Source organism: Pectinophora gossypiella, unplaced genomic scaffold (genome assembly GCF_024362695.1).
Source record: "Pectinophora gossypiella unplaced genomic scaffold, ilPecGoss1.1 Pgos_46, whole genome shotgun sequence".
NCBI lineage: Eukaryota > Metazoa > Arthropoda > Insecta > Lepidoptera > Gelechiidae > Pectinophora > Pectinophora gossypiella.
This window is the reverse complement of record NW_026063256.1, coordinates 65571-209749: the sequence shown is the minus strand read 5'-3', so window position 1 is coordinate 209749 and position 144179 is coordinate 65571. Positions and strand designations below refer to the sequence as shown.

General features: G+C 38.8%; 4 protein-coding genes and 1 pseudogene across 4 annotated transcripts; 4 read left to right on the top strand and 1 right to left on the bottom strand.

Annotated features, from left to right (window-relative positions):
• Positions 1 to 32362: 32362 nt before the first annotated feature.
• On the top strand, positions 32363 to 62260 carry LOC126381343 (uncharacterized protein K02A2.6-like; annotated as a pseudogene).
• On the top strand, positions 45103 to 49148 carry LOC126381335 (uncharacterized). The gene is made up of 2 exons (XM_050030831.1): positions 45103 to 45317; positions 45691 to 49148. Exon 2 carries the CDS (start codon positions 45696 to 45698, stop codon positions 48570 to 48572), a length of 2877 nt encoding a protein of 958 aa, XP_049886788.1. The 5' UTR covers positions 45103 to 45317; positions 45691 to 45695; the 3' UTR covers positions 48573 to 49148.
• A 20797-nt stretch (positions 62261 to 83057) lies between the features above and the next one.
• LOC126381342 (uncharacterized) lies at positions 83058 to 96815 on the top strand. Its single transcript, XM_050030838.1, has 4 exons — positions 83058 to 83193; positions 94659 to 94824; positions 95935 to 96190; positions 96807 to 96815. The coding sequence occupies exons 1-4, from the start codon at positions 83058 to 83060 to the stop codon at positions 96813 to 96815; spliced, it is 567 nt and encodes a 188-aa protein (XP_049886795.1).
• Positions 96506 to 104823, bottom strand: LOC126381336 (uncharacterized). Its single transcript, XM_050030832.1, has 2 exons — positions 104241 to 104823; positions 96506 to 98625 (listed from the first exon to the last, which is right to left on the bottom strand). The coding sequence occupies exons 1-2, from the start codon at positions 104267 to 104269 to the stop codon at positions 96816 to 96818; spliced, it is 1839 nt and encodes a 612-aa protein (XP_049886789.1). The 5' UTR covers positions 104270 to 104823; the 3' UTR covers positions 96506 to 96815.
• Positions 104824 to 130747: 25924 nt separating this feature from the next.
• LOC126381340 (uncharacterized) lies at positions 130748 to 136421 on the top strand. The gene is made up of 2 exons (XM_050030836.1): positions 130748 to 130936; positions 135672 to 136421. The coding sequence occupies exons 1-2, from the start codon at positions 130748 to 130750 to the stop codon at positions 136419 to 136421; spliced, it is 939 nt and encodes a 312-aa protein (XP_049886793.1).
• The last annotated feature ends 7758 nt before the right edge of the window (positions 136422 to 144179 follow it).

Below are 144179 nucleotides of genomic sequence, written 5' to 3'. Positions count from 1 at the left end.
TGTAGTATGCTTTATTTTATGATTACGTAATATCAGGCTCCCTTAACGCCGTCATCCAGGTCAAATGGGCATCACGCTAGCGGCGAATGCGTTCATGGCTAGCTAGGTACGGGACAGTTTCATTAGAATACTTTCAGAGTTTTGCAGGCCCTAAACAACTACTACTACTCATACACAGTTACCACCAATCACTGACTAAGGTGTGCAAGTACTAACACCTCACTTTACAATGGATCAAAGGACACAGCGATTCAAGAGGTAACGACGCGGCGGACGAGTTGGCCAGAAGGGGAACGGGAGGTAACAGCCATCGGTCCGGAACCGATATTGCCGATCTCATTCGGACAGGTCCGCTCGCTGCTACGAACGAGAGCAGCCAACAAACACACCTTTTTTGACGTGACTTATCGAAGATTTGCGGCAAATGACATTAACTACTTGGCCGGACAAATGGGGAGCGCTGAAGGCTCTCACCCGGTACAACGTTTAAGACAACAGGCCTGAGGGTGCCCAGTTGGGCGCGAACCTCGGCTCAGGGCGTCGTCTGAGAGGAAAAATATTTGAAAGAATTAAACGACCCTAGTAAGTCGATAGCGATAAGCGCTGATTGAGGGAAGTCGTTGACCACGCCGGCGGTGTCGGTATCGGGGTCCTGAAATGTTTGTTGTCGCGAGCTGATTGGCTGATTCTATGGCTAGAGTAATCGGGTCGTCGGGATCGTATTACATACTTCGGACGCCGATGCTATTCAGTACCGTTCCTAAGCGGGATGTATTCGGAAGCCGCAACTACCAGGGGATTTGGTTGGTGCGGAGCAGAATCGAAAAAACTAATTTGAGCCATTGGGCAATGGTTGGCAGACTTAGGTCAATGTGCAGATTTTCATTGCGAAGGAACCACGAACGATTTTGTATTTCCTGTAGACAGTGGATTTGAGAGAGACTCGCGTGAGCGAAAACTACCCCTGCATAGGTCATGATCGGACGGATGCAAGTCGTGTAGATTCCTAAGGGATAATTTACTACGCTTGTTAAGGAGACAATTAACACGGCCCATTACAAACGTGGCGCGATCGCGCACACGTTTGATATGGGCCTTGAAAGTAAGACGTCTATCTAAGACTACGCCGAGATATTTGACTTGCTCCTCCCAAGGGATCGGCTTGCCAGACATCTTGATGACTTAAGTTGACAGCGTGACCGTGACGTATTATAATAGCCCTTTGAAAAGTACACCGCTGCACTTTTCTCCGGGTTTACCTTGATTCTCCATTTGCGAAACTACTTGCCCAAGGCATTGGCGCGTTGGAGAATTCCGGTCATCATAACTCGACCACGGCACGAAGAATATGTGCTGGACGTATGGACTAGATGGCCAACCTGAAGTTGACCAAGGCCCATGAACGCCCTACACCGAGGGGGTGCTGGTCGCCGCAACAGGAAAATAAAAATGCTTCTTACAAAACTTGAAACTAATGAGGAGCGAGGCACCGCAGGAGAGCTCGGAGATGTCGAGTATGCGCGCGCGATAGGAACCAACTGACGCGAATTTCCGAAAAAGACGTTCTTATATATCAATGATGTACCTGCTCAACTCCTTGATGTACCTCACTTCTCTATCCTTTATTTTTCACTATGAAATTTACATAATTCCTCTTAAAACTAGTACTCTAATAGGAATATATAAACAAAAAACTATCCTAAACTGATGATCCTCGTCTTTTCTAATGAAAACACATCATGAATAGCGTTTCCTTTCCAAATTGTCTCGTTAATCTACATTTTTCAGGACTAATTTGGAGTGAAGCTCCTTAAAATGGACCATCTTATCGATTATATTTTCTCAGGAGAATAAAAGACATAAACATAAGAAGTTTTATTCCAAAGTACACACTTAGAGCTACGTAATACAACATTATCTTAAGTAAACAAGTATCGTAAACAATAATAATTAGACAAAAACCTTACAACTCTAAGTAAAAAATCTATCAAAATAATACAAAAACAAACTTATTCTAAATTATTTTCTACCAATCACAAGATAGCAGTCTATCCTGCTCTTCAGGTCCTTTTCACACATGATTCTCTGTCTCTGTCACACATTTAAGTCCTACTCTAACACACGCAATGAATAGGGATAACGAAGATTCTAACAGAATTTCACCTATAAGACTGTTAATCACCACAAATTACAATCTAATGTTATTCACCACAAAGGAAAGTCAATCATCGCGAACATTTCTCCCGCCGTGCAGAGTCTGGACTCGTCGGGGCTCTGCAGTATTCTTCCGCGTGAGCGATCATTTCGGTAGTAACACCAACTTCTTAACAGGCCTCTTTAGAAGTCCACCGGCTGTGCGGACCTCTACTGTGCGTACGACGTTGTCAGCGCCCGGGTAGACTGCAACCACGAGGCCTCGCGGCCACGTGTTGCGCGGAAGCTGTCCATCTACTATCAGGACTGGGTCCCCGAGTTGTATGGAAGGACCCCGGCCATGTGGCTCCCGCCGGTATTGTAGCTCTGGCAAATATTCTTTTAGCCACCTCTTCCAAAATAGATCGGCTAAGTATTGAGCTCTCCTCCATTGTAGTTGATGGTCTATATCCTTTTCGTTGAAAGTCCCGGGCAGTGGGACACGAGCAGAACCACCCAACAGGAAGTGGTTAGGTGTGATAGCTTCGTCGTCTGTGGCTTCTACCGACACATGCGTGAGAGGTCGGCTATTCACGGAGTACTCTACCTCACAGAGCAGAGTAGCGAGGACCTCTTCTCTCGGATGTCTCTCATGTAGGACGCTCAGCAGGGCAGTCTTCACGGTTCTTACTAGGCGCTCCCATGCACCCCCCATAAAGGGCGCAGAGGGCGTGATGAATCGCCACGTGATGGAGCGCTGCGACGCTTCATCTTGTAGCGCGCGTCGCAACTCTCGGTCGGCTCCGTGCATGTTGGTCCCATTGTCTGAGTGAATCTCAGACGGACAGCCTCGCCTCGCTATCATCCTCCGCAAAGCGAGGATCGCGGAGTCGGCGCTCAGGCTGGCGGCGACCTCGAGGTGGACTGCCCGAGTGGTCAGGCAGGTGAAAAGCGCTACATAGCGCTTTTGGTGTTGGCGGCCCACTGTAACAGATAACGGTCCAAAGTAATCGAGGCCCGTAAAAGTAAACGGACGTTGATGATGAGCAAGTCTCGTTCTCGGATGATTTCCAGTCGCAGGCACTGGAGGTGTCGCTCTCCTAATACGACACATTAAACAGCTCTTCACAATAGACCTCGTTGTCGTGCGTAGCTTGATGACCCAATAATGCTGACGTATCTCGTTTATGGTCATCTCCACTCCCCCGTGATGCAGAGAGCGATGTGTCCAATCTATATATAAACGAGTCACTCTATGATTCCCGTCTAACACAGGAGGGCTGCGGGTCGGTTCCGGTATATCTTCAGCCGCTGCTATTCTACTACGTATACATAAAAGTTTACCTCTCATCTCTATGGGTAACAAACGTAGTCGGCTATGTGAAGATACCGCCTTGTCGTCCTCTACGTCCCGCACTTCCTCAGGGAACGCTTCCTCCTGGCTGGCCCGTACCAACAAAGTCTCCGCTTGTTGAATAAACAAAGCATCTAAGGGCAGAAAATTTTTATCATTGTTATCATTAACATGTTCAGGTCTCTGTTTCGAAACTTGACGTGCGCTTGTTTTCTTCCAATCAGGGTCTTGATCGCCTTTTTTCATAGTCCTTTTGTAGTGTGTTCTCTCAACTCGACAGAGCGCTAAGAATTGTAATACTCGAGCAGTGGCGCGCTGTAGCCTCTCCCACCGCGAAAAACGTGATGGGTCAGGAATCGCCTGGCTAGCTCTCGCCCTCTCTCTTACCTCGGTAAGTATCATGGTCCTCTCCTCACCGGTGATCTCGAGTTGTGGTGGCTTATCGTGAGGCCAGGTAGCCTCACCCTCTCGTAGAAAGTCAGGACCGGTGAACCAGGGACTGGCTTGCGTGAAGGAGGGGGTTGTCTCTCGCGTGGCGATGTCTGCCACGTTGAGGCGGCTCGGTACCCAACGCCACTCGTTCACTGCTGTATGCTCCTCGATGGCAGCGACTCTGTGAGCTACAAAAGGCTTATAAGATTTCGATCCTGATGTTATCCAAGTCAACACAGTCTTACTATCAGTCCAATAAGTTTTCGATTCTATTTCTATGTGATGTTCTTCTAAAACTGAGGCGGCAAGACGGCTTCCCAGTACAGCAGCTTGTAACTCGAGACGTGGGATGGACATTATCTTCACAGGTGCTACGCGTGCCTTCGCTAATACTAATGATAAATGTACCTCACCATCTGGGGTCGTTATCCTCCAATAAACTGCGGTAGCGTAGGCAACCTCACTTGCATCGACGAACGTGTGCATCTCGATCCTCGCGGCGGTGCTGTATCCCTTGTAGCACCGTGGTATAGTGAGGCGCATCACGTCTCGGAGATCATTCAGCCATCTGCTCCATCTCTCTGACAGGTCGTCGTCAAGGACTTCATCCCAGCCAGTTCCTCGTCTCCATGCCTCCTGTAAAACTAGCTTAGCTCTCACTGTTACAGGTGAGGCTAAGCCCAATGGATCAAAAAGAGACATAACAATTTTCAAAGCCTCTCGCTTCGTAGGGGATTTATTTTCCAATAGGACTGGTGGAACTCTAGCTAGATGTGGATTAAACTCTAGGTTGTCATTCTCCGGTCTCCATACTAAGCCGAGCACCTTCTCCATGCTCAAGCTTGGACCTATATCGACAGTCTCCGTATGCTGTTCTCCTTTGACAGCTTGCAAAATCCTTTTCGAATTGGAATTCCATTTTCTTAATTCAAAGTGGCCCTCTCTATGTACATTACGTACCAATAAGGCAGTTTCAATCCCAATTTCTTCAGTGGGAAAACTATCCAAATAGTCATCCATATAATGATGATTTTCTATCGCTGCTACCGCTTCAGGGTGTGTGTCCGCGTGCCTTTTCGCGTTCCAATTTTTCGCGAATATAGCTGTGCAGGGGGAGCTGGATGCACCAAAAATTAATGATGACATTCTATACTCACGTGGCGGCCCGTCGCGGTCGTTACCGCGCCACAAATATCTCAGGGCGTCACGATCCTCCTCCCTTATTTTCACCTGCATAAACATCTCAGCTATATCAGCTGTCACGGCTATCGGGTGGCGTCGGAACCTCATCAGGACACCGGGCAGCGACTGCAGTAAGTCTGGACCAGTAAGCAAATGATCATTAAGGCACACATTACGATATTTAGCGGCTGCGTCGTGTACTATTCTCACCTTACCGGGCTTGGCAGGGGTACGAACTTCGAAATGGGGCAAATACCAAGTACGTCCAGGTGTCGAGTTTTCCGGGGCAGGCTCAGCATATCCTTTCTCGATCAGTGCATTCATCTCCTCGTGGTATCTTACCTTCAAGTCTGGTTCCCTGTCTAATTTCTTCTCCACTGAGAGAAGACGACGGTAAGCATTCTCATAATTATTTGGCATAACAATATCATCACGGCGCCATAACAGCGACGTTTCAATGCGGCCGTCATCCCTCCGCTTAGTATTTTCATGGAGTAGCTTTTCTGCCCTCATCTCGGGGTCAGAAAGCGGTCGTTTCGGGTTGACCAACAGGGATTCCAATGAGAAGTATTGTTTTAATAGTTGATTAGCACAATCGTTATCATTATCATTATTGCAATAATTAACCTCGGTAATTCTATTTACATAATCAACTTACTGACCTAATGAGCGTGTCCTGGTCCCATGAAGCACCCATCCGAGTGGTGTTCGTGATGCAATTGGTTGTCCCTTTTTGCCAATTCGAATCTGATCAGCTATAAGCAGATTCCAGTTATCTTGCCCGATTAAAATGGTCGGTTTGGCGCCCTCATATATAATTTCATTTCTAAATTCTCTCAAGTGATCACAATCGACAATATCAATGGGACTAACGGCTTGTGGAGAAATATTCAGGCTATTCACTGTTCGAGCACTTAAAGTGATAGAGTAATTATTCATACCTGTTATTTCGATCTTTACTCGTTTTGATCTCGGTGTACTTATCCTGGTGTCACCAATCGCCTCGATGATGAGAGGCTCTTCGACGCCTTCAGCTCCAATCCTCTCAGCCATTTGACTTTCGATTAAAGTCACCGTTGACCCGTCGTCGAGAAGGGCGAGGGCGGACATCTCTCCCGCCGGTCCTTTGACACGCACTGGTAACACCTTCAGGTATGTACATGCCTTTGTTTCCGCACGAGCCGTAGTTACACATTCCGAATTTGTCTCCACTATTATTGTTTTAATTCCTGATCGTGGGTTATGCAATAGTTTGTTATGTGTGCCACGGCATCCCTGTTCTCCGCACTGTTGTATTTTGCACGAATGTTTCCACTTTCGAACACGTAAACATTTGAAACACAGTTTATATTTTTTAGCGAGTTCCCATCTATTGTTTATATCGGAATTTTTAAAAACGTCACAACTTTGAACTAAATGAGATTTGTCACATACCGGGCACGTTAACACTGGTTTGTCCGTTTGTATCATTTGAGTATGAATTTTCTGAACTGCACGTTGTTTGAATTTATCGTTCATGTCCACTTGTTCCGGCGGCGCAAACTGACTACAATAATCCGCTTCTGTATCAATGAAGTTCGCGAAGCAAACTAAATCCGGTTCTTTCTTGTCCCGACTCGATTTTTCATACCATCTAAACTTCAGAATCGATGGTAACTTGTCGGTGATAACACGTACTAACTCCGGGTTGAACATATATTGTTCTTTTCCTAATGCCTGTAGTGTTGCCACACTGTTTCTTATCTTCCCCGCGAAGGCACATATTTCTCTTGGGGCTTCACTACAGCGCGGTAAACTTCTCAACTTTTCTATCTCTGAAATTGCGATTGCGTCGGGTCGGCCAAATCTTGTCTTCAATGCGTTCACCACTTCATCTGGCTTGGGATTCGCAATTAATAACGAATTCACTGCTTCGAGTGCTCTCCCTCTTAGACTTCTTCTGAGCCTTGCGATATTTTCAACTTCACTGTAGTAATTTCTTGATTCGTTGTAAGCAGCTTGATATGACAGCCATTCGTGGTGAGCCCCCGAAAATAACGGTAATTCGGATATATACCGCGGCGCGGGTGTTGATTGACCGGCGCGGGCAGCGAGGGCTATCGCCGATGCTAGCTCTGATATATCTAGCTTTCTTCTTGATCTTCTTTCGTTTCGTTGTATTTCTTTTTTCTCTTTTTCTTCTTCAATGTTGATTAGTGGTGGCTCTTCTTCAATTGCAGTTTGTCCCTCATTCGGCGCCGATACAAGATTTCGCCCGTCATTCACGGGATCAGTCGTCTGAAGAGGGGCTCCTTCTATCAACTGCGACGGCGGTGGTGGGACCGACCGTTCTCGATTGGTTTCTTTCAGCCACGTATCAACATATTCTTCCCGTTCGGGAATTGTCGATCCTTCTGAATCGTCTTCATTTTCCGATTCTTCACGAGCTCTTCTTAAATTGAGTTCCGCAAGTTCCAATTTAATCTTCAATACTTCTTCACGAGCTCGTAGTATCGCTTTCTCACGTGACTTTATCGATCCGCCTACCGACGGGACCCTATGCGAGGGCGGGGGCGCGGGGAGCGGTTCCATACGCGACCGGTCGATGACGCGAGCGCGCGCACGAGCGCGCACCTGTGCAGTCTGCGCGGCGGACGACGAGAGACTGCCGAGCGCAGGCGACGCATCCCGGACACGCGACGGCGAACGCGGGGGGGCGTGGTACGTTATGTGGCGGAGCGTAGTCGGTGAAACGTATGCCGCGGTCGAAAGCTCTTGCCTCGGGTCTAACGTGGGCGCGATTGTAGGTACTGGTTCAGTTGGCTCCTTCGGTTCAGTTGCGATCGCGGACGCGGACGCGGATGTCGATGCGTGTAATATGTCTCGAGCTTCTTCCGGGCCGCGCTCCTCCAATTTTCCTTTACTCCTTGTAATAGGCATCTTCAATAATCTCTATTTCCCTGCTGCAGCGGATCCGGCTCGAAGGACCAACAAATGTGCTGGACGTATGGACTAGATGGCCAACCTGAAGTTGACCAAGGCCCATGAACGCCCTACACCGAGGGGGTGCTGGTCGCCGCAACAGGAAAATAAAAATGCTTCTTACAAAACTTGAAACTAATGAGGAGCGAGGCACCGCAGGAGAGCTCGGAGATGTCGAGTATGCGCGCGCGATAGGAACCAACTGACGCGAATTTCCGAAAAAGACGTTCTTATATATCAATGATGTACCTGCTCAACTCCTTGATGTACCTCACTTCTCTATCCTTTATTTTTCACTATGAAATTTACATAATTCCTCTTAAAACTAGTACTCTAATAGGAATATATAAACAAAAAACTATCCTAAACTGATGATCCTCGTCTTTTCTAATGAAAACACATCATGAATAGCGTTTCCTTTCCAAATTGTCTCGTTAATCTACATTTTTCAGGACTAATTTGGAGTGAAGCTCCTTAAAATGGACCATCTTATCGATTATATTTTCTCAGGAGAATAAAAGACATAAACATAAGAAGTTTTATTCCAAAGTACACACTTAGAGCTACGTAATACAACATTATCTTAAGTAAACAAGTATCGTAAACAATAATAATTAGACAAAAACCTTACAACTCTAAGTAAAAAATCGGTTTATTCCTCGTCCTGAAGTTTTGTCCCACATTCCAAAAAATTCTTAGTTCGTCCCATATCAATTTCGAAGTCTTGCTTCGTCCCAAATTATAAGTAGGTACTTTAAAGGTATAGTCAACAAAAAAGAATACTTACTTACTTATTTTTTTAAAGTTAAATACCAATAAAACAAGTCTTATCATTAAAATATAAATCACTTTTATTATTCAGTATCACATTCAAAATCACAGAAATGTTATGTTATAATAATTTTAAATAAATACAGAACAGTCAGATCTATGAGAAACAATAATTAGACAATATTTACAATTATAAATATAAAAAAAATGATTTATTAAGTTTTATTATAATAAAATAATAGGAGTAATATTTAAAATAATAGGTAATCCTTTTTTGCTGATTGTACAATATAGTAAGTTTGGCATATAAAAAAAACATGGGCCGTATAAGGAATACAAAATGGGACGAAGTAGGAATAAAATATTTAAAATTATATTTTGGGACGAAGGAAGAATATTGTTCGGGACGACATAGGAATTTTTTATGTGGGACAAAACTCAGTGGGACAAACGAAGAATAAATCAAAAAATCTATCAAAATAATACAAAAACAAACTTATTCTAATTTTCTACCAATCACAAGATAGCAGTCTATCCTGCTCTTCAGGTCCTTTTCACACATGATTCTCTGTCTCTGTCACACATTTAAGTCCTACTCTAACACACGCAATGAATAGGGATAACGAAGATTCTAACAGAATTTCACCTATAAGACTGTTAATCACCACAAATTACAATCTAATGTTATTCACCACAAAGGAAAGTCAATCATCGCGAACAGAATAGATGGCTGTATCATCCGCAAATAAAGCTAGTTCGGTATTAGGGTATTTGGGAATGAACAAACACACCAGACTATGAACCACCGTAAATAAATGCAGGCAGGCTAAGATGGCACTACCCAACATCAATAGTTGTCTCTCCAAAAGAATTCTAAATGTGAAGAGGTCTCCACTAATACAGGTAACAGCTGCAGGTAGCAGGTGTAGCTGTGTGGTCACGGTGATATCAACAAACATCAAACAGGTGTCACCGACAAGCCCCTGTGCAGAACCTGCATGGACGTGACAGCGGCCCATGTGCTACTGGAGTGTGAAGGAGCCGCCAACTACCGGGTCCGGCACCTTGGCCAGACGGGGTGCCTCCCTGAGGCGGCCGGCAACGTCAGAGGCTTGTTAGAATTCCTTGGGGATTTACAACATAGTAAAAGCAAAATAAATTTCTCAAGTACCGTTGTGACTGCCTACCCCTTAGTGATACGGGCGTGATATTATGTTAGTATGTTCTGATAACTTATGGCTCTGCCCACCCCATTAGGGATACGAGCAGCTGCAAGTGATTGTGTATCTTATTAACGAGACATTAATGTTACGTTTACAACATAGTAAAGACAAAATTAATTTCTCAAGTAAAGTACCTACCTAACATAACTTTACTTTTACTATGACATGGTAAAAGTAATCTTAAAATAAGTACTTTCGTACAATACAATAATACTTTATTGCGTACAAGGAATTAAAAACACATAACAGTATTTTTTTAAATCTTTTTTTCTATCGTGTGGGTTGTGAGGTGGATTACCAACCTTATCAACCCTGGTGTCAGGGTAACTATTGAGCCGCCAGAGGCCCCTGACATGACTCATGTAATGACTACTTTCTTACATGAGTAAGTAGTCACCGGGACCAACCGTGCCTTCCGAAGCACGGAATTGCAAATTGCATTGGGACAGTTAATGGGATTTATACCCTGTACCAGGATGCCAGGGCTCGCGAATAGAAAAAGGCACGGTAGTGTTTCAAACTATCGATAGTTCAGTATCGATTATCGATCATAATCATTTTCAACTACGATTTTGATTGGTAGAAATAAAAAAATAACTTTTCAAAAATCTAAATCCAAGGACTTTTGAGTTATTGAAATTCAGTTTAGACAATCAGCCCACTCAAAATAACCATACTATCGGAGTGTAGCAATACTACTGACTGAGGGCAAAATTATCGATAGTTTGTTATTAATCCGCAACGATACTATCGATTGTATTGCACTTAGGTAATAAAATCGTAAATGTTCCCACTTTCCGAGTTATCAATAGTCTTGCTATCGATCGACTCTCGGTCGGGATAGATTATCGATAGTCATTTTTTGAACGGCAAGCCCTAGTGCACCCGAAATTCAAAATGGCGGTGCTGTTAAGGGAAAGTTATCATTAACAATGATAAAAAATTTTTTTTTTTTGTATTTTTTTTCCTTCCTAAATTGTAGTCGTGTATTGTCCAACAGTGAACAATAACATCACGCCTTTTTCCCATTGGAGTAGGCAGAGACTGCGGAATTTCACTTACCACTACACGCTCGTATCGCTACATGCCCGTACCAAACATACATACTTAATATCACGCCTTTATCTCTTATGGGGCAGACAGAGCCACAAGTAATCATAACATAGGTACATAAATAATTATCATGCTCGTACCGCTAATGGGATGTTCTTGTGACTCTGCCCACCCCATTAGGGATACGGGCAGAGTGATAGTATGTCTTATTATTGACAGATTAATTTCGCCTTCTGCTATTGCGCGGGATATTTGCGAAGAAACGTGGCAATTCTGTGTTAGTGCCAGAGTGTGAGCGCGGGTGATCCTTATTAGATAAACGACTTTTTTACTAGTAGGTAGTTATTGGGCATTCTAAATCATCTTTTTTTCTCAATTTCACTCACAGCTCGCTCGCCCGACGAGCGAGCTGTTTCGCTTCATTTCGAAAAAAGATGATTTAGAATGCCCAATAACTGATTCGAAATTGTGGAGACCGATTGCAATTGAAAATCAACTAACCTTTGCTTATTGTGTTGTTTCGTACTGTGAATCATTTTAACATATATACTTAGGTCAACAACTTAAGATTTTAGTACATGACAGACGGCTCCGTACATGACAGATACACACGAGTGATGAAATTTATGAAACAAAAACAATCCTTGAACCTAAATAACGTTTGTCCTGTTACGAATGGTTCTAAAGTACACCGTCACGGTAAACTATTACCAAATTCAATTCGATGCATAGTTTGTGGTCCGTCAAACTGTGGAAAGACAAATTTAGTAATAGGACTTTTATTACATGAAGACGGTTTACGTTTTGATAACTTATATATTTATTCAAAATCTCTTTACCAACCAAAATATATCTTCTTAGAAAAGGTATTAAAATTGGTACCAAACGTAACATTTGAAAACTATACTGAAAGTGAAGAAATTTTGAGTCCTCATCACGCCAAGCCTAATTCCATAATAATTTTTGACGACGTAGCCTGTGAAAATCAAAACAATATTCGAGATTACTTTTCTATGGGAAGACACAAAAATATTGATTGCTTTTACTTAAATCAAACATATACCAAAGTCCCAAAGCAACTTATTAGAGACAATGCAAATCTGATTGTGCTATTTAAACAAGATGATATAAATTTAAGACACATATATGACGAACATGTTGGGTCTGATATGTCCTGGATACAATTTCGTAAAATGTGTTCTAAAGTATGGAAAAAACAATACAGTTATGTTGTGATTAATAAAGATTGTGAAAAAAATAATGGGTGTTATAGGATGAAATTTGATACATTTATTGTTCTCGATTGAACTGGTATATTAAATACATCATTGGATCTTAGCTTTCATTTGTAAACTGAACAGCACCGAAGTCAATCCCAAATGGAAAAAGACCTTAAACAACGAATCATAAAATCTGCATCTGCAGTGAAGAAAAAAGTGAAGATGATGAGGAATATTAAAAATAATAATGAACAAATTTTAGAAACTATTTTCGAACCAATATCCAAACCATTGAAGGAAATCGCAGCTAAGCCTGCGAAAGACCATATAAACGATTTTGAAAATAGTTTTAAAACTGAAAAAGAAGAATCAGTCGAAAGCGATAGTAGTTACGATTGTTCGAGCGAAGATGATTTAAATGAAGCTACTCCTAAGCCCCCACTCCTAAGTACTCCAGTCAACGACTCATACGGCAGTAATAATTTTAGTAATGAATCATTCAAAACATTGGAGTCGGATTCAAGTCCACTTAAAAATGTATCATCGTGGTCTTTATCATCTGATGTTATACGAGATGTTCCTTTTGGATTAAGATATGATCGTGGAAAGCTTATGATGGGTATTACACGAGTGTCAGATGAAGAAGATGGTCTACATATTGGTAATCTTAATTTCGAAAAAACTCCAGGTTTTATGGAATTATTAACAAAAAAGACACCTAATCTGTCATTAGTTACAGAACAGGATAAACAAGCGTATAAGGTTGCGTTGCTTGAAACCAACGCGCATCGTAGAGACTATGATCAAAAGAAACCAATAAAGAGCAATAAGGGTTTAAAGTATTTACGTATTATAAAATCGCTGTTCAGACATTCAAAAGAAAGAGATTTTTCAAGTACCGAAAATCTTACACAAGGAAGAGGTCTTCCCCTGTTAAAGAAAGTAAATCAAAATACAGATTTCGTTTATTGGGATGATCCTAACGAATTGGTAGAAAGGTTAAAATTGCTTGTTGCATCCCGTGACGCTGGCAACACTGGGTTGGATAATGAAATTATTTCAATTATAGAAGAATTGCGTGAAGCTAATATTATTAAATAAAATAAGATATAATGACAAAATTTGTACAGTTGACTTCTATTTGTGCATTTGTTAACACAAAAATGAACATAGATAAATTTGGTCATCACGTACATAAACGTTTACGTCTATCAGATTATTTCGAAGCATTAAATGATACTTTAGTGAAATCAGATACAGGAGACTTTGATTTAAAGCTCACACGCTTACGAGGACTACCTTCTCCGTCATTTAATGATGAAGCAGTTAATAAACAATACATTGAAACGAAACTGAAACAAATATATTCTACCAAAGAATTTGAACAGAAAGTTAAAAGTGAAATAGACTCTTATTTAAAACAGTTTAAAGAACAATTATATGTAGCTTTGTCAGCTAGCTATTTATTATAATAAGCCTGAAATCGATAAAATAATTGCAACTATATCAAACAAAAATACCTCTAAAAAAGCAGCATGAGTAAACAGAGTATCGTGGAAGAACTACATAAACCTGCGAGACGGAATTTTCCTCGTCGACCAACAGTTATTAAAGGAATCGATGATTTATGGCAAGCAGACCTTATTGACATGCAAAAATTTTCTCATTATAATAGTGGTTTTAAGTACATACTGGTTGTAATTGATACTTTTTCTAAGTTTTCTTGGGCTATACCATTAAAATCAAAAGCAAAAAATATGATTGTGCAAGCTATGCTAAATATTTTAGATAGTTCTGCACGCACTCCTTCTTTTTTACAAACAGATCAAGGAAAGGAGTTTTTTAACGCTTCTTTCCAAAATTTGATGAAGCAGTATGGTATTAAACATTATTCAACATTTTCTACAAAAAAGGCCTCAATAGTGGAGCGATTGATCAGAACGTTAAAAAGTAAACTGTATAAATATTTTAGCTTAGAAGGCAAATATAAATGGGTGCCGAAAATTTTAGATTTAGCTGTTACATCGTATAACAATAGTGTGCATCGTACTACTAAATTTAAACCGATAGATGTAAATAAGGAAAATGAACACATTATAAAAGAAAACATCCTCAGTTCACAAGTTAAAAGAAAAAAAACAAAAGCAAAATACCAAATTGGTGACCAAGTACGCATTAGCAAGCACAAAAGTGACTTTTATAAAGGGTACACACCGAACTGGTCTACAGAAATATTTAATATAGTGAAAGTTAACAACACTAATCCCATAACCTATCATTTACAAGACAAAAATAAAGAAAATATTCTTGGTTCATTTTACGAATATGAATTACAAAAAACAAAATTTCCAGATGTGTACTTGATTGAAAAGGTTATTAAAAGAAAAGGTAATAAACTTTTTGTAAAATGGTTGGGATTAAATAAAAATGAGAATAGCTGGATTAGCATAAATGATTTGAAATAGGATGTATAAAAGAAAGATAACCGTTATATTGTCTCATTAAATTTCTATCAATGAAAGGAAGTGGTCTTCTAAATAACATAATAAGTAATTTGCCAGTCGAGTTACATTTACCAGGTTATCAATTCTGCGGCCCAGGAACAAAACTAAAGAAAAGATTATTGAGAGGCGATAGAGGAATAAATAAGTTAGATGAAGCTTGCATGCATCACGACATAGCTTACACTAACAAGAATTTAGATATTAGACATAAAGCAGATTTTGAACTAATGAAAATTGCGCGTCAAAGATTGAGATCGAAGGATGCAGGAAAGGGTGAGAAAATGGCTTCATGGTTAGTAAAGAATGCTATGAAGGCCAAATTAAAAGCCGGTGCTGGTATTAATGCATTTAAGAATGGCGTTAGTAAAATACGTACACATTTGAAAAAAATAAAATGCAAGGACAACAAAACGGCAATAAAGATTGCTTACCTAGCAGCAAAAAAGATCTTCAACAAGAAAAAAGGAGTACATTTACCGCGCTTAATTCCCATTCCAAAAAAGACTGGTGGAATATTACCATTGATACCTATATTTGCTGGATTATCAGCACTTGGCACTCTAGCTGGTGGTGCGGCTGGTATTGCTAAAGCAGTAAACGATTACAAATCAGCACAACAAAATCTTAAAGAATCTGAACGACACAATAAGATGATGGAATCTATTGCTATTGGAAAAGGGCTTTATGTAAAACCCTACAAGAAAGGGAGTGGATTATATCTAACCCATCCAAAAAACTGAAAAAGCGGCTACCCACACGAGCTCTAACCAATATCGACATATTAGAACATACTCAAAACTTGCCTTATTTTCGTGGTGTTTTTATGAGAGATAGTCTGCCAAGAAAGCCCAGAAAAATTGAATGCGCTGTTTTGAACCTAGATAGTTCTAAAAATTCTGGTACTCATTGGGTAGCTTACGCTAAAGTAAATAATTACTGCCAATATTTTGATAGTTTCGGTAACCTGAAACCTCCTCTAGAGCTAATTCACTACTTGAAGGACACTTTGATTAATTATAATAACTGTCAATTTCAAACATTCGGTACCACCAATTGTGGTCACTTATGTATTAAATTCTTAAAAAACTTTTGGAAAGAGTATAAAATAAAATGATACACAACACGTATTAGTATTCATTTCAACAATGGCTTTCACTCTGTCTATAACTGGATGCGAATCTACGTTGACGACATATTATTCACCAGCTCTGGATTTGAAGGGAGAATATGAGTGTGCATTGTTATATTTTTCGACATTTAATTCAATACCTAACATCGATTCAGAAAATAATATGTTCTTTTACGGAGAAAATGGAATTCTTCAACTACCGGAGGGTTCGTATGAACTCCAAGATATATTTGATTATTTAAAAAAAAACGTTAAAGATTGTGTATTAAGATTATCATCTAATAATAACACATTGAAAACTAAACTTTATAGTTCAAAAGACATACACTTTGAAAAGGACAATTCGTTTGGTGACCTATTTGGTTTTAATAAAGAAATATTAAAATCAGAAACCTTACATGAGTCGCACTTTCCAGTTAATATTATAGCTACAACTATTGTGCGAATAGAGTGTGATATTGTTAGTGGCTCCTTCGTTAATGGAGTACCCAGTCATATAATTTATGAATTTGTGCCTAATGTACCACCAGGCTATCGCATTATAGAAATACCTAAAAACTTAATTTATTTTCCTGTTAATCAAAACTCAGTTAGCCAAATAAATATAAGACTGCTCGACGCAAAAAACAATTTAGTTAATTTACGCGGTGAGGAAATACAGTTGTATTTACATCTCAGGAAAAAATGATAGTTTACAATAAAACCACGACAACAATTCAAAATACTGTTAGTTTACAAAGCGCTTCGCGAAAAATAACACCTACGAAAAGGCTTAAAAAAATATCTAAAGAAAATAAACAATTTCTTAAATTAATTGGTTTATTAAAATGAATATTTTAAACGTGTTAGAGTCCCCAGTGTCTGATAACAGCATTGAAAGTTTCGAATTTCATTCCTACAAACCATATGTAACAAGTTTCAACAAGAACGATGAAATCCGGATCCCTATTAATCAGCAAGATTTGTATGTGTTGCCTTCCATGAGTACTTTATTCATAGAGGGTAAAGTAAACGTATACAAAAATGATGATAAAGCAACGGTTACAGACATACATTTTATCAATAATGCTATCTTATTTTTGTTCCAAGATATTCGTTACGAATTAAATGGAATAGAAATTGATAAAATTAAAAATGCAGGTATAACAACAACTATGAAATCATATTTGTCTATGAATGAAAATGAATCAAAATCAGCAAAAATATGGGGTTGGTCAATTAATGGTTCTAAGAATATCAATAGTGGAATATTTTCTGTATCTATACCTTTAAATAAAATATTAGGTTTTGCAGAGGATTATAAAAAAATCATAATAAACTGTAAACACGAGTTGGTTTTATTAAGAAGTAATACTAACTTAAATGCTTTACGACTGAGCACTGGACAAGTAGTAGATGATATTATTATCACCAAAATAGTTTGGCGTGTACCTCACATTAAAGTTTCTGATCGCGAGAGAGTTAACCTACTGAAACATTTAGAGAGAGACCGTTCTATCACCTTAGCTTTTAGAAATTGGGATGTTTATGAGTATCCTTTGCTTCCTAACGCAAACGCAAACGCAAAAACATACTTGGTCAATCAAAACGTCTTCTCAAATAGAAAAACCACGCTTTATAATAATTGGATTACAAACGAATAGAAAACAAAATGTAAAGAGTTCTATGTCAGAGTTTGACCATTGTAATGTAACTGGTGTTAAAGTGTTCTTGAATCAAATATATTATCCATATGAAAATTTGAATGTAAGTTTTTCTGACAATAAAATATCTTTATTATACGAGTTATATACAAGATTCCAACAGTCGTATTACGGACGACGTGCTGAGCCGTTGTTAAGTCTGAAAGAATTTAAAGATATTGCCCCCCTTTTTGTCATTGACTGCTGTCGACAACAAGAAACTTTAAAAGGCTCAGTAGATGTCAGAGTTGAAATAGAAGCTGACCAAGATATACCTGATCAGACTGCAGCTTATTGTTTAATATTAAACGATTGTATTTTTGAGTACAAACCTTTAAGCAGCATAGTAAAAAAAATATCATGAACACAAATATCATCTTCGTTGATCTTCAAGGATTTAAAGATATTAATAATAACTTTATTGTGAAGGAGTGTGCAATAGCAACAAAGGCGTCTACTCAAAATTTTTTAGTGAAACCACCCTTTGCATACTCTACTTTGTCAGCTGAAGAAAGAAAACAAGTGAGGTGGTTAGAAAGGTATCGAGGACTATTTTGGAGTGAAGGTTTCGTAGACTATCGTGAATTTCTACGTTTAATACCAGTTTACTTAAAAAATAAAAATGTATTTGTTAAAGGTAGTGAAAAAATTGAGTGGATTAAAAACTTGTGTGTAGATTGTAATATTGTTGACATAGGAGAGGAAGGTTGTCCAAGTTTGATTAAATTGCATGAAAAATACTGTATTATTAAAAACTTAAGATGTGTTCATCATTTGAAACAGTGTGCACTTCAGAACGTTATATGTTTAAAAAAATGGTATATAGACAATAATGTGTACCTTTTCAAACATTTTTATAATAATAAAGATAAATGTGACTGATTTGATTTGTTTTATTTTATTTTTTGATGTTAAGGAAGGCATGAAATTAAACACCTATTAATTAAATTTTCATTCACTATTTATTTCACATTAACGATAATGTTGTCTACTTTCATAACAATAAATTAACATTTTTTTGTGAATACTTATTACAAAAATACAAAATATTCCTTTAAAAGTTGTAAAATATATCATCACTACTTAACTTTTTTGATATTTTGTTAACTATGTTTTCGGTTTGGTCGAAAATGTCATCAACAGCGTCTTTAACAACATACTGCGCATTTAACACAACACTGTCACTATCTGCTGTCTGGGGTGATGACGATGCTTCTTCGATCAAGTCCTGGATGGTTATTTTGATAAGACGAATTCCCTTTCTTGGCTCCTTTCTAATTACGAAAGATTGAAGAGGTTTCGTTTTATTTGACTTTCTTTTAATTTTGAGACTACTGTTTGTACCAGGGTTTTCGCCTGTTCTTGAAGATTTCATGATAAATTACAATTAGTAAATTTCGCAATCATAGGTTATCTGAAACAAAATAAATAATTTTGTATGAAAAATCTAAACCACTCAAGTTAGACGTTTGAAATTTGGCATGCAGGTACCTTAGATACCGTAGAGGTGCACTAAGAAAGGAATTCCCGAAATTCCTACGGGAATGGGAATTAGCGGGAAAATCCTTTTGTATGAAAAATCTAAACCACTCAAGTAAGACTTTTGAAATTTGGCATGCAGGTACCTTAGATAACGTAGAGGTGCACTAAGAAAGGAATTCCCGAAATTCCCACGGGAACGGGAATTAGCGGAAAAATATTTTTGTATGAAAAATCTAAACCATTCAAGTTAGATGTTTGAAATTTGTCATGCAGGTACCTTAGATACCGTAGAGGTGTACTAAGAAAGGAATTCCCGAAATTCCCACGGGAACGGGAATTAGCGGGAAAATCCTTTTGTATGAAAAATCTAAACTACTCAAGTTAGACGTTTGAAATTTGGCATGCAGGTACCATAGGTACCGTAGAGGTGCACTAAGAAAGGAATTCCCAAAATTCTCACGGGAACGGGAATTAGCGGGAAATACCTTTTGTATGAAAAATCTAAACCACTCAAGTTAGACATTTGAAATTTAGCATGCAGATACCTTAGGTACCGTGGAGGTGCACTAAGAAAGGAATTCCCGAAATTCTCACGAGAACGGGAATTAGCGGGAAAATCCTTTTGTATGAAAAATCTAAACCATTCAAGTTAGACGTTTGAAATTTGTCATGCAGGTACCTTAGGTACCGTGGAGGTGCACTAAGAAAGGAATTCCCGAAATTCCCACGGGAACGGGAATTAACGGGAAAATCCTTTTGTATGAAAAATCTAAACCATTCAAGTAAGATGTTTAAAATTTGGCACGCAGGTACCTTAGACACCGTAGAGGTGTACTAAGAAAGGAATTCCCGAAATTCCCACGGGAACGGGAATTAGCGGGAAAATCCTTTTGTATGAAAAATCTAAACCACTCAAGTTAGACGTTTGAAATTTGGCATGCAGGTACTTTAGTAAACTTAAAGATTAGTTGCAACAGGATATTACAAAATTCCCACGGGAACGGTAGTTAACGGGAAAAAACATTTGTATGAAAAAATCAAATCTAAATAAAAGGAGAAACTGACTGACTCAGTGACTGACATATCAACGCATAGCCTGAACGGCTAAATGTAGGCATTTGAAATTTGGAAGGGACATAGCTTAGGTACCGTAGAGGTGCACTAAGAAAGGAATTCCCGGAATTCCCACGGGAACGGAAATTAGCGGGAAAATCCTTTTGTATGAAAAATCTAAACCGCTTAAGTTAGACGCTTGAAATTTGGCATGCAGGTACTTTAGTTAACTTAAACCTTAGTTGCAACAGGATATTGCAAAATTCCCACGGAAACGGGAGTTAGCGGGAAAAAAACATTTGTATGAAAAAATCGAAACCGCGTAAGATAGATGTTTTCAATTCAATTCAATTAAATTATTTATTGCATTCCATGTAGTACAATGGGGTGTTATATAACACGCCACGCGGACGAAGTCGCGGGCAAAAGCTAGTAAATAATATATTAATACTTAGATATTTGAGAGTTAGAAAACACATTAATATTAAACTTAAAACTCACTGGCACTTATTTTAAATCAAGCAATCAAAATTGATGACACGTTGTAGACTAAGAGGCGCTAATTACTCACTAAATAAAAACTAGTAATGCTTACCTGAGTACGACTGGTGATGAGACTGCACTATATTGTCTAAACTTTCATTTCTTGCCGCCACTTCAGAACCCATTTGGTACATAAGTTGAAGTGCCTTGTATAGAACGTTATCACGATTGTTATGTACCACGTACTGGGCTCTAGAATTCAGTTTCACGCTTACTTCACTATCTGTCTCTTCCGTATGCAAAATTTCGAGTTTGATTATATATTTAGGAATATCGGGACTCATATTTATGATAAACGAGGCTTCTGCCGAAGATAGTTGTAGCTGCTGTCTCGACATGATCAAAATTGATAATCAGGGAGGATATACGTGTTTAGGTAACTCAGAACTGTTTGCTATGAAAGTAGACAACAGAATGAATTATTTCTTCAAAATAAAATAAAACTGCTGAGTCTAAAGATAAAGGCAGTTGTATGAACTGTTGAGCTTGCAAATTGCAACCTAAGCTAGTGAATAGGAAATAGTATAACTTATTCATTCTGTCATATAGGGTTTGCCTTATAGCTCATGTTACAAATATGAGTTAGTTGGACTGCCACGTGATCTACCTGCAGTATTTTTTTAAGAACATGTCTCTACTTGTTTAAAGCAGGCGTAAGCAGTTATCTTATCAAGGAATGACTTTTGTTAAAAAATAATATCTATAACCCATCAAATCCAAGAAATACCACGTGAAATTGCAATTCCAGCTATAAATCTTGTATGAATATTATATTTTTTTGTTATAAACTTGTATGAATGTCAAAAGATATTTCGAGAATTTGATGGTCTTCAGTTTAAGTTTTGCTTCCAGAAAAATAAAAACAAACATTAATTTTAATACTTTATTACAGTAAAAACATAAACATAAATTCTGGGTATAGACCTCCCCTCAATCAACCGGAGGGGAATGGAGCATATACTCCACTGCAATTTGTGCAAGCGTTTTGCTAGTAGCCCTCAACGGCTTAACGTGCCTTCCGAAGCACTGCAACATATATTGGTTCTTAATACTAATTAAAAGCTAAATAAATTTAATCTGTTGATATATAAAACTCAAAATATTTTTTTATGACCCCACGACAGAGTTGAAATCTGATCTCGTAATATAACACGTTTATCGTCATTTGACGATAGTGCTACCTTATTAACAGATTGTGTAAAAATTTCGTGTCTAAGAGATTTAAATATAATATTTTTTTTTCGGATCACATCATTTTCCATCAAAACTTTGTTATAATCCTTAAAATGCATCTTTTTAATCACAGACTTTTTTGTTCCCTTAGCCTTTTTTAATTCTATTTCTTCGGTCTTGATAGAATACAGTTTAGATCTTAAGCCTACAAATTCAACAATAAGTTTGCCGCCTAACTCGTCTTTAAACAAGCCAGGTATCTTTTTATTACGACAAATAATCTCATATACATTGTTTTCATCATAATTACTCGTATCGAAATACGATTCAAAGCTCAGTTTTAGGTCTTTGTATATATCTTTGGTTTTTATATAATACAAGAAACTGTCAGTATCTGTATAACAAATATTAATATCAGGTCCGTAAACTGGTTTCATTACAGAATAGTGAAAATCGTACATATGGCTTTTAGAAATCTCTAAAACCGTAAAACCTATATAAATAGGTTTATCTAAAGTTATTGTTTCTGGTTTCATCTGAATTGCAATAAAATTATCTGTAAAAATAGTTGAACTATTATAGTTGGGCCTTGATATTAAATGCTCCGCTGTTAATTGCTTCTTGGTCTTATTTCTTGAATCCGACCACTGATTTACTAATTTTACATTTAACCTTTTCTCAGTGTCCTCTAAAGTTTTACCAAAAATGCTATTATTTAGTAATTTGAAGAAGTCCTGTTCAAATTGAGATTTTGCTTTTTTACGCAACTCTGTATTCAAATCGATATACTGTTTTAAGAACGGACTTTGTTGAAATTTGATAGCTCTATGAATTGTCTTTAATTTTAAACCATGTTTTAAGCATGTTTTTAGATGCAAATAGTGAATAACGTACCTAAATTTGTCGTATAAATTAGGAATTAATTTCGAAGTTTTTGATCCGGGGGGTTTAAATTTTTGAGGACAAAATGGAAGGTCGTTGTGTAAGTCATGCAGATGATCAGGATATTCTAAGTCTACTTCAAAGATATAACCGTAACTCGAATTATCTGGAATGTTAAGTATATCAAGAGAATCGATTTCGGTTTTGGAAATTAATTCAAAATTTGAGTGTGGCAAAAAACCACACATTGCGAATCCATATAGATTGTTACAATCTATGTATAATAAATAGCTCTCTGCAATTTTAGAATCATAATCTGACAGGTACCTATTATTAGCTTTCGCGTACCTAGTAGAACACAAACAAACTCCTCCGCGAATACCTTTTTGAATCATACGAATTATTTCTAAATCTTCTATAAGTTGTAATTTAACTTCAGTCTTCAGTAACATAGCATCAAAACTTAAACTTGGAGCAGTCATATAAAACGCTGGATCTAACCTATAGTTATTTTTGCACGTTGCGCGAAAGTTTTCGAAAATATCGGCTAATAACAGTACATCAGTTTTTAGATATATGTCGGTATATTCACCTAGATTTTTCAAATTAAATGTTTGCCAAACACTTAATGCGTGATTATAATCAGACTTAGAAACGACTTCGTCGCTTATACTGCTATAGAAGCACTCTCTCGGTGGTAACTTATCTTCCGCGTAAGATTCCCAGTTAGTCATGTATTCATAAGGATAAACACCTTTACGTCTTAATAAATTAAATTGTCGATTTTCAGGATAAAAGTGTGCCAAGTGTGTAAAACCGTCTTTATTTATATTTTCTGCTAATTTCTCTAAACTGGTGCCCAAAAATTTGAAAGAATCCACAAAACGGACAGGTACGTACTCTTGCTGACCTTGGTGATTTATTGTAAAGAATTTAGTAAAAGAAATATAATTCTCTTTGGTTTTGGCTATCACTTTAATGTCACCAGCAATGTCTGCTAATTCACGTATAAACAGATGACTGTCATAGCCTGATAAATTATGAAAAAAAATGGGGATGAATTTCGGCAAACGAAAACGAATATTACAGTAAGAATGTGCAGCACCGCGATAGCGACCTGTTAAATGACAGTGGTCCCTAACTTTGTCTTCAAATAACAGTTTGTTACACAAGTAGCAATAATGGGACTTAGAAAAACTTTGCTTTTCTTCATCGGTCAAGGGCAGCATTTTAACAGGATTGTTAAGAATATCATAAATTTTTAATACATCTCTTCTAAGGTATTCGAGAAATTTGTCGACGCAATCCTTACCGCGATAGGATACATACCGATTTAAAGAGTTATCGTAAGAGCAAACAACATAGTAACCAAATGCGGAAGGCACATGCTTTTGTAGATTTCGTGTGCACTTGTCCTGCTCTATATTATTATTTGGCTGTAATAAAGACTCGAAATCTGCGTAAATGACAAATGGCATATCCTGCATTCTTTCAAAATGTTTGAACTGTATGATAGAGCCTTGGTCTGGTAAAATGGTTTTGACCCCACTACATACGTGTTTGTCAAGTTTATCTTGGTTGCTAAAGAAGATCATACACTCATCACAAAAAAATATTTTACCGTGATGTTTTGTTATCTGCGTTCTGAGCAATCGACTTAAATGTCTTATCAAACAATAGTGGGACTGAGTTCCGTTTTCTAGTAATAGAAGATTAACATGATATTTTCTTTTTCGTTCAGTCTTGTAGAGCGGACCAACTACTTCTGTTTTGTTTTTTAGAGTAGTTTGGAGACCGTAAATATTGACACTGATCTTTGGATTATTCTTTTGAAATATTTTTATGTCGTTTAAACCGACCGGGAAAGACATATTGCTGGTGTTAAGCACAGTATCAAAGTGAGGATAAGATGATGTTCTGTTTGCATTATTTTTAACAGGAAATAGCGCTGCCATAATGCACCACAAGAAACAAAAGCTATCTCGATTTTGTATGTTAAGGCAAGCGCGTCTAAATTTAATGCTTTTAGGTAAATCAATAAATGCAGAACCTCTTAATGGATTATATTTGTTGATGTTAACTTCCAAATATAAATTCCCTACGAAAGACCACCCGCTGTCACGCTCTTGAAATTCATCAATTTTTGTAGAAATTATATGACTAATTTTAGAAAACAATTCATCGAAATCATAGTTTTTATGCAAAACTATGTTTTCTGTAGCGAAAGACTTTGTTTCGGTTGTATTATCTTTAGGCAAAGAGAATTCTGCAAAAAAGTCAAAGTTAGTTTTGATAGTATCAAAGGCTTCGCGACGCGCATCTAACAGGGCGCGCAGGCGTCGGCGCAGTGCGCGCAGATACGCAATCGGTGGCCTGGCTCTAAACTTTTCTTCATTCTCGCAATGAACCCGGTATGACGCGATGCGACTGCGAAATGCGCTGGCTATCTTTTCTATACCTTCACATTCTATAATAGAGCTGTTATTTTTATGCAAAATACTTCGCAAATGAGCGGAAAAAGCTTTACTTTTTATAGATAAATCGCAAACTGAACAATAAACGGACCTGGTAACTTTAGACATCTTGAGGACAATAAGGAGCTATTACAATATAATTTAAAAGTTAAAACTAAACCAAAGAGATGTAACTAAAGAGATGTTTCTCCTTTAAAGTTCAAGATATTTGCTTGTCGAACATTCGAACGGCAGAGTCGCAGCTCAGTTAGTTTGTTAGATAGTTATGTAAATATTAGAAGAAGTGTGTGTGTATTGATATATTTTCCGTCGTGGGATATCTAACTTTTATTAAGTAAATTATAATGCGCTAATAGAATTCAAAACTATTTATATTATATTTCATAGAACCCTAAAACACATATCTAGCATTAAGTCACTAAAGCAAATTAAGACAATTTTAGAAAAATAAAACATGAAAGTTTAAAATTAAAGTAGTAAGTAAGATGGCATTTAAATGTACGGGTACGTGAATAACCGTGAGAAAGCGAATTTCATTTCTTATCTGCGAAAAAAACACCTTCTTCTGTAAATTGCTTCTTACAGCATCGGACAAATTCTCGTAACGGCACCAGCTCCGGCGCGTCGTTATCTGCTTGATACTTTAAGCTTAAAGTCGCTTTCTCCCACCGGTCCTTCGGCTGTACCTTACGTATGTCTTTGATATTGTAGAGCCTTAGCTCTACAAATAAGTCGCCGGTGAGATCGGCTGTACGGCGCACAACTCCGTCGGCTACTCGCTTGGTGAAGGCCGACTTGATCTGCTCGGTAGCGTTCTTGTAGCGAGCCACGTCGTCGTCGCTGTCGCTTTCCAAGCACCAGCCAGAAGTCTTCTTTAAGGCTTTTTTTGGTGGCGAAGCAGCTCTGCTGCTCGAAGGCTTGCGCTTTGATGCCGTTGATTTCGGCTGCTTTTTCTTCTTGGAACTAAAGAAATAAAAGAAAGGTTTAAATGCTTATCTCAAACTACAAAATGTTTTGTTTCTTACTTAAAAGCAGATAAAAATTAAATTTGCAGCTTTCGCAAAATGAGAAAAAAAATATATTTCTAAGTACTTTTGAAATAATCAACAAAACGTGAATTGTGCAAACCTATACGTGTAAGTTTGGTATAGAAAATGATCCACCTTAACAAAATTATAATTCCTATAGCAATAGCCCAGAACTCTCTAACTCATATTGAAATTACTAAGATAAAATATTCACCTCACTGAAGCAGTTGTGTCGTCGTCCGAATCCAGATGTTTGATGTCCGGGTTGCTCCTTCTAGCCCGCTTCTCATATTCAGAGTCCGACCTATCAAGAGAACAAACTAGTTTTAATTTCAATATCATATTTTTTTAAACACTAAAAATGCACTGGAACACTAAAGAAAAACTGCAATTGAAATTTGAATTTTCATTAGGTCTAAGTTAAAGTAAAAATAAACTTAAAATAAGGAAGAAAGTAAAACTTACGAACATTATTTCAACGCAGTGAATCCTCGTTGTGAAGCGTGTGTGAAGTCTTTGCAGCTATGTAGGCAACGAGTTGCAAAGGGCTGAACTTTGAGGATGTCGAGCGTAGATGAGCACGCAGATAAGTACTTAGCACTCGCGAGCGATTCAATCACGTCAAAAAAATATTGTGGTCTGAGTAAGTTCAGGGTTTTTAATGATGCAAGTTGCACAACAGCCACCAGGAGTTGACAACATTTTTCTAACCTTAATTACTTACCTCTAGATAAGAGAAAAAACACTAAATTAGAATTTATGTGTTTGCATTAATGTTGATTTTGATTTGACTTAATCATTAATAGTCGATATAGCGTGGTTTCTAGGATTTGTGCCCGGTTAATGGTAATAGGTTCGTCCTATTACATTAACCTACCCTTCGGGTTATAACTTAGGGCAGAATAGTAAGATTTAACATCAGACAAAATGCCTAGTATTTTTTATTCTCGTCAGGTATGTACGTTGTATTTAATCCTTTTAAAAGTTTAGTGTGTCTAGAGATAATAATATGTTTGTTGTTTAGGATATAATTTATTTTTTATTTGTAACCAATAATTAAACATATCTAGCGAGAAGTGGGTATCTATAACCACCTCTGCATACCCCTTCGGGATACATACGTGATGACAATTTTATACTTATTTAAAATGTTTGTTATTTCTGATTCTTACACAGCAAAATTTGCAAAGTGTGGAAAACAAAAATATCATTTTTCATTTGATAATTATTATTGCTAAGTAATTTGAAACGATACACTTCAATAGGACCGCATTAATTCAATAAAACCGCCGCTGATGGGAACCGAGTACAGTTCACAGAATAGTTCATTTGTATTTTTCAAATCAAACAACAGCAGATTTTTTACTCTAATATTTTTAAAGATTATTTTTGGACTTAACAAAAGATTATAGTGAGGTGAGCAACGTCGTGTATGTACCTAACTAACTATATTGAATATAATATTTTATACCAATTATACGTATAACTACATACATACATATACTCACGCCCATAATCCCTAATGGAATGGGCAGAGCCACAAGTAATCAAAGACAACTTGCAGCTACTGTTGATACGAAGTCCTAAGATGGATATGGTGAACCTTACAGTGACAGGGGATCAGCATGTAGCCCATAACAATTATTCATCATGTTAGAAAGGACACAATCCCTATGTCGGATTTTACGACATGTACTTCATTTAAGTCATTATCATTTGCGACTTTTGTAAGTAGTTACGTAAACTGCTTCGAAATATTTTGTCAACTGTACACATACACACATAACAAACATCTAACACAATCAGCAAAACAGATAGATAATACGTATACACACAAACAAAGCACATTTAACTTGTCAGCAAAAATGAACGGTCGCTGCATGAGAATAATTATTAGGGATCTGCAAGTCAAAAGTTATTTATGAATCGTCGATGAATAACGTACCTTTCGAAGCCATGAAGTACCATATATTTTCTTTTACCATATAAAAAGAATCATAATAGCCTTTCTTATCGATCGCAGTTATCAACCATGTCAACATATTTTTTGTCAGTGTCAATTCTGAGCACGGTTGCCTTTATTATTTGACCGAGATGACGCAACTTTCTCCTTAAAGGCCAAGCAGGGAGGAGTATAGAAGTGTATTCCTCATATCCAATTATTTTAACATCATAAAACTCGCACAAAATCCATCCACGGGCGATAATTCTCACTTCCAACACACTACCAATTTCGAGAGTCTGCTGCATTGTTATAACCTTGTTTCCAAACAAATGTTCATAATAATCTGAACCCACCTTTTATAATAGTTTCCTTATAAATTTAAAATACTAATAATTAAATATAGTAATATATAATATAAATAATATATAATTTAAGAATACTGTCTATATTATAATTCAAATTGTGGCGGTATCATTACTTCATTTCTCCGCTGAACAAGGAGGAAATATCATAATCAAAATCATATCTTACAAAAATGTCTAATCCATATATTATACTTACTTCTTATTTTGAAAATTTACTTTATTCATATTCAGAACCTTCACTTTCTAAACACGTTGCGCTTGTTAGTTAAAGCAAAAACTTGGACACCTATTCTTTACCTACAAGTTTATGATGTCGTTTTGTTTCGGTAAGGACTACAGATGACAATGCGACATAAAAACGATACCGTTCAATCAAATCATATGACAATGTTTTAGTTCGTGATTCCTGTTCAGAATAAGACTTTTTGATCTACCAGGTTCATAAGTTCAGATAGCAATTTGCGATCATTTGGTTCATAGTGTTCAAACAGTGCACAAGAGTTTTAGATATATCCTTGTTGTCCGTTGCGGTACTTAAGTACACGATGTGGAACAGTACCTGCTGGAAGGTTACTTACCGGTCTAGGCAGAAAATCTGTGTCTAGGTACTAAGTACAGGGATAGCCTCGATGTATCTGTATGCCTACATAGCATTCTTACAGGCATGAGCAACCAGCACAGTACACATCAAAGCTTTGTAAACCTGGAAAAGTACGAGCAACCGGCCTAGATACAGAAAATTTGTTTAGTAGGTTAAACCTAAGGACAATTTGTCTAGATACCAAGTACAGAGACAGAACAGAACAGCCACGACATATCTGGATGCTGTAGCAAGCATGAGCAATCGGCCTAGATAATGTCAAAGCTTAGTAGATCTGAATCTGGAAGGTACGAGCCTCCGGCCTAGACAAAAGCATGTGATTTGGATGTTATAAAAATTATGTTTCAAATACAATAGTAAGATTAGTGTCAAAGTAGCTTGGAACCAGGTTAGTTGATTTTCAATTGCAATCGGTCTCCACAATTTCGAATCAGTTATTGGGCATTCTAAATCATCTTTTTTCGAAATGAAGCGAAACAGCTCGCTCGTCGGGCGAGCGAGCTGTGAGTGAAATTGAGAAAAAAAGATGATTTAGAATGCCCAATAACTACCTACTTTTACTTTTCTAGTTTCAAAGTAAAATACGTACCTACTTTCATAAAATACAATACATTCATTCATTTAAACAATACCATAAAAATATTTTATTGCGCACAAAGAAATAACATACCCTTAAGTACCAGGATACTAGCATTCGAAAGAGATAGAAACATGCACACGAAAGTAAACTGTCAAATTATTTGTCAGTGCTTGTTTACTATCTGTGGAGTGAAGTTCGAAATTTGGATTTGTTGTGATAACTGTGATCAGTGATAGTTCGAGGTGTCTTTGAGTAATGTAGGTTATTATGAAATAAATGATGATGTGTGTGGGTGCCGGCGATGGCAACTTAAGTGAAGCACGGAACTTGTATCAGCGATTCATAGAAGGTAGACCAGCTGATGAAGCCAGGCAACTGCCTTCACTGCATTGCTTCAGGAAAATGGTCATTCGCCTTTAACCGAGACTGGCCGCTCGGCGACCCGTGATCCGGAGTTTGAAGAAGCCGTACTAGCCGTGCAGCCAACCCAAGGACTACCACGCGAACCTTACCACATGCAACGTACGCCCGAGCTAATTCCTGCTGATTATTTACCTCGTGTGGCATTCTGAGAATGGTACCGAGTTCAAGTGGAAAGCTCACCAGACTTTGCTTCGAAAGTGTTGTGGACAGATGAAGCGGCAGGTCTGTGCATCGAACGGGGATGACGACATTTCGAACCTTTCTTGTAAAACGTAAGTCTAATTATTAATTACCTACCTACTTACCCACACTTTCACACTTTTTTTTCCTAGTTACTATTAAATTAAATACCTTACCTAAACAAGTAGGTAATTTTAACTTATTTTACACGTCATAAAATAATGTGAGAATAGTTGTCAAAGCAAAATGACTCCAATTATTAGATGCTTTAGTGTCATTCTTGTTTGTTACAGTCGCCGACGTGCCGCCGACTCGGATTGTTCCAATCGGCCGCCGACTCCTTTTGACGTTGCCGCCAAAGCCGCCGCCCGCTCGAATTTCGTACCTATCGCGGCCGTGCGAGCGCTACGAGTACCAGGCGACCAGGACGCGCTAGGAGATTTGTGTAGTGCCAATATTTGAGTGGATTAAGAACAGTGACCTCAATAGTGCTGTGCCGCGTTTTTTACATGCTGGAAATATTAAAATATTTTTTTAAGTGAAATTGAAAAAAATATCAAAAGTGTTTTTTTTTAATTGAAATTTTGCAGATAAGATCTACATAAGGTATAGTTTTGTCCCCTTTCGGCTTGATACCCCCCTTCCGTTACACCCTGTATACGTGCAAATGCGTCTGACAATATGGACAAAGCGGGTACTTCTGAGACACAACGTTTTAATCGTGGTAAAGCTAAAGTAATACCATTCGCCAAAGGTGAATACGTTTTCCTTAAAAGTAGCGACAGAAATCAAACTAAATTGGACAGAAGGTTTAAAGGCCCTTTTGTGATATCTGCTGTAGTAGGAAATGACCGCTATGAATTAAAAAGTTTGACTGGTACATGCCGTACATACAAATATTCACATGAGAATTTGCGAGCTGTGCCCCGGGGCCAAGAAGGTTTAACTGAGATTGCTGGAAGTCTAATGGACGAGTTTGAAAAGGAGCAGTCACACCGTGATAGCCATGACGGCGACATAGATGCGCAGTCCAGCCAAAGCGATACTCTGACTGCTGCTTCTGAAACTGTTAGCTGTGATTCTAATACCATGACCGCAGAATCAGACACAATGTCTGCGTATTCTGATGATGGGTCCGACACTGGGTGTGATGATGGGCAGGATAATTTGCAAATTAGAGGTTAGTAACCTATGCAATCTTTGTGTTTCTGTAAGTTACTGTACCTTGATGACGAACGAAATACGTGCACTGGTGGAAAGATAACTGATTGAATGAAGGAACGGAGGGTGCCGTCCGGTCTATGTCTCAGGACTAGTCGAAGGGACGCGCCGATCCTTACCTGGTTGGTGATCTGGCGGGGCTGGTCGAAGGGGTGATGTTGTCCTGTACTGGTCGTGGGGAAGCATACACCCGGTCCATGCGCGCCAATCATCGTAACCTTATCAGTTTAGTATTTTGTATTGTATGTTGGTGGTGGAGTCTTCTTCCTTTTGTGTGGGTTGTGGGGTGGATTGCCAACCTCACCAACCCTGGTGTCAGGGTTATTATGATAGTGAAAATCGAAGGAAGATCAAGATAGGTACCAGACTAGTTGGGTCAGGATGAACGAGCGAGGAGCTATAGCAGTTGTATCTTTTGTTACAGACCATCATCAAAACTAAGATCGCTCGTGGACGAGCGACTGTTAGTATGGCCGTGACGGCGCATCGATTGTGGCGCCATCTAGTTGATTGGACAAGAGTGAAGGCACTCTGGCGGAACGTCAAACTGACAGCGCGCCATAGTCAAATTCGGGCAGTCGTTGCACGAAAGTGACAGGCACGTGTCGTCTAGACAGATCGCCTACGTCCTCAATTATAATCCGGAGTAATCGCAGTGTAATTAGTGACTTAAGTGATTGTGACTGTACCTATACGATTATAGTGATTGGAACTAACGACCCGTTGAGTTATTTTGTGTCTGTGATTAAATTCCCGCGCCCTTCGAAGATGAGTGAATCGGATCGCGAGATTCACGAGCCTGATATTAGTCCTCCCCCTGAGGTGCCTTTATATAATATAAAACACAGAGTTACACACAACTTACAATCAAACAAAACACATAATAAAAACAACATACACGAGAAATACAAATAATTGAGTGTATGGACTAGTCAACGATGGTGGTGGTGTCCTTTATAAAAGGGCCTCACTCAGCATAAGCCGCGGCGCGAGCCACGACGCTGGTATTCTGTGGACCCTGCTAAGTGATGCACGGAAGCCGTGTCTCCCACAAATACTTGAATGAATACATAATAATATTTACTTATACTATGAAAACAAAGTAGTTTACAAAAACATATATTAAAAGCGTGTGTGTGTGCAGTGTATCTACAAATACATTAAAGAAATACAATAATACTTACAAAACAATACATATAAAACGATAAAATAAACAAATAAATAAAGTTAGAAATGTTAGAATGTGTTTCAAGTTAGTGTGCGTGCGGATTTGAACGAAAGAACGCAGTATACGTTGCAACCCAAACTGGTTTGGCCGGAGTAAAACTACACGATTTGGAGCACACGTTCTGAAAGCAAATATAATGCACACCTCTAAACACCCAGTCGACATTCTGTCAACAACTGTGGTAAGAGTTGAATGTGATTTAGTAAGCGGATCATATATTAATGGAGAACCTAGTCACATTATACATGAATTTGTTCTTAATGTGCCTCCTGGATACAGAATAGTAGAAGTTCCTAAAAACATTATTTATTTCCCCGTCAACCAAAAAAGTATCAGCTGCATACATATAAAATTATTAGATACTTCCAACAATCCTATCAACTTACGTGGTGAAGAAGTACAGCTGTATTTACATCTCAAGAAAAAATGATCGACTATAATAAATACACTACACAACAAACTAAAAACATCAGTCATCGCCGAACTATCTGCAAAGATACAGCCAATAAGAAGGCAAAGTTAACTAAAGAAAACAAGGACTTTTTAAAAGCAATTGGGTTGTTAAAATGAATATTTTAGACATTTCTTCAAAGCCTGCTTACGACAACACAATTGATGGTGTTGAATACCATTCCTACAAACCACTACCTATTGAGAGCTAAACCTTCACCTGAAGAGTCAGTCAATTTCGTGAACAATTATTTTGCTAATGTAGGTAGAAAATTAGCCGAGACCCTGGACTTCCCAATTTGCTATCAAGCACAGATGTGCCATGTACATCATTTGGTCTTTTGAGGGCTGACTGTCAGGAGGTTTATACCACACTGATGAATCTCAAATCGGATAGTGCGCAAGGATGGGATAACATTCCTACAAGATTCCTAAAGATTGCATCAGATCTGGTTGTACCATTAATCACGCACTTGGTTAACCTTTGCTTCGAGCAAGGCATTTTCCCATCAATACTTAAGATAGCTATTATCACACCTGTGCACAAGAGTGGGAACAAAGATATTCCTTGTAACTATAGACCTATATCTGTCCTTCCAGTAGTTTCCAAAATATTAGAAAAATTGTTAAACTCCCGTCTGGTTAACTACTTGAATAAAAACAACATCTTATCAGAAACGCAATATGGTTTTCGTCATGGAAAGTCGACCTGATTTCTCGAATTGTTACTGAGGTAGACTCTGGGAAAAAATGTATTACAGTTTTCTTAGATTTAAAGAAGGCATTTGACACTGTATCTATTCCTATTCTTGTGCACAGACTTGACGAAATTGGCGTAAGAGGGACTCAACTACAACTCTTTAGGGACTATCTTCATTGTCGGAAGCAGCGAGTAAATATTGGCGGTCTCGTAAGCGACGAAGAGGAAGTAACTTTCGGAGTCCCACAGGGATCGGTTCTCGGACCAACCCTCTTTTTAATATATATTAATAATTTATGTAAAATGAAGATAGATAATGGACACGTCTTCTGCTACGCTGACGACACAGCGATCTTGTTTACTGGACAATCATGGGAATCGGTGTTTAATTGTGCTGAGCTGGGACTTGCTAAAGTTGCGAATTGGTTTAAACAGAATTTGCTGACCCTGAACACGTCAAAATGTAATTACATTTGTTTCTCAAAGTATAACAGAACTCAGCCCAATAATTTTCACACTCTTAAAATTCATACTTGCAATGATTTAAATAACTGCGCCTGCGAACCTATTGTAAAAATTTCGTCTACGAAATATTTAGGAGTGATGGTAGATCAACGCTTATCATGGCAACCGCATATAGAACTGGTTATAGTCAGAGTTCGAAATCTTATTTGGATATTTAAAAAACTTAGGCACGTACTGGACACAACTATTATAACGCAAATATATAAGTCTTTGGCGCAATCAGTCATGAGCTACTGCATTCCAGTTTGGGGTGGTGCGAATAGAACCAACTTCTTAGACCTAGAAAGGGCCCAGAGATGTCTTTTGAAGGTAATTCATTTTAAACCATTTAGGTATCCTACAGCATCTCTTTACCTACAATCAGATGTCCTCACAGTTAGGAAGTTGTTTATTATGAATTCCATTCTCAGAGTGCATAAAACTCTTCAGTTTGATTCAAATTTACTGCAGAGACGAAGACATTACCAGGTAGCCCTCGAGCCTGAAGTTAAAACTGTTTATGCTCAAAAACTATTTGCTAAGTTGTCCACTCATCTTTACAACTATATAAACAAGGAAACAAACATATATCCTAAAACGTCACGTGACTGCAAAACTACCCTATACGGCTGGATCAAGAGTAAAACCTACGACGAGATTGAGGCAATGCTAAAGATAGGCGAGTAAGCTCATGTTTGTTTTATTTTATTTAGGTAGGAAGGTAGTTGTTTACTATAAATTGCATAAAATATTACATACACATACACATACACACACTAACACCACTAATATAGATCTTATAAGTTTACACACATACCCACTTGTTTTTAATGTTCCTCTTTTTTTTTTTATTAAGAAACAACAACAAGAAACAAGAAACATTTATTGAGAAGCTGTGTAGGTACATACATGCAGGTGTCAAACATTATAAAATTGTCTCAACAGCATGTCCATGTCATATTATTGTTTTTATTTTTATTATTTTCTTATTTTTCTTTATTGTTCATTTATTTTGTACTTCTTTATGTTTACTTCATTACCAATACCAATGTATCACATAGAAGAGCGGGGCTACTATTTACTAACACAAGTAAATATTTGCTTAAAAGTTGTCCCAAACACGAGTATTGTATTGATTTTTGGTAAATAAATATTAGATGTGCACTTTACTCCTAAACGTCTCGGGTTTGGTGAGAGACACAACTTCTATGCGGCGGTCCAACTACATGGTGAAACGCATTCACAGTGGGCAGCGCGATTGCGTGGATTAACAGCGCATTGCGCTTTTCTTAACGTCGAAGAAGCATTCAAATCTGAAGATCTGACAGTACTGTCGTTGACAAAAGCAGTTGAACTGGCGGAGAATTTACGTTGTGCACGTGCCGCGGCCGTGACCAGTTCATCAAGCGCCGACAGTGCGCTCCACATCGCGTCAGATAAGCAGTTGTTTAAAATTAAAAAAGGAGGTAGTGTCAAAACGGCTAAAGTCAAGTGTAGTGTATGCGGTTATACAAATCATCCTACGTCCGAATGCAAATTCGCAAATTATGTGTGTAAAAAATGCCATGAAAAAGGGCATTTAAAAAGAGTGTGCACGACAGTGAATTTTGTGAAAATGCAGGGTGGTGATGAGAGCGAGGATGATGATGACGGTAAGGTTTTTTATATTCGTTCATTGCGGGGTGAGCCGATGATGGAGCGAGTGTCTATAAATAACCTTTTCGAATTCGAAATAGATAGTGGATCCGCGGTGACTGTAATATCAGAAAAATACTATAAGTTACATTTCAAAGAAGTGCCATTATCAGTAACGCGTAAACAGCTGATGACTTACAACGGTAAAAACATCTGTTGCATAGGTAGTGTTTGTTTACCTATAACTTATTCCGGTCGAACGCATAATGTACACTTTTATGTCGTTCGCGACGGCGGCCCACCGCTTTTGGGCAGAGATTTTATTTCAAGGTTTAACTTACAACTGGTACCAGTTAATTATTGTCAAGAAAGCGAAACTGTTACCTTATTAAAACTGTTACAAAAACAATATTTAGACTTGTTTTCAAATAAATTAGGAACATTTAACAAATACAAAATTAAATTACCAGTAAAGGACGACACGAAACCGGTTTTCTATAAAGCACGGCCCATTCATTGCGTTTGCGTTGCGTGAGAAGGTGGAAAAGGAAATCTAAAGAATGGTTAATTTAGGTATCCTGAAACCGGTTGAATTTTCAGAACAAGCGTCACCAATTGTACCGGTGCTGAAGCGAAATGGATCTGTAAGAATATGTGCAGATTATTCGGTAAGCCTCAATAAGCAACTAATCGTCGAACAATATCCTTTACCGACGGTAAGTGAGTTATTTGCAAAGTTACACGGAGGACAACAATTTACAAAACTGGACTTATCTATGGCCTATAATCAGTTTGTGTTAGACGACGAGTCACAATGGTTAACATGTATAAATACACACCGTGGCCTGTATAAATACACGCGTTTGGTGTTTGGGCTGGCCAGTGCGCCGGCAATTTTCCAACGCGCTATGAAATGTATTTTATCGGGAATGGACGGTGTGCTATGTTTGTTAGATGACGTTCTAATCACAGGCAAAGACAAGGCAGAACATTTAGAAAGGTTGCATGCGGTTCTTAAAAGGTTAACCGACGCGGGGCTTACCCTGCAACAAGAAAAATGCGAGTTTTTCAAAAATAAAATCACGTATCTAGGGTATGTAGTCACAAAAGATGGATTAAAAAAGTCTCCAGAAAAGGTAAAAGCCATGGTGGAAGCGCTTACTCCACAAAACGTCAGTCAACTACAATCATTTCTGGGCCTTGTCAATTATTATAGGAATTTTGTACCGAACGCATCATGCATTCTCAGTCCATTGTATAATTTGTTAAAAAAGAGTAAAAGATGGGAATGGACCGCGGAACATGAAAACGCATTCACAACAATCAAAAAAATATTATGTTCTGATCAAACGCTGACGCATTTTAATCCTAAAGCTAAAATAGTATTGACTGTAGATGCGTCACCGAATGGGTTAGGCGCGATAATCTCACAAATTGATAGCGATGGGGTCGAAAGACCAATATCATTTGTATCGCGGACACTAAATGCTGCGGAAAAGCATTATGCTCAGATCCAGAAGGAAGCAACTGCGATAATTTACGGTGTAAGGCTTTTCTAACCCTTCCCCCCCGGACCACGAAAGTGCATAGACGTGTCCCCTTATACATTCGCATGCATTTAATATTTTTCTCAATATTTACTTCACAAAAATAGTGTTACAAAAATAGGATATCATAAAGCATTAGGAGTGCATTGTCGAGTGCGTGGTGTCGTGACGTATGGTGTGCGAGGAAGAAACCTACTAACGGAAGACCAACTATCGTGCAACGCGTACCTACTACGCTGCGCTGGTGCCCTGGTATCGGAGGAGCTACAACTTAATGCGTCACCGTGACGTCGTGCTGCCGGCCGAGAGTAAGGAACAGGTTACTGCACACGCACACACTTGCCGCCCGTTGTAGTCCGCTCGTCCCTGCAGAGCATACCTACTAGACGCACATGTTCGACGCGACGTTTAAAAAATCAGAAGCGTCATCAGTGTGTGTGACGCATGAATAAACCTGCTCTAGAGATTTGTGCTTGCCTGGTACTTTAAAATTATTAACTTGTAACAAGTAAACCTTATAAAGTGCGTCACACATACGTCACGTGCAATCAAGTTCACAACGTTGATAGCTTCATACCTCTGCTATCCTAGTTGCAGAATTATCATGCAACGCTTCTCGCCGCCCGCCACTAAAAGTGGTTCTGAACCAAATATTGCGCATGCGGCTGATGATAGCGATGGAGAATCTGCTCGGAACGTTAGTCAACGCCGTGGGTTTAAACGCCAACGTGATGATGATCTCACATTATTTAAGGAGGAATTCACACAATTGTTTACCTCATGGAAACTCGATCAAGATTCCAAATTCACAACAATTCTGACCTCCATGGTTGAAATTAAGGAGCAAAACCTAGAAATTCGAAATTCTATGGATTTTTTATCACAGAAATATGACCATATGATGAATAAGATCCAGTCTTTGGAAGAGGAGCGCAAGAGTAACATGAAATATATTGAGACATTGGAATCGAGATTAGAAATCTTGGAAAGATACAATAGAGGGACATCTCTGGAAGTGCGTAATGTACCAAAAAAGAAATCTGAGACAAAAGACGATTTAATTACACTAATTACAAAGGTTGGCGAAATCATGAACATTTCAATTCAGCCGTATGAAATAAGAGAAATATATAGATACAACACGAAAAATGAAACAAATAAAACTATTGTAGTTGACTTTACCACTGTTTTATTGAAAGACAGCTTTGTACGTGCCGTTAAAAGATACAACAAGGAGCACAAAACAAATAAACTCAACACTGAGATTTTGCAGATTGACGGGCCATCAATGCCTGTTTATATATCGGAGAGTCTCACCTCAAAGGCAAAACGCTTATTTTTTCTGGCGAGAGACTTCGCGAAGTGCAATGACTTTTTATTCTGTTGGACCCAAAACGGCAAGGTATTTCTACGGAAGAACGAAGGATCGTCTCTCATCAGAATCGAGAATGAAACGGATCTTACCAAACTCAACCACAATTGAACCGAAAATTTACTACCAATTTAATTTACCAATCTTCTGTGATTTTCTTTACTGTAATTCGATTGACTCAGCAATGAGTGGTGTTTTCGATTATTGCTTTTGTTTGCCCTTATATCAATTATGGATATGGTTTTCTATGTACCATACATACACTGGTTTAAGTATTCGATTAATTCTCAATTTTCTAATAGCTTATACCTATACACGCACACTTCCACACACCCACACACTGCATCTGATTGTTTACAAATTGTCTCAATTACCCTTGACAAAACCAACAGAAGTGGTATCCTTTGGCCATATAACTGCAAATTCCTTAACAATGACATTGCGCATTCGGGTTCATAAATTGCATCAAATAGATATTATTATTTTCATTCGATAATCTACTACCAATCGCCTTTGATAATACTTGCACCACGAAGTGTAGTAATCTCACTGATCCATCCCAAACATCTGAAATGCTTTCTACTGGCGAACTCGGTAAGAATCTCTGCGTAGTTAGTCAAAATATATGCAGTATAAACAAAAACTTTGACAAATTTATGATGTTCTCCTCATATATAAATCTTCAAATTGACATATTTGTCCTAAGCGAATGTTTTACTAACAAAAACTTTGCACCTCCTGAGGTTAGTGATTATATCATATACTACAGTAAACGTACCTACATACATACATAAACTCACGCCTATTTCCCACCGGGGTAAGCAGAGACTATAGAATTCCATTTGCTTCGATCCTGACACACTTCTCTTGCTTCCTCCACATTCATCAATCGCTTCATACACGCACGCCGGTTCAGAGTAGATCGTATTGAACCTTTTCTAACACACAGTAAACGTAGTTATAACAGAAATGATGGAGTAGTGGTATACATAAGAGATACGCTAAATGCTTCTGTTAGTGAGCCAACATCGGTTAAAGATTCCAATTGTCTCCTCATTGATATTGATAATAAAATAACTGTAATCTGCATATACCGCCCACCTTCTTTTACAAATCCATCTGACTTTATAGATTCTCTAGATAAATTGTTACAAGGCATTCATACTGAAACTATAATTGTTACTGGAGACATCAATATTGATATCACCTTAGGTGCAACCAATCCTTACTGCATTGATTACCTGGAGGTTATGGCTAACTATGGATTGGTGCAAGGTATTAATCTTCCTACAAGACATCCATCAAGAACTTGTCTTGATCATTTTATGGTCAGATGTCAATCGTCCTGGCAATGTTTGGTATATGAAAGAGCATTTATTTCTGACCATTCACCAATTCTCTTTTATGCCGCGGACTTAAACTTTTCTGAGAAACCGGCTAGAATAATAAACAAAACTAAATTGAACTATGTTGCAATACAAGAGTACATATCCAAAGTGGACTGGCGCGAGTTTTATAATAGTAATAATGTAAATTTTGCGGCCGAATTCCTTATTTATACGCTTAAAACCGCAATTGAAAAATTTTCGGTAACCATAGGAATCAGTCGCAGAAAGCGACCACTAAAGCCATGGATTACTCCAAATATTGTTAAATCCCTGCGGCGGAGAGATAGGATTCATAAAAAACTTAAAACTGCATATAGTGACAATCTTAAAGAACATTATATTAATTATCTTAACTGGTGTAATAGAATAGTTAAACATTTGAAGAGACAGTATTATCAAAGCCTACTCATAAATTGTTTTGTAAATAGCAAGGAAACTTGGAAAATTGTTAAGGAAGTATCTAATCTCAAACCCAAAAAGTGTACATCGGTTGATCTGCTCGATATTAGTAAATCTCCGAAAGATTCGCTTAATGAGGTCAATGATTACTTCACATCGATAGGTTCAAACATTGCTAACCACACTTTGGAAAAGTTGCATGTCAGCGATATGATACTGGCAACAAAAGCCAAAGCATCTAAGACTCCCTCAAATTCCTTATCCTTTTACCTAGTTTCTTCATTGGAAGTAGATGCTACCATACGTTCTCTTAAATCTAGCAGTGCCTCAGGATGGGATAACATCAATACGGAATGCATTAAAAACTTACGTAGCAGTCTTTTGGATCCGATCAGCCACATTTGTAATTTGAGTTTCGAAACAGGAGTCTTTCCAAAAGTTTTTAAACAAGCCATCATCTCGCCGATATTTAAAGATGGTAACAAAAAACTACCTTCCAAGTATAGACCTATATCTCTTTTAACTACACTAACCAAGATCATTGAGAAATTAGTTAATAAGAGACTTATTAAATACCTTGAAACTAACAGACTCCTTGCTGACAATCAGTACGGTTTTAGATCGAGCAGATCTACTGAAGACGCAATTTTACGACTCACTTCATTGATTGCGGACCATGTTGATGCTGGGAGGAAGAGTGTCGGTGTGTTTTTAGACTTACAAAAGGCATTCGACACTGTATGCATACCGATCCTAATAACACGCCTGCAGAATGTTGGCATCAGAGGAGTAGTATTGGAATGGTTCAAAGATTACCTCACTGATAGGCAGCACTGTGTCCGTATTGACGGACAAATGAGTGATAATGCCGTCTGCAGTTATGGTGTGCCGCAGGGCAGTATACTAGGTCCAACTCTTTTTCTAGTGTATATCAACGAGTTATGTAATATGAAACTGCATGGAGGGGAGATCATGATGTTTGCTGATGACACTGCCCTTATGTTCCATGGGTCCAGCTGGGATGATGTTCAAAGGATTACGGAGCGCGGACTAAGCCAAGTCACAACGTGGCTTGAAGACAATCTACTGTCGCTTAACACAGGCAAAACTAAATTTCTATGCTTTAGTAAAACAAAAGCTGGTGAGCAGCCAGACAACTTTAGCATCAAAATCCATACATATCCCTGCAATCGCAATCAAAACCTAACGGTAATAACCTGTAGCTGCTGTGCATTGGATCGTGTCAATGTAACTAAATATCTGGGTGTTATGATTGACGATAAACTGAAGTGGGACCATCATCTGGCTTTAATGGCGGGTAGGATTAGGAAACTTATATTTGTATTCAAGAATTTAAGACAAGTAGCTGACGAATCGCTATTATTACGAGTTTATAAAGCCTTAGGTGAATGCTTATTAAATTATTGTATTAACGCCTGGGGGGCAGCATCCTCAACATACTTAATACAGCTTGAAAGAGCGCAACGCGCTGTTCTCAAAGTTCTTATGCTCTTACCAAAACGTCACCCTACAGATTTGGTTTATCGCAGAACTAAGGTGCTTACAGTGAGGAAGCTATTTGTCTACCAGTGTGTTCGAAGGTACCATCGCATAGATGTGCCACCCCTGCTGCCTTCCAACAAAAGAGTCTTTCTTTGCCCGATACCTACCTTTAAGTCCGCATTCGCACGTAGGTTCTATAAGTCTATGGCACCCAGGCTGTACAATATTATTAATAAAAAACTTAACATTGTAACTTCTAGTAATCACAACCTCAAAAATATTTTGCGAAACTATCTCTTGGAAGTCAACACTGAAAAGGTGGAGAACTTTCTTCTACCAGTATGTTAGATGGTATCTCAAACTCTTTTTTTTTTCTAGTTCTAAGAATTAGAATTTTCTCCCACAATTTTGGTTCCTATAATACACACACACACACGCACACACAAACACACACACACACATCTTTGTTTGTTGTATCTTTATTTTATTTTATTTTATTTTTTTTTTTTCATTTTTCATTTTAATTACCATAGTTATTAAGTAAAAAGTATATTATTGTACCTCAAATAATAATGAAGTATGTCAGTTTGGGAAGACACTGGCTCCTGAAATACAGTTATACTAGTTTAGGAGCCAGGGCCTTATTTATAATTGTTACTTGTTTGTTGTACTGAATAAACTTTCTTTCTTTCTTTCTTTCTTTTCATCAATATTTATACGGCCGATCAGAACCATTTGTTTTAAGAACCGACCACAAGCCACTCATTTCAATTTTCGGACCATATAAAGGCATTCCAGAGGTTTCCGCCAATAGATTGCAAAGATATGCAATGTTTCTGGCTGGGTATAATTATTCAATAGAATACATTCGCAGTGCCGATAACAGCGCGGATTATCTCTCGCGCGAGAGCCTACCGCTACCCATTCCATCGGCGCCCGCGCCGTCCTGCACCGCTCGCGGCGAGTGCACGTGCACCGAACAGTGTAGTGAGGAACTCGCTGTTGATCGCGCGAGCTATGTTTGTTTTGTTATTGACGGAAGCGAGCCTATTACTTTATCTAAATTACGCGAAGCAACGGACCAAGACATCGTATTGAAACGCGTAGTGGAATATGTAGTGAATGGCTGGCCACACAAAGTTAGCGATATGGAACTAAGGCCTTATTTTCATTGTAGATCGCAGTTTTCATATGAGAGTGGATGCCTTATGAGAGGACACAAAGTAGTGATACCGGTAAGTTTATATGAGAATATACTTTCAGAATTACATCAATCGCATTTGGGTATCGTTAAAACAAAAGCCGAAGCAAGGGCTAGGTTTTGGTTTCCGGGCATAGATAATGCGATTGAGAAAATGATAAATAGCTGTGAAGTATGTATATCGTGGCCATATCATAGAATTGATCATTTCATGAAATACGACCATTTCATGAAATGGTCGATCATTTCATGAAATAGAACAACATTCGTTGGCCACATCATGATGTGGTTTGGCCAGATCAATGAACACAAAACGTTTAACGATATGACCAACTAAATGCATGATTACTTCATGATATGGCCAAACGTTAGCGATCATATCGTAAAATAGTAACATTATCCACCGGTAGTGGCGCTGGTGTCGCTTTGTTTATGTTTTGCATAATGGCGGCGGACAATAATTATTCTTGTGTGAACGCGAATAATACGAATAATAATGAGCAAATACAAGATAAAAGTGCATTGAAGCAATGTTTTGACACTAAAGTGAAAAGAAAAACTCGTATTAACAGTAGACAGCAACTTTATTTTTATTTTTAGGTTATATGGCAAATAATGAAGGTCGAGTGACCACGCTACGTAAATCAATGGACTATTATTGGATTTCAAAATATGATATAATTAAAACTGCGAATGAAGAGATATTAATTTTAAAAAAGAAAAATATAGACGATCCTACTGTCCGTAAAGTTTCTTTTTTTGACGTGACTTATTGTAGATATGCCGCAGATGGCATTAACTACTTGAAACAGGATTCTATTAAAACGCATAAATGTTTTTGTCATAATTTAAATTATCATAATCCTTTTTTTTATAATTTTTACAAGGCATAACAGTAGGTTAGGGTGCGGCGGGGGTGGCCCTTGGGCCACCCCTACGCCGCCAGTATGTTTATCTTACACACGAAAAGTATACTGAATGATGACCAATGGCATGAAATAGTTTCAAAAAATATGACGACGACTTCAAAGCGAGATGCAGTTACGGCGTATATGTCAACTACATCAACACTCCGTTAATCGAAAACGACTTTTTAATTTTTAATTGACTTTTAAACATTTTTGTACTTTGTACTAGAGTAATACATTATTTCCTATCTTATTTCGCGTTTTTATTACACCACTTATCATGGACACCCTACATTAATGATATGGCCAAACGTGGATGGAAATATCATTAAACGCTGACGTTTCAACGATATGGTCAGTTGAAGTTGGCCATTTCATGAAATACGACCATTTCATGAAATGGTCGATCATTTCATGAAATGGTCAATTCTATGATCTGGCCACGACATGTATACAATTGCGTCCTTCCCCACCGCGCGCGCCGCTGTGCTCCTGGGGTAGCCCATCTCAGCCATTCGTCAGATTACATATCGACTTTCTAGGGCCACTAAATGGTAACACTTATTTGGTTACAGTGGACGCACAAACCAAGAGGGTTGAGGTGTACAATATGAACACTTCCACATCGACCAGCGCCGTAATAGAAAGGATAAGGTAAACGCACCAGTCTTGGTCAGCGTTCCATTCATGGTCACCGTGATAAAAACTTACCAAAATAAGAGTCACATAAATTTTGAAGAAAATGGCAACACTTATTTAGATACCATAGACACTCAGCTATCAGTTTGACGTTTGACGTTTTAATATGTGATTCATTCGCAAGATGGTGGCCAATTGAACGAGACGGTGTCGTTTCGTACTGGATTTGTTAAGAGATTCTTTAGTGAGGTGAGTGTTGTTTTCGTGATATTTGTATTACAAAAGAGATTTTTTAATTTGCATTACCACTTAACATGAACTATAAGAAAAAATGAGCGCATACAACTACTTAATTATAATAATTTACTTTAAATATTTAGTTTGAAGGGGGTGACCATTATTGGTACATTCTAACCCACCCATTTCCTATTATGGTCAAGTTGACCATAATTGGTTAAATATATTTTTTCACTTTTTTTATCAAATTTGCCGTCTTAGTTTAAAAGCTTATGGTTGGTCTTTGTTAGAAGGTTTTACAACTGACCGTTCCAATAAAGGACAATGCTGACCATAACTGGTGTGACCATAACTAGATCATAGCACCATTATGATTTATTTCTAGGAGCGATGGCGCCTAAAAAGTGTTACACTCCGCATCAGATGGGGCTTGCTATGGAAGCAGTGAGGAGAGGTGAAAGCTGTTCATCAGCAGCTAAGAAGTACGGTGTTCCACGCATGACGTTAAGAAATAAAGTGACAGGAAAAAGTCCTGCCACTTGTTCTATGGGTCCATCGACTATTCTTTCTAGAGATGAAGAATCTTTATTAGTACAATGGCTCTTGGCTATGGCCGATAGACATTGCCCTGTAGGGAAAGAACAATTAATTGATTCTGTTCAACACATCCTTAAAACTGATAAAAGAGAAAATCCATTCACTAACGATAGACCTGGTAGAAAGTGGTATAATTTATTTTTAAATAGACATCCAGAAATATCGGAACGCCTCTCACAAAACCTTACCACTTCAAGAGAAAATGTCAATGAAAAACAAATAAATCAGTGGTTTTCGGAAGTTGAAAAGTATTTACAGGACAATCAGCTATCAGAGATTGTAAAGGATCCATCAAGAGTATTCAATGCAGATGAGACAGCATTTTTCCTCAATCCGAAGCCAGGTCGCGTTTTGGTTAAAAAAGGAAACAAAAACATATACTCAACTTCGGGTAATGAAAAAGAAAACCTTACCGTTCTTTTCACAACCAATGCAGCGGGCGATATAGCACCACCTATGGTGGTTTTCTCTTATGACCGTATTCCAAGAGACATTGCAGAAAGCATTCCTAGCAACTGGGGCATAGGCCGATCTGAAACGGGCTGGATGTGCGCAAGTACATTTTACGAATATATAGCCAATATTTTTCACCCATGGTTGCTAGAAAGCGGAATCCCATTACCAATAATTTTTTTTTTAGATGGCCATGCTTCACATGTAACTAAGCATTTATCAGATTTTTGTGCCCAACACGATATTGAAATTGTCGTGTTATATCCCAACAGCACTCATCTACTCCAGCCGATGGATGTGGCTATATTCAGACCTTTAAAAAGGTTTTGGAAACAAGAAACTACTAAATGGAAAACGCAAAATCTTGGACAACAAGTTAAAAAACATAATTTTGCGCCTATTTTAAAGCACGCAATAGATCTATTAACTGCTGACTCAATCAAAAATGGGTTTCGGGCTGGAGGGCTATTTCCGTTTGGCCCTAATCTGATAGACTTCACAAAGTTAAACATTAATAATCGCTCCGTAACGACTCGCCAAGACGAAGAATCAAGATTCCAACAGAATATAACATTCCTATTACAACTTGAACAGGAAATTGTTAAATTATTCACTCAGTCAAAGTTGAACACTTTCAATAAGTGTTTTTACCTATCAGCGACCGATTTGGAAACCGAATTACCCAAAGAAGATTTGACAATGTACATGATCTGGGCCAAATATAAGCATTTGTGCCAAGTTGTAGGCCATGAAAGAAATGTACCTCTAGAGGAAAGTCGTGAGAATGTAATGACGCAAGATAATATTGAAGAGGATGTCTCTAACAGATTTCAAGCAGCTATACGAAATGTAGACCAATCAGAGATTCTTGCAGCTCAAACGACCCCGTCTAAGCATGAAAAGACTATAAATGGAAACCATACACCTATAAAAAAAAATCCGTCAACCTCTGCAACTTTTGTAAATGCTCAAAAACCCCCAACTACTCAAGAAAATACCAGAGATGAAAACCACACTGCAGTTACAAACTTGCCGTCAACATCTTTAAGTTTTGCTGATACCATGCTTAAAGACAAAGGTGTTGTAGTCCCGTCACCATTTAAAAAAGCGCTTTTTTGGCCAGACTCGACAACACAAAAAAAACGCAGAATATCCAAAGAAAAAAATCCCACTGTGATTACTAGTAAAGCTTGGAGAGAATTCCATGATAAAAAAGAATCGGAAAAGAAAGCAAAAGAAGAGGCTAAGGAACAGAGAAAACAAAACCGTCTAGAAAAAAAGAAGCTCAAGGAAGAAAGCAAGATTATCACTAATAAAAATAAGACAAAAAAGAGAATTCCATGTAGGAGAAAACGTAGATCTGCTTCTACTACCTCATCTGATACTGCTATAGATAGTGACGTAACCTACGTCGAAACTGGAGAAAGTGATGTTGAAATGCAGACTGACGAAGATATACCTCTGACAGAATTAAAAAGTAAACCAAATAATGAAAAAAGATCAGCTACCGTGAAAATAAAAAAGGAGCAAAAATATTCGGAAATTGTAAATAAAGATATTGGAAAAATACATAAGAAAATCCTTAACAAAGATCAAGTGAACATAAAAGACAGAAGCGCAATAAAGGTTGGGAGATCTGTAGCAGATATCAGTGAAGCAGAGATGGACATTCAATCAAAGCCGGATCTGAAAGAAAAAATAATAGTAGAAAAAGGCAATTCACAAGGCTCAACTTCACAGCAAGTGATCAACTTTCCGAATGAAGATGTTGAATCAAGCATTCCAGAAAATATTGAACTAAGACATGAGTCTAAAGATCTAGATCCAGGTAAAAGAGCAATAAGACAATCACCTGTTTCTTTAGAATCTCCTGTTTCTAAAGTTATTGTAGAAGAGTTGCCGCAAATTGAGTCGATTGCCCATTTTGAACCAAAACAACAACATTCTTTAGTATCTCCAAACAAGTTACTTCAAGATCGTTTGACTATTGATGATTATGTTCTTGTTACATGGAATGAACGTTTGTATCCTGGACAGATTATTTCCATGTCTCAAGAAGGAGTTCTTGTTTCATGCATGAAAAAAAGTAAACTTTCTTGGCGCTGGCCTACTATAAAAGATATCCAGCTGTACGAATGGGACAGAGTTGTGTGCCAAATAGCAGTTCCTACGTTTATTAAGAAAGGATATTTCAAAATTCCCGAAATGGACGAATAGATTTTTTATTACCTGTTTTATAATGTCTACGTATAAGTCTTATTAATCTTAAATAATTGTGATCTCCACGTAAGACTGATGAAACTTGTTATAAATTTAAAAAAATAATTGCTTTCATTGTTATATCATGTTAGGATTGTTAGGTTAAAAGACAATTATTATAGCATGCCAACTACTCTAAAAGAATTTAGATCTCACTCATTATAAGAATAACTAGTTATAAGAATAATTGTGATCTCGTTAAACGTGTTAAAATAAATATTATTGTGTTCAAGATTATGCTTAACTAATAATTTAAGGATAATAAACAAGTTACATTATATTATAATATATTATCTCAATTCTATAAGAAGTGTGATCTCATTGTAACTAATTGTGATTTCATTAAACTTGTTAAATTTTGAGTTATGCACAAATAATAATAATAATGTTAGGGTAATAAACAATTATTAGAGTTGAATGTATGTCAATTGATCTAAAACCATTGTGATCTCATTGTTACCTATACAGGAGTACTTAAAGTCGCCCTGTATTCTTAAAAAATATTTTATAATAAATATAACTATTAAAGTGTAATACTTAGTATTATTTTAATTCAGTATTCAGTTTTTGTATTTGACTAAAAATAACCTATGTAGTTTCTTGTCCCGTATAAACGACCATTACTGGTTGTTCATTACTGGGGGATGACCATAAATGGGTGTCCATTATTGGATATATGGGGTACCATTACTGGTACAATTTTTGACAATTTTCAAGCGAAGATTTTCTTATTTATGTTACGAATTTAAATTAATTTTTAATTTCCACTAATAGGAGATACAAGTTATCTATAAATATTACGTTAAAAAACACAAATACATCAATAGCTAGTTGAGCTATTGTAAAAAATCTTAAGAAACATTATACTATTGACCACGACTGGTGCGTTTACCTTATGTGATTTTATATCTAGATTTGGAGTACCCGAAACGATAGTTAGTGATAATGGCACAGCATTATGCTCACATGAATTTGAATTGTATTGTAACAGCATGGAATTTCACACGTGACGTCACCGGTATATCATCCAGCAAGCAATGGGCAGGTTGAAATTTTTGTGAAAGTCGTAAAAAAAGGAATCAAATCGTGTTTATTGTCTTGCAGAACTAATAAAGAGGCGAAATTAAAGTTACTCCGATACTTTATGGATTACAGAAATTCAATAAATACTACCACAGGATTTTCACCAGCCCAAATGGTTTATGGTCATAAAATAAGGTCACGTTTAGATTTGTTAAATAAAAACCAGTCAACTCGGCCCTCATCAACACCCAATAATATAAAATTAAAACAACAGTGCTCGCAATATGAAACGGACATAAACGCGTTTAATGATAACGAACTAGTTTTATATAAGAAATACATAACAAAGAAAAATTACACTTGGAACAAAGGAATAATTATAAAAAGGATTGGAAAGGTCATGTACTTGGTCAAAGACAGCTGCAATTTGGAAGTTGTAAGAAGACATAAAAATCAAATTATTTTGTATAAAGGGACAACAGAAAGAACAAATCATGGAGATACCTATCACGACCTAAATATAGATATACCAGAGACATTTTTCCACATTCGAAATCTCCGTCAGCGCCACCGCAGTCACCGTTGTCACCTACTTGTGTGTCGCAGACGCAGCAGCTGGCACCATCGGTGTCGGAGGAGACACAGCCGCAGAGTGAGGCCAGAGGGAGGAGAGAGGAGATATACGAGCCAGACACCTCCTCTGATAAGGATGACTCGGATAATGACCGACAATGTACTGACCCGTTACCTAATATGGAAATTGAAGCTGAGGCTCCGTCACCATACTATACTTCCGGGCGATCGCACACGTAGACGTTATAATAGACTTTAGAAAATACTTTTAAGGGTATCTTTGTTTGTTATGTATAGTTTACACTAAAGGGAGGAGATGTTATGTATGTGTGTGGGTACACACACATACATTTGTACTTGATTAATAAAACAGTGCAAGCAGAGCTACCGTGCCTTTTACTCGTGTCCACATATTTACCAGGTTGTAAACGTTCTGAAGCTTGGCACACCAGAACCGATATCGGCATCAAGTATTGAATTTACAAACAATGCTTTACTGTACTTATTCCAAGATATTAGGTATGAACTCAATGGAGTAGAGATCGATAGAGTTAAAAACGCGGGAATTACAACTACAATGAAAGCTTTACTATCTATGAATCAAAGCGATTCACGTGTGTCTAAAGTATGGGGCTGGGATATTAATGGTACTAAAAATGTAAACAATGGACATTTTCAGTTTCCATTCCTCTTACTCATATTCTTGGCTTCGCGGAAGATTATAAAAAAGTAATTATTAACTGTAAACATGAACTAATTCTGTTGCGAAGTAATACGAATCTCAACGCAGTGAAACTTACTACGGGTGAATACGTTGAAAATGTTCACATTGATAAAATTGTATGGCGTGTCCCTCATGTAAAAGTTTCTGATATAGAAAGGATTAATTTATTGAAACTCTTGGAAAAAGATCGTGGAATTCAATTAGTATTTAGGATTTGGGATTTGTACGAATATCCTTTACTTCCACAGACTACAAAGCATACCTGGTCTATAAAAACGTCAAATTGAAAAACCAAGATATGTAATTATAGGATTGCAAACGAAAAGAAAAAATAATGCAAATGCAGATATGTCTAGATTTGACCACTGTTACTTGCGTGACGCTAAATTCTACCTCAATTCTACTTACTTTCTGTACGAAAATATAAATGTTGATTTTGCCGGTTATAAAATTGCTTTATTATATGAAAAATATGTGAGATTTCAACAGTCTTATTACGGACGGCGAGCAGATCCTTTGCTAAGTGCTAAAGAGTTTAAAGAGATAGCTCCTCTCTTCGTCATTGACTGCTCACGCCAAGTCGACAATCTAAAAACAGGATCCGTGGACGTTCGGGTTGAGATAGAAAGTGACGAAATTATACCTGACGGAACATCTGCTTATTGCCTCATATTAAACGATAGTATCATTGAATACAAGCCTTTGAGTAATATAGTAAAAAAACTATCATGAACGACATTGTGATCGTCGATCTTTTGGGGTTTAAAGTTAAGAACGATTTTATTGTGAAGGAATTGGCTATAGCATATGCTGAATATACAGTAATGTTTTTAGTTAAACCCCCTAATCCTTTTAATTATTTAACAAAACAAGAAAAAAAACAAGTACGATGGCAATCATGGGATTTACTGGAGTGAAGGTTTCATTGACTATCGTGAATTTAAACGTATAATTGTACCATATTTGAATAACAGAAAAATAATTACTAAGGGCTTAGAAAAAGTGAAATGGATTAATGAATTGTGTCCTACGTGCACGGTAATAGATATTGGTTCTAAAGGATGTCCTAATTTTATGAAACTGTGTGATATCTATGATAAAAATAATTATATGACATGTGTAAATCATTCAAAAAAGTGTGCAATAAAAAGTGTTATGTGTAAAAAAATGGTATTTTGAAAATAATATGTACTTATTTGATTTATTTAAATAAAAAGTAAAATATTGATTTATGATTTTGTTTCATTTAACGGTTTTCTAGTAAAACAACGAAATTTGAAAAACACATTTTATTTATTAAGTTCATAAAACTGTTTAAAGTACAATAGATAAAAAAATATATTTTGAAATAACAGTTACCATCTATACTTATAATAAATCTGTAGAGAGGTCAATTCTGTACATTAAATATTTTTTCAAAATAACTATCAGGGGGTGATAAGTGATCGATACTGATGCCAAAAATGCAATCAGTAAAATTTTTGTCTGTCTGTCTGTCTGTCTGTCTGTCTGTCTGTCTGTCTGTCTGTATGTTCCTTATAGAAACAAAAACTACTGGACGGATTTTAATGAAACTTGGTACAATTATTCTTCACACTCCTGGACAGGTCATAGTATACTTTTCATCACGCTACAATCAATAGGAGCAGAGTAGTGAAGGGAAATCCTTTTGTATGAAAAACCTAAACCACTCAAGTTAGACTTTTGAAATTTGGCATGCAGGTACCTTAGATAACGTAGAGGTGCATTAAGAAAGGAATTCCCGAAATTCCCACGGGAACGGGAATTAGCGGGAAAATCCTTTTGTATGAAAAATCTAAACCACTCAAGTTAGACTTTTGAAATTTGGCATGCAGGTACCTTAGATAACGTAGAGGTGCACTAAGAAAGGAATTCCCGAAATTCCCACGGGAACGGGAATTAGCGGAAAAATATTTTTGTATGAAAAATCTAAACCATTCAAGTTAGATGTTTGAAATTTGTCATGCAGGTACCTTAGATACCGTAGAGGTGTACTAAGAAAGGAATTCCCGAAATTCCCACGGGAACGGGAATTAGCGGGAAAATCCTTTTGTATGAAAAATCTAAACCACTCAAGTTAGACGTTTGAAATTTGGCATGCAGGTACCATAGGTACCGTAGAGGTGCACTAAGAAAGGAATTCCCAAAATTCTCACGGGAACGGGAATTAGCGGGAAATACCTTTTGTATGAAAAATCTAAACCACTCAAGTTAGACATTTGAAATTTAGCATGCAGATACCTTAGGTACCGTGGAGGTGCACTAAGAAAGGAATTCCCGAAATTCTCACGAGAACGGGAATTAGCGGGAAAATCCTTTTGTATGAAAAACTAAACCATTCAAGTTAGACGTTTGAAATTTGTCATGCAGGTACCTTAGGTACCGTGGAGGTGCACTAAGAAAGGAATTCCCGAAATTCCCACGGGAACGGGAATTAACGGGAAAATCCTTTTGTATGAAAAATCTAAACCATTCAAGTAAGATGTTTAAAATTTGGCACGCAGGTACCTTAGACACCGTAGAGGTGTACTAAGAAATGAATTCCCGAAATTCCCACGGGAACGGGAATTAGCGGGAAAATCCTTTTTTATGAAAAATCTAAACCACTCAAGTTAGACGTTTGAAATTTGGCATGCAGGTACTTTAGTAAACTTAAAGCTTAGTTGCAACAGGATATTACAAAATTCCCACGGGAACGGTAGTTAGCGGGAAAAAACATTTGTATGAAAAAATCAAATCTAAATAAAAGGAGAAACTGACTGACTCAGTGACTGACATATCAACGCATAGCCTGAACGGCTAAATGTAGGCATTTGAAATTTGGAAGGGACATAGCTTAGGTACCGTAGAGGTGCACTAAGAAAGGAATTCCCGGAATTCCCACGGGAACGGAAATTAGCGGGAAAATCCTTTTGTATGAAAAATCTAAACCGCTTAAGTTAGACGCTTGAAATTTGGCATGCAGGTACCTTAGTTAACTTAAACCTTAGTTGCAACAGGATATTGCAAAATTCCCACGGAAACGGGAGTTAGCGGGAAAAAAACATTTGTATGAAAAAATCGAAACCGCGTAAGATAGATGTTTTCAATTCAATTCAATTAAATTATTTATTGCATTCCATGTAGTACAATGGGGTGTTACATAGGCATAGGAACTAAAACATGGACCCTGTAGGGCACAGCAACGTTGAAGAGAGGAAGTGTGTATTAAAATTAAAACTCAATGAACAATCAATTAAAAAAAAATCAATTCAATCAATTGATTCAATCTGCATGCATGCATACCTTAGTAAATATAAAGTTTATTTTTGGCTGTATTTTGAAAAATGGGAGTTATTGGGAAAAAAATTGTATGAAAAAATCTAAACTGCATAAGTTAGATGCTTGAAATTTGATATGCACTCCCACACACACAAAGATCTCTCTCTTATATAACACGCCACGCGGACGAAGTCGCGGGCAAAAGCTAGTATTAACTATTTCTACTATATACATTAAATGTTTCCATAGCTTGTAGTACTCTGACATTAGTCAGAGACTTTATTTGCGATGTAATTTACTGTGTTGTGAATACACGAAAATGCGATTCCAACATATTATGAAATAATCGCATGTTACATATAAATACAAGTACTGTAATTACACAATGTCTTTGAAATATTGTTAATTAATTTTTCAGTCTGTCCGAATATATCATCATAACTATCTTTTACCACATATTGGGCTTTCACTAAAACATCACTTTTTTCTTGATTTTCACTCGTATTTGATCCACTATGCTGATTTTAATTAACTTGGTGGCTTTCTCCGCGTTTCGATTTTGCACAAATGAAGATGACTGCTTCCATTTTCCGCATATAACTTTAGATTTATCTTCCTCTTCTTCTTCTTATCACTTTTCAGCTTTTGACTCTTGTTATCATGAGACGCCGTCGATTTTGTGGTAGTCGCTTGAACAGGATACCTTTCATCGAAGTCAGCAAGCGGATCTTGCGCGTAAGGGTAGAATAAATCATCTTCGTTAACGTTTGTTAAATTATTCGACATGTTCTGAAACAATAAAACGTATCACATTAATTTATGTATAAAATAAAATACAAACATTTGATTTTATTTATAAAATAAACCACAGTACTTAGCAGGCACCGCTTTTAGTGCACCTTCGAAATTATGATGATGATTTTTAACCGTCAACGGTGTCTACGTCTTTCTCCACGAGTAACTGAAAATACAATGACAGATTAGACTATACCCCTCAACACATATAAAATAAAGTAATAGGTAGTTTATGCACACATACCTGTTCATACTTATTTAAGCTACAAGTTTCAACTTGTTCACCCAGCTCCTTTGACATCAGGTAACATGAGTACAGCGCGGATGCCAGCACTCGATCTTCTTTATCATGGGCGCCGTATATACTTCTCACAAGAGTTTTTTCTTTGACCTTATCTCCATCTCGGCGAAGACGATGAATTTGTATTGATACTGTAAATTTTGGGACTTCATCCCCCACTATAGCGAGAAAACTCATTTTCGGCATGGACGCGGACATTTTCGAAGGTGTTGCACTAACGAGAAGCGAAATAGAAATGAAATAAATTATGATGCAACGTCGCGGTCGCCGCGTCGCCCCGCACATATGCGCCTTCTCATGTTACCGCACGTGCACACTCAAAATCGCTTAAGTTTTCATTGTCGCATTGTATTTCACATTAACAAGTTTAAACATGAAAAATGGAGACTAGCGATTATAATTAAAGGAAGTATTTATCTAAGTACTTATTTCATCACACTAATGTTATAAATGCGAAACCCCTAAAGAGCTGAACGGATGAAATATGGTAGCTAGATATATCACATAGCTACTGCATTAACGCATAGGCTACTTTTTATCCTATAAATTTTGAATCTACGGTGATTAATTTCAATGATTGTGCAAGACAATATAGTATACAAATACTTGTATCGGCGTTCCGTTGCGGAAGATCCACGACTTAATTTCCATCAAGTGTGGCGAAGGCCTAAGTTACCTGTCTTTTGGTTTGGTAGGTATGAATAAATGAAACTATTATGTATGTTTAGGATTTAATTATTGTTTTGTTTAAGTATTAAGTGAAACACGATTGTTTGGTTCTTTTTTCAATATTGCATATAAGTTATGTGTCTACAAGCTACTAGGCTGTACGTCAATGACAACCACAGCCTCGGTGTCATTAAAAAAAAAACTCTCCATCTTGCGCGTGACACCCACTACTGTGTGCTCCGCATTTTAATATTGTTTTTGTGGTGAAATAATTGATAATATTCTTCGTGGACTTGTGCCTCTGATCTAGAAACTGTACTGTAACTATTATATACAAAATCAAAAGGAAACATTGTGTAATACATCTCAAACATCAGCTACCGGCCGGTACTTCATAGGGCGACGCCGTGATCACGTGGTGAGTGGCTCATTTCTTTTATGTTTTATTGAGGAGAGTGCCTACAATCGTGGAGATCTTTATATACTTACTTTAAACTACATAAGGCTAACTGGTCCTTCACAGTTCATTCCCGAAAACCTACTTATTTTTCGTACATGTTATTTGGTCCTTAGTGAACCGGATTGTCAGTAGTTCGTACCGTACATGGCCTATGGATTTTACTCTCAAATATTGTGTTAACCATGTAGTTCTATTGGGGAATATATTGTGCATATACAAATGTTGTAATTCCATTATCTAATTACATATAACCCGAGCGGTTCGTTTATTCGCTTCCTCGTTTCAGTCAGCCGAGAATAGGTACTTTCGCACACTCCGTGATATTTTATTAAACATTTTAAAAGAGCAATATTTTAGATCCGAAATTCAACACATAAAAAAGTCAAATAAGATTACAAGACAAACAGGAAAAAAAATACTTACCATACCGCGTTTTAAAAAATTTTACGGCAAACGGACGTCGGAATATATCGTACCCACCTTAATTAACAAACTGTCTACAGAGGTTAAAAATACATTGACTAACAATAATATAAGTCTTGTACTTAAGAAAGTATTATTAAGTCGTCTATAAACTTTCCACAATTAAATACATACTGTATGTAATGCAAAACTGGTTGGAACATTTAAGCAGCGCGTGGAGTGGGGTGTGTAACAGTGTTAAGAACCGACCATCAGCTGCCGGCGGACTGTGACTTGTTTAGAGCTTAGAGCTGTTAGCTTAGATTAATTTATAATACTACATACTATTTAGTGTTGGTTATCGTGGTAGACAGAGTACCTACCTACAGGTATAGCTTGTAATTTTTATTAAATACCTATAAGACAAACATTGTGACATGGTGCGAGGAGCAGGCATCGAGACAAACTTTTGCGGGTTTACCGATGTCTGTATTTCAGTGTTTGTAACATTGTTTTTATAAGAAAATAAAATAAATAAAAATAAATAAAAAATTTGTCTAGAGTTGCTATTCTTCCATAACAAGATTAAGGATAAAATAAATTATAAGTTTTTTCGCTTGTGCATTGGTTTAAAATATTACAAAATTCCCGTTGTTGTTTATTTATCGTGATCGTAACGGAATTAAGATGGTACTCGGTATGAATCAAGCTAAACGTAAAATCGTAATCAAACGGTTGAATGATGCCTATATACAGGGTGTCCCGTAAAGAGCACGACAGACTGAAATGTAAGGAAGATTGAGGTGTGCCCTACTCGATAAAAAAAAATGACCTCAGTAAAAGTGTCACCGTTTTCGAGATATTCCCGACTTTTTATTTTTTTCGACAAATTCCGCTTTTGGTCAGTTTTTTTGTTGCTGTGTTTACAAGAAAGCAGATAACTCTGTAATTTATTTTTGTAAATATTCTAGAATAGTAGATCTACCATATTTAAATACTATTTTGCTAAATATCATTAAGTATCTTTGAAAAAAAAAAACATTATTCTTATTATTTTTTTGTACAAAAATTATTTACCTCAACTTTGGCATTCGGTGGTGAAAAAAAAATGTACTGGACTGTCACTGCACATTTTACAGATAAATTACTTATTTAATAAGGATTTCAGAAAGGTATAATACTGGCCATATTTTTGTAGAAAAAGAAAAGAAATTGCCAGTATTGTGCAAAAGGGGCTAATTCATATTAAATTTGAATAATAAATAAAATACACATGTTTGAGTAAAAAAATCATTTTTTAATATTTAGTCAATGAATACATCTAGTATGTGCTCGAATTGCCGGCCTTCTTGTGCGATACACGCGCGGCACCTCTTAATGAAAGCCCTTTTTAACCGTCTTAAGCTTAATTCTGATATTTCTTGGGCTGCTGTATTAATTTGTTGTCGCAGGTGTTCTTCACTCTGAATAGCTTCTTTATACACCTTGTCCTTCATGCAGCCCCAATAAAAGAAATCCAATGGATTTAGATCGGGGGATCGAGCAGGCCAATTGATTGTGCCTCCTCGTCCGATCCATCGACGAGGGAATGTAGAGTTTAAATGGTCCCTTACTTGACGGCCGTAGTGCGCGGGGCACCCGTCGTGTTGCAGCCACATTGCACGCCGCTCCGCCAGTGGAATATCCTCAAGTAAAATCGGCATCTGATTTTGAAGAAACTCCAAGTAGTTATTGGCATTGAGAGTGGGTGGCAGTTCGACCGGTCCTAGTATTTGGCCATTGTAGATACCGGTCCACAAATTTATTTTGTATTGGTATTGAGATCGATCTTCCCGCATCTCATGTGGATTGGATATCTGCCAGCTATGCAGATTGTGTAAATTAAAATAGCCATCGCGCTTGCATGATGACTCATCGCTCCACAAGATTTTATTAAAAAAATTGGGATCCGATTGATGTCGTCTCAGCATTTTTGTACAAAAAAATAATAAGAATAATGTTTTTTTTTTCAAAGATACTTAATGATATTTAGCAAAATAGTATTTAAATATGGTAGATCTACTATTCTAGAATATTTACAAAAATAAATTACAGAGTTATCTGCTTTCTTGTACACACAGCAACAAAAAAACTGACCAAAAGCGGAATTTGTCGAAAAAAATAAAAAGTCGGGAATATCTCGAAAACGGTGACACTTTTACTGAGGTCATTTTTTTTTATCGAGTAGGGCACACCTCAATCTTCCTTACATTTCAGTCTGTCGTGCTCTTTACGGGACACCCTGTATGCGCAAAAAGATGTTTAACGGATAGTTCTTATAAGGAACGATTTATTTCATGGTGCGATCGCCTTCCGGAGTTAACAGAAGAATTTGATTCCGTACATAATAAAATTTTATCAAAACTGGACGATGATAATGAAGAGGCATTCAACGAAGAGGATATATTTCGTCAACAGTTTGATGAGACCTACTCGGATATTCTCGAAATAAAGTGTAAAGTTTTTGGTATCGATAAACCGAAGTCCGGTAATATCAGCTCTCATGACATATCGCCGTCGGACAACCATAGTGAAAACAACAAGTCGTCAGCGCAGGTTAAGTTGCCGCGTCTTATGTTAAAACCATTCGACGGTAATTATAAAAACTTTCTTCCATTTCGCGATTTATACGATTCATTAATTCACAAAAACAAGTCATTGTCTAAAGTTGAGAAGTTTAGCTATTTATTGTCGTCACTTCAAGGCTCGGCGTTGGAATTGATAAAAGTTTTTCCTTTAACGGAATCAAACTATGACGTTGCCTACAAAACGTTGATAACTCGTTATGAGAATAAACGGCACCTCGCGTTTATTTCATGGGAGGCAATTCGCGACTGCAAGCTTGCTGCAAACGATGCTGCGTCATTACGTAACGTCTTAGATATTTTTTCGGAAAATTTAGCGATTCTGGAAAATCTTAAGTTGCCGACTGGTGAATGGGATTTTGTGCTTTTTCACACTTTATTGACAAAACTAGACGTTGCTACTCGCAAGGATTTTGAAATGAGCGTGACGTCATCTGAAATTCCTTCCTTCGACACATTGAAAGATTTCTTGATGAAATATTGCCAAGCTTGGGAAATGTCTTCTTTAGCGTTGGGAACTGAAAAGCCTACCGATAAAAGAACCAATGCGAACTTTAAAAAGAATAATACGAATATTAAAAATAATAACACTGCACAGTCACCACGCCAATACACCACGACGACACTTGTAGCCAGTAATGCTACTGTTACGGATAATATTTGCAGTTATTGCTCTCAGGGCCACTTCATAAGCCATTGCTCAGACTTTCAATCTTTGGCAGTGCCACAAAGATTTGAAACAGTTAAGAATAAAAAATGGTGTGTGAACTGTTTGCGTCCAAATCATTCGAGCCGCACTTGTCGGTCTAAGACAAATTGTCGGCATTGTGGTCGTCGCCACCACTCATTGTTGCACTTCCCGGCCCAGCAGGCTTCTCATTCGGCCCAGTCCGCGTCGCCTATGGCCCAGTCCGCGTTGCCTTAGACAAATGGGGTAATTATCAAGAGGTAAGAGTGCTGCTGGATTCGGGTAGTCAGGTTCATTTTATGACTGATTCTTGCGCTCGCCGGTTGGGCTTGCCCAAATATAAGAGTGACGTTCCAATTTATGGCTTAAGCAACCAAGAGGTCAAGGACCTTGGCAAGGTCAATTGTGTGATTCGACCGCGACGCGGACGTGAGCAAGTCCTTACGTTCGAAGCCATGATTGTTCCCCGAATATGTGGAGATATGCCTTCCTCTCGGATTGAAAATAGTACATGGGCGACATTCAAAGACATCACGATTGCTGATCCGAATTATTACTTGCCTGGGTCCATTGACGTCCTGATCGGAGCTGAACTTTGGCCCTCTATATTATTGCCTGGGTCGATTCCATCGACTGATACGACTCCCATCAACACTATTTTTGGCTGGGTTTTCATGGGAACCGTACCTTGTCAAACTTAATGTACCTAAACTTAATGTGTTATTGGCCGTTAATGACCACACTTTGAATATGGACCACACTTTGGACACTTCAAAAACTTTGGGAGGTAGAAAATGTTCCCTGTGAACTACCTACATCTCTGGAAGACACACTTTGTGAAGATCACTTTTCTAAGTCGCACTACAGAGATACAGATGGACGTTACATCGTGGAGTTACCCATGAAAATGGATACCCCTCAATATAAAAATATGAAGTATAAGGCACTTCGAAAATTTTATGCTTGCGAGAAACGGCTCTTGCAAAAACCCGATTTGTATAAAGCTTATACTGATTTCATGCAAGATTACTTAGATCGTCGTCACATGTCTGAGGTACCTCAATCTGATGCTGATAGATCTGATGCATATTATATACCTCACCACAGTGTCATCAACGAAAATAGTGCATCGACTCGTCTTCGCGTTGTTTTTAATGCGTCCGACCCAGATTTTGACGGAAATTCGTTAAATCAAAACCAATTAATTGGGCCGAAGCTCCAAACTGATATTTCGGCTATTCTTTTAAGGTTCCGACTGCATAATATTGTTATGACCACTGATGTCAAGCAAATGTACCGCCAGATTTTGGTGAACCCTAAGCACCGGCATTTGCAGCGCATACTATGGCGTTTTGATCCTTCTCAACCTGTGTCCGAATATGAACTGAATACAGTGACTTATGGGGTTTCCTCGTCACCATTTTTAGCCCTTCGCGTGGTACAACAATTGGTTAAGGATGAGGGATCGAATTACCCGAAGGCGGCTGAAGTTCTGAACCGCGATATATATGTCGATGACATTGCGGCCGGTGCCAAAACTTTGGATGATGCGCTAGAACTTCGCAATCAGCTCATTAACATTACGCGCAAAGGTTGCTTTGAACTTAGAAAGTGGGCTAGTAACGACCCACGTATTCTAGAAGATCTACCTTCGGATCACTACCTTTCTAGGTCCCAGACTTGTGACTTGGATCAAGACAATTTCGTCAAGGTATTGGGCTTAAGATGGGACCCGACATCTGATAATTTTACATACAAGGTTCAACCGTTGAACAGATGTTGTACGAAGCGTACAATGTTGTCAGAACTTGCACGGATTTTTGACCCGTTGGGCTTTCTTGCACCACTTACTTTCTTTGCAAAGTGCCTTATTCAAAAATTATGGCTATTAGGAACCGACTGGGATGCAGAACCTTCTCCTGAAATATTGGAAATATGGGCCAAATATGTTCAGCAACTTCCTCAACTGTCCCAGTTTTCAATTCCGCGACAAGTTACTCATCCGGATGCAACAAATTACCATCTTCACGGCTTTGGAGATGCGTCTCAGGCTGTATATGGAGCGTTTGTGTATCTTCGATATGAACTTCCTGATGGAACTGTAAAAGTTAATCTTTTAAGCGCTAAATCCAAGGTTGCTCCCACGAAACAAATGACCCTACCTCGCTTAGAACTTGCAGCGGCGGTATTACTCACGGATCTTCTGTGCTTCATTATTAAAGCATTGTCACCATTGATGTGTCCAGAAGCAATTTTTACCTGGACGGACTCCATGATCGCATTGGCGTGGATACACTCTTCTCCATTACGTTGGAAGACGTTCATTGCTAATCGTGTCAGTCACATTCAACGCAAATTACCACAAGCTGTGTGGAACCATGTAGACACTAAGTCGAACCCGGCAGATTGTGTCTCCCGCGGTCTGTTGCCAGGCCAGCTTGTAACGCATCCGTTGTGGTTACACGGACCCGAATGGTTACTACAACCAAAAGAAGCTTGGCCTAATGTCCAGGTTTCATCTCAAGCTAAATTACTGTCCGAACAGGAGCAAAGGAAAATGGTTCTGGTCTCTGAAGTTCGTGATTCAGATGTAATCCAACGTTTACTATTCAGATTTTCTTCTCTTAAGAAAATTCAGCGTGTATTAGCCTATGTGCAGCGTTTTATAAACCGCGCCCGAAAGCGACCATGCTCCAGAGGTGCCATCATCACCAGCGAGATGGAAACTGCCTTACAGTTGTTAGTATCGTTTACCCAAAAAAGAGCGTTCAATGGGGAAATAGAAAACCTCAACAGCAACAAACCTCTATCAAAGCCTATGAGAAAACTCTGCCCCTTCCTAGACTCACAGTCTATTTTGCGTGTAGGGGGACGATTGACAAATGCGCCCTTGGACTATGATGTTAGACATCCCATATTATTACCGAAAAAATCGCGGCTAACAGAGCTTGTTATTCAAGATGTGCATGAATCGCATTTACATCCAGGGCCTCAAACTGTTAAATTTTTATTAAATCAAAAATTTTGGGTCCTTTCAGCCAGGCAAGTCATCAAGAGTTGCATAAGCCAATGCATACGATGCTTTCGCGTCAAGCCAACTGGTGTACAACCAATAATGGCTTCCCTCCCTTCCAACAGAGTATCAGGAGTAAAGGCCTTCGCGGTAGTAGGATGCGATTACGCGGGCCCTTTAAATGTCATCGTTGGAAAACGAAAACGAGGTGTTCGCTCAGAAAAGATGTACCTGTGCATCTTTGTCTGTTTCGCCACTAAAGCCATTCATATCGAAGTGGTATGTGATCTGTCTTCCGATGCTTTTATAGCAGCCCTCCGTCGGTTTGTTGCACGCCGAGGTCGCTGTTCTCAAATTATTAGTGATTGTGGAACAAATTTCGTTGGTGCTTATCGCCAATTAACTCCTCTTATGGAAAATGCTACCCAATCTGAGCACATTTCTTTCAGCACTCATCTACCTTCAGCTCCACATTTCTCAGGTTTGGCTGAGGCTGGAGTCAAATCCATAGAAACTCATTTACATCGTGTCATAGGTTCACAGCTTTTGACCTATGAGGAACTTCAAACCCTGATTGTTCAGGTAGAAGCCGTGTTAAACAGCCGTCCATTATGCGCGGTTAGTAACGATCCAACTGATCTATCTGTTTTGACACCCGGCCATTTCTTAACGCTCGAGCCTCTTACAGTAGTCCCAGAAATACCGGAAACGCAACTTAATTTGAACAATCGTTGGCATCATTTACAACGGTTACATCGTGACTTTTGGCGTCGTTGGTACCACGACTATCTTAATTCATTAATGCAACGAAATAAATGGTATAATAGTTCGGGTGTTATTTCTGTCGGTAACTTGGTTTTAATCAAAGAGGACGATCTTAGGCCAATGCAATGGCGGCTAGGGCGAGTTATCGATGTTCATCCCGGGTCCGATGGTGTTATCCGTGTTGCGACAGTACGGACTCAGTCTGGTACCATGAAGCGACCTTCTGTTAAGCTTTGTCCCCTGCCTATTCAACGGTACGAGCCTACATTTAATTATTAGTAATATGTTTTCTGCAAACTTTATTTTTGCAGCGGGGGGGAATATCTTTAGGATTTAATTGTTGTTTTGTTTAAGTATTAAGTGAAACACGATTGTTTGGTTCTTTTTTCAATATTGCATATAAGTTATGTGTCTACAAGCTACTAGGCTGTACGTCAATGACAACCACAGCCTCGGTGTCATTAAAAAAAAACTCTCCATCTTGCGCGTGACACCCACTACTGTGTGCTCCGCATTTTAATATTGTTTTTGTGATGAAATAATTGATAATATTCTTCGTGGACTTGTGCCTCTGATCTAGAAACTGTACTGTAACTATTATATACAAAATCAAAAGGAAACATTGTGTAATACATCTCAAACATCACCTACCGGCCGGTACTTCATAGGGCGATGCCGTGATCACGTGGTGAGTGGCTCATTTCTTTTATGTTTTATTGAGGAGAGTGCCTACAATCGTGGAGATCTTTATATACTTACTTTAAACTACATAAGGTTAACTGGTCCTTCACAGTTCATTCCCGAAAACCTACTTATTTTTCGTACAATGTATATCATATTCTTATTTATTTTCTCGACTGCTGCTAACTTTTTATATAATATTTTTATGTTTATAGGTACCTACTTACAACATAAAGTACACAAACCTAAGTATTTACAAACAAAGAGTTTTAAGGATGATTCCTTCAGGGGTAATTGTTACATAGGTATTTTTACTTTTCTCTCTTAAAAACGAGCTTGCAATCTTCGAATAGATTATGAATCTGCTACATAAACGACTGCAATTCCTCCCACTGCGAAGAACAATTGACCTTGAAAGAATCACCTTAAGCAGTACAGCCAAAAATTGATTTATGACCCCAAGCAAGGGTAGACACTTTGTCAGATTCTAACAATCGCTTATCATCGTTGCTAGAAAGAGCTATTTTATGTACTTTTTGAGTGAAAATTTCATGTTTAATTGATTTAAATAGAACATTTTTTTTGTAGACAACATCAACATTGTATAACACATGTTTATAGTCTGATACGCTCAAACCATTAATTACATTTTTTTTGGTACCCTTCGCCTTTTTTATTGTTTTGTTTAAGGTTTTAATACAGTAAAGCTTTGACCTTAATCCTACAAACTCTCTAATTATTTGTCCACCCATTTCGTCCTTGAATAAACCAGGAATCTTTTTATTAACAATAGGTAAACCAAATTCATTTTTTGGGTTGTAATTGCTTGTGTCAAAATATTTTAAGAAGTTAGTCTTCAAATCTTGGTAAATGTCATCTGTATGCACATTATATACAAAGCTATCGGTATCGGTATAGCACAACTTAATGCGGTTTCCATAAAATGGTTTTATTTTTGAGTAATGGAAATCGTACATATGGCTTTTTGAGCGTTCAAGTACAGCAAAACCAATATAAATTGGTTTGTCAAGCACAATTTGTGAATGTTTCATCTGTATAGCTACCAAATTCTCAGAGAATATTGAAACACTATGGAAATTGGGACTTGCTATTAAGGTCTCTGCGCCAGTACATTTTCTAGTTAGATTATTTTTGTTTGACCACTTATTAACCAATCGTACATCTACTCGTTGTTCTGTGTTCTCCAAAGTTTTTCCAAATATGCTGTCGTTTAATAATTTAAAAAAATCTTGTTCAAAAATAGACTGTGCTTTCTGGCGAAGTTGGGTGTTGAGATCTATGTATTTTTTAAAAAAGTTACTTTGATTAAATGTTATAGCTCTATGAATCTTTTTCAACACCAAGCCATGTTCTAAGCATTTTTTTAGATGTACGTAATGAATAACATAATTGTATTTATGATACAAATTAGGTATTAATTTTTTCGATTTTCCTCTGGGTGCAATAATTTTTTCAGGACAAAATGGAAAATCATGAATCATCATGTAAATGTGAAGGGTACGATAAGTCCACCTCAAGAATAAAACCATTTTCAGAGTCATCCATAATATTTAAAATATTCGACTCTAAAGTTTTTAATTCAGAATCGTTCACAAATCTGAAGTTTGAATGTGGTAATGTTTGGCACATACTGTATCCATATAAATTGTTACAGTCTAAGTTAACTGTGATGTTCCACGATAAGTACATAGGTAGGTATGCGCAAGAGAAACACAACCGTTCGTTAGCTCGTTTATTGCAAAACTGCCGCATACAAGAAAATGTGTGTGTACCTACATTACACTCTTCCACCCTTAATTAATACTACACTAAAACTATACAATACTATAACTCATACTTAACTAAAACTTATACTTAGGTACACTCTTAACCCTACATTGTCGAACTGGTCGGGTTCGTGGCTGAGCAGGCGAGTCGGCAGGCAAGGCGTCCTGAAACAGCGGCGAGTTATCTAGTGTGGCCTCATGTACATTTCTGCGTGGTGGTGATCCAAGAGATACCGCCCTGTCCACGCCCGGAGATACAGACACCGCCGGAGGTTGCTCCGACTGCACTAGGGCCAACGGCAAATTGGACGGCTCCGACCTATGCTCCGATTCAGGATTTGTGCTCGATTCAAGACTTTCCTCTAGATCCGGTACAGGATAGCCTAACGATTGCCGATCTAACCTCTTCTTTAATTGGTCTATGTGCCTACATAATAACCTCCCCCGTACTACTCCTCACCTTATAATTACTTGGCCCTAAGCACTCCACTACTTGTCCCGGAGCCCACTTTTCCCCCTTTAGGTACTGCCTATACCATACTTGTTCTCCTGAGTTAACTCTCCTGTCTACGCCACCTGCGTTTTCTCTCTGACGTTGCTGAGCCCTTGATACCAAATTTTCCCTATCCGGCTTCAGTGCGTCTAGTTTGGTTAGAAGTTGCCTACCCAACATCAGCTTAGAGGGGCTCTCACTCGTGGTGGAGTGTGCAGTATTCCTGTAATGTAATAGGAAAGTACAGAGTGCCTCATTCACGTTTTGTTTACTTATAATTGTTTTTTTTATTACCCTCTTAACCTCTCATCTGCCGGAACGCGGATCTCGACCAGACACAATGTAAAATCTATTGTGTCTGGTATCTCGGCAGATGAGAGGTTAAGTGTCCTGACTGCGTTCTCCGCCAACCCGTTCGATGCCGGATGGTAGGGAGCCGTAAAAACATGGTTTATGCCATTACGCTTTGTAAAATCCTTAAACTCACTACTGGCAAATGACGCTCTGTTATCGCTTACTATTTGCCTAGGTAATCCCCACCTGCTAAATAATTCCGAAAGCTTCTCAATGACCGCCCCGGATGTCGTGTTCAACATACCGAACACTTCCAACCACTTAGACCTCGCATCTACTATGACTAAGTAGGAGTTGCCTTGCACCGGACCCATAAAATCAATATGTATTCTAGACCACGGATGACTAGGCCATGGCCACAGGGCTGGTGCTTGTCGCGGCGGTGCGTCGGCTTGCGCCGCGCATATCTCGCAGCCTCGGCAAACGCGCTCCACCGCCTCGTCTAGCCCGGCCCACCACACGTAACTACGGGCCATAGCTTTCGATTTTACTATTTTCATATGGGGCTCGTGGAGCAGCTGCAAAACCCTTTCTTTGCACCTTTCCGGGACCACTAGCCTATGCTCCCACATGACGCATCCTAGCTCCTCATAAAGTTCTGTCCGCCTATTGTACTAACTTTGTTGCAAGTGCAAAGTTAGTACCTTTGTATAAGTTACTCAAGAAGGGCGCGACTTGGTGTTGGACAAAAGAGTGTGAGCAAGCCTTTATGAACGTTGTTGACAAGTGCGGAGGTATTAGCACATTACGACCCATCGCGGCCGTTGACATTAACGTGCGATGCAAGTGCGCGCGGGGAAGGGGGGGTGCTGACGCAGCCTGCGGCCGACGGCGGCGGTGAGCGCCCGATCGCTTATGTTTCGCGCACTCTCAATGACGCAGAGAAAAACTATTCTCAAATACACAGAGAAGCGCTTGCGATCATATTCTGCGTACAAAAATTTCACCAGTATTTATATGCACGGCAGTTTCGACTTCGCACGGATCATAAGCCCTTGGTATCGATTTTTGGGCCGCATACTGGCATACCTACTATGGTAGCGAGTCGTATGCAGCGCTGGGCTATTATTTTATCTACCTACACGTACGATATTGAATACGTAAGAACCGATGACAATGGGGCGGATGGATTGTCGCGATTACCTGTGCCGGCGCCGGCAAGTAAACAAATGAGTCACCAGCTGCCGGAACAAACCTTCTTACATTTTATACATCAGGAGTTTTTATTAGATTATAACGAAATTAAGCGGGAATCTATGAGAGATCCTTTAATAATGAGAATATTAAGTTATATACGGGACGGGTGGCCCTCGACTTGCGAGGTAGTAGGTATGCAACCGTACTACAATAGGCGGACAGAACTTTATGAGGAGCTAGGATGCGTCATGTGGGAGCATAGGCTAGTGGTCCCGGAAAGGTGCAAAGAAAGGGTTTTGCAGCTGCTCCACGAGCCCCATATGGAAATAGTAAAATCGAAAGCTATGGCCCGTAGTTACGTGTGGTGGGCCGGGCTAGACGAGGCGGTGGAGCGCGTTTGCCGAGGCTGCGAGATATGCGCGGCGCAAGCCGACGCACCGCCGCGACAAGCACCAGCCCTGTGGCCATGGCCTAGTCATCCGTGGTCTAGAATACATATTGATTTTATGGGTCCGGTGCAAGGCAACTCCTACTTAGTCATAGTAGATGCGAGGTCTAAGTGGTTGGAAGTGTTCGGTATGTTGAACACGACATCCGGGGCGGTCATTGAGAAGCTTTCGGAATTATTTAGCAGGTGGGGATTACCTAGGCAAATAGTAAGCGATAACAGAGCGTCATTTGCCAGTAGTGAGTTTAAGGATTTTACAAAGCGTAATGGCATAAACCATGTTTTTACGGCTCCCTACCATCCGGTATCGAACGGGTTGGCGGAGAACGCAGTCAGGACACTTAACCTCTCATCTGCCGAGATACCAGACACAATAGATTTTACATTGTGTCTGGTCGAGATCCGCGTTCCGGCAGATGAGAGGTTAAGAGGGTAATAAAAAAAACAATTATAAGTAAACAAAACGTGAATGAGGCACTCTGTACTTTCCTATTACATTACAGGAATACTGCACACTCCACCACGAGTGAGAGCCCCTCTAAGCTGATGTTGGGTAGGCAACTTCTAACCAAACTAGACGCACTGAAGCCGGATAGGGAAAATTTGGTATCAAGGGCTCAGCAACGTCAGAGAGAAAACGCAGGTGGCGTAGACAGGAGAGTTAACTCAGGAGAACAAGTATGGTATAGGCAGTACCTAAAGGGGGAAAAGTGGGCTCCGGGACAAGTAGTGGAGTGCTTAGGGCCAAGTAATTATAAGGTGAGGAGTAGTACGGGGGAGGTTATATGTAGGCACATAGACCAATTAAAGAAGAGGTTAGATCGGCAATCGTTAGGCTATCCTGTACCGGATCTAGAGGAAAGTCTTGAATCGAGCACAAATCCTGAATCGGAGCATAGGTCGGAGCCGTCCAATTTGCCGTTGGCCCTAGCGCAGTCGGAGCAACCTCCGGCGGTGTCTGTATCTCCGGGCGTGGACAGGGCGGTATCTCTTGGTGTTAAGTACCTTCCTACTTGCTGGGTTGTTTGCTTGGTGAAATTAATAATAACTCCAAATTAAGTCTTCAAACGATTATAATCAATTCTTGATATTACAAACAATGGTTTCAACGGACACTCTGGATGGCAACTGGCCATGTAGGGAACTAGCGGGGAGAGGCGCGCGGGCGCGGGTTGCAGTGCGCATGCGCGGTACGACGGCGGCGGGGCGGTGCGACGGCGGCGTGTGCGACGACGGTAAGTATATACTTTATAACTTTAGCTATGTATATTTTGTTCTTTACTAATTTTAATCTTTTTCTTTTCAGGTTTTCTTTCTTACAGGTATTTTCTTCTCTTGTGTTAACAACCTCCGGCCTCCGCGAAAATAAGACAGGAATTCTTCACTCGGCGCAATACAACGGACATATCCTGTTGACTGCTCTTCTAACAGTGCCTTTACAAGTCTTGATGTCAAATACTCGACAAGCTCCATCAGATCCTGGATACACATTTTCTATTCTTCCCAATGGCCAATTCATGGGTGAAGTGGATTCTTCTTTTATTAGAACAAGTTCTCCGGGCTGAAGATCTACCTGGCGCTTCTGCCACTTGTTACGTTGCTGCATCTCACAAATATACTCCTGGCACCAACTGTTCCAAAAGCTCTGTCTTGCTTGCTCTATCTTTGCGTATCTGTGTAGACGATTTGGGTTTACATCTTGTAGGTCTGGACTTGGCAGCGACGTCAGAGGCCTTCCAATTAAGAAGTGCCCTGGAGTAAGGGGGGCTAAGTCATTAGGACTCGAGGACATAGGACATAGAGGACGGGAATTCAGTATAGCCTCGATTTGACAGAACAGTGTTGCAAGTTCCTCAAATGTACAGTGCATATTGCCTAACACCCTTTTCATGTGGTACTTTGCTGACTTCACAGCTGCTTCGTACAAACCACCGAAATTCGGAGAATATGCAGGTGAAAATTTAAACTTTATACCATCGTCAATAAATGAGTCTGAAATTGAACCGGAAGAGCTCTCAAGAAACTCTCCTAACTCGCGACTGGCGCCTACAAAGTTGCGGCCATTATCAGAAAATATCTCGCGAGGTTTACCGCGACGAGATATAAAACGTCGTAAAGACAAAATAAAAGCCTCTGTACTAAGATCGCTTACTAATTCTAGGTGAACTGCCTTTACCTTAAAACATATAAAAACGCATAAATATGCTTTTACTAATTTAGCACCGCGTCCTTTTTTTGTTGCAACGAAAAAAGGACCGGCGTAGTCAGTTCCAGTTACTTCGAATGGATAACCTGGTACAATTCTTTGCTGGGGCAAGTTACCCATTATCTGGTTGGCAACTGCTCCTTTCAGTCTTCTACATCTTATACATTTATTAAAAGTTTTACGAGCTAATGTTCTGCCATTTATAGGCCAGTATTTTTCACGAATGACTGAAAGGAGCAACTGGGGCCCGGCATGCAAGTACTTCACATGATAATATTCAAATAATAATTTTGTGAAGTGATGATCAGACTTTAGGACAATCGGATGTTTTTTGTTATACGAGTAAGTAGAATTCTCAATCCTACCTCCTACTCTGATCATCCCTTCATCATCAATTATCGGATTGAGATTTGAAAGAGAAGACTTCATTAATTTATCTTTGCTGTTTAAACCATAAAAACTTTCTGTCTGTGCTATACGAGCTAAATACAACTCTGCTCTTTCAATCTCATCCACTGACAATGAATCCTTTACTTTCGTGATATTTTTCTTACAATTTCTTATGAATCTTAGAACATATGCAAACACATTACGCAATTTTCTGAAGCTAGAATATTTACACATGTCTATTACCTTTTCCTGTGTTTGAATGCATACCGTATGTGACCTAATTTCAGGTAAGTCTACATTTTTAATTTCTTGTTTAGGCCAATTTGCTTTATTTTGCATCAGAAATTCTGGGCCCGACCACCACATTGACATTGACTGGATATCTTCGGGTGCGATCCCGCGCGAAGCCAGATCCGCGGGGTTCTGCCCGGACTGCACATAATTCCATTCACTGTCAATGGTAAGGTCCACAATCTCTGACACACGGTGTGCCACAAACGTTTGCAATTTGTGCGTAGGCGTCTTCAACCATCCCAAAACTATTTTCGAGTCACTCCAATATAATTTTTCCTTTATTTTTCCTCGCAACGAATTTGTGACTTTGTTACATAAGCGTGCTGCTAACAGTGCTCCACACAGTTCGAGTTTTGGTATGGTTGTCGCTTTGAGTGGTGCTACTTTTGCTTTCGCACACAATAAGTGGACTGTACAGTGACCTAGAGAATCCACTGATCGTACGTAAATGCATGCTGCATACGCTTTCAAGGAGGCGTCCGAAAACGCATGCAGCTCAACATGAATACTGTTACTACAGATGGCGTGGCGTGGGATTGTTATATTTTGCAATAATTCTACATTTTGTATAAAATTGTACCATTTTCCACTTTCTTCTTGAGGTATTTCCTCATCCCACTCCAGTTTCTGTAGCCACAGCGATTGCAATAATATTTTACGTGAAATTGTACATACACATAATAATCCTAATGGATCAAATATACTGGAAGTTATTGAAAGTATTATACGTTTTGTACATTTGCCTTCCTTTACATTTTTTGCTTTACTTGTGGGCATAAATATAGTGTCACTATCGGGGTTCCATTCAATACCTAAAGTATGAGTCACATTTGATATTTTCAAATTTTCTTGTTTACTACATGAATTGTTTGTAAGTTCTTTCATTAATTCTTTAGAGTTACTTTTTATCTTTCTTAGATTGAAACCGGCTGAGCTAAGGTGTGTGGTGACTTGCTGATAAATTTTCTTTAGTTGTTGTTCATCATTATAACCTGTTATTAAATCGTCAACATAAATCTCGCGATATAATAGTTTGTCTTAACTCATCACCACACTCCTGAGCCAACTGTAACAAACATCTGGTGCTAAGGAATGGTGCACATGAAGTACCGTAAGTTACAGTATTCAATTGCAAGTACTTCATGCGCTCCTTTTCGCTCTCACGCCATAATATCATTTGCAAATATCTCTGTGACTCGTCTATCATTATTTGACGATACATTTTCTATATATCGCCTGTTAATATATATAATTGTGCTCTCTGAATCTTACAAGTATAGAGAAAATGTCGTCTTGAATGGTAGGTCCCACCATGAGGATATCATTGAGTGAATAACCGGATCTTGTTTTTGCTGACGCATCAAACACAACTCGACATTGTGTACTTTCACTTTCCTTTCTTAATACCGGATGATGCGGCAAAAAGTTTGCATTTTCAGGTTTTTCACTCATTGATAAATGCCCAAGCTCTTGATACTGATTTATGAAATCTACATATTGCTCTTTTACGTCAGGTTGTCGCCGAAAGCGCTTTTCTAGCGAATCAAAACGTTTCTTTGAAATACAATAAGAATCTCCTAGTTTATCAGGCGACTCTTTCAGCGGCAACGTGACGCAAAATCTTCCGTCTTCCATCCTTCGTGTATGCTCCACAAAATGCTCTTCACAAGCTTGCTCTTCAGCCGACCAGGACTGCTTTTCAGGAAGCTCTTCCAGCTCCCAGAACATCTTCAACTGGTTCCTGATCTCCTGACTGAAGTTACAATATACATTTTCATTAGGTAAGTCTCCAGTACACATGACAGGTCCCACTACTAACCACCCTAACTGTGAATTTTGCAATATAGGTTTATTAATTCCCATTTTTATTTTTTCAGGGCACGTTATTTCCCAGAACACGTCTGCACCCAATAGTAAGTCTACTTGTGCTGGGCGGTAATAGTGGGGATCTGCCAAGGTAATATTGTTAGGTACATTTATTTCAGATGTATCTACTTCCTGACTAGGTAAGTTGCTTGTTACTTGTGATACTACAATCGCATTCACTTGTTTACTAAATGAATTTGTACATGATTGTATTACCAAATTACACCGCTCTATTGCATTGAAGGACATGTTGTTTATGCCAGTAACACATACCGTGTCTACTTTTACAGGCTCAATTGCTAATTTATCTTTCAAAGAACGTGAAATAAATGAGGACTGGCTGCCGCAGTCCAACAAGCAACGTACCTCTTGCTTAGACTTGCCGTCTATTACAACGTTTACAATTGCTGTCGATAATAGTACTTGATTCGATATACAGGATGATAGAGAAACCGGATTAGTTACAGTGCACTTGATCTCCTCCGATTTCTGTACGTTTGATACATTTCTATGCAGTAATGTATTGTGTTTGCGGTGGCAAATTCTACAGCCACTTAATTTACATTGTTGTGCAAAATGACCACGTCGAAAACAATTTATACAGAGTTTTAATTTAGATACTACATCGTTTTTGTCTTCGAGTGTCATGTTTTTAAATTTATCGCAAAAATATAAATAATGATCTCCATTGCATACTAGACAACCATTATTTGTCTTGTTCTCACAAGCAGCGGCGACAAATGCTTTTTGCTGCTTATCAACACGCTTGAATTGCTGTCTGTCACTATTTACTGTGACTGTATTTTTGTCGCTGCTGCATGTGGTAGTCATTTCCAAAATTGTTGCTCTGTTACGCAAAAACTCATAAAATTGTTCCAACGTGGGTCTTTTGTCCATACTACTTTTACGTTCCTCCCACTTTGTACTTGTCACACTATCCAACTTGCACGAAAAAAGAAAAATTATCAAAGAGTCCCAATTTTCAGTTGGTTCTCCTAATGTGTTCAATGCACGCAAATGTTTTGAAATATGATCTGCCAAATATCTCAATGATTTTTCTGATTCTTTATTCATTGTTTCAAAGTTAAATAATGTTTTAAAATGAATAATAGTCAACTGGTTTGTATTATTAAAGCGATCACAAATAAGTTTCCATGCAGTTTTATAGTTTTCAGCTGATATTTCCAATGATTCTATGACTGATTTTGCAACACCAGTTAATGAACCCTTTAAGTACTGAAACTTACTTATTTCACTCAGACTATTATTATTATGTATCAGGGACACAAAAGAATCTCGAAATTCCAACCATTTATTAAAGTTTCCATCGAAAGAAGGGAGAGTGATAGTTGGCAGTTTTATATTAGTGCTACAGCACGGTGAAACATCATTGCTTGTTTCATGATAAATACTAGACCGATTTTGAGCAGTAAGTTCTTGACTGTCAATTAAATCCTGAGCTAAACTCATTGCCTCATAAAATGTACTCTCAGTGGTATTTCTTTCTACTGAAATGGTCTCTGAAGTCCCTGCCCTTTCTGATTCACTCTCCTTAATTTCAATTTGTGACTGAATCTGATCATATTCTGTAAATAATGATTCTATTTTGCTTAATCTTATTTTTAATTCTTGTACTTGCTGTTTAGATACCTTTTTTAAATTTTTAATTTCCAAAACGTAATTTTTAAAAACCGTTAACCGACCCTTTATAGTACCACGCTTTATTCTTAGTTCTTTCAATTTACTTTCCTTACTCATGTTTGTTACCTGTTCACTCTCAGACTCACTCATTGTATTGGTTTCAATAATTAATTAGTAAACAAAATAGTTCACTAATCCAACCGCAATATAGTATAAAAAGGTAAATTGATAAATACCTTATTGCGCGCAAACCTGCGTAGGTGATTTGTTTACCAAAACAGCTGTGAATCCTCCGCAAACTCGTCAACCAGTGAACTCGGAGCTCGGACGTAGATAGCTCTCAGTACCAAAGCGCTAATGGGACGGCTCAACGTTTACTGAACCCTTTCCGTCTCTCTGGAATGTCACAATCAATAACTTGATCAATACACTTATTTATACTTTTTATGTTTTTACTCGAAAATGTCGTGTTTTTACACTTTACTGACACTTATTTACAACTGTTACTAAGTTAATTTTATGTAATTAACAGAATGAAATGCAAATTGTTTACATAAACTTAGAATATTCCGTATTTTTACTTTTTCCAATTAAATATTTTATACCTATTGTTGTACAGATTGATGAATTATACAGATCGTAATACTATAAAGCTTTTACAGTGTTTATAGCGGTATGCAGTTTAATTGAACGCTATAACACGCTTTATTTTACATGTATTTACGAATTACTACGAATCTGATACATTATACATGAAAATACTGTTAGGGTTCGTAATGTTTATTTAATTATTTAATTATTATTAGATTATATAACTTAATAACAGACGGAATAAAGTCGTGAATCTGTGTCACGACTTTATTATTTTTAATTTGGAACTGGCATATTATTTCATTTGTTTTTTATTTTGATTTCTTCTTTTTCGAACGGGAACGCTTTCCCGCCTTTTTAAAAGGCGGTGACGTGGAATTTGGTTCGGTTGCGGTAATCTGTTATGAAGAGTTGGAGAGTTAACATTGTTTATGAAAATATAACATTATTCAAGTGAATTGCTGAATTGTTTGATTACGACGAGCACCTCCCCACCTGAGAGCAGTAATATTATCACATTTCAGAAGTGGGATAAAGTTAAGTACACGCCTAGTTATAATATACATTTTTTTATAAGTAATAAGTAAATTTATTTTTATATGATATTATTGCGCTATGTGCTCTTACTCAAGTCAAGTATTTTAAGTAATTAATTACTAAATCTCTGTCTTGGCATATTGTAATATGATGATGTTAGTATAGGTACATGTAGGAATGAATTATACCGATATTTTAAACATAATATTATAATAAGTGTATGATTCTAATTAAAGTAATAATAGATTGAGAATTATAATTGGTCAGTCTTATATATTTTTTCCAAAAGCAAACTTCAGATTATTATTATTTTTAAATAGGTATAAACATTTTTAAGCGTGTTTATTTTTAGTAAAGGACTAATGTAATGTATTTTCTGCGAGATTTCAGAATAATGAAGTTCAGAATAAAGAAGAACCACCCTAAGGCCGGGTTACGATCAGCCAGGTTGTGCGCTGCATGCTGAGCATCGGCCTGAGGAGCATGCGGATCGCCGGGCTGAGCTGCATCCTGAGCGTCGTCCTGAGGAGCATGCGGATCACCGGGCTGAGCTGCATCCTGAACGTCGTCCTGAGGAGCATGCGGATCGCCGGGCTGAGCTGCATCCTGAGCGTCGTCCTGAGGAGCATGCGGATCGCCGGGCTGAGCTGCATCCTGAACGTCGTCCTGAGGAGCATGCGGATCGCCGGGCTGAGCTGCATCCTGAACGTCGTCCTGAGGAGCATGCGGATCGCCGGGCTGAGCTGCATCCTGAGCGTCGTCCTGAGGAGCATGCGGATCGCCGGGCTGAGCTGCATCCTGAGCGTCGGCCCGAGGAGCATGCGGATCGCGCTGAGCTGCACGCTGAGCGTCCGTTTGAGCCGCATGCAGAGCGGCGACCTGAATTGCATGCAGAGCGACATGCGGAGCGACGTGACGACGCGGGACAGTTAAGAAGGTCACGTAGATAAAAATATTTTATGAATATTTAAACATAGAGGGATGAGGCACATATCAGAAATTAATATATCACAAAATATTTCTGTTTGGTAACAATACCGATGTTTGGTTTAAAAAAAAAGTAAACTAATGTGTCTCGGTGTATGTAAAGACCACAACTCACTTTGCTATGCAGAAATTCCAGGGCCTTGCTAATACTTGATAGCTTCAGTTCTATTCTTTTACTACTTCGGTTTAAAGATACTTTACTCTCAAAAAAGACATACAGTCACTTACATGAGAAGAGAACTTATAATTTAACTTAATAACTAATTTATACAGTGTCGTACGCACCGCCATACTTAATAGGTATCGCTTATTATAACGGCTTAGATCAGAAACCATCGCGCGAAAAACACATCACAAAAACCACATAGTCATTTACTTATTTTGTAAAATATGCTGAGCTAGTTTGTACTTAAATTTATGGAGCCTATGATAGAGGTGTTGCTACCTATTATAAAAAATGTCATGTTTAACCAATGTGATGTTAATATGTAGGCGAACGTGCAGTGGATTGTATTGATCATGGTATACATTAACTATAAAAGTGAAAGGTCATTAAGACATCACGAAGTCTCAGGAACTGCGAGTGCTGGGAGTCTTAAATTTTGCTTGGGGGTGCCTTTAGAATGTACGTACTCATTAAGAGATTTTGCGAAATTCAAACGCCAAGGAGATAAAAATGGGTGGCAAAGTTTGTACGAAACTTCTAGTGTTAATAGTAGGTTATCTAATTTACTAGAAAATACCCATTATTTAAATAAAGTAAAACGTATTTAGGTAATTATCTTTATAAACAATCCTTACGAAGGGGTGAAATAGGGGGAGTAAGTTTGTATGGAAAATATTTAATTTTTATAGCTATCGACTCCAAACTCACTACCCGTGCGAAGCCGGGGCGGGTTGCTAGTTACCTACAGATAAAATAATAGGATCTGGTATTTTAGCTTTCTTGGCTCTCACACCGAAGAACTTTTGCAATTATTTTTTAGGCAGTACAATGATTCTAGTTTAAAAAGTTTAGTTTACTTTAAGTTTAGTTTAGTTTTAGGAAAAATGAAAGGGAAGACAGAAAGGGGTAGACCTAGGAGAACATTTATGAAACAAATAAAAGAAAAGGTGCAGGTCGTGTCGTATCAGGAGGTGAAGGTTTTGGCGGGAAGAAGAGAGGAATGGCGATTACTCCACCGACAAGAGCGCAGCTCTCAAATAAAGAGAGAATGTTCTAGTTAGAATCATTTGATTTAATATTTGGCTGATTCATATGTTGGTTGATAGTTATCAACCAGACCGAATTCCCATCAGAAACAAGATCTTCGATATTGCTAATGTAGTGGGTTGATTCAAGTTTTAGCAGGTAACACTGGCCAGATAATCACTTGTCACAAATGTAAGGAGAGGGGACAGTTTTATACGTTGTTCCAAGTCATTAATTAAATTTACATTTTGTTGCATACAGAGGTCACCAAGTTGGAAATTGTTTTAGTTAGGCGGAGGATAGAAGAATTTAAGGATATTATTAAAAATAAAACATTATGCATTTATTTCTATAGATAACTAAAAAGGTTACCCAACACCAGAATTTATCTAGGAAGTTAGTATAAATGGGCTGTCAGTAAAATATTTGTTGATTTCGGCAATGGTGTTTGTTTGTTTGCTCATGAATTAAGAGTCCCATAATAACATTCCTTCGTTTCTCCTTCTATGGTTTGTGAGATGGAATGCTAACCTCAGCAACATAGGTGTCAGAGTTTTTATTGGGCCGCCAAGGTCATGGTTTTTGTAACGACTACATAGTCGTTACTAGTCGTAACGTAAGTACATACTTACATCAGTAAATAGTAACCGGGATCAACGGTTTAATGTGATTCTCAAAGCACGAAACATCTTACTTTCGGACAATCGGATGATCAGTCTTTGATGTCTTAACCAAACTGGGGAGTACATTCCCTCATTAATGAAAGGTATAGTTCAATCGTTAAAAGAGGTATCGCTATATGTAAGTGTCAATGGAGTAAATGCTCGGATTGTATGTAGAATCGTTAATGACAGTTTATTAGACATGCCAGTAGTAATCGGACCGTCTTAGGACCGATATTGACAATGACGTGCCCCATCCGGGTTCGTGTAGCAATGTGAAGTTATTATTAAATGACGTCAACAGGTGTGGTCGAGTTTATGGTGCAGTCTCTGTAAGAGCCCAGACTCATGTCAAGTTGAACGGTAGCGTTCTGTTGAAGAATAGCAGACAAATCTGATAAGCAATATGTCGTACGTGTGAGAACTTTTTATCATTGCCAAAATGGACGTGTGGATGTTTTAAAGCCACCTTGTTATATTTATTTTTGTCGAGCGGTTAGGGTTGTAAATAGTGAACCAGACAGGTGTACCTACCATAGAGGTATGAATGTGGCTTCGACCAAAGTCAGGACCATACGATGATAAGGATGGTAAGGCGACAGACATAGAAAGGCAGCAGTTATTAGATTTGCTCTATAAATACGTACAAGTATTATTTTGCATTATCATTTTAAGACTTGGGAGCACTAATATTAACAGCGATGAACATAGAATTGGGTAGTTTCCTAGTTCAAAGATAAGGTATGAAATTGTGATTGATAAATAAAGACAGATCTAAAGGTAAAAATAAACATTTTCTTGTTTCTATTTAGCTTCTTTATGAATTTTAATAGGGAAATGTAATTAATAAGTGCGACTTTTGGGCATGTTTTTCTACGACTTCACGGGTTTTTTTTTTTTTTTATACGGGTTCCATAGTAATTTCGTGTTTTGGGGTTTGGCGAAGGGTAACTGATTTGACTAGTTGAGAACTACCCTATTGAATAGCCAACATCCAGCTGTATATTGTCCTTATTAACGAAATAGATAAAGGAAAAGGAAATGGAACGTAATATGGTAGGTAATATGTTAGAGGCGGGTGTAGTAAGGGAGTATGTTTCAGAGTATGCTAGTCCTACTTTAGGAGTTCGCAAAAAAGAGGGGTTCGCTGACGATGTGTAATGACTATCGAATGTTATTATTAAAATGATTATGCTTGTGACCGAAAATGAAATAGCACGACTCAGCGGCCAGGCTTGCTTTGTTGCGCTTGATCTCGCGTCATCGGACTATTTATCGTTATCACGGACGGTCAGCAAAGTTCGGTCGGACGGAGTTCAATCGTTTGCCATTCGATCTGGCTGTATACTAGCGGATGAAGAATATGATCTTGGACTCTGCTCGTTTTATCAAGGCAACTTGGTATATGGACAATGTTCTTATCTTTGGGAAAGATGTGTTTTTCAGATGTTAGAAATGAGATTTCTTGTGTGACACGATACATTATTTAGGAGACTAGAATGACTCATGTTGATGTTTTATCACGCAATTCTATTTCGGACACAGCAGACATTCTCCTATTCTCCCATTCTAAAAATAACTAAAAAAATGTTTTTATAATGACGGACAGAGCAAGGAAAACTTATGCCTCCATATTTGGGACCGTATTGGGTCAATAAAATTTTAGGCAGTAGTTACGCGATACGCAAAAGAAGCGACCAACAACGTTTGGCTGCGGATCATAAGATGTTGTGTTGTACGTATGTGGCGGTTTTAGACGTAAATGATAACAACTTTTCAAATTAAACATTTTTGTTGTTGTATTGTAATTTGTGTTGTATAACTGTGAGAGGCATATAGCTACAGAACAGTGTCTATGTTTCAGGTCAAGTATGTGAATTGATTGGTTCGTGTCTTGATGAGAGCAAAGCAAAAGAAACACAGGCTCAGCTACTGTCACGAGACTTCTCGATTGGCTCAGATGGGAGACCTCCATAAGGATTTAACGATTGGCTCAGATTGGACGCCTCGATAAGGTTTTAACGATTGGCTTAGATTGGATGTCTTGATAAAGATTTATCGGTTGGCTCAGATTGGACGCCTCGATAAGGTTTTACCGATTGGCTCAGATTGGAGACCTCGATAAGAATTTATCGATTGGCTCAGATTGGAGACCTCGATAAGGAGTTAACGGTTGGCTCAGATTGGATGCCTTGATAAAGATTTGTCGATTGGCTCAGATTGGACGCCTCGATAAGGATTTAACGATTGGCTCAGATTGGAGATCTCGATAACGATTTATTGATTGGCTCAGATTGGAGACCTAGATTAGGATTTAACGATTAGCTCAGACTGGAGACCTCGATAAGGATTTAAAGATGAAAGCTCAGATTGGATGCCTTGATAAGAATTTATCGAATGGCTCAGATAGGATGCTACAAATTATTTGTATGAATCATTAGTTTAATAATGGGTAACCGATTGATCGGATCCTAAAAAGTTTTCAAGGTGATTGAATAGGCATCGTATCTTGTTTTTAAAAATATATTAAGTACTATTGTAATTAACGAAATACAAAAGTAACGTAAGTTTTAAGTATTTTTTTAAAAAAAAAAAAAAGTTTTTCGTAAGTTTTTTTTAAGTGTTTTTTTTTTTTTTTTTTTTTTTAAATGATTCATATTTAGTTTTTAAATTAATTTGCAACTTTAGTTATTAATTTTCTTAATTTATTTTTTTTTGTCTTATTCGTGTGATTTGTTACTAAAACTTAAGTTTTATTAGTAGTATTTTTCCTGATGGTTAATGCTGTGCTTACCTACATGTTATATTACCTACATGCCAATAAGTAAAGTTCCTACTTATTTGATTATTGTTTAAAAGATTCTGATGCAACTTTGTAACATAATTTGCTACTATAGTTATACAACAGTTACGATATTTGAGCCTGCTATTATTGTTTTATTTATTACTAAGTATCTGTAATTTATTGTTAAGATTGAGCAACTGACCAAAGTACCGATTGTTAGGGTTCCACCGGGTGTCGTGCGCGGGGACGCACACGTTGTCAGGATGGACGATTGTTAGGGTTCGTAATGTTTATTTAATTATTTAATTATTATTAGATTATATAACTTAATAACAGACGGAATAAAGTCGTGAATCTGTGTCACGACTTTATTATTTTTAATTTGGAACTGGCATATTATTTCATTTGTTTTTTATTTTGATTTCTTCTTTTTCGAACGGGAACGCTTTCCCGCCTTTTTAAAAGGCGGTGACGTGGAATTTGGTTCGGTTGCGGTAATCTGTTATGAAGAGTTGGAGAGTTAACATTGTTTATGAAAATATAACATTATTCAAGTGAATTGCTGAATTGTTTGATTACGACGAGCACCTCCCCACCTGAGAGCAGTAATATTATCACAATACGAAATAATCTTGTTAAAAATATACCTGTGAGTTGCCGTGTCCATTGATTCTAGAATGTTTCATAAGTAGGTAGGCACTTGCATACAAATTACATACACGAATACGAATATATACGAATTGATGTTCTTACAACACTGTTCACTTTCAAAACTATACGGAAATAAGAAAATAGATTAGTAGAAAGGATAATTAAGGAACGGGCAAACCTCCCTTCTTGAAAATATCCTCTTCAGTCGATCGCTCGCTTCATCGATCTTTCCAGATTTTTGTTGTCATCAAGGTTAAATAGGTAGCACGGTTCGAACTTCTTTTCCAAATTACAGATTCTTCTCGACGGTCGCCAAACTGTTAAGTACCTTCCTACTTGCTGGGTTGTTTGCTTGGTGAAATTAATAATAACTCCAAATTAAGTCTTCAAACGATTATAATCAATTCTTGATATTACAAACAATGGTTTCAACGGACACTCTGGATGGCAACTGGCCATGTAGGGAACTAGCGGGGAGAGGCGCGCGGGCGCGGGTTGCAGTGCGCATGCGCGGTACGACGGCGGCGGGGCGGTGCGACGGCGGCGTGTGCGACGACGGTAAGTATATACTTTATAACTTTAGCTATGTATATTTTGTTCTTTACTAATTTTAATCTTTTTCTTTTCAGGTTTTCTTTCTTACAGGTATTTTCTTCTCTTGTGTTAACACTTGGATCACCACCACGCAGAAATGTACATGAGGCCACACTAGATAACTCGCCGCTGTTTCAGGACGCCTTGCCTGCCGACTCGCCTGCTCAGCCACGAACCCGACCAGTTCGACAATGTAGGGTTAAGAGTGTACCTAAGTATAAGTTTTAGTTAAGTATGAGTTATAGTATTGTATAGTTTTAGTGTAGTATTAATTAAGGGTGGAAGAGTGTAATGTAGGTACACACACATTTTCTTGTATGCGGCAGTTCTGCAATAAACGAGCTAACGAACGGTTGTGTTTCTCTTGCGCATACCTACCTATGTACTTATCGTGGAACATCACAGTTAACTTAGACTGTAACAATTTATATGGATACAGTATGTGCCAAACATTACCACATTCAAACTTCAGATTTGTGAACGATTCTGAATTAAAAACTTTAGAGTCGAATATTTTAAATATTATGGATGACTCTGAAAATGGTTTTATTCTTGAGGTGGACTTATCGTACCCTTCACATTTACATGATGATTCATGATTTTCCATTTTGTCCTGAAAAAATTATTGCACCCAGAGGAAAATCGAAAAAATTAATACCTAATTTGTATCATAAATACAATTATGTTATTCATTACGTACATCTAAAAAAATGCTTAGAACATGGCTTGGTGTTGAAAAAGATTCATAGAGCTATAACATTTAATCAAAGTAACTTTTTTAAAAAATACATAGATCTCAACACCCAACTTCGCCAGAAAGCACAGTCTATTTTTGAACAAGATTTTTTAAAATTATTAAACAACAGCATATTTGGAAAAACTTTGGAGAACACAGAACAACGAGTAGATGTACGATTGGTTAATAAGTGGTCAAACAAAAATAATCTAACTAGAAAATGTACTGGCGCAGAGACCTTAATAGCAAGTCCCAATTTCCATAGTGTTTCAATATTCTCTGAGAATTTGGTAGCTATACAGATGAAACATTCACAAATTGTGCTTGACAAACCAATTTATATTGGTTTTGCTGTACTTGAACGCTCAAAAAGCCATATGTACGATTTCCATTACTCAAAAATAAAACCATTTTATGGAAACCGCATTAAGTTGTGCTATACCGATACCGATAGCTTTGTATACAGGGTGTAACGGAACGGGGGTATCAACCCGAAGTGTGCCTACTCTGTCACTATCTACAAATCACATGCGAGAGTATTGGCCGCCTAAATTCATATTTGCATTAGTTATGAGCAATTGAATTCCAGGTCTTCATGTAATAAATTCAAATTTGCACAACACTACGTAGCAATCAGCTGTTCAAGGTATTTAACTTTTGAGTGAACAGCTACCACCTCTTTTATTTATGCCTGCCCTAGTAAAGGGTAAACGTGCCAGTGATGGCCATATTAATCAATATTTTTTAAATTGTTTTGTTTCATCCTTGTGAGGCCAAGATTTCCAAACACAATAGTTAAAAAAACAATGGGCTTTGGTCCCGGTTACTGCTTACTGATGTAATAAGTAGTCGTTACATGAGCCATGTCAGGGGCATTTGGCGGCTCAATAATAACCCTCGCACTAGGATTGACGAGGTTGGTTATCCACCTCACAACCAATAGGATAGAACAAGATGTGAACATACATAAATCACGGCTTTATCCCTAATGGACCAGACAGAGCTACAAGTAATTACACATATCTAATATCACACTTACTGCGCTACTGAGGTGGGCAGAGTCACTTTGTTGTACAAGTTTTGTCCAAAAATGTAGTCGATTACCTACATTAATAGTTGATAAAGAAATGTACTTTACAATGCATCTCGTCTCCTTGTGTAGTATGCTTTATTTTATGATTACGTAATATCAGGCTCCCTTAACACCGTCATCCAGGTCAAATGGGCATCACGCTAGCGGCGAATGCGTTCATGGCTAGCTAGGTACGGGACAGTTTCATTAGAATACTTTCAGAGTTTTGCAGGCCCTAAACAACTACTACTACTCATACACAGTTACCACCAATCACTGACTAAGGTGTGCAAGTACTAACACCTCACTTTACAATGGATCAAAGGACACAGCGATTCAAGAGGTAACGACGCGGCGGACGAGTTGGCCAGAAGGGGAACGGGAGGTAACAGCCATCGGTCCGGAACCGATATTGCCGATCTCATTCGGACAGGTCCGCTCGCTGCTACGAACGAGAGCAGCCAACAAACACACCTTTTTTTGACGTGACTTATCGAAGATTTGCGGCAAATGACATTAACTACTTGGCCGGACAAATGGGGAGCGCTGAAGGCTCTCACCCGGTACAACGTTTAAGACAACAGGCCTGTGGGTGCCCAGTTGGGCGCGAACCTCGGCTCAGGGCTCGTCTGAGAGGAAAAATATTTGAAAGAATTAAACGACCCTAGTAAGTCGATAGCGATAAGCGCTGATTGAGGGAAGTCGTCGACCACGCCGGCGGTGTCGGTATCGGGGTCCTGAAATGTTTGTTGTCGCGAGCTGATTGGCTGATTCTATGGCTAGAGTAATCGGGTCGTCGGGATCGTATTACATACTTCGGACGCCGATGCTATTCAGTACCGTTCCTAAGCGGGATGTATTCGGAAGCCGCAACTACCAGGGGATTTGGTTGGTGCGGAGCAGAATCGAAAAAACTAATTTGAGCCATTGGGCAATGGTTGGCAGACTTAGGTCAATGTGCAGATTTTCATTGCGAAGGAACCACGAACGATTTTGTATTTCCTGTAGACAGTGGATTTGAGAGAGACTCGTGTGAGCGAAAACTACCCCTGCATAGGTCATGATCGGACGGATGCAAGTCGTGTAGATTCCTAAGGGATAATTTACTACGCTTGTTAAGGAGACAATGAACACGGCCCATTACAAACGTAACGGCCTTGAAAGTAAGACGTCTATCTAAGACTACGCCGAGATATTTGACTTGCTCCTCCCAAGGGATCGGCTTGCCAGACATTTTGATGACTTAAGTTGACAGCGTGACCGTGACGTATTATAATAGCCCTTTGAAAAGTACACCGCTGCACTTTTCTCCGGGTTTACCTTGATTCTCCATTTGCGAAACTACTTGCCCAAGGCATTGGCGCGTTGGAGAATTCCGGTCATCATAACTCGACCACGGCACGAAGAATAGATGGCTGTATCATCCGCAAATAAAGCTAGTTCGGTATTAGGGTATTTGGGAATGAACAAAAACACCAGACTATGAACCACCGTAAATAAATGCAGGCAGGCTAAGATGGCACTACCCAACATCAATAGTTGTCTCTCCAAAAGAATTCTAAATGTGAAGAGGTCTCCACTAATACAGGTAACAGCTGCAGGTAGCAGGTGTAGCTGTGTGGTCACGGTGATATCAACAAACATCTGTTTACACTAGGTGTCACCGACAAGCCCCTGTGCAGAACCTGCATGGACGAGACAGCGGCCCATGTGCTACTGGAGTGTGAAGGAGCCGCCAACTACCGGGTCCGGCACCTTGGCCAGACGGGGCGCCTCCCTGAGGCGGCCGGCAACGTCAGAGGCTTGTTAGAATTCCTTGGGGATTTACAACATAGTAAAAGCAAAATAAATTTCTCAAGTACCGTTGTGACTGCCTACCCCTTAGTGATACGGGCGTGATATTATGTTAGTATGTTCTGATTACTTATGGCTCTGCCCACCCCATTAGGGATACGAGCAGCTGCAAGTGATTGTGTATCTTATTAACGAGACATTAATGTTACGTTTACAACATAGTAAAGACAAAATTAATTTCTCAAGTAAAGTACCTACCTAACATAACTTTACTTTTACTATGACATGGTAAAAGTAATCTTAAAATAAGTACTTTCGTACAATACAATAATACTTTATTGCGTACAAGGAATTAAAAACACATAACAGTATTTTTTTAAATCTTTTTCTATCGTGTGGGTTGTGAGGTGGATTACCAACCTCATCAACCCTGGTGTCAGGGTAACTATTGAGCCGCCAGAGGCCCCTGACATGACTCATGTAATGACTACTTTCTTACATGAGTAAGTGTCACCGGGACCAACCGTGCCTTCCGAAGCACGGAATTGCAAATTGCATTGGGACAGTTAATGGGATTTATACCCTGTACCAGGATGCCAGGGCTCGCGAATAGAAAAAGGCACGCTAGTGTTTCAAACTATCGATAGTTCAGTATCGATTATCGATCATAATCATTTTCAACTACGATTTTGATTGGTAGAAATAAAAAAATAACTTTTCAAAAAATCTAAATCCATGGACTTTTGAGTTATTGAAATTCAGTTTAGACAATCAGCCCACTCAAAATAACCATAATATCGGAGTGTTGCAATACTACTGACTGAGGGCAAAATTATCGATAGTTTGTTATTAATCCGCAACGATACTATCGATTGTATTGCACTTAGGTAATAAAATCGAAAATGTTCCCACTTTCCGAGTTATCAATAGTCTTGCTATCGATCGACTCTCGGTCGGGATAGATTATCGATAGTCATTTTTTGATCGGCAAGCCCTAGTGCACCCGAAATTCAAAATGGCGGTGCTGTTAAGGGAAAGTTATCATTAACCATGATAAAAAATATTATTTTTTTTGTATTTTTTTTCCTTCCTAAATTGTAGTCGTGTATTGTCCAACAGTGAACAATAACATCACGCCTTTTTCCCATTGGAGTAGGCAGAGACTGCGGAATTTCACTTACCACTACACGCTCGTATCGCTACATGCCCGTACCAAACATACATACATAATATCACGCCTTTATGTCTTATGGGGCAGACAGAGCCACAAGTAATCATAACATAGGTACATAAATAATTATCATGCTCGTACCGCTAATGGGATGTTCTTGTGACTCTGCCCACCCCATTAGGGATACGGGCAGAGTGATAGTATGTCTTATTATTGACAGATTAATTTCGCCTTCTGCTATTGCGCGGGATATTTGCGAAGAAACGTGGCAATTCTGTGTTAGTGCCAGAGTGTGAGCGCGGGTGATCCTTATTAGATAAAGGACTTTTTTACTTTTCTAGGTTCAAAGTAAAATACGTACCTACTTTCATAAAATACAATACATTCATTCATTCAAACAATACCATAAAAATATTTTATTGCGCACAAAGAAATAACATACCCTTAAGTACCAGGATACTAGCATTCGAAAGAGATAGAAACATGCACACGAAAGTAAACTGTCAAATTATTTGTCAGTGCTTGTTTACTATCTGTGGAGTGAAGTTCGAAATTTGGATTTGTTGTGATAACTGTGATCAGTGATAGTTCGAGGTGTCTTTGAGTAATGTAGGTTTTTATGAAATAATGATGTGTGTGGGTGCCGGCGATGGCAACTTAAGTGAAGCACGGAACTTGTATCAGCGATTCATAGAAGGTAGACCAGCTGATGAAGCCAGGCAACTGCCTTCACTGCATTGCTTCAGGAAAATGGTCAATCGCCTACTGCATTTAACGGGCTCTTTCCACGCGTCATCCGAGACTGGCCGCTCGGCGACCCGTGATTCGGAGTTTGAAGAAGCCGTACTAGCCGTGCAGCCAACCCAAGGACTACCACGCGAACCTTACCACATGCAACGTACGCCCGAGCTAATTCCTGCTGATTATTTACCTCGTGTGGCATTCTGAGAATGGTACCGAGTTCAAGTGGAAAGCTCACCAGACTTTGCTTCGAAAGTGTTGTGGACAGATGAAGCGGCAGGTCTGTGCATCGAACGGGGATGACGGCATTTCGAACCTTTCTTGTAAAACGTAAGTCTAATTATTAATTACCTACCTACTTACCCACACTTTCACACTTTTTTTCCTATTTACTATTAAATTAAATACCTTACCTAAACAAGTAGGTAATTTTAACTTATTTTACACGTCATAAAATAATGTGAGAATAGTTGTCAAAGCAAAATGACTCCAATTATTAGATGCTTTAGTGTCATTCTTGTTTGTTACAGTCGCCGACGTGCCGCCGACTCGGATTGTTCTAATCGGCCGCCGACTCCTTTTGACGTTTCCGCCAAAGCCGCCGCCCGCTCGAATTTCGTACCTATCGCGGCCGTGCGAGCGCTACGAGTACCAGGCGACCAGGACGCGCTAGGAGTTTTGTGTAGTGCCAATATTTGAGTGGATTAAGAACAGTGACCTCAATAGTGCTGTGCCGCGTTTTTTACATGCTGGAAATATTAAAATATTTTTTTAAGTGAAATTGAAAAAAATATCAAAAGTGTTTTTTTTTTATTGAAATTTTGCAGATAAGATCTACATAAGGTATAGTTTTGTCCCCTTTCGGCTTGATACCCCCCTTCCGTTACACCCTGTATAATGTGCATACAGATGACATTTACCAAGATTTGAAGACTAACTTCTTAAAATATTTTGACACAAGCAATTACAACCCAAAAAATGAATTTGGTTTACCTATTGTTAATAAAAAGATTCCTGGTTTATTCAAGGACGAAATGGGTGGACAAATAATTAGAGAGTTTGTAGGATTAAGGTCAAAGCTTTACTGTATTAAAACCTTAAACAAAACAATAAAAAAGGCGAAGGGTACCAAAAAAAATGTAATTAATGGTTTGAGCGTATCAGACTATAAACATCCATACTAATATTATAAATGCGAAAGTAACTCTGTCTGTCTGTCTGTCTGTCTGTCTGTCTGTCTGTTACTCTTTCACGCCTAAACGGCTCAACGGATTTTGATGAAATTTGGTATGGTGATAGATGATAACCTAGAAATGGTCATAGGCTATAAATAATCACGCCATCGTTCTTAGGGGGTAGGCAGTTGGCAGATAACTAAATTGATTTAGTGATTTGTAGTCGTTTTTGTTGGGACTTTTGCTCTTTCACGTCTAAACGGCTGAACGGATTTTAATGAAATTTAGTAAGGTAATAGTTGGTTATCTAAAAACGGTTGTACGATCAAATTGATCACGTCATCGTACTTAGGGGGTAGGAAGTAGGCAGAAAACTGAATCGAGTTAGTGATTTTTTTATGGTTTTTGCTGGGAGTTTTGTCTATCATGCCTAAACGGCTCAACGGATTTTGATGAAATTTAGTTAGCTGATAGATAGTAATCTAGAAAAGGATATGGCCTATTAATATTTATGCTATCGTACTTAAGGCGTAGGCAGTAGACAGAAAACTAGGTTAGTGATTTTTAATTGTTTGTTTTAAAAGTTTGCCTCATTCACGCCTTAACGTCTGAACGGAATTTTATAAGACTTGGTTAATTTAAAGATAGGATCTTAGGCACGGACACAGGCTACTTTTTATGGCGGGAAAATACCTCATTCCCGCGGAAATCTAGATTTCGTGATCGTGTCAAGAAGCGCATGACGCCATAGCTACTGGAATGATTTCGATGTTTTTTTTTAAACTGAGTGACTTCAAGTTAGTATTTGATCACTTTTCTAACTTAGAGGGTAGGTAGGCGCCATAATTTAGGGAATTTATGATAAAATTTTGATGCAACTGTCTTTATTAAACAGTTATATATCTCATTCCTACAGGAACCTACACATAGCTATAGCTAGCTATCTATTAACATTAAAACTCTTTCTAGAATCACATTACGCCAATTAATTGATCTGATTTGTATAAGTTTTTTTATTCAACTGACTGTTACATTACATACAGATAAAATCTAATTACTTACACCACATAATTAATATAGTACTACATGACTAGCTACGCTTTAAACTTGAGGAGGTAATTCGATAGACATTTATACGAACTTTAAGCCCAGTAATCAATCATAGTAATAAGGTAATACTCATTTTAGACAAAGAAACGGATAGGTAATCAGTTCGTCAACGAAATTATAACACCTACACTTAGTTTGTTTACTATTTAACGAGGGAAAATAATCCTTACTAATATTATAAATGCGAAAGTAACTCTGTCCTGTCTGTCTGTTTCGCTTTCCCGCTTAAACCTCTCAACCGATTTTGATTAAATTTAGCACAGACAATCTTTAGACCCTGAGAAAGAAAATAGGATACCTTTTATTGCGAAAAGAAGGGACGAAGAGATTGAAATAGGGGTTGAAAGTTTGTATGGGATATTTTAATCTATACTTATAATAAATCTGTAGAGAGGTCAATTCTGTACATTAAATATTTTTTCAAAATAACTATCAGGGGGTGATAAGTGGTCGATACTGATGCCAAAAATGCAATCAGTAAAATTTTTGTCTGTCTGTCTGTCTGTCTGTCTGTCTGTCTGTCTGTATGTTCCTTATAGAAACAAAACCTACTGGACGGATTTTAATGAAACTTGGTACAATTATTCTTCACACTCCTGGACAGGTTATAGTTTACTTTTCATCACGCTACAATCAATAGGAGCAGAGTAGTGAAGGGAAATTCTTTTGTATGAAAAATCTAAACCACTCAAGTTAGACGTTTGAAATTTGGCATGCAGGTACCTTAGATACCGTAGAGGTGTACTAAGAAAGGAATTCCCGAAATTCCCACGGGAACGGGAATTAGCGGGAAAATCCTTTTGTATGAAAAATCTAAACCACTCAAGTTAGACAATTGAAATTTAGCATGCAGGTACCTTAGATACCGTAGAGGTGTACTAAGAAAGGAATTCCCGAAATTCCCACGGGAACGGGAATTAGCGGGAAAATCCTTTTGTATGAAAAATCTAAACCACTCAAGTTAGACGTTTGAAATTTGGCATGCAGATACCTTGAGTACCGTAGAGGTGCACTAAGAAAGGAATTCCCGAAATTCCCACGAGAACGGGAATTAGCGGGAAAATCCTTCTGTATGAAAAATCTAAACCACTCAAGTTAGACCTTTGAAATTTGTCATGCAGGTACCTTAGGTACCGTGGAGGTGCACTAAGAAAGGAATTCCCGAAATTCCCACGGGAACGCGAATTAACGGGAAAATCCTTTTGTATGAAAAATCTAAACCACTCAAGTTAGACGTTTGAAATTTGGCATGCAGGTACTTTAGTAAACTTAAAGCTTAGTTGCAACAGGATATTACAAAATTCCCACGGGAACGGTAGTTAGCGGGAAAATCCTTTTGTATGAAAAATCTAAACCACTCCAGTTAGACAATTGAAATTTGGCATGCAAGTACCTTAAGTACCGTAGAGGTGCACTAAGAAAGGAATTCCCAAAATTCTCACGGGAACGGGAATTAGCGGGAAAATCCTTTTGTATGAAAAATCTAAACCACTCAAGTTAGACGTTTGAAATTTGGCATGCAGATACCTTAAGTACCGTAGTGGTGCACTAAGAAAGGAATTCCCGAAATTCCCACGAGAACGGGAATTAGCGGGAAAATCCTTTTGTATGAAAAATCTAAACCACTCAAGTTAGACGTTTGAAATTTGGCATGCAGGTACTGTAGTAAACTTAAAGCTTAGTTGCAACTGGATATTACAAAATTCCCACGGGAACGGTAGTTAGCGGGAAAAAACATTTGTATGAAAAAATCAAATCTAAATAAAAGGAGAAACTGACTGACTCAGTGACTGACATATATCAACGCATAGCCTGAACGGCTAAACGTAGGCATTTGAAATTTGGAAGGGACATAGCTTAGGTACCGTAGAGGTGCACTAAGAAAGGAATTCCCAAAATTCTCACGGGAACGGGAATTAGCGGGAAAATCCTTTTGTATGAAAAATCTAAACTACTCAAGTTAGACGTTTGAAATTTGGCATGCAGATACCTTAAGTACCGTAGTGGTGCACTAAGAAAGGAATTCCCGAAATTCCTACGAGAACGGGAATTAGCGGGAAAATCCTTTTGTATGAAAAATCTAAACCACTCAAGTTAGACCTTTGAAATTTGTCATGCAGGTACCTTAGGTACCGTGGAGGTGCACTAAGAAAGGAATTCACAAATTCCCACGGGAACGCGAATTAACGGGAAAATCCTTTTGTATGAAAAATCTAAACCACTCAAGTTAGACGTTTGAAATTTGGCATGCAGGTACTTTAGTAAACTTAAAGCTTAGTTGCAACAGGATATTACAAAATTCCCACGGGAACGGTAGTTAGCGGGAAAAAACATTTGTATGAAAAAATCAAATCTAAATAAAAAAGAGAAACTGACTGACTCAGTGACTGACATATATCAACGCATAGCCTGAACGGCTAAACGTAGGCATTTGAAATTTGGAAGGGACATAGCTTAGGTACCGTAGAGGTGCACTAAGAAAGGAATTCCCGGAATTCCCACGGCAACGGAAATTAGCGGGAAAATCTTTTTGTATGAAAAATCTAAACCGCTTAAGTTAGACGCTTGAAATTTGGCATGCAGGTACCTTAGTTAACTTAAAGCTTAGTTGCAACAGGATATTGCAAAATTCCCACGGAAACGGGAGTTAGTGGGAAAAAAACATTTGTATGAAAAAATCGAAACCGCGTAAGATAGATATTTTCAATTCAATTAAATTATTTATTGCATTCCATGTAGTACAATAGGGTGTTACATAGGCATAGGAACTAAAACATGGACCCTATAGGGCACAGCAACGTTGAAGGGAAGAGAGGAAGTGTGTATTAAAATTAAAACTCAATGAACAATCAATTAAAAAAAAAACAATTCAATCAATTGATTCAATCTAGCACGCATGCATACCTTAGTAAATATAAAGTTTATTTTTGGCTGTATTTTGAAAAATGGGAGTTATTGGGAAAAAAAAATGTACTTATGAAAAAATCTAAACTGCATAAGTATGCACTCCCACACACACAAAGATCTCTCTCTTATATAACACGCCACGCGGACGAAGTCGCGGGCAAAAGCTAGTGTGTTATACAATGTTGATGTTGTCTACAAAAAAAATGTTCTATTTAAATCAATTAAACATGAAATTTTCACTCAAAAAGTACATAAAATAGCTCTTTCTAGCAACGATGATAAGCGATTGTTAGAATCTGACAAAGTGACTACCCTTGCTTGGGGTCATAAATCAATTTTTGGCTGTACTGCTTAAGGTGATTCTTTCAAGGTCAATTGTTCTTCGCAGTGGGAGGAATTGCAGTCGTTTATTGTAATATATAATAATATAGGGTAGTAAAAGTATGAACAACAAATATTGTGGTAGGTAGCTCAGTTCGGATTAAACCATTGAACAGTGAACTGCGTCGTATTATTTGTCTCCTCAGTTATTACAAATGGCGAACGAGGATTGAAATAGGGATATCGCGGACAGTCATTATAATTATAATAGTGTGTGGGATAGTTTACATCACAATTATAAAATGTCGATCGGGCAGGTACGAGATTTTGACGTGAAGTCCGGAAACTGGACTGCGTACATCGAGCGCGTCGAGATGTACTTTGAAGCAAATTCGATTACAGAAGAAAGGAAGAAGTTGGCGGTGTTGATCGCGGTCATGGGAGAAAGTGCATACGAACTGTTATCGGCGCTTGCAAGTCCCAAGTCACCTTCAGGTTTAAAATACGAGGCGGCAGTTTCATTGTTGCAAAATCATCTTCAACCGAAGCCATCGAAATGGGCCGAACGGTATGTATACAGGCAAAGAATACAAGCTAGTGGAGAATCTATAAGTGATTATATAGCAGAATTACGGAAAATGGCTAATAGATGTGATTTTGGAGAGGCTTTGGAGGATAATTTGTGCGATCAGTTAATTTGCGGAACCCGAAACGAAGTTACGAGGCAAAGACTGATGGCAGAAAAGGACCTAAATTACAAAAAAGCGGTAAATATTGCGGTGACATTAGAGGCGGCAGAGCGGGATTCGGCCATCGTTGAAGCGAACAGAACTGTGGTGACGTCACAGTGGAATTCGAACGCAAACGGTTTGCATGCGATGAAAGAACAGAGTGTAAACCGGTCTCGAGGCGGCGGCGCGGGGCGCGCCGGTGGCGGCGGAGGCGGCAGATCTTCTCATAGCAACGACTGCTATTGTTCGGCGTGCGGAGCGCGCGATCACTTTGCTAGCAATTGTAAATTCCAGAATTATACGTGTAGCAAATGTGGAATGATGGGGCATCTGCGAAGAGTATGTACAGTGGAGAGGTTGACGAGTGTTGTGGGCAACAGGAACGTTATGGATCGGCGTACGGCGGGGCAAAATTATTACACGCAAAAACGAGGATCAGGCCGGGGAAATATAAGCCGAGCATATTATGTACATAGTGAAGAATCGCCGGCGCCGGCAGCGGGTTCATCGAGCTGCCATAGCGACGGGGATGGCGAACATGAAGAACCAATTATGCAGTTGTCTCTGAGCAACTATAAACCGGTTAGTCTGCCCATTACAGTGGAAAATAGGGAAATAATCATGGAAATTGACACGGGTTCAGCATTGTCATGCATTAGTAAAGATATGTATGACGATTGTTTTTACCATTTACCACTTTTGAAATGTCAATTAACACTATCTTTTTATGACGGTACTAAGGTCCAACCTGTAGGTTATATTGAGGTAGAAGTGATATATAAAAACTGTAAAAAAAAATTAGATCTATATGTCATAAGTAAGGGAACTACATCATTATTAGGTCGACAGTGGCTATCGGAGCTTAATATGGATATTCCAAAATTTCATATAAATAACGTAAAGGATAATAGTAAAGAAAAAATAATAATGGAGGAAATGTTGTCTAGGTATCCTAAATTGTTTGATGGAGGGCTTGGGCGTTTCAACGGTGGGCGCGCGACTTTGCGTGTGAGAGAGGGGGCTGTGCCTGTGTACTGCCGAGCGCGGCCGCTGCCCTATGCGCTGCGCGAGCGCGTTGATGCGGAACTCGACTCCATGCTGAGCGCCGGCGTCATCGAGCCCGTGGACTGCTCGGACTGGGCCACACCGCTCGTTATTGTGAATAAACCGAACGGTGCTATTCGGTTATGTGCGGATTACAAGGTAACATTGAATCGCTTCTTATCTGTCGACAAATACCCCGTGCCAAAAATTGACGATTTGTTTACAAACCTTGGGGGATGCCAGTATTACAGCAAAATTGATTTATCGCAAGCTTATAATCAGGTTGAGTTAGACGAAACAAAGAAGTTTACGGTAATTAATACACACAGGGGTTTGTTTATGTATAATAGACTAGTATTTGGCCTTGCGTCTAGTCCAGGCATTTTCCAAAGGTTAATGACGAATTTATTAGCGGGAATACCGAACTGTTATATGAGTTTTGAGATTTCGGTTTTTAAAAAAAACTATTTTGAATTAAACTAAAAATTATATTTTACTTTGAATTTGGAATTGAAATACAGATTTGGAAAAAACATAAATTAGAATAGAGTTGTGTACCGCGTGGTGGATGGGATCAGACTGGCTAGATTGCGTGGGAAGAGGAGGCTAGGAGAATAAGGTACTGACTATTACAATTTAGATGAAATACAGAATTAGTGGTTTTTGGGTAAAGGTAAGCATTTCTACTAGCAATTGCATTCTATAACAACTTCCCCCGGAAAGACTAAACTTACGCATTTTAAGAATGCGAAGTTTATGCTATTTTATCTATTAGGCATTATGATTACCCTACTTTAAGTCTGGGGTGTGAAGTTGAAGGTAATTCTGTGATTTCGATACTTTCAGGATTTTCAGGATTATTGAGATTTTCAGGTTTCGTGACGGGAGAGCGGCATAATTTACAATATTTTGATTTCAGCATAATGTAGATTACAATAAGAACAATACTTAATACGCTAATTACAGATAAAGTTGGATAAGTATAATATAGTGTTTCAGTAATGTTTGGCTGATTCTTTAGTGATTTCAATTCTGTGATTAAATCATCAGTTTTATGCTTTATTCCGGATAAACTGTCAATATTTAGTGATGTTAGGTTTACGTATGTAATAGATGGTAATTGACTTTTATACTTATCCAAATTACAACAACTATCATTAATAATGTTAAAATCGGAATTTACCTCATTAACATAAATCTTAGAGCTAGACTTAGACAGTAATCGAATGTTTTTAAAATAAGCAATACAGTTATCAGGTAAGTTAAGAATACCAGTGCCGGATAAACTGAATTCTGATAAGTCTGTTTTGCATTCAATAGACAGTTTATTATTTTCAGATTGAACATACAACCATTTATCATCTTTGATTCTTTCCCAAATATTTATTTTACCGGTGAGAAATCTAGAATTACAAGATTTTGGCAATGACACTACAGATTTAGTTATTATCTCAAGTTCACAGTTAGAGCTAGTATCAACAGATGAATATTCATTTAGTTTGCTGCATATGAACAACTGAGAGCCAATTTGTTTACACTGGTCCAATTGCGATAAGGTGCAATAGGATGTTTTGTCTTCGCTTATTGCAATGTATCTAGTTGTGGGGATTATCATTGCATATGAGCTGGGATTCTGCGAATCATGAGGTACAGGTAGCGGGATATTCTGATATAAATAATATTTCATGTGATGTACTAGTGGAACTTTGAATACAAATATGATTTTATTATCTACACTATAACAACTTAACTCTGAAATTATCATTATCTTATGTATACTATCTAATTCTATTTTTATAGGAAATTCCCTATATCTTGGTAAATTGTTTACACTATTAATTAACTCATTATATAATTGAGTTGGGTTTAAAATTGCGGGATGTAACACGTTGCTTTTAGCAAATAAAATCGCGTTTAAAATATCATCTACCTTAAAGGAAAGGGTTAATAAACTAGTTTCAATTGTATTAATTATTTCGTTAATACTAAGCCTTACATTAAAAACATCTGATATGATAGATAAGTTCTTAAGGTTCAAACTTAATTTTTCAACAGCGTCATTCAAACGCGCTTCATTGGTATTTATTGTGTTTATGGTTTCATTAAAATTAGAGATTGCTGACTTTGCTAGCAATATATTATCTTCTATAAGAGAAGTTAACCTTTCGCTTTTATTTTGTAAAGTTTGAAGAGCGCTGTTATATCTAATTGCATCGTCCTCGTCCATAGTTCCGAAAACATGTTTGAAAACTGTACCAACTCCAGCAAACCACGCAGCGCGTTTTGACCGTTTAGAAATAAGGTGTGATATAGCGACATTATCTCTCATAACGTCTTGATAACGAGATTGAAGTGGTTGTAACGAATTATGACATTCTATGTCTTCCAAAACTTCGTTCTGTTGACACAGAAAACGGCATGTACCAATAGCTGAATTAATATTTTGTAAATGCGGAAGTATAAAAGAAACATCCACAGGAATAAGTATGTTTAGATCTTCATTTGTGATTTTCATGTGTCCCATGGGGTTGAAATAAATTCCTGGGTTACTGTGTATGGGAGTGATGACGCTTCCATACGTGAGCGATATGGAGCTGGAAATAAATAAGTAGAGTGTTATAACTAAAGTTGTACTCTATACTATGTTAATACATACACGAGTAGGTATTATAGTTAAGCGGGTTTCACTTCGTCAAAGTGATGTCTCACGTGACGTCGGTTTATTAGAAGAGTCAAAGTATTGTTTGAATGGACCTTTATAATTTTGTATGGTCCTTTCCAAATAGGCGAGAGTGCCTTTCTTAGTCGCAGGTGATTCTTCAAATAGACAAGGTCACCTGTTTTGTAATTGGCTGGTCGAGAACGCTGATCATAATAATTCTTTGACTGTTCTTTAGATTTATTGATGTTTTCAATGGCCTTGCCGCGTGAGAATTTGAGTCTGTGTTGGAGTCGTTTCACGTATTCTGGATAAGTCGTATCTGAGCGTAGTTCATAGATAGAGTCGGGAATATGGGGTTTGTGTCCAAAAAGGAGTTCGTAAGGGGTAAATTGTGTTGTCGTGTGAATGTTAGTGTTATATGCCAACATGGCGGTATACACGTATATGTGCCAGTTAGTTTGATTCTCGTTAACATATGATTTAAGGTATTCCTTAAGGGTTGAATGACTGCGCTCAAGTGCGCCTTGAGTTTGGGGATGGTAGGGAGATGACCATAGTTGTTTTATTTTCAGGAGATCGCAAGTTCTTTTGAATAGTTCTGCGGTGAAGTTTGTACCCTGGTCGGTAAGTATAATTTTGGGAATACCAAATAGAGATATGAAATGAACTAAACATTCACATGTCTCTTCAGCAGTTGCATTTGAAATCGGGTATGCTACAGAGTATTTAGAAAGGTCATCTTGGAGAGTGAGTATGAATTTGAGTTTGTTAGTGCCGGCTTCTGGTAGGGGACCTACGATGTCAAGACTGATGCGTTCAAATGGACTAGTAGATGTTGTAGTTATTTGCATAGGGGCCCTATTTGTTCTACGTAGAGCTTTGTTTATTTGGCATTCACTGCAATTTTTAACATAGTTTTCAACATCTGATCTCATATGTTTCCATAAATATTTTTCTCTGATCCTATTATACATTTTCGTGGATCCAAGATGGCCAGCAATAGGAATGTCGTGATTTTCTTTAAGGATTTTTGGGATTTCACTAGGAACTGGATAGATTAAGGTGTTGTGGTGAATATTGACGGTGATGTTGGTGTTGTTAAAAAGGTAAAGTATGATATTGTAGATTCTGAGATAAGCGAGGTTTTCGAAGGGGTTCTTGAAATCGGATATGGCTATCTCAGTTACGTTTTCCTCGGATATTAACAATTCGTTTCTCAGATATTTTAGAGATTGGAATATATCAGAATAGGTAGTCTCATCAAAATGATGCACTTTAGTGAATAGGAAATGGAATATTTTGTTGTTTGTTTTTAGGATGTTGGATGTTTGTAGGGTTCTTTCTTTTTCCATGAATTCATTTGCGGCTTCGTGATTGGTAAGTATGTCCTCTACGTAAGGATTGCTTTCATCCATATCTACTGAGGTAGGTATTATGATAATTTTACATTTACTTTTCAGGAGTTCTTCGTTGTGTTCTATGATAGTGACGTTGGGAGTAAAAGATTTGTTATTTATTGCTTTTAGACATTTACTGTATGTGTCATCATCGTTAAGGAATTGAAGAGGATCCAGAGGATTTTCAGGACTTGGAACAACGATAGGATTTTGCATGTTATTTTCAGGGTTCAAAACAGCATCGGGATTTGCAGGAACTTCGGGAGTTACAGGAGCTGCGGGACTTGCAGGGGCTTCAGAGGTTATAAGAGCTTCAGGATTTGTGGGAATTGATGGATTCGTTAGGTCTTCTGATATATCTTGGTTTTCAAAGAGGGGATCAATTTCAGGGTTCAGCGAGAGTGGATTCAATTCGGGAAAAAGGTCTTCATCTACAAGGATTTGTTCAGGTGTGGTGATAGGATTTACGGGATATCTCGATAGAGCATCTGCGGCGCTATTGAGTTTACCCTTTCTGTAAATAATTTCATATTCGTATTCAGCGAGTTTCAGTCGCCAACGTTGGAGTTTGCTACTAGGATCAGTGTGATTGAAGAGCCACTTTAACGGTCTGTGATCTGTAACGATTAGGAATTTCCTCCCATACAGGTAAGGTCTGAAGGTTTTACAGCCGAATAGTACTGCCAACAGTTCCTTCTCTGTAGTGCTGTAATTACACTCGGATTTGTTCAAAGTGCGAGATGCATAGCCAACAGGTTGTTCCTTACCGACTTCGCCTTGAGAAAGAATAGCAGAGATGGCATAATTGGAAGCATCGCAAGTCAGAATAAATGGTTTTGTGAAATCTGGGTAAATAAGGACTGGCGCAGAGGTAAGTTGACTTTTTAGTTCCTCAAAGGCAAGTTGCTGTTCGTTGGTCCAGACAAAAGGGGTATCCTTTTTTAGAAGTGCAGTTAGGGGTTTGGAAATCTTTGAAAAATCTTTTATGAACCGGCGATAGTATGAGACAAGACCTAGAAATGACTTGATGTCTTTCGCAGATGTGGGTTTAGGAAAGTGAGTAACAGCCTTGACTTTTTCAGGGTTTGGTCGAACACCCTGATCACTGATGATGTGTCCCAAATAGGATACTTCCTTGCGAAGGAATTCACATTTGTCAGGCTGGAGCTTGAGATTGAAATTGCGTAAGCGTTGGAAAACTTCTGATAAATGTTTGATATGCATATCGAGGTCATGGGAGTAAATAACAATATCGTCAAGGTAGACGAAGCATTTGATACCTTGGAGACCAGTGAGGCAAGTGTTCATAAGTCTTTGGAAGGTAGATGGGGCATTTTTAAGCCCAAAAGGCATTCTATTAAACTGAAAGTGTCCTTGAGGGACGGAAAATGCGGTTTTCTGAGCATCTTCCTCGGATACTTTGATCTGGTGAAATCCAGATGCTAGGTCCAAGGTTGAGAAATATTTACTGTTTCCTAATTGATCTAGAATCTCGGCAATTTGGGGAATAGGATAAGTTTCACCGATGGTGATGTCATTGAGTTTCCTGTAGTCAATGACTATACGCCATTTGCGTTCACCTGAGGCGTCCATCTTTTTGGGTACAACCCATATGGGTGAAGACCATGGAGATATGGAAGGGACAATAATTTCTTGGTCAAGCATTTTATCCATTTGCCTTTTTACCTCTTCTTTATGACATTCGGGAAATCTATATGATTTTGTATGAATAGGTGTTTCGTTAGATGTTTTGATTTGGTGTTGGATCTTGGTAGTGAACGTGAGTTTATCATCGGGTAGATGGAAGACATCTGAGTATTTTGAACAAACTTCGAGGAGAGAACTCTTCTCTTCTGAATTGAGATGTGAGATTCTAAGCATGTCAAGGACTTTCTGTGTTCTGTCTCTAGCACTAACACATGGATTCTGTGATGTTTCCTTTATGGCAATAGAACTGACGTCCAAAGGGTCAATTTTGAGGTTGAGATCAGAGTCAATAGTAACAGGGCCTTCGGATGTATTTATGACGGAGATATTTATTCGATTATTAGGTTTAACCTTTACGACACAGTTGGCAATCAAAAGGGATTCAGAGAGATGTTGGTCAACTATAATGCCTTCTTTCATTTCAGGATTTTGTACTGTACACTCAATTACAGTTTCTGTACGAGGCGAGATTGTATAGATGGGTTTACAGTATTTCATTTTTACGATTACAGAACGAATTTGTAGTGTATTTTTATTATAATCGATTTTCCCATTTTGATTATTAAGAAGATCACTTCCGAGAATGCCATCATAATCGAGGCTAATTGTGTCGACTACGTGGAATCTATGGGACATGTCAGGTATGACTTTTGGAAAAAGGTTCAGTTGAAAGGACCCTGATGTGGCCATGATTTTATCATTGGAGTCTATACCTTTGAGTTGGATTATATGGTCATCAAGAGCAGGTAAGTATTTGATTGCTTGTTTTTTGATCAGGCTTACACATGAGCCAGTGTCAACAAGGAAGGACAAAGGACGGTCAGCAACAACGGTTTTTAGAACAATGTGAGGTAAGAATTTCTTATTAGTATTCGAGGTCACTTCATATATTTTGTGTTGATTTGATTTAGAAGGATTGGTGGTTGTCGCAGTAATAGGAGTTGTAGTTTGTCCTTTATCGGATACAGTGGATACAGAGCGAGGATTGTCAGTTTGAGTCTGGTTACCTTGTCGGTTAGTATTTTTGGGTTTACAGGACACAATGTGCGGACTGTCAATTTGGGGCTGGTTACCCTGTCGGTTAGTCTTTTTGGGTTCAGAGGATACAGTGTGAGGACTGTCAGTTTGGGGCTGGTTACCCTGTCGGTTAGTCTTTTTGGATTCAGAGGATACAGTGTGAGGACTGTCAGTTTGGGGCTGGTTACCCTGTCGGTTAGTCCTTTTGGATTCAGAGGATACAGTGTGAGGACTGTCAGTTTGGGGCTGGTTACCCTGTCGGTTAGTCCTTTTGGATTCAGAGGATACAGTGGTTGATAAAGTCAAGACGTCGGCTTTGTTAAATGTCTGTCCCGTGCGACGTCTATCCGAGACATTATTTAGTTTAAATTTTCAGCATTATTGTCTTCAGCAGAAGGCTCCACTGTATAACCTGGATTGTCTGGAGTGCTCGGGTAAACCTCGTTAACGAAATTCACATTTCTCGAATTGAAATTCGGTCTAAAGGGTTGTCCTGAGAAACTCTGCCTAGCACGGTTATTATTATATTCGCGTTTTCTGCATTTGTCGATAGTGTGCCCTGGGTTCTTACAATATCGACAGATTGGGACATTGCTTGTATGAGGCGATTGAGTCAGTGCTAGTGGTTGCGGGTTGTTAGTAGGTGCTTTTTGAGATGGACGAGAGCGCTCAAAGAAATTGTTATGGGTTTGTTTTTTGTGAAGGTTTTGAGATATCTTGTCCTCCGAAATAGCAAAATTTATAGCTTCATTTAAAGTAGATGGATCTTTACATCTGACAATTGTACTGAGATTTGGGGTAAGGCCCATAACAAAAGTGTGTAAAGCAAGATCCTCCATAGCAGCGACCCGACCAGCCAGTTCACCCTTTTTCTTAGTTGGGATAGATACGTTAATCTCTGTAAGGAGTTTGCTTAAACAGGTCTCAATTCTAAGGGCAAAGTGGTTGACCGGTTCGTTGTTGTTCTGTCTGCATGACTGGAGTTCCGAGAGAAGGTGAGTGTAGTGCTTCTTCTCGCCGAAGTTTTCTTTTAAGAACTCCTCTAGCTGGTCCCAATTTTCGAAATCTTTAATAGAACATGCTGACTCGGCTCTACCCTCAAGTTGACTTAGTATGTATTTGAACAAAATGTCTCGTTGTGAAAGGGCCGCTAGGTCGATTGCATTGCGGCAGTTGCTCAGAAATGCATTTAACCTTTCTCTGTTGCCATCGAATTTAAATATGAATTTCGTGAGGATGTTGAGGTCGATTTCTTTGATAGTTGTAGTCGAACCTGATGCCGTAGCCATATTGATGAATTTATTAGGCTCGGATAGTCTGAATGCGGCCTTAGGAGAGTTCGGTTCTTCGAATAGATAAGTGGTTGCGTAGGCGCAGACGTCGTGGTATGCACTGACACTGTGTGATATAGTTAAATTGTACTTACAATATGCACGATATTAACACACCAAACATGATGAAAAACTGCAAGTTTTCACACAACACAGAAATAGTAGAACGTTTTGTAGTATTTATCACAATATTCACAGCGAAACGTTTTTATTTTCACTACTACAGTGAATTGGAAACAGTGGAAACAGCGGAAAAATTATCACTATTGCACAGTAGAAATTGTAGACAGTTTTTCACTTTTAACTGTAGAAACGGCGAAATGTTTTTATTTTTTACACTGTCGCGATACTGCGGAGACGATTCCGGGGACCTTTAAAGATCCCTTAGCGCTGCCACCAAATGTTATATGAGTTTTGAGATTTCGGTTTTTAAAAAAAACTATTTTGAATTAAACTAAAAATTATATTTTACTTTGAATTTGGAATTGAAATACAGATTTGGAAAAAACATAAATTAGAATAGAGTTGTGTACCGCGTGGTGGATGGGATCAGACTGGCTAGATTGCGTGGGAAGAGGAGGCTAGGAGAATAAGGTACTGACTATTACAATTTAGATGAAATACAGAATTAGTGGTTTTTGGGTAAAGGTAAGCATTTCTACTAGCAATTGCATTCTATAACAGAACGTAGTAGTCTTTTTGGATGATGTTTTAGTAGCTACAAAAACACAGGAGGAGCATGTACAAGTGTTAAATAAGGTGTTGTCGAGGCTCACACAGTATGGTATGAAAATTAAAAAAGAAAAATGTGCTTTTTTTGTAAGCAAAGTAAAATATTTGGGATACGTCATTGATAAAGAAGGAATAAGTACAGATTCGGATAAAATTAAAGCAATCATTGGTATGGCTGTACCTAGAGACGTTTCCGAACTTAGGTCATTTTTAGGGATGATTAATTTTTATAGCAGGTTTATCAAAAATTTAAGCAGTCATTTAACTCCATTGTATATACTCCTTAAAAAAGGAAGTAAATGGATGTGGGGCGAACAGCAACAACACGCGTTTACGGAAGTAAAACGAATGCTTAGTAAAACAATGAGCTTATCACATTATGATGGGTCGCAAGAGGTGGTAGTGACGTGTGACGCGAGCGCGCGCGGGCTGGGAGCCGTGCTGGCGCAGCGTGACGCATCGGGCGGGGAGCGGCCCGTGGCTTGTGTGTCCCGCGCGCTAACGCCGACCGAGCGCAACTATAGCCAGATACAAAAGGAAGCCTTGGCTATAATATACGCGGTACAAAAATTTCATCAATATATTTTTGGACGTCATTTTACATTACGAACCGACCACAAACCGCTTGTTACTATATTCGGACCTCATCAGGGCATTCCTAGCATGACTACTAGTAGGTTACAAAGATGGGCTTTAATTTTGTCGTCCTACGATTTTAATATAGAATACGTAAGCACCGACAGAAACGTAGCTGATGCATTGTCACGTATGATAATGATACAACAAGAAAAGAAAGTAGATGACTCGGAAGAGTTACCTGAGCAAACTTATTTGCATTTTGCATCAGATGCGTTGTTGTTGGATTATACGCAAATAAAGAAAGAAACGGCCCGGGACTTTACTTTAAACCGAATATTAAGTTACATAAGAGATGGTTGGCCGGATAAGTGGGAAATGGAGGAACAAAAGCCATTTTACAACCGAAAAAATGAGTTATACGAGGAAATGGGCTGCATCATGTGGGGGTACAGGGTAGTCATACCAAAAACATGTACGGAAAAGGTATTACGAGAGTTGCACGATGCGCATATGGGTATTACTAAAACTAAACAACTAGGGCGTAGCTACGTGTGGTGGCCAGGCATGGACGAGGCGGTGGAGGCGGTGTGCCGCGCGTGCCCCGTGTGCGCGAGCGCGGCCGACGCGCCGCCTGCGCACGCGCCGCGCGCCTGGCCGTGGCCGGCAAGGCCTTGGTCCCGGCTGCACGTTGATTTTTTAGGACCCATAGGTGGGTTTCTATATTTGGTTGTAGTAGATGCGGGGTCTAAATGGATAGAGATATCAAAAGTTCATAATACATCAGCAAAAACAGTAATAAAAGAATTAAGAAGTTTGTTTGCGCGTTTTGGACTACCCAAACAGTTAGTCAGTGATAATGGGCCTCCATTTACGAGTACAGAGTTAGAAATATTTTTAGAAAACAATGGAATTGATCACATGTTTTCCGCACCGTATCACCCGGCCTCGAATGGTGCAGCCGAAAATGCAGTTAAAATCTGTAAAAGAGTAATAAAAAAAGCCGTAACACAAGGGTTGGATATCGAGACAGCATTACATAGGTACCTACTAATATATAGAAATACAGAACATAGCACGACGGGAGAAAGCCCGGCAAAGTTATTGCAAGGACGAACGTTACGGACTAGGCTGGACTGTCTGAAGCCGGACCGGGAGTCGCGCGTGCAGGCCGCACAGCGCCGCCAGGTGCACGCCGCCGGCGGGACGCAGCGCCGCTTTGCAGAGGGGGATATGGTGTGGTTTCGTAACTATCGTCCTAAGGGGGTAAAATGGTTAATGGGGAAAGTTCTAAAAACATTAAGTAATACTGATTATAGGTTGCTTGCATCAGATGGCACTGAGGTGCACAGGCATGTCGATCAGATAAGAGGGCGATCCAAGGACTTACTACCGGGGACTGGTGGGTGGTCGCAGCACAATTCACACAGAAGATCGGTGTTAGCAAAGTCGGTGCTGGTATGCCCGAGCAGTCCACAAGAGCCACAGCTCGAGGGCGCAGGCCCCTCGCTCCCAAGCACTGCGGTTGTTTCTACCCGTTCAGTGAGGGTTAGGAAACCGCCTAGATATTATGGGTTTGAGATTGATTGATATTGTAGTACGTAAGATTTTATTATAGAAAATTGTATTCATGTTTAGAATTAAGGGTGGAGGTGTAATATATAATAATATAGGGTAGTAAAAGTATGAACAACAAATATTGTGGTAGGTAGCTCAGTTCGGATTAAACCATTGAACAGTGAACTGCGTCGTATTATTTGTCTCCTCAGTTATTACAGTAGCAGATTCATAATCTATTCGAAGATTGCAAGCTCGTTTTTAAGAGAGAAAAGTAAAAATACCTATGTAACAATTACCCCTGAAGGAATCATCCTTAAAACTCTTTGTTTGTAAAAACTTAGGTTTGTGTACTTTATGTTGTAAGTAGGTACCTATAAACATAAAAATATTATATAAAAAGTTAGCAGCAGTCGAGAAAATAAATAAGAATATGATATACATTGTACGAAAAATAAGTAGGTTTTCGGGAATGAACTGTGAAGGACCAGTTAACCTTATGTAGTTTAAAGTAAGTATATAAAGATCTCCACGATTGTAGGCACTCTCCTCAATAAAACATAAAAGAAATGAGCCACTCACCACGTGATCACGGCGTCGCCCTATGAAGTACCGGCCGGTAGGTGATGTTTGAGATGTATTACACAATGTTTCCTTTTGATTTTGTATATAATAGTTACAGTACAGTTTCTAGATCAGAGGCACAAGTCCACGAAGAATATTATCAATTATTTCATCACAAAAACAATATTAAAATGCGGAGCACACAGTAGTGGGTGTCACGCGCAAGATGGAGAGTTTTTTTTTTAATGACACCGAGGCTGTGGTTGTCATTGACGTACAGCCTAGTAGCTTGTAGACACATAACTTATATGCAATATTGAAAAAAGAACCAAACAATCGTGTTTCACTTAATACTTAAACAAAACAACAATTAAATCCTAAAGATATTCCCCCCCGCTGCAAAAATAAAGTTTGCAGAAAACATATTACTAATAATTAAATGTAGGCTCGTACCGTTGAATAGGCAGGGGACAAAGCTTAACAGAAGGTCGCTTCATGGTACCAGACTGAGTCCGTACTGTCGCAACACGGATAACACCATCGGACCCGGGATGAACATCGATAACTCGCCCTAGCCGCCATTGCATTGGCCTAAGATCGTCCTCTTTGATTAAAACCAAGTTACCGACAGAAATAACACCCGAACTATTATACCATTTATTTCGTTGCATTAATGAATTAAGATAGTCGTGGTACCAACGACGCCAAAAGTCACGATGTAACCGTTGTAAATGATGCCAACGATTGTTCAAATTAAGTTGCGTTTCCGGTATTTCTGGGACTACTGTAAGAGGCTCGAGCGTTAAGAAATGGCCGGGTGTCAAAACAGATAGATCAGTTGGATCGTTACTAACCGCGCATAATGGACGGCTGTTTAACACGGCTTCTACCTGAACAATCAGGGTTTGAAGTTCCTCATAGGTCAAAAGCTGTGAACCTATGACACGATGTAAATGAGTTTCTATGGATTTGACTCCAGCCTCAGCCAAACCTGAGAAATGTGGAGCTGAAGGTAGATGAGTGCTGAAAGAAATGTGCTCAGATTGGGTAGCATTTTCCATAAGAGGAGTTAATTGGCGATAAGCACCAACGAAATTTGTTCCACAATCACTAATAATTTGAGAACAGCGACCTCGGCGTGCAACAAACCGACGGAGGGCTGCTATAAAAGCATCGGAAGACAGATCACATACCACTTCGATATGAATGGCTTTAGTGGCGAAACAGACAAAGATGCACAGGTACATCTTTTCTGAGCGAACACCTCGTTTTCGTTTTCCAACGATGACATTTAAAGGGCCCGCGTAATCGCATCCTACTACCGCGAAGGCCTTTACTCCTGATACTCTGTTGGAAGGGAGGGAAGCCATTATTGGTTGTACACCAGTTGGCTTGACGCGAAAGCATCGTATGCATTGGCTTATGCAACTCTTGATGACTTGCCTGGCTGAAAGGACCCAAAATTTTTGATTTAATAAAAATTTAACAGTTTGAGGCCCTGGATGTAAATGCGATTCATGCACATCTTGAATAACAAGCTCTGTTAGCCGCGATTTTTTCGGTAATAATATGGGATGTCTAACATCATAGTCCAAGGGCGCATTTGTCAATCGTCCCCCTACACGCAAAATAGACTGTGAGTCTAGGAAGGGGCAGAGTTTTCTCATAGGCTTTGATAGAGGTTTGTTGCTGTTGAGGTTTTCTATTTCCCCATTGAACGCTCTTTTTTGGGTAAACGATACTAACAACTGTAAGGCAGTTTCCATCTCGCTGGTGATGATGGCACCTCTGGAGCATGGTCGCTTTCGGGCGCGGTTTATAAAACGCTGCACATAGGCTAATACACGCTGAATTTTCTTAAGAGAAGAAAATCTGAATAGTAAACGTTGGATTACATCTGAATCACGAACTTCAGAGACCAGAACCATTTTCCTTTGCTCCTGTTCGGACAGTAATTTAGCTTGAGATGAAACCTGGACATTAGGCCAAGCTTCTTTTGGTTGTAGTAACCATTCGGGTCCGTGTAACCACAACGGATGCGTTACAAGCTGGCCTGGCAACAGACCGCGGGAGACACAATCTGCCGGGTTCGACTTAGTGTCTACATGGTTCCACACAGCTTGTGGTAATTTGCGTTGAATGTGACTGACACGATTAGCAATGAACGTCTTCCAACGTAATGGAGAAGAGTGTATCCACGCCAATGCGATCATGGAGTCCGTCCAGGTAAAAATTGCTTCTGGACACATCAATGGTGACAATGCTTTAATAATGAAGCACAGAAGATCCGTGAGTAATACCGCCGCTGCAAGTTCTAAGCGAGGTAGGGTCATTTGTTTCGTGGGAGCAACCTTGGATTTAGCGCTTAAAAGATTAACTTTTACAGTTCCATCAGGAAGTTCATATCGAAGATACACAAACGCTCCATATACAGCCTGAGACGCATCTCCAAAGCCGTGAAGATGGTAATTTGTTGCATCCGGATGAGTAACTTGTCGCGGAATTGAAAACTGGGACAGTTGAGGAAGTTGCTGAACATATTTGGCCCATATTTCCAATATTTCAGGAGAAGGTTCTGCATCCCAGTCGGTTCCTAATAGCCATAATTTTTGAATAAGGCACTTTGCAAAGAAAGTAAGTGGTGCAAGAAAGCCCAACGGGTCAAAAATCCGTGCAAGTTCTGACAACATTGTACGCTTCGTACAACATCTGTTCAACGGTTGAACCTTGTATGTAAAATTATCAGATGTCGGGTCCCATCTTAAGCCCAATACCTTGACGAAATTGTCTTGATCCAAGTCACAAGTCTGGGACCTAGAAAGGTAGTGATCCGAAGGTAGATCTTCTAGAATACGTGGGTCGTTACTAGCCCACTTTCTAAGTTCAAAGCAACCTTTGCGCGTAATGTTAATGAGCTGATTGCGAAGTTCTAGCGCATCATCCAAAGTTTTGGCACCGGCCGCAATGTCATCGACATATATATCGCGGTTCAGAACTTCAGCCGCCTTCGGGTAATTCGATCCCTCATCCTTAACCAATTGTTGTACCACGCGAAGGGCTAAAAATGGTGACGAGGAAACCCCATAAGTCACTGTATTCAGTTCATATTCGGACACAGGTTGAGAAGGATCAAAACGCCATAGTATGCGCTGCAAATGCCGGTGCTTAGGGTTCACCAAAATCTGGCGGTACATTTGCTTGACATCAGTGGAGTTACCATGCCCAAAGGCCTGGTAATCGCTGGCGCTGCACCGACACCAAACATACAGACTGCTGATTGAGCATTTACCTCATTATGCATTTGATTATTAATTGTAGTTAGTCTATAAGTGGATATCTTACAGTAAACATCTTTTTAATTAAATAATTGTTTTTTAAAAACCCAATCTCCGACCGTCGATACTTAACTGGCGCAGTCGGTAGGATTGTGGTAAACTCACGGTGAAGAACTTTTCAAACTCAAAGTCATCTTCGTGAGCGAGCGGTTCCTATCGCTAATCCGCAATCCTAGAAGAATCTACAAGGAAGACGGTCGTCGCGGGATTCCGGAGAATTGGAATCCTGTTCTGCTGAAGACTCCCTCAGGCGATGCAGTGGAAGTTGTGGTGAGTGCTCATTACTCTCAAGTTCCTTGCTATATTTCCTGTTGTATTCCTATCTTACGTGTGTCTGTCTATACGCTATCATCGCGGTAGGCCTGTGTTCTTAGAATTAAAAGGACACTTAGCACGCGTTTAGTCAATTAACATAGAAGTTAGGTAATTAAAATTATATATATATATATATATATTGTTTTACGCCGCACGCGCGCCACACAATGTCGGCCTCAGATTTCAAGACGCTGTCTGACCTAGTTCCGCGATACGACGGTAACCCTAAACGTCTTAATGCATTTATTAGACAAATTGATGGGATATTAAACCTTATTACAGTAGAAGGTGTGATGGTAAACTTGTTTGCACATTTAATTATGAGCCGTTTAGAGGGTGCCGCCTTAGATGCTATTGCGTTTGAAAAAAATCTTACTACGTGGAATGACATCAAGTTAGCGTTACTTAGACGTTTAGGTGACCCACGTAACGAGGTCCAAGTTATGCAGGAGCTGATGCGCCTACGCAGACAGAAAACCGAGGATTCCGAGGCGTTTGGTAGACGTCTTAGAGAATTGTTAGACACATTGTATTCGGTGGGACAACATGCTGACAAGTCATATTACGAAAACATGGCTATTGAGCAATATGTCAATCAACTTGAGTTTCACGTGTCCATCGGCGTGAGGATTGCAACACCAAATACATTGGAGTCAGCAATAGTAGTAGCACGTCAAGAGGAGGCTAGGCTTACGTGTCATCCCCCCCCTGGTACGTCTCAGCAAAAACCTAAAGAGCTGCCTAAACCGCAGTTCCCGTTTAAATCTGTATTCGGACAGACGCCTGTGCAACCTTTTCAGCCCGTGATTAACCAAAATTATGTGCCACAACCTAACAACTGGACACCAGAGCAACGACAACAGCTCGTCAATTCGATGCTGCCATGGAAAAACCGTCAACAAGGTAACGTACGAACGTCTGGCCAATTTAGGAACTCTAATATATTCAGGGGTCCACCACAACAGCCGAATGTCCCACGACAACAGGTAAATCCACCACAACAGATGTCGGACGTCACCATGAGATCTGTGGGTAAGCCACCACAACCCCAGTTCGCTGTGCAGGAGTTATTCTACACACCAAATGAGAGCTCATACCAAGGTAATGAACCCCAGTCACAGTATTACGACCAAAACGGCGGTTATTATTACACAGAGATGCCAACTGACGAGTCTCACTTCGACGCGCAGAACAATGAAGGAAGCCAGGTAGGTATCCCTCAGGATTTTACCGAGGACAAGGACGAAGGAGACCAGAGTTAGTTAAGTTAAATCATCAAGACAAGGACCATCTACCTTACATCGAGCTACCTGAATTTAAAGGTAAGTTTCTTATCGATACAGGAGCGTCACGCTCTATGGTTTCACCCGATGTTATTCGTAATACTATCTTTGAAAACTGTATAGAACGCGAGCCTTTTGAAGTGAAAACAGCGCATGCGACCACTAGGCACGAATACGTTGCGTATTTACCCTTACCACCCGCGTTTAATAGTGAGATAGTGCATAAGTTCTTGATATTTGATTTTGATACTAAATACAAGGGTCTAATAGGTCTAGATTTGCTTAAAACACTGTCTAGTAACATCGATCTGAAAAACAAAGTCTTATATACTAGCACAGCTGAAATTCCTATATGTTTCGACTACCCAGTGCGGAAAATCAGGGTAGAACCTCGATGTGAAAAGGTAATTACGGTAAAAACACACTATTTAGATGGACAATACATACATGACGAACACGAATGGTCGAAAGGACTAAGATCCCCTAATGCTGTAGTAAAAGTTAAAAACGGAACCTTTAAAACCACCATTATAAATTACAATGACGAAAAAAAAATTGTCTCAAATAAAGAGTTAATCGAACTACAACCCTATGTGGAAGACATAGAGACTAATACCCGATGTGAGTTAAACTCTATGGAGTGTGCATCGGATATTGATAAGATCTTGCTTAAAAATTTAGAGAAAATTAGAACCGAACATTTAAATGAAGAAGAAAGGCGAGAAATTACAAAACTTTGTTATCAGTATAGAGAGTTGTTTTACGCGGAAGGAATTCCTTTAACTTTTACTCATGCAGTGAAACATGAACTACGACTGACAGATGACACCCCTATCTTTGTTAGGAGTTATAGACAAGCCCCTTTACAACGACAGGAAATTAAGAACCAAGTAGACAATTTACTCAAACAGGGAATAATCCGGGAAAGTGTATCCCCGTGGTCATGCCCAGTTCATATCGTCCCTAAGAAGCCTGACGCATCTGGCAAGGTGAAATGGCGCCTTGTTATAGATTATAGACGGCTTATCGATAGAATCGTGGAGGACAAGTATCCCCTCCCTAACATCAATGACATACTGGACAGATTAGGACGCGCTCAATATTTTACGACTTTAGATCTCGCGAGCGGATATCATCAGGTAGAAATGCACCCCCGTGACATAGAGAAGACAGCTTTTTCCACCGAGAGAGATCACTACGAGTTCCTGAGAATGCCCTTCGGCCTCAAGAATGCTCCTAGCACCTTTCAAAGACTTATGGACCACATCTTACGAGGACTTGACGGTGTATTTACGTACTTAGATGACGTCATAATAGTGTCAACATCCCTTCAGGACCATATACAGAAAATTAAACAAGTTTTTGACAGGTTCAAAGTACATAACTTAAAAATTCAGCTAGACAAATCGGACTTTCTTCAAAAGAACGTGCAATTCCTAGGACATGAGTTGACTTCTGACGGACTGAAACCAAACAAGGACAAAATCAAAGCGGTTTTGAACTTTCCGCTACCCAAAACCCAGAAGGATATAAAAGCCTTCCTTGGTTTAGTAGGCTACTATAGAAAGTTCATAAAGGACTTTGCCAAACTAACTAAACCTATGACAGTATGTTTGAAGAAGAACCATAAAGTGACACATACTCCGGAATTTATAGATGCTTTTAATAAATGCAAACATATATTGACTAATGACACTATATTACAGTTTCCCGACTTTGACCAGGAATTCATATTGACCACTGACGCATCTGACTTTGCCCTTGGTGCAGTTTTGTCTCAAGGCAAAATAGGATCCGACAAACCGGTAGCTTACGCCTCAAGAACATTGTCCGAAACCGAAACACGGTATTCGACAATAGAAAAAGAACTGTTAGCTATAGTATGGGCCGTTAAGTACTTCCGACCCTACTTGTATGGTCGTAGGTTTACGATTTACACTGACCATCGCCCATTAACATGGCTCATGTCGATTAAAGACGAAGAGAAGAAGAAGAAGAAGAAGAAGGGCAAACAAAATACTAACGCTGATGCCCTATCGCGCGTTAAAATATTTCATAACAGTATAGACTCTCTAGCTGTCAATTTTGACGACAATGAGGACGATGACATAATTAACAGAATCTTTGAAAACGTAGCTAGACAGAACGAAACAGAGGAACCCCGACAACAAACGTCTTATGACCAAAATGAGACCTTAATAGACAAACTGACTAGTGAACGCTTAGATACGGAAAGTTTACCTAATTCGCAAATTGAGGCTGAGTCAGATAGTATGAGTACAACTTCGCTGAACCCTGACAGATTAATCTCAACTAATCATTCACAGCCAGATAACGAGAACAACGGTATTCCAATTATTCCCGACGCAATAGAAAGGCAATTAAAACAGTTTTATATCAGGTCCACCCCTGGGTCATCATACAGGGTAGAAAATAGATCTACGAATGCTCGAGTAACAATAAAGGACGTATTCATACCTATTAACAACACGGAACAGGAAATTATACAGTTTCTTAAAGAACATACGATAGCTGGTCGTACTTTCCATTGTTATTTCTTTAACGAGGAATTATACACAACAGTTTTCAATGATAGGGGTCCGAAATTGTACAGGTGCTCATCACGTGTAACACTAGTAGAAAACAAGCCACGAGCAACTCTAATGTAGTTTACAATCAATTACATTTTCTAGATATTTACATTCAAATTGATTTTAGCTTGCAAATTATATTAGATAAATTAATGTTATTAGAGGATGCTATGACATTCTCACAATTAGGTATTATGCACCCTAGTGTAATAAGCCCCCAAAATTTAATTTACGAAATTATTGAATTAAAAAATAAATTTAAATTTAACACAGTCGCAAATATTTCAGTTAGTAATATATACATGATAGAAAGGTCAATTGAGGTGAAAGCATATAGTACAGAACATACACTAACATTTATCCTAGATATCCCAGTTGTAGATACCAATACATATGATCTTATACACATATATTCCATTCCCAATAAAAATAACCTTACCATGATCCCAAAATCCAAATACCTTGCACTTGGGAGTGAAGAGTATACTTACCTCGACGGAAGCTGCCGGGAGATCACCGAAGACACCCGTCTCTGTAAACAACTGGAGACTAGAAGCATGAAGAATACTGGAGATTGCATCATTTCACTTATCCAAGAAGAAGAAGCAAACTGTACATACGCGAAGATGAACCTGAAAAGGGGAAGAATACAGAATATAAACATCAACCGCTGGCTCGTAGTAACGACACAAGAAGAGACGGTCAAGTCAACCTGTGGCGCTAAGTCTAACTACGCGACATTATCTGGAGTTCATCTCATATCGCTCACCGACCAATGCAAAGTCAATATAATGAATACCACTTTACAAACACATATCAACACCGTGTTCATTCAAGACGTCATACCGCTACCTAAAGCAGAAAATATACCACCTGAGAAGATAAACTATGAGCTACAACTAGAAGATATATCATTCGACAGCATCCATCAACTCATTAACAAAGCAGATGACCTGAGAAGCGACATCGACTACAAAATAAATTGGCCTTTAATGATGTCAACACCAAGCTGGACTACGATAATCCTGTACGTCATTGGAGCAGCAATATTAATCAGAAAACTATCAAGCTGGAATAGAGAAAGGAAAGTAACCCCTGAACCGACTTCAATGGAGACCCCATCTGGAAGCAACGGGACGTGCTTCTATCTTAAGGAGGGAAGAGTTACCATGCCCAAAGGCCTGGTAATCGCTGGCGCTGCACCGACACCAAACATACAGACTGCTGATTGAGCATTTACCTCATTATGCATTTGATTATTAATTGTAGTTAGTCTATAAGTGGATATCTTACAGTAAACATCTTTTTAATTAAATAATTGTTTTTTAAAAACCCAATCTCCGACCGTCGATACTTAACTGTGGTCATAACAATATTATGCAGTCGGAACCTTAAAAGAATAGCCGAAATATCAGTTTGGAGCTTCGGCCCAATTAATTGGTTTTGATTTAACGAATTTCCGTCAAAATCTGGGTCGGACGCATTAAAAACAACGCGAAGACGAGTCGATGGACTATTTTCGTTGATGACACTGTGGTGAGGTATATAATATGCATCAGATCTATCAGCATCAGATTGAGGTACCTCAGACATGTGACGACGATCTAAGTAATCTTGCATGAAATCAGTATAAGCTTTATACAAATCGGGTTTTTGCAAGAGCCGTTTCTCGCAAGCATAAAATTTTCGAAGTGCCTTATACTTCATATTTTTATATTGAGGGGTATCCATTTTCATGGGTAACTCCACGATGTAACGTCCATCTGTATCTCTGTAGTGCGACTTAGAAAAGTGATCTTCACAAAGTGTGTCTTCCAGAGATGTAGGTAGTTCACAGGGAACATTTTCTACCTCCCAAAGTTTTTGAAGTGTCCAAAGTGTGGTCCATATTCAAAGTGTGGTCATTAACGGCCAATAACACATTAAGTTTAGGTACATTAAGTTTGACAAGGTACGGTTCCCATGAAAACCCAGCCAAAAATAGTGTTGATGGGAGTCGTATCAGTCGATGGAATCGACCCAGGCAATAATATAGAGGGCCAAAGTTCAGCTCCGATCAGGACGTCAATGGACCCAGGCAAGTAATAATTCGGATCAGCAATCGTGATGTCTTTGAATGTCGCCCATGTACTATTATCAATCCGAGAGGAAGGCATATCTCCACATATTCGGGGAACAATCATGGCTTCGAACGTAAGGACTTGCTCACGTCCGCGTCGCGGTCGAATCACACAATTGACCTTGCCAAGGTCCTTGACCTCTTGGTTGCTTAAGCCATAAATTGGAACGTCACTCTTATATTTGGGCAAGCCCAACCGGCGAGCGCAAGAATCAGTCATAAAATGAACCTGACTACCCGAATCCAGCAGCACTCTTACCTCTTGATAATTACCCCATTTGTCTAAGGCAACGCGGACTGGGCCATAGGCGACGCGGACTGGGCCGAATGAGAAGCCTGCTGGGCCGGGAAGTGCAACAATGAGTGGTGGCGACGACCACAATGCCGACAATTTGTCTTAGACCGACAAGTGCGGCTCGAATGATTTGGACGCAAACAGTTCACACACCATTTTTTATTCTTAACTGTTTCAAATCTTTGTGGCACTGCCAAAGATTGAAAGTCTGAGCAATGGCTTATGAAGTGGCCCTGAGAGCAATAACTGCAAATATTATCCGTAACAGTAGCATTACTGGCTACAAGTGTCGTCGTGGTGTATTGGCGTGGTGACTGTGCAGTGTTATTATTTTTAATATTCGTATTATTCTTTTTAAAGTTCGCATTGGTTCTTTTATCGGTAGGCTTTTCAGTTCCCAACGCTAAAGAAGACATTTCCCAAGCTTGGCAATATTTCATCAAGAAATCTTTCAATGTGTCGAAGGAAGGAATTTCAGATGACGTCACGCTCATTTCAAAATCCTTGCGAGTAGCAACGTCTAGTTTTGTCAATAAAGTGTGAAAAAGCACAAAATCCCATTCACCAGTCGGCAACTTAAGATTTTCCAGAATCGCTAAATTTTCCGAAAAAATATCTAAGACGTTACGTAATGACGCAGCATCGTTTGCAGCAAGCTTGCAGTCGCGAATTGCCTCCCATGAAATAAACGCGAGGTGCCGTTTATTCTCATAACGAGTTATCAACGTTTTGTAGGCAACGTCATAGTTTGATTCCGTTAAAGGAAAAACTTTTATCAATTCCAACGCCGAGCCTTGAAGTGACGACAATAAATAGCTAAACTTCTCAACTTTAGACAATGACTTGTTTTTGTGAATTAATGAATCGTATAAATCGCGAAATGGAAGAAAGTTTTTATAATTACCGTCGAATGGTTTTAACATAAGACGCGGCAACTTAACCTGCGCTGACGACTTGTTGTTTTCACTATGGTTGTCCGACGGCGATATGTCATGAGAGCTGATATTACCGGACTTCGGTTTATCGATACCAAAAACTTTACACTTTATTTCGAGAATATCCGAGTAGGTCTCATCAAACTGTTGACGAAATATATCCTCTTCGTTGAATGCCTCTTCATTATCATCGTCCAGTTTTGATAAAATTTTATTATGTACGGAATCAAATTCTTCTGTTAACTCCGGAAGGCGATCGCACCATGAAATAAATCGTTCCTTATAAGAACTATCCGTTAAACATCTTTTTGCGCATACAGGGTGTCCCGTAAAGAGCACGACAGACTGAAATGTAAGGAAGATTGAGGTGTGCCCTACTCGATAAAAAAAAATGACCTCAGTAAAAGTGTCACCGTTTTCGAGATATTCCCGACTTTTTATTTTTTTCGACAAATTCCGCTTTTGGTCAGTTTTTTTGTTGCTGTGTGTACAAGAAAGCAGATAACTCTGTAATTTATTTTTGTAAATATTCTAGAATAGTAGATCTACCATATTTAAATACTATTTTGCTAAATATCATTAAGTATCTTTGAAAAAAAAAACATTATTCTTATTATTTTTTTGTACAAAAATGCTGAGACGACATCAATCGGATCCCAATTTTTTTAATAAAATCTTGTGGAGCGATGAGTCATCATGCAAGCGCGATGGCTATTTTAATTTACACAATCTGCATAGCTGGCAGATATCCAATCCACATGAGATGCGGGAAGATCGATCTCAATACCAATACAAAATAAATTTGTGGACCGGTATCTACAATGGCCAAATACTAGGACCGGTCGAACTGCCACCCACTCTCAATGCCAATAACTACTTGGAGTTTCTTCAAAATCAGATGCCGATTTTACTTGAGGATATTCCACTGGCGGAGCGGCGTGCAATGTGGCTGCAACACGACGGGTGCCCCGCGCACTACGGCCGTCAAGTAAGGGACCATTTAAACTCTACATTCCCTCGTCGATGGATCGGACGAGGAGGCACAATCAATTGGCCTGCTCGATCCCCCGATCTAAATCCATTGGATTTCTTTTATTGGGGCTGCATGAAGGACAAGGTGTATAAAGAAGCTATTCAGAGTGAAGAACACCTGCGACAACAAATTAATACAGCAGCCCAAGAAATATCAGAATTAAGCTTAAGACGGTTAAAAAGGGCTTTCATTAAGAGGTGCCGCGCGTGTATCGCACAAGAAGGCCGGCAATTCGAGCACATACTAGATGTATTCATTGACTAAATATTAAAAAATGATTTTTTTACTCAAACATGTGTATTTTATTTATTATTCAAATTTAATATGAATTAGCCCCTTTTGCACAATACTGGCAATTTCTTTTCTTTTTCTACAAAAATATGGCCAGTATTATACCTTTCTGAAATCCTTATTAAATAAGTAATTTATCTGTAAAATGTGCAGTGACAGTCCAGTACATTTTTTTTTCACCACCGAATGCCAAAGTTGAGGTAAATAATTTTTGTACAAAAAAATAATAAGAATAATGTTTTTTTTTTCAAAGATACTTAATGATATTTAGCAAAATAGTATTTAAATATGGTAGATCTCATCATCAATTTAAGAGCCACGCTCTTGTCGGTGTAGCATTTTCCATTCCAGTCTATCAAAGGCCAATTCCTTGACTTCCCTATAAGACACGACGTTAACCTTTTCTTTAATCTGTTCCATGTAAGCTCTTCTTGGTCTTCCCCTTCCTCTCTTTCCTTCTAGCTTTCCTTCTATGATGTTTTTAATGAATTCGTCGTGTCGATGGTAGATCTACTATTCTAGAATATTTACAAAAATAAATTACAGAGTTATCTGCTTTCTTGTAAACACAGCAACAAAAAAACTGACCAAAAGCGGAATTTGTCGAAAAAAATAAAAAGTCGGGAATATCTCGAAAACGGTGACACTTTTACTGAGGTCATTTTTTTTTATCGAGTAGGGCACACCTCAATCTTCCTTACATTTCAGTCTGTCGTGCTCTTTACGGGACACCCTGTATATAGGCATCATTCAACCGTTTGATTACGATTTTACGTTTAGCTTGATTCATACCGAGTACCATCTTAATTCCGTTACGATCACGATAAATAAACAACAACGGGAATTTTGTAATATTTTAAACCAATGCACAAGCGAAAAAACTTATAATTTATTTTATCCTTAATCTTGTTATGGAAGAATAGCAACTCTAGACAAATTTTTTATTTATTTTTATTTATTTTATTTTCTTATAAAAACAATGTTACAAACACTGAAATACAGACATCGGTAAACCCGCAAAAGTTTGTCTCGATGCCTGCTCCTCGCACCATGTCACAATGTTTGTCTTATAGGTATTTAATAAAAATTACAAGCTATACCTGTAGGTAGGTACTCTGTCTACCACGATAACCAACACTAAATAGTATGTAGTATTATAAATTAATCTAAGCTAACAGCTCTAAGCTCTAAACAAGTCACAGTCCGCCGGCAGCTGATGGTCGGTTCTTAACACTGTTACACACCCCACTCCACGCGCTGCTTAAATGTTCCAACCAGTTTTGCATTACATACAGTATGTATTTAATTGTGGAAAGTTTATAGACGACTTAATAATACTTTCTTAAGTACAAGACTTATATTATTGTTAGTCAATGTATTTTTAACCTCTGTAGACAGTTTGTTAATTAAGGTGGGTACGATATATTCCGACGTCCGTTTGCCGTAAAATTTTTTAAAACGCGGTATGGTAAGTATTTTTTTTCCTGTTTGTCTTGTAATCTTATTTGACTTTTTTATGTGTTGAATTTCGGATCTAAAATATTGCTCTTTTAAAATTGTAGGTGCTGACACAGCGCTAGCGCACAGCTAGCGGAGGCAGCCCCTCGCCTCACTTTACGTTTTAGTCTCTACGGTCCGGGCAACGGGGCAACACGCCTCAGAATTGGCTTTTCTAATATTTTATGTAGAACGCGCTGTACTGTGTTGATAAAGTGTAATGTAAATCTACTATGTTTTCTGGAAAATAGACAGTGATCCCTATTAAGTGATTTTATTCATGAGCCCCAATAACACACCACCCAGGTAGCACACTGGCTGATTAAATGTCGAACCTGCCTCTTATTTAAGTGTAAAAGTGTTATATAAGATGTTTAATGGTTTTTTTAGCTTCCATAGGCTGTTATGAAACTTTGAAATAAGTTAGTTAATCAATGGTTGGTAAAAGGTACATCTAAAATACGTAATTAAGCTGTGGACTGCATACGAGTTCATAGTTAGTGTTTTATAACGTTCTTTGCTGTTGAATGGCTGAAAAATATTCTTTTATAACGGCAGCTGGTTAACGGTACGGCCCAGTGGTGTTCTAACGCTTAAAGCTGGTGAAGGCATCTTTTATCAAGCTTTTACACTACTTGTGGTCTATTTTGAAACCAATAAACAGACTTCTGGTTAAAGCTGTAAAATAAATACTTTAAACAGCCTGCAGCTGCTTAAAATACGTCAAAGTATAATTTAATTACTCCTGAAGCTGTAAAAGTGTATCGAGTCGTATATTTTAACAGCTTGGATTGCAAAGCTGTTTTGTGTAATTTTACAAGTGGCTTATAATTCTTGTAGAAACGTAGTGTCATTTATGCGTACTTTTATAAAGATTATCACATTCCGGCAAACCCTTATGGAACTTGTTGCTCTTGATGACTCCGGTTTGGGCTGTGATCCGCCATTCAGGACAAAGGATTTTATATATATATAGATAGATAATACCGGTTTAACGGTTTTTATTATTTGCCAAAGGAGCCCTAATATGCTGCATAAAGTAGTTGCTGAAATACGATATACCTCATTAGTCATTAGAACTGCGTACCCCAAAACCTTGTAAAAACTAAAAGTGTAATTGAAAGTATCTTATGCAGAACATAAGCAGCCTGTGGCTGATTATTGGTATTCTTTTCAGCAAATAGAATCACAAGATATTTTTTCAACGACTTAAGCTGAAACCTTATGGACGCCATAACTAACCTCAAAAATACAGTTTGTATCAAATTTTAAATCCTAAATTCGGTGGAGCTCGCGACGGTAACACGTAATTTTGAACGCTCCGCAGTTTTTAATCGTTTTTATTAGTTAAAACATTAAATTCAGCCTTAATTTTATAATAGTTATCTCCGTAAGAACAAGTGTGTCAGTTTAGTGCGAAAAGAAAAGTGATTATCTCGTTTATCAAAGTGCTATAGCGAAAAAACTATTTTTGGCGCCAAATTCTACCGGCCGCGCTCAGTCTTGTACGCGGAACGATCGCTCGCAATTCCTGGAATTCGCTAGCCGAAAATGACAGGGTCATTCACCTGCGCTAGATGTAGGAAGAGAGTTCGAAGCGCGTATAATATGGAATGCTCGAAATGCAAGCTGTTGTACGATTTAAAATGTCTACAAATCACAGAGCCTGTCTTTAAAACTTATACTAAAGCTTATAAAGATACGTGGATATGTTCCACATGCAAATGTTCGCAACCGGAATGTAAAGGATCAAAAACACCTCTACACGATGCGGACACTTCAAGTGATAACATATCACTACCGATTTGTAATAGCTCCTTCTCTAATCAAGAGCAATGGGACATGTCCAGCTTAATTTCAGACATTCGCGAAATAAAACTACAACTGAAAGATATTTCCCAAAAGAGTTCCGAGATTGAAGTTTTGAAGCAAGCTGTACAAGACCTAAAAAACCAATTGAACTCAGTTTCATTGTCTTACAATGAGAAAATTGACAAATATGAGCACACAATTAAAGAAAAAGACCATGAAATATCTTTTTTAAGAACCTCACTACAAACCCTACAACAAACTGTCGGCGACGAACAGCAACACTCTCTAAGGAACGAGTTGGAAATAGTGGGTGTCCCGGAGTTTGAGAACGAGAACCTGACCCACATCGTCATAGTGACGTCAAAAAAGATGGGCATTGACCTGGCTGACACTGATCTTGACAACATTTACCGTGCAGGTCCTTCTAAACCTAAAGTACAGACGGCTCACTCAAACACTTCGGATAGACTGCCTCGACCAATCGTCGTTAAGCTAATCCGTCGATCTAAACGCGACGATTTCTTAATGGCAGCAAAAAGCAGACGAAACATTACGTCAGCTGACATTGTTCCAGGGACTTCAAATAAACTCTACTTTAATGAAAGGTTAACCAAGGAAAGGCGACTGTTATTTCGTGACGCAAGAAACAGAGCCAACCAACACAACTTTCAATATTGCTGGACCCGAAACGGCGCAATATACGTCCGCAAAGGAGACAAGAAACCTGCCATTCATATTAAAAACACCGAGGACTTGGACTGTAAGATCGGCGCATGTGCAGTTGGGTCGTCTAATACAGCTGAACCTAATTAGAGTTACTCTTCTATTATTATGTTTTATAGTCAAATTCTGTCGATTCTCAGTTTTTATTACACTTCACACATACACAATACATTACACTTCCACAAACAATCTTAAATACATTTATCCTAAACCACTACACTACTTAATTCACACACACACCTCAATCAAAACACATTCAAACCTCATAAATCTCACCACGCATACCCAGGTTAACCAATGTACTAATATAACGTTTTCGTTCCCATTTCTATGTACTCGGGTAAGTAATCATTATATTATAACTAATCTACTATCCCCCAAAGCAACTGCAATTTTCATTATCAAGACTCATATACGTCTTTATAACCTGTCATTCTATCAAATATGTATTTATTTAAGATCTTTAAACATTTGTAATAAATGGCTATAATTAATAACGACTTTTTAAATCATATTGATAACCATTTCTCAATTGAATGTCAGGTAATAAACTTACTAGAAGATTGCAAATCAGCTTTGGGGAGTACTTATAACTTTAAACTACTGACTTTTAACGTGCGCAGCACTCAGCGTAATTTCAACCACTTTTTGGTTGCTATACATCGCTTAAACTTAAAGTTTGATGTCATTATTTTGACTGAATGTTGCTTGGCGGGAGGAGCTATTATCGGTCAAATTCCTGGTTATAAATCCTACGCTACATTAATAACTCAAAATAAGTGTGGAGGAGTAGTTGCTTACGTCAGAAATGATTGGAGCGCTATAGTCTCAGAACCAAAATTTCAAGAAGCTGAATGTCTTAATATAAAAATGTCAGAGACCCTCACAATACTCGGCATTTACCGTTCTCCGTCATTTAAAGAAACAAGCCATTTTTTTAATTCTCTCAGCACTACATTGAAATCTCTTCAAAACTCTACAGTAATACTAACAGGTGACATTAATATAAATATTTTAAATACAGAAACGAACAAGGATAACCCTGCTCCTGAATATCTTTGTCTTTTAGCTGAAGCTGGACTAATTCCAGCTATTACAGAGCCGACTAGAAATACTTCCTGCATTGACCATATTTTTATGACGGACAAACCCTGTAAATCTTTAGGAATTGTGTGCAAATCAGACATCACCGATCACAACTTCGCTATCTTAGGAACAAATATTGGAAAGAAAAGACAGAAAAAATACGACAGAATCGTTCGCAGGATAGATTTCTCAGCAGTCTCTACAGATCTCAATGACACTGATTGGTCTGAAGTGATGGAAGCTAAAGACGTAAACATAGCGACAGATACCTTTAATGAAATATTAACTCAATCAATAACTAAGCACACTTCTTCAAAGCGCATAAGACGATCCCAACTCATATTAAAACCCTGGATTACACCCGGTCTAATTAGGTGCATGCAACATCGTGACAAGCTTCATCTGGACTTGAGGCGACACCCAAATGACAAAACACGTAAATTAGTCTACACTAGGTATAGAAACTTCTTGACAGGACTACTACATAAGCTTAAAAATGAACACGAGGGAGGGGAACTAGAGCGAAACAGAAACAATCCGAAAGGTTTATGGAAGGTCATACAGAACATCAGCCAGCGCCCTCCTAAAGACAATACGTCTGTCGATCTCGTGTCTGCTAAATCTAACAGTAATGATTCCCTAAACTTCTGTAACGAATACTTTGCAAATGTTGGAAAAACTCTAGCCAACAAATTACTTCACACAATAGACAAAAGTCACGATGTATTAGTAAATAACGTTAAAGCAAACAATCCTGTCAACGAGTCACTTTTTATGCACCCCACGAACGAGGATGAAGTCGAGAGGTTGATCTTAAAATTAAGTAGTGATAGTGCTCCCGGTATTGATGGATTTAGTGCTGCGTTAATCAAAGCGATTAGACAAGCGATAATACCCCCACTCACACATATTTTTAATTTGAGTATCTCCTCCGGAGTTTTTCCACAAAAATGGAAACTAGCTGCTGTAGTACCAATATACAAAAACGGTCCAAAGAACGCACCCTCGAATTATAGACCCATTTCTCTTTTGAGTATCGCTTCTAAAATTCTCGAAAAAATTGTGAACAAACGTCTCGTCAATTTTCTAGAAAAACATAACATCATCTGTGACAATCAATACGGGTTTCGTAGAGGTAGATCAACTGAAAGTGCTGTTGAGTCGCTGGTTAAGTTAATCTGCAAGTACCTGGATAATGGGCAAAAATGCACAGGTGTATTTCTAGATCTTGCAAAAGCCTTCGACACTGTGTCAGTGCCAATTCTTCTAAAAAAACTAGAATATGCAGGCATCAGAGGCCATCCATTATCTTGGTTCCAAAGCTACCTTACTGACCGCCACCAATGTATAAAAATTTGCGATAACATCAGTGACAATCTACCCATTGAATTTGGCGTTCCCCAAGGTAGTGTGCTTGGGCCTACCCTCTTCCAGCTGTACATAAACGACATCTCTAGTCATCTTGCCTCCGATGTTGATGTCATCTGTTACGCAGACGACACTGCTCTTCTATTCCATGGCCAGTCATGGTCAACTGCTCTTGAAAACGCTAATCAGGGACTAATTAACATCAAAAACTGGTTAAATAATAACTTACTGACCCTAAACACATCAAAAACGAAATTCATCTGCTTCCACAAGACCAAAGTAACCGATCCAAATTCAATAACCCACTTAAAAATACATTCCACCTGCTCCGACGCTGCTCAATGTCACTGCGAAGAAATAGAAAGAGTTAAACATATTAAATACCTTGGGGTACATATTGACCAAAATTTATCTTTCAATCATCACATATCACAGTTAGGTGGAAGAGTCAGAAAGCAAATCTATGTCATGAAACTCCTAAGGAACTCCGCCGATATAAAAGTCTTGCGAATGGTCTACCAATCCCTGTGCGAATCCATAATAACATACTGTAATAGCGTATGGGGTGGAAAAGGCGTTACAATAATGCTAGAGCTCGAAAGAGCCCAGAGATCAGTCCTGAAGGTGATGCTGAAAAAGACATACCTATATCCTACCAATCTACTGTATGCTGAGGCGGGGGTACTAAATGTACGTCAACTGTTTATACTGAAATCTACACTCAAAATGCATCGTAAATTCATTACTTGTCCGGATTATAAAGATCTTCTAAACAAACGATCAATTAGGCTTCCCCTGCCTCAAGTAAATTCCTCATTCGCGCGACAACTTCCGGAGTTCATGCAATCTGTTATTTACAACAAGGTGGTAAATAGCTGTAATATTAAACTCTGCAATTCATACCAGGCCAAAAAACAAGTCCGTCAATGGCTATTAAAATTGTCTTACCTACATACAGAAATTATTATAAAACCTCTAACATAATGTTCCATACGTCTCTGTGGTCACACACCCAAACGCAACATACACACACACACACACACACCTCTCTTTCTCTCTCTCCCACACACGCACACACACACACACACACACACACACACACACACACACACACATACACACACACACACATACATACACACACACACACACACAATATCATATTAACATATTACTTACTACATACCTAATACTTCTATTGTTACATGTCCTTTTTTATAACTTAAAATTTTGTTGTATTTTCATCTTGATCTCAATATCTTTAAAGATTGTTCTAAATGTTTTAGATTCTAAGATTTGTTATGTCCTATCTTTCTTAATATAATTTTTAACTGTATTATTCTACTAGTAAGTTAAGTTTCCACCGGACTTGATGTATAATTTTATTAATTTTAAGCGAAAATTGTATCTCATTGAGCCACTGCGATACAGGGTGATCCCTAGTGCAGGGCTCGCTGTTAAGTGTTTAAATTGTACCTTGTTTGAGTAATAAAGAATTTTATTATTATTATTATTAAAAAATTCTTCAAAATTACACATTTATTTCACACTAGCTTTTGCCCGCGACTTCGTCCGCGTGGCGTGTTATATAAGAGAGAGATCTTCGTGTGTGTGGGAGTGCATATCAAATTTCAAGCATCTAACTTATGCAGTTTAGATTTTTTCATACATTTTTTTTCCCAATAACTCCCATTTTTCAAAATACAGCCAAAAATAAACTTTATATTTACTAAGGTATGCATGCATGCTAGATTGAATCAATTGATTGAATTGATTTTTTTTTAATTGATTGTTCATTGAGTTTTAATTTTAATACACACTTCCTCTCTTCCCTTCAACGTTGCTGTGCCCTACAGGGTCCATGTTTTAGTTCCTATGCCTATGTAACACCCCATTGTACTACATGGAATGCAATAAATAATTTAATTGAATTGAATTGAAAACATCTATCTTACGCGGTTTCGATTTTTTCATACAAATGTTTTTTTCCCGCTAACTCCCGTTTCCGTGGGAATTTTGCAATATCCTGTTGCAACTAAGGTTTAAGTTAACTAAAGTACCTGCATGCCAAATTTCAAGCGTCTAACTTAAGCGGTTTAGATTTTTCATACAAAAGGATTTTCCCGCTAATTTCCGTTCCCGTGGGAATTCCGGGAATTCCTTTCTTAGTGCACCTCTACGGTACCTAAGCTATGTCCCTTCCAAATTTCAAATGCCTACATTTAGCCGTTCAGGCTATGCGTTGATATGTCAGTCACTGAGTCAGTCAGTTTCTCCTTTTATTTAGATTTGATTTTTTCATACAAATGTTTTTTCCCGTTAACTACCGTTCCCGTGGGAATTTTGTAATATCCTGTTGCAACTAATCTTTAAGTTTACTAAAGTACCTGCATGCCAAATTTCAAACGTCTAACTTGAGTGGTTTAGATTTTTCATACAAAAGGATTTTCCCGCTAATTCCCGTTCCCGTGGGAATTTCGGGAATTCCTTTCTTAGTACACCTCTACGGTGTCTAAGGTACCTGCGTGCCAAATTTTAAACATCTTACTTGAATGGTTTAGATTTTTCATACAAAAGGATTTTCCCGTTAATTCCCGTTCCCGTGGGAATTTCGGGAATTCCTTTCTTAGTGCACCTCCACGGTACCTAAGGTACCTGCATGACAAATTTCAAACGTCTAACTTGAATGGTTTAGATTTTTCATACAAAAGGATTTTCCCGCTAATTCCCGTTCTCGTGAGAATTTCGGGAATTCCTTTCTTAGTGCACCTCCACGGTACCTAAGGTATCTGCATGCTAAATTTCAAATGTCTAACTTGAGTGGTTTAGATTTTTCATACAAAAGGTATTTCCCGCTAATTCCCGTTCCCGTGAGAATTTTGGGAATTCCTTTCTTAGTGCACCTCTACGGTACCTATGGTACCTGCATGCCAAATTTCAAACGTCTAACTTGAGTGGTTTAGATTTTTCATACAAAAGGATTTTCCCGCTAATTCCCGTTCCCGTGGGAATTTCGGGAATTCCTTTCTTAGTACACCTCTACGGTATCTAAGGTACCTGCATGACAAATTTCAAACATCTAACTTGAATGGTTTAGATTTTTCATACAAAAATATTTTTCCGCTAATTCCCGTTCCCGTGGGAATTTCGGGAATTCCTTTCTTAGTGCACCTCTACGTTATCTAAGGTACCTGCATGCCAAATTTCAAAAGTCTTACTTGAGTGGTTTAGATTTTTCATACAAAAGGATTTTCCCGCTAATTCCCATTCCCGTAGGAATTTCGGGAATTCCTTTCTTAGTGCACCTCTACGGTATCTAAGGTACCTGCATGCCAAATTTCAAACGTCTAACTTGAGTGGTTTAGATTTTTCATACAAAAGGATTTCCCTTCACTACTCTGCTCCTATTGATTGTAGCGTGATGAAAAGTATACTATGACCTGTCCAGGAGTGTGAAGAATAATTGTACCAAGTTTCATTAAAGTCCGTCCAGTAGTTTTTGTTTCTATAAGGAACATACAGACAGACAGACAGACAGACAGACAGACAGACAGACAGACAGACAGACAAAAATTTTACTGATTGCATTTTTGGCATCAGTATCGATCACTTATCACCCCCTGATAGTTATTTTGAAAAAATATTTAATGTACAGAATTGACCTCTCTACAGATTTATTATAAGTATAGATAATAACTATGTTTCAACTTAAAGTACGTTCATAAAAGGGTATTATATATGATTACAAGTAAAATTTTACCAAAAGCTTTTTCACTCGAAACTTATCTACACATTTCTTTCAATATAATTAAATAATTCTAAGGGCGCATCAATTATTAGTTATAAATTAGTATATACTACACGATAAAGTTGCACTCGCAATCTGAACTTATTATAATAATCACTGGTTCAAGTTACCGTAACTCGAAGCAGTAATATTTTTAATTAAAAATGGGTGCCATGTCGCTGTTGAATAGAAACTTATTCTTCTGTCGTTAAAAATTTAAAAATATTAAATATTTTTATATGGAAAGCTGAAAAAAACATTTCAATTGGATACCGGGTACGTCAAAAGCTGCGCAAGCGCTGGATATGGTAATCTTAAACAGAATGAAACGTTTCGAAAGTGTTTATTGCAGCTTTAATTAAGCCTTTATTAACCTAAACCACAGCCTATTTTCAGCCATTATAATACCAAAGGCTGGTTAATTTGGGGCCCTTTTTGGCTGAAAAAGCGCTTTTTCAGCTTTAATACAGCCAATTTAAATACCGTCATACAGCATTGATATTCTTAACCAGCACTTGTTCAGCGCTTATGCAGCAATTTTGTGCTACCTGGGCAAGGTCGATAACGTAGAGACTCCCTTAGGGAAACCCCACCCCCTAAGGCACACAAGTAAACACTAAAGTGGTGACCCCGCCCGTTGCTCGGACATTCACGCGTGCGTTACGGAGGATCAGTGTGTCAAAAAGTGTGGCATTCCTGCATCATGGCGCAGCCGCCACCACCGCCACGCCAGGAGGAAGATCAGCAGCGACGTCAGTTGCGGCAAGAAGTCAGCCATGACCTGGCTGCTATCAGCCTTGTGTCGAGGATCCCAGCGTTTTGGCGCGATATGCCGCGCATGTGGTTTGTCCGTTTTGAAGCCGTCATAGCGCACCCCCCGTGGAAAAACGCAGTAAGTGGACTAGCGACATTTTTTTTTTATTGCACCATTCAATTCAGCGTACACGAATACACCTTCTCACAAATTTTCATTAAGATATCAGTAAAAATGAAGAAATTATTACAAAAACAATGAAATTGTGCAACATTGATAAAAATATTTTTCCCCCTTTTTTTTTGGTATTTTCCCATATAGTAAAGTCATAATAACACTTACTTCGATTTTACACGAAAGTTTTTTAGGATGGTCGAATCGTAAGTAAACGTACTGACATGTTTCACGACATTATACGACACGACAGTGGTTGTACGTCTAGTTACTTCGTTATTCCACGAATGTTTTAGCGTTACTATTTGTTGTAACTCCAGCTACTTGCCTATTCTGCGAATCTTTTAGTGTAACGGTTTGGTGTAAATATAATCACGTAGTTTTTTCCAAGCAAGGTTTGATATTACTATTACGTTATTTCATTTATCTTCATTTTTCGATGATATATTTTACACTATACTCTTCGTAAATATGAATACAACTCTTTTAAAGACAATAATTTGAATCATTTGTCGTGTTATTCTAATTACCTGCAAATATAGACTACTTATTAATGTCCTAAGTAAATATACTTACTTATCACTAGCGTAAATCCCTATGTTTTATTTGGTTACTGTACTTACGCCGTGCCAGCGGCGGCGGGCTGCACACTCAAAGAGAGGTATTAGAAAGATATTAGAGAGGTATTACATCTATCCACCAATTTTTCGTCAATCTCGACTTTTTATTCAACCAAAAATCGACCCTATTATTACTGTACTGTAATCGTTATTTGTAGGGTCGTATGCTGATTGTGGTTTTACCACGGTAAAACCAAGATCACCTATAGACAAAATTATTGCCGACGAAGTTTATAAAAAACGACCTTATTATTATTGCACTGTGATCGTTATTTGTAGAGTGAAAGCTGATTGTCTATTTGTGATCGTAGTTTTACCACGGTATTCCGTCAGTCAGCATACGGCCCTACAAATAACGATCGCATTGTAGTAATAATAAGGTCGATTTTTGTTAGAATAAAAAGTCATGATTGACGAATGTTGGATAGATGTAATAAATATCTCTCTATTTAATTTGTTCATGGTGTCTACTCGAAGCGTGCATATCTTTGTGTGGAAGTAAAAAACCCAAGGATTATACGTATGCTCAACTTGGACAAAATCGAAGATGGTGAGTTATTTACTTATAAATAGACTAGCTAGATTTTAGGTACCTATTACCTTACCTACTTAGTATATTACTATTTATTAGACTATTAATATTATAAATATTTTGTTTTGTAAGGTTTACACAGAAGCAGATCCTACCTACCTACCTACCTGACGACCTACTTGACGTAAGTTGGTTTGGTTAATGCGTGATGATGATTGCACTGCTCTGTACTAATTATTAAAGTAAACTAAGCATGCCTATGTGCCTATTCGGTGCTTTTAATCTATAAACTAACTACCTATTTAAATTGGGGTGTGCCGTTTTTGTACATTCGCTATCACCTGGCATAGCACCTGGTATATGAATAAAATAAAGATATTTGAACAAAAAACTGTTACGTGATCAACTGTAGTATTTCGGCGTGGTTGTGAATTATCTACCTAGGTATATAAGTTAACTTTTGCAAAAACACCCTTGATTTTGTTGTTATTTGTGCGCTTGAGTTTGATATACATTTTATTATTAACGCATTGGTACTAACCTTCTATTGAATACCTAAATAACGATAAAATATCTAGGTCTGTGTCTAATTTTTAGGGTGATTTGGTAATGGGTCCTTTTTATTGCTTAACGTCTATTATGTACCTACCTACAAACAATGTATTTAAACCATTATGTTACAATTAACAGATTCCACTAATACTGCAACCCAATCCAGTACAACCCAGTGGAAGAATGACCAGAAATGCAAAAATATTTCAAGAAACTATGGGATATCTTCTCGTCGTAGTCAACATGAGACACATTCTCTTGAAGGTTCGTATGTACCTATCCGTATCCTACTAAAGTTCTTCTCTCGTGTGGGTTGAGACAATAATTGACTGAACTCATCAACCCTGGTATCAGGGTTACTACTGAGCCGCTATAGGTCCATGACATGCCTCATGTAACGACGACATACCTGCATACTTAATTAAGCCGCAACCGACTGCCTAGATCATCTTACTTTTGGGCAAAAAAAATAATATTAGTACCATTTCTGATTTACGACTTGGCCGGGAAGCTAAGCAGCTGAAAACGTTCCATGTTTTGTATGCCGAAATATCCTTTCAGTATTTGTATTCTAGATGTAGTTTTTTCTAGAGTTATCTCCTATGCAAACCAACTGGCTTTTAAGGGGTTTTAGCCAAGTTGCAAACGATTAAGTACCTACGTAAAACGACAGTGACAGTGATTTGAGAGATTGACATGTAAACATTTTTATCACTGACACTGTCGCTTTTCGGATACGTTGGAAAATTGGCTCATCTCTAAGCTTACTATAATAGGTATTAATGGTTGTTTTTCTTTTTAGTAATTTATTATCATACTTAATAGTTTTTTATATTTTGTCATTTGCAGGTTCTACCGAAAAGCAAAGAGGGGGTGATCGGAAAGGAGCAAAATGTTCAAGAAAACACTTAATGACTAACTGTAATAACTGAAAATGAAGGTTTTTCTAATAAAGGCAAGTGCCATACCGTATTAATATATTTTGTGATTATGCATGTATTAATTAATAAACGTTTTAAAATTAAAAGTTGGATTTTAATTACAAATAGAAATAACTCCCTGAAAACTAAAAACCCATGCGGGTCAAACGGCTTTCGGCACAGCTAGTAAATAAATAATTTTTTTTAATACAAATTAGAATAAACACTTAATTTAACACTGATTTTATTTGTTTCAATATACAGGGTGGCCCAAAAGTTCACGTTCAAAATGAAAAATTTGATGGAGGGGCTCATTAGCTACCAGAAACACAAGATTATTTACGGTTTAGGAGATATGACCCATTTTACACCTTTTTCTTGATTTTCTATCTTACTTCAGAAATCATCATTTTGTCGCTATCCCTTTCTTAATAATTCTAATTTTTTCTTTCTAATTTCTAATTATTTTGCTTCATAACTATGCCTAAGTATGTGTATCGCTAGGTGAAAAAATAAAAACAATCGAATGAAAGATAAAAAAGTCATTGGAAGTTGGAAGTCAAAGTGAGAATTCGTCTAAAATTGTTACAGTTGTAAGTCTTCGCCGAAGAATAATAAACACATGAGATTTTCATGAACCCTGAAAGTGTTTTTAAAAACTGCTCCATTTAATAGGCTTTTAGACACATCCAAAAAAGTACCCTTAATAGGAGCATAAAACTAAGTAATTAGCCCTCAAAGATTGCAAGACAGACAGATTTTATTTTAGCATCTTATAGTATGAATCACCAACAGTGTTTGGGGATAACTTTTTCCTTCATTACAATATGAATACCAAAAGTGACTGCAAGTTTTGTCTTCAGACTGTTGCTATGTCTACCCTGTTAGCGATTATGAGCGTGATTTTTTGTATTGAAAATGTGTCTTTGACCACAAAGGTAGTTAAAGGTTGTTAAAGAACAACGTTAGAAAGAAGCAGCTACCTACATTGTATGAGAATGTAAATTTTTCCTTCAAATCTGTCTATCTTGCAATCTTTGAGGTCTAATTATTTAGTTTATTGCTTCTATTAAAGGTACTTTTTTTGATGTGTCTAAAAAGCTATTAAATGGAGCAGTTTTTTAGAGATACCTACTTTCAGCGTCCATGCCAATCTCATGTGTTAATTATTCTTCGGCGAAGTTTTAACAACTGTGACAATTTTGGTCCAATTCTCACTTTGACTTCCAATAACTTTTTTTTTGTCTTTGATTTGACTGTTTTTATTTTTTTACCTAGCGGTATATATCTTTAGACATAGTTGTGAAGTAAAATAAAATAATTATTAAGAACGGGATAGCGACAAAATGATTATTTCTGAAGTAAGGTAGAAAATCTAGAAAAAGGTACAAAATAGGTCATATCTCCTAAACTATAAATAATGACTGAACATACATGGGGGTGTTTCTAGTAGCTAATGAGCCACTCTATCTAATTTTTCATTTTGAACTTGAAGTTCTGGGCTACCCTGTATAATGTATGAGCATACATACTTCTACATTCTAGACTAACCCCTGCAACAAACAAGTATTTAAAGATACATACAATTATTTTGAGATATTTCCTTATTAAAAAAGCAATTTCTATAGTTACACTATCAAAGATCATTTACTTTCACGTGGAACAAATAGGTTTCTCAACTTACGCAAAACATGTTGTTAAAATTTTTCGTGTAAGAACGAAGTAACTAATACTTACAACATCCGAGTAAGATGTAATCGGAAGGTGAACAACGTTGTAGGTAAAGTTACAACTGTCAATGTTGTTTGCACTACGTAATAATAAAGCAGTATCGGTACTTACAACGGAACGTTTGATTATAGTTTCGTGGAATATCTACGCAACCGTGTTTTTTCAATTTTTTTTCAAATATACACAATTAATTAAAAATTTATAAATGTGGGTCAATCCGGGCTACTTTTTGCTATTATTTTCTCTTTGAAGGTTATTTCCAGGACTTATAACTAATTAGTAGGACAGTTTTTTTTAGCTCCTGAAAAGTTGATAAAATCAACTTACTGCGTTTTTCCACGAAGGGTGCGATAGGGCCTCAGCATCAAAGCGAAGCAGTTAAGTTTGACCTTGTGCTATCAAAGCTAGACAAAGAGGAGATAAGCCAGATTTCCGACTTGATTGACGACCCACCAGAACAGCAACGTTATACAGTGCTCAAGAATCGTCTGATGAAGATATTTCAAGAGAGTGCAGAGGCTCAGTTCCACAAGCTCGTCAAGGAGATGGACTTAGGTAGTCAGCGTCCATCACAGTTGCTTGCCAAGATGCGTGAACTAGCGAAGAACTCAGGTACAGCAGGTGACACTCTTAAGAACCTGTGGATGACTCGACTACCGGGTTGGGTACGTGCTATATTAGCAAGCTCAAGCGCAGACACGAAGCTTGATGACCTCGCGAGCATGGCAGACAAGATTATGGACAATCTACGGAGTGGTGACATAGCAGCAGTGGACACACCGACGGCATCTACATCAGCCGTCAAATTGGAGCTGTTATCGCAAGTAAGAGACCTGTCAATGGAGCTCAAGGCCTTACGGTGTGAGGTGAACAGCATCAGAGGACGCGGCCGACCATTACAGCGCGGAAACGGCCGCTGGGGTCGCAGCAGATCCCGCTCGCAGTCCAGGCCAAGACGTACACCACAGAGCCCTGACTGGTTATGTAAGCATCACTACCGATACCGCGGAGCAGCGTGGAAGTGTGAGGCGCCCTGTAACTGGGTAAACAAGCCTACTGTGCAGAGAGACAATACGAACAGTCCGGGAAACTAACGTCGGTACAGTCTGGTGCGGTGGCGGAGTGTACGAGTTACAATGAAAATCATCGCTTGTGTGTAACAGACTCAAAGTCGGGAATGAACTTTCTTATAGATACCGGTGCTAATGTATCCGTTGTCCCCATGTCTAAAGTGAACCCTAATAAATATGATACAAACTGTTCATATAAACTTTTCGCTGCGAACGGTACGGAAATAAAAACATACGGTATAGTAACGCTAGAACTTAACTTAGGCTTAAGGCGAAGTTTCACATGGCCGTTTATTATTTGTAATGTAAACAAACCTATTATTGGAGCTGATTTCTTAAACAAACATCAATTGTTAGTCGATTTGTACAATAAAAAATTGGTAGATGGAGTAACCGAATATTGTGCGATAGGTATCATCGTAAGTCATGATGAACCAGTAATCAAAAGTATTCAGGATGATAACCCTTATCGTGATTTATTGGAACAATTTACAGAGATAACCCGTCCCGTGTCATTCAAGGAGAAAACACCGTCACATGCAGTGAAGCACCACATCGAAACGACCGGCCCACCCGTCCACGCGCGGCCGAGACCCCTGCCGCCAGACAAGTTACTTAAGGTAAGGGAAGAATTCCGTTTTATGCAGGAAGCCGGCATTTGCAGACCATCAAGAAGTCAATGGGCTTCACCATTACATGTTGTACCAAAAAAGGACGGTAAGTTACGACCATGCGGAGACTATCGTCGCCTTAACGCTGTAACGAAACCCGATCGCTACCCAGTTCCGAGACTTCACGACTTTACCTATAGACTGTCAGGTAAAAAAGTGTTTAGTAGAATTGATATTAACCGTGCTTATCATTACATTGAGGTAGCGGAGGAAGACATAGAGAAGACAGCAATCATAACACCGTTTGGATTGTTCGAGTTCCCGCGAATGACCTTCGGGTTACGAAACGCAGCACAAACTTTCCAAAGGTTTATGGACAACACTGTACTTTATGACATCGAAAGTATTGGGTCATCTGATAAAGGAACATCCACACTATTTTGTTACATCGATGATGTCATCATTGCATCAGAAAATGACGAGGTACATAGAGAACATGTTAAGACGATTTTTGAACCTCATCATCAGCCGTATGACGCCCACTGCTGGGCATAGGCCTCCCCCAAGGATCTCCACGACGATCGGTCCTGCGCTGCCCGCATCCAGCGGCTTCCCGCGACCTTCACCAGATCGTCGGTCCACCTTGTAGCGGGCCTACCCACTGAGCGTCGTCCGACACGTGGTCGCCACTCCAGAACCTTTCCGCCCCATCGGCCATCGGTTCTCCTCGCTATGTGTCCTGCCCACTGCCACTTCAGCTTTGCAATTCTTCGAGCTATGTCGGTGACTTTAGTTCTCCTGCGGATCTCCTCATTTCTGATTCGATCGAGCAGGGAAATACCGAGCATAGCTCTCTCCATTGCCCGCTGAGCGACACCGAGCCTCCTCACGAGACCCATAGTAAGCGGCCACGTCTCACTGCCGTAGGTCATCACTGGCAACACGCACTGGTCAAAGAATTTCGTCTTGAGACACTGAGGTATTTTGGACGAGAAGATATTCCGCAGCTTCCCGAACGCTGCCCATCCGAGTTGGATCCGACGAGAGATCTCTTTCTCGAAGTTGGACTTACCTAACTGGATTATTTGTCCTAGGTAAATGTACTGGTCTACAACTTCGAGTGTAACGTTCCCAACCTGAACTGGAGTGGGTGCGACATGGTCGTTGGACATAATTTTTGTCTTTGCCATGTTCATGCTAAGACCCACTCGTTGGGATGCGTTACTGAGATGCTCGAGCATGGTGTTCAGGTCTTCCAGAGTCTCAGCCATTAGGACTATATCATCGGCAAATCGAAGGTGCGTCAGGTACTCGCCGTTGATGTTGATGCCAAATCCTTTCCAGTCCAGAAGCTTAAAAATATCCTCCAATGCAGCAGTGAACAGTTTCGGAGAGATGACATCTCCCTGTCTCACTCCTCGCTGCAGTTGGATCGGATTAGAGCTCTGGTTCTGTACTCGAACTGACATAGTGGCATTTTGGTAGAGGTCCCTTAGCACTTCGATGTACCTATGGTCCACTTGGCACCTCTGAAGAGACTGCAACACCGCCCAGGTCTCGATCGAATCAAAGGCTTTCTCATAGTCCACAAACGCCAAGCAAAGTGGCAGATTATACTCTTCGGTCTTCTGTATAACCTGCCGCAGCGTATGGATGTGGTCTATGGTGCTAAAGCCTTTTCGGAAACCGGCTTGTTCGGGAGGCTGGGAATCGTCAAACCTGCAAGCGAGACGATTCGTAATGACCCTCGAAAACAACTTGTAGACATGGCTCAGAAGCGAGATAGGTCTGTAGTTCTTCAGTAGGGCTTTATCACCTTTCTTGAAGAACAAGATCACCTCGCTTCCGCTCCATGCCCTTGGCGTTTTGCCCTGAAATATGACGGAATTGAAGAGCCTTTGGAGGACTTTAAGTATTGGCGTTCCGCCCGCTCTCAGAAGTTCTGCTGTGATTCCGTCATCTCCTGCCGCTTTGTTGTTTTTGAGTTGTTTGAGGGCCATCGTAATCTCGTACAGGCTGACGTCCGGGATATCTTCAGTGTAGTGTCGGGTAAGCTTGGCTCGAGGGTCTCGAGCCATGCTTTCGCCTGATGTTTTCGTGGAATATAGCTGTCTATAGAAACTCTCAATCTCCCTCAGGATTTCGGGAGTCGACGAAATGATTCTGCCGTCCTCAGTTTTCAGTCTCGCTAGTTGACTTTGCCCAATAGACAGATCTTTTGCGAACACCTTGGAGCCCTTGTTCCGCTCTATAGCCTCTTTAATACGTTTAGTATTAAATTGGCGAAGGTCGCTCGTCAAAGACTTCGAGATCTGTCTATTAAGTTGTCTATAACGTAAGACATCCGCTGAGTCCTGCAGTCTCATTTCGTGTCTCTTATCCATGAGTTCGAGTGTGTGTGCGGAGAGTTTCTGCGTTTTGGTACGGCGGGTTCTAAAGTGTTTAGAACCTACCGTACGGACAGCATCCACCATCAGGTTGTTTATATCGTCCACGTCTGCGCAGTTCTCAAGGTACTCGAAGCGGTTTTGAAGCTCAAGCTGAAAGCGCTCGGGGTTTTGGATTTGGGCTGGCGCCGGTCGGAGCGTGGATTTTATCAGTCGCGATCTTTCTAGCTTGATATTGATATTCAATGTGCCTCTTACCATGCGGTGATCGCTTCCCGTCTTAACGGCATTGATCACAGAGACATCATTGAATATGTGCTTTTTCGTCGACATGATAAAATCGATCTCATTTTTATACCTGCCGCTGGGACTCATCCAGGTCCATTTGCGGGTCGCGGGCTTCCTGAAGAAGGAGTTCATCATATAGAGGTTCTCCTTCTCCATAAAGTCCGCAAGCATCCCGCCTCTGGTGTTCCGGACCCCAAATCCAAATTGCCCCACTCTCAGCTCGTTACCGCAACGTTTCCCCAACTGTGCATTAAAGTCCCCCATCACAATCGTGTAGTGGCTTTTATGGCTATGCATGGCTTTAGAAATCTCCTCATACATCGTCTCCACTTCGTCATCATGGTGTCCCGAGGTCGGAGCGTATACCTGGATGACAGTCAGCGAATATCGCGATAATATTCTGAGTACCAGGTACGCTACCCTGCTCGAAACACTACCGATGTTCAACACGTTGTTGACTAGGGACTTGTGGACGATAAACCCGACACCACCCATGGACAGTTGCTCGCCCTCCCGGAAGTACAGCAAGTTACCGGAGCCCAGAGTTATCGTGTCCTCGCCCTTTCTTCGGACTTCAGACAACCCCATGACATCCCAGTGTAACTTGCTGATAGATTCTTCCAGCTCGGTAAGCTTCTCGTCGGTCCTCAGTGTGCACGTGTTATATGTTGCCAGGTACAGTCGTCGTTGGTGGTAGCCGAATCCAGCCCGGAGATTCTTCGCACCCCCTGCCCCGCCGTTACCGTAGCCGCTACCGTAGCCACGGACAACGGGGCTGCCGGGGACTGGGGGCCGTTTCTTATGTGTAGAGGTCATGTTGGGGGGGGTTTGGACCATAAGCCCACCGCGCTGGTCCAGTGCGTGTTGGTGGGTCGCCAGAGCCTCTTTCGTTGAATAGCAGGATGTACCGCGTGCAGGCGAGGTTGGCTTGGGCTCCGAAAGGTGTCGTTTGGAGCCCCTTACATCCCGATTTCCATCAGATTTTTGAACAGTTAAACAAAATTGGAATGACAATTAATTTGAGTAAATGCATATTTGGGCAAGAACAAGTAGATTTTTTGGGGTATAACGTTACGTCAGAAGGAATTTCACCCCTTCCGGATAAGGTACAGGCAATATCAGATTTTCCAAAACCTGAAACGATTGAACAGTTAAGACGATTTTTAGGGATGGTTAACTTTTATAGATCGCATTTGCCGCATGCAGCACAAGATCATGCTCATCTTAACAAGTTCTTACATAACTCTAGGAAAAAGGATCAGACTAAGATTGAATGGGACACCGAGGCAGTAGCTGCATTTGAGAAGTGTAAGGAAAGCCTAAAAAGCGCCGCTACACTATCACATCCAGCAACAGAAGTTCCATTAGCGTTGATGACAGACGCATCAAACACGTGCGTAGGTTCAGTCTTACAGCAGAGAGTCAACAATGTATGGCAACCGTTGGGTTATTTCAGTAAAGGTCTATCAGAGACGCAACGTAAATATAGTACGTACGACCGAGAGCTACTTGCCATATACATGTCAATAATGCATTTCAGGAACCTTATTGAAGGACGCGAACTTACGGTATTCACAGATCATAAGCCGTTAACTTATGCATTAACAAAGGTGAGTTCAGAAAAGGAAACCCATAGGCGTATACGACAATTGTTATATATCAGTGAGTATACCAGTAACATTCAACATGTGAGCGGAAGCGAAAACATAGTAGCTGACGCGCTATCACGTGTTGAGACGATAACATGCCCCACGAATGTAGACTTCGACGAACTCGCAACAGCGCAGGAAAACGACGATCTAATTTCGCAGACTCAGGGCGGATACAGTGTGGGGAGCGTGCAGTTGAAACGACTCAGCTTGCCAGGCGCGAACAAAGGTATTTATTGTGACGTATCAACGGGTTATATTCGACCTTATATTCCAGAGAAGTTCAGGAAACAAGTTTTCGAGTCAGTTCATCAAATTAGTCACCCAGGTATCAGAACATCAATGAAGATGGTTGCTTCTAGGTTCTTTTGGCCGAGTATTAATAAGGATGTACGTACATGGGCGAAAACTTGTGTGAATTGTCAAAAGAGTAAGGTAAATCGTCATGCAGTATCGAGTTTAGGTCAGTTTTTGCCCAGCGAAAGATTTCAGCATATACACATAGATATTGTTGGTCCGTTACCAACCACGCAACGAGGTCACAGGTATTTAGTTACAATAATAGACAGATTTACGCATTGGCCAGAGGCAGTACCTACCAGTGACATCACAGCAGATACAGTAGCCAGAGCATTATACGACAACTGGATTAGTAGATTCGGTTGCCCTTCCCAGCTGACTAGTGATCAAGGTAGGCAGTTTGAAAGCGAACTCTTTAGCAGCCTACTTCGATTACTAGGAGTACAGCGGATCAGGACAACACCCTACCATCCACAGAGTAATGGTAAGATAGAGAGATGGCATCGATCTCTAAAGGCAGCACTTACTAGCCGGTTAATTGATAACACGTCATGGGATGAAGAATTACCCACCGTACTGCTTGGACTACGCGCCGCCAGCCGGTGTGACACAGGCCTTAGTGCAGCCGAGTTAGTAACAGGTCAGTCATTACGCTTACCCGGAGATTTTTATAACGACACATGTCTCAGTTCTGTTGATCAATATACTTTTGTAGAGAAGTTACGCAACATAGTGCACAGTGTGCGACCCAAGCCTCGAGTTGATAGCGATCCTCGTAAGTTATTTATACATAAAGATCTCAAGACTTGCAAAAGTGTATTTATCCGGAATGACGCAGTGAAGAAACCTTTGACCCCTACTTACGATGGCCCATACAGCGTCATAAGTAGGACAGATAAAGTTTTTAAAGTTCAGTTAGACAACAGACAGGTAAATATAGCTATAGATAGGCTAAAACCTGCATATTTATTAGAGTCAGAAACATGTGTTGAGAAATCAGGTCCAATATCAGGCAGTACAAACGTAGATTTAAATTCAGAATTAAGTAGAGAGAATAACGATAAGTTAATCATTTATACCACCCGGTGTGGCAGAACCAGTAGGCCACCGGTGCGTTTTCTTATATAATATAGAGTAATCATTAAATGTATGTCATATGAAATTTCTTGTAAATGTAACCTCAAAGTTTCAATCATTTTACGTAGAACTCTCAAGAGTATACTTTGTTTAAATATTGTGATAGATGCCTATCATAGTGACTATGGGCAAACAACAATCTAAGAACGCTGAAGTTGTTATTGCTCAGCAAGGATCAGATAACTCGGCCACAGCCGCTATTGAGAGAAAGTTAGAACTTTTTAGTTTACTTGCTATAGCGATGATAGTGATAATCATGTGTATATGTATCTACGTGAGGTGTAGAAGATGTGGCCGAAGTGTGAAAGAAAGAGTAATGAAGGATATCATCTCGATGGCAGAGCAGGGACGCGCAGCCGGGGCAGTAGCCCAAACAGCAGGCCCGCCGGCCGCGAAACCTCCCAATTCCTCTGCATCTTCTACATTTTATTGATAACGGTATTGTTTAATTATTGCGTATTGTGTTAAATTTTTAAGTAGAGTCAGTAAGTATAATAGGCTTACACATAACATTTTTGTATTATTTCCATTTTCGTAATTCTGTGTAATTTTAAATTAAATAACGTAACTTATATTTACTGTCTACCCCGTAAGAGATGGTAACTACTTGTTCATAACAACATGTAACAATCAGTTCTTATTTTTGTTTTGCATAGCATTGTATTCAATTCAGTGAATGTAATTTTACACCCATGCCCGTTGCCACTGTGTGTTCGAGTCATGTGTCAGCAAATGCATACTTTGTTTATAAAGTCAATAGCGTTATTTTGAACTGTAACAAATTAAAGTAATGGTTACCCTATGATTGTAAATTTTAGGACATTCTTTTTTTTTCAAATTTATTTAATTTTTTATAAAAGGGGGGGAGTATTGTAGGTGCTGACACAGCGCTAGCGCACAGCTAGCGGAGGCAGCCCCTCGCCTCACTTTACGTTTTAGTCTCTACGGTCCGGGCAACGGGGCAACACGCCTCAGAATTGGCTTTTCTAATATTTTATGTAGAACGCGCGCTCTACTGTGTTGATAAAGTGTAATGTAAATCTACTATGTTTTCTGGAAAATAGACAGTGATCCCTATTAAGTGATTTTATTCATGAGCCCCAATAACACACCAAGGTCGATAACGTAGAGACTCCCTTAGGGAAACCCCACCCCCTAAGGCACACAAGTAAACACTAAAAAATGTTTAATAAAATATCACGGAGTGTGCGAAAGTACCTATTCTCGGCTGACTGAAACGAGGAAGCGAATAAACGAACCGCTCGGGTTATATGTAATTAGATAATGGAATTACAACATTTGTATATGCACAATATATTCCCCAATAGAACTACATGGTTAACACAATATTTGAGAGTAAAATCCATAGGCCATGTACGGTACGAACTACTGACAATCCGGTTCACTAAG

What these genes read in the sequence shown, in the direction of transcription:
- LOC126381342 (XM_050030838.1), top strand. Translation starts at nt 83,058, where the DNA reads ATGGTTTCAACGGACACTCTGGATGGCAACTGGCCATGTAGGGAACTA. An exon ending in CGGCGGCGTGTGCGACGACG is followed by an intron (nt 83,194 to 94,658) that starts GTAAGTATATAC and finishes ATTCGATTACAG; the next exon opens with AAGAAAGGAAGAAGTTGGCG. An exon ending in CCATCGAAATGGGCCGAACG is followed by an intron (nt 94,825 to 95,934) that starts GTATGTATACAG and finishes AATGTTGTCTAG; the next exon opens with GTATCCTAAATTGTTTGATG.
- LOC126381340 (XM_050030836.1), top strand. Translation starts at nt 130,748, where the DNA reads ATGGCGCAGCCGCCACCACCGCCACGCCAGGAGGAAGATCAGCAGCGA. An exon ending in ACCCCCCGTGGAAAAACGCA is followed by an intron (nt 130,937 to 135,671) that starts GTAAGTGGACTA and finishes TTTTCCACGAAG; the next exon opens with GGTGCGATAGGGCCTCAGCA.
- LOC126381336 (XM_050030832.1), bottom strand. Translation starts at nt 104,269, where the DNA reads ATGTTTGGTGTGTTAATATCGTGCATATT. An exon ending in GTGTTAATATCGTGCATATT is followed by an intron (nt 98,626 to 104,240) that starts GTAAGTACAATT and finishes ATTTATTTCCAG; the next exon opens with CTCCATATCGCTCACGTATG.
- LOC126381335 (XM_050030831.1), top strand. Translation starts at nt 45,696, where the DNA reads ATGGCGCCTAAAAAGTGTTACACTCCGCATCAGATGGGGCTTGCTATG.